Source organism: Natator depressus, chromosome 3 (assembly GCF_965152275.1).
Source record: "Natator depressus isolate rNatDep1 chromosome 3, rNatDep2.hap1, whole genome shotgun sequence".
NCBI lineage: Eukaryota > Metazoa > Chordata > Testudines > Cheloniidae > Natator > Natator depressus.
Window position 1 is genome coordinate 47,923,143 of NC_134236.1, and position 144,179 is coordinate 48,067,321.

General features: G+C 41.1%; 1 protein-coding gene across 1 annotated transcript; it reads left to right on the forward strand.

Annotated features, from left to right (window-relative positions):
• Window positions 1-12,538: 12,538 nt before the first annotated feature.
• FAM83B (family with sequence similarity 83 member B) lies at window positions 12,539-73,401 on the forward strand. The gene is made up of 5 exons (XM_074946835.1): window positions 12,539-12,982; window positions 51,170-51,334; window positions 67,782-67,906; window positions 71,025-72,881; window positions 72,921-73,401. The coding sequence occupies exons 1-5, from the start codon at window positions 12,539-12,541 to the stop codon at window positions 73,399-73,401; spliced, it is 3,072 nt and encodes a 1,023-aa protein (XP_074802936.1).
• The last annotated feature ends 70,778 nt before the right edge of the window (window positions 73,402-144,179 follow it).

Sequence of the window (144,179 nt, forward strand, 5' to 3'; positions counted from 1 at the left end):
ACCTCTCCATCCCTTTTGGTGGGCTGTGCATCAGCATAAGGATGAATTCCATGCCAAGAGTTGGTTCCTATATTTACCAAAACTGCCCTAGTAGAGACACTGCTGTAACTTTGAAAATGAACCATGTGCACATCTGGAAGTAGTTTACTTCCCTTCCTCCCCCAATTTCATCTGGAATGCTACTTTTGCCTATCTATAAAGTTCTTTAGAACATAAGAACAGCCATACTGAGTCAGACCAAAGGTCCATCTAGCCCAGTATCCTGTCTTCTGACCAGGGGCGGCTCTACCAGTTTTGCCTCCCCAAGCAGTCGCTGCCAAATTGCCACCGCAAGAGCGGTGGAGCTGCCACCAAATTGCCGCCGCCCCCAGAACAGCAGCGGAGCTACCGCCAAATTACCGCAGGAAAGCTAGTTCCTGGAGCCGGCCCTGTTTCTGACACTGGCCAATGCCAGGTGCCCCAGAGGGAATGAACAGAAAAGGTAATCACCAAGTGATCCATCCCCTGTCACCCATTCCCAGCTTCTGGCAAACAGAGGCTAGACATACCATCCCTCTCTATCCTGGTTAACAGCCAGGATCACATTGCTTGTGAAGTGTCCCACTCAAGTCAATACATAGAAGCAGGCAAAACACAGGATTTTGCACCATGTCTTAACAAATTCAGATTAAGCAGCAATGAAGAACTTCAGCCTTTTAAGGTGTTTGCTAATATACGAAAAGAAAACATTTTGCATGAGCTGGACAATAATTGGATTTTGAGGAGATGGAAACCGTGTGGTATACAGGAGCAGGGAGATGTTCTCAGTTATAATGGGTTGAACCAAATCCCCATGTTGAACACACTTGATCCGTGGGGTATTCAAATTTTGCATTTGAACCTGTCAATAGCTTGGAGTAAATTGTTTCTTTCACAAACACATGATGCAGAATAATATATTTCTGTCCTACTAATTAATCTGTCTTTATTTGTATACCACCAAGCAGGCTGGTCTCTGCCACAAAGCTCCCTCAGCCCAGAATCCTAATCACAATGATGAAGCATATTTAATCTTTCCATACACATAGCCACTTTACTAGAGTTTATGGGAATGCGAGGTGAGGGAGAGGTGAAATTCACCCAGAAAAGATACAGATAGTATAGCTTTGTTACAGGAGAGAGGATAACTACAAAACATAAGAGATAATGCCAATGAAGAGAAACATTGTAACAAACTAATAGTATCCAGCTGGAGGATCACTGAGGCATGTATATGTCCTAAGTGGGGCTCATAATAATAGAACATTCAATTATAATTTTTATTCTACCAAACAGAGATATTGTAGTTGTGATCATTTTATCTGATGGACAGTGGTACAATAGTGACTTTGGTATATGACCGTGAATTAATTGGTGATGACTGGCATCCATTTTTAGATATTATTGGTAAATAGAAGTTAATAATCCAGGGATCAGTTATCTGGGCCAGTATGTACAAGCAGCTCTATTACAGTTGTGCTACTTAAGCACAATCATTGATTTAATTTTTTTTAAATGTATGTATATTTTTAAGGGAACTGTTGAAAATAAGGCCACACAGGTGCCTAAACACCGGTTAGGAGCCTAGCTCTAGTCACCCATCTTGACCTTAATTCTTTGTTTTTATGAAGTGGTGACTTAGTGGTCCTAACAAAAGGATCAACAAGACCACTGGTAAATGGCAACTGATGCCATTGTTCGTACGTTTGCTCCAATGCATTTCCATTTCAGGTGTCTACTGCCAAGTTCTGTATGGAATCCTTCTCCAACGTTATCCCTGGCCAAAGACACATTTTTAATCTGACTGGTGTTCAGTGATGTACCCCTGAGAAGGTATTCTGTAGCAAATTTGTTTTGTAATAACATGTACTGAAAACAGGACACTTGCTCTCCATTCTGATTTTTATTCTTCCGTATCAATCTTTCTCCCTGCCTCTTCGTAAATGGTGCATATCTTGTATCAATACTATTCAAAGCTTTACATAAATGAGATATGGCCCCTTTTAGATTAATATCTGTAACAACCTATTTTTCTCGTTAAAGATAGCTGGCTAAAGCCTCTTTACTCTTGACAAATTCTTTGACTTGTGAATATTGTAAATGTGATGATCGTTGGAATTGTATGTTTGTCTTTCTTCATCTGTTTGAAGATCAAGAAAGATGAGGTATTTATACAGCTCATGGCACTGATGATCTGAAGTTTTAGATTTCAAAGTTCCCTTTTAGTAATCTGATTGAACTCTTCATTATCATACATGTGGTAGTGGAGATGGAAGCTGATTTAGTTTCATTATTATTATGTGTTGTGGTAGCACCTAAGAACCCCAGTATTGGATCAGGGTCCCATTGTGCTAGGAATTGTACAAATATATAAGAAAAAGATACTCTTATCTAAATGTGGAAGAATTTTTATTTTTTCTTATAATTGACAGACAATTATAGATTGTATATTGTATTTTTAAACTTTTTTATTTTAACTGATTTAAAGTTTCACAGTTGTAGGAAATTATGGGAGAGGCAGACAATAAAAAATTACTTACAGTAGACATTGAGATTCAAAAGTTAATTTTATAACCATTAAAACACAAATTGTCAATATCACCTGTCAAAGTATAGAAAATATTTTAAATCAAACTCTAAGTTCTCAAGCAGCACTTTTCTTCCTTTGCCTATCTGTCAATTTGGATTATCGTCAATGGAAGTAATTGTTTGTATGTGTAGAGTAAAATCAACATTAGTGATATTTACTGATAAAAATCATATCCTTCCAAACTTACTCTTAACTGATGCTTTAGTAAGAGGCCTGTGGCATAAGGAACCTGACCTTTTATTTTTCTTATCCAGATCACTTTATCAAGAAAAGTGAATGGCCATCCAGAACTGCTGCTTGTTACGCTGTGCCTGTAATCAATGATTAACATCTCTTAAGTGAAGCCTTAGTAATATTTCCAAGTATAATGAAAGGGAAGTCCAAGCAATTTAGCTGGTATAGAAAAGAGTGTTAGTACATTTTCCCTTCCTATATAAACTTGGAAAATATAGCTGGTGTTTAAAAAATTTGCTTGGCGCTATATTGCTATTGAAAGATAATCCATAGAAAAGCATTCTACCTTCCTGATCACAAATTATCACAGGATTAAAAACTGCTGTATAAGGGCTAAATAATTAACTTAAATTTTTATCAAGAATGGACAAAACATTCACTTAGGTGTAACTGGGAGCACAAGTTGGGTTCAAGTGGTCTTGTGGCTATTAGTAATAGTCCAAGATCTGAAAAAGAGCTTTGTGTAAGATCAAAATCTTGTCTCTCACCAGCAGAATTTGGTCCCATAAAATATATTACTTCACCCACCTTGTCTTGTCAATATCCTGGGACAAACACTGCATACTCAGCAAAATTTACTGGCTGTTATCCACTTCTTTGGGACCCTATCTTTGATGTTTATTTGGATAAATATTTGGTTAATATCTTTACCACTTTTACCTCATTATCTTTTTTCTTTAGAAACTGCCAGCTGAACCTTGCTTAGTTTAGATGATATGCATTGTATTTAACACTGGGCATCATAAGCTTGGAGGGGAAACTTGCACTTCAAGGTAGGCAAGATGAAATATTCTTGCAAAATAACATGTCAGCTTTACAACCAAGGAAAGGCCTGTTTGTAAGCTGTACTACAAAATATAATGAGGGAAAAGGCTTAACAAGATTACTTTTTTCGTGTAATTACATTAAATTAAAAAAAACAAAAGTTGGTTTTCATAAACATGCATGCATGTAACTCACTACTAATACTCATGGATGTTTCTCTCTCACATATGCTGAGAATAAAGTCATATTTATTTTTTGAAAGTCTCAAAATACAATAATTAGACTTGTAACCCAGCTGTGTAGGTGTAACATATCTTTTAGATTGTGAATCCCACCCTTTGTGCTTCACTGAGGGACTTATATGTTGCAATGCTGAGCATCGCAGCACTTAACTTTTAGGTGCCTAGAAAATCACAAGAACACCGCTGTGATCCATAGGCTGAGTCAGGCGCCTATCCCCTCTGTAAAATGAATGTCAAGAGATACACATCATAGATTTTTTTACTGTAGTGTAGACAAGGCCTATCTAAGGTACACAATTTGAATTACGAGACTAGCGGAACTCAAGTTGACATAGCTTAGATCTACTTACCGTGGGGTCCACACTATGCGATGTCAAAAGGAGATGCTCTCCCATTGACTCCCCTTACACTTCTCAATCTGGTGGAGTACAGGAGTCAACAGGAGAGTGATCTGCAGTCAATTTAGCAGGGCTTCACTAGACCTGCTAAATTGACCGCTGATGCATTGATCGCTGCATGTCAATCCCCCTGTAAGTGTAGACAAGCCCTTAGATTGCAAAAGCAAGCATGCTAGGCAGGCAGCTGCCAAAGGCAGCAGCCTAAGCTAGCTAATGGGAAATGCCAATAAAAGGGGACTGGGCTAAGCCATGCCCTTCTCTTAAATAAGTGCTTAGCAATCCCCAAATGGGAAGCAGCTGCTTGGGGTATGGTCTACACAGCAACTAGACACCTATAGGTGGCTCATGCCAGCAGACTCTAGCTTGGGCTGTATCATTGCTGGGTAGACTTCTGGGCTCAGGCCTGAGCCCAGAAGTCTACCCAGCAATGATACAGTCCCCAAGCCTGAGTCAGCAGGCATGAACCAGCTGCAGGTTTTTCTTTGCAGTGTAGACATACTCTTGGAGTCAGCTAGCTTAGATGCTTCTTGCAAGAATTAGTTAGGTACCTGCCTGGCTCCCCACAAAATAGCTGGTGATGGTGACCACACAACCCTCCTTATATAGAGAGCACTTACCTGGGATATGGGAGATCCAAGTTCAATTCCCCGCTTTTGCAAGAGGGACAGAAAGGATTTGAACAGGTGCCTCCCACATCCCAGGTGAGTGCTCTAAACCATGTTCTCTACACTACTAGCTCCCTTTCATTAAACTGTTCAGGAGAGTGCTCCAGCTTTGGAACTATAGGATATTCTGACGTGGGGCTCCCTCAGTCTTTCCTGATTAAGCTGTTCCACTGTGGATAAATAATGAAAGAAGTGATTGGAGCAAGGGCTTAGGGTCTCCACCTCCCAGGTGGGTCCCCTAACTGCTGGACCAGAGTCATTCCCACTCTCTCTGGCCCAATAATTTTTCCACTAAGAATAAATACTTAACTAGCCATTGGGCCAGAGAAAGTGAGAATTACTATGAAATGGGAATTAGGTCCCTAAATAGCTTTTTGAAGATTTGGGTCCAGGTGACTTACGAGGAAGTCAATGGCATAGCTAGGAATAGAGCCAAGCGCTATGTCAGACTATACTGCAATAAAAGACTGGTGGCATGACTGTGGCTGGAGTCAGCTAACTGGGGCTCTGATTGTGGGGCTAAAAATGCCAGCGTAGGCAGCTGGGCTAAGGCTGCAACAGGAGAGGGTCAGAGCCCAGGATCCAGCCCCAGTCCAAACCTCTCCACTGCTATTTTTAACTCCACCACCCCAAACCTGTTGACCTGGCCTCTGAGATGAGGTGCTGTGTTATTTGCAGGCTAGATGTATCCCAGGTGTCCTAATTCCTATTCCTTTTCTGTAAACCATTAGTCGACACTGCCTCCTAAAACACAACAAAAGAGCATTGTAGTGAGCACCACTAGTTTAATTAAGTTTAATTAAGTAAGTAAATAGTTTAATTTAAATGCAAATCTCCATCTAGGAATCAGTCTCACCATGGAAGGCTGCATTTCCTTTCATCTTCTTGGAAACCTGAGCCTGAAAACCTCTTCATCCCAGAAACGGACTCTGGATTTTTGAAAGTCTAAAGCAAACGGTTGACTGAAGTTTACTCAACTCCTTTTAGCTTAGATTTTTTTTTCATGCACCTTTTGAGTTTCCTGAGTGCAGGTGCCCCCCAAGGCCGTTTCCTTTTCGCCGTTTCCATGTGTGCCCCAGTCTCCTAAGTCCAGCCTGCAAGCACTGTGGCGCGCTGCAGACTTTCCGCTTCCTCGTGGCCCCCCGCCTGCCCTGCGCAACAGACCACGCCGGGGGACTGCCCCCGTCGGGAGCCGCCTGTCCCCACGGTAGCCGGTGCCAGGGGCCCAGCCTAGTACTCGGCCCAGGGCTGGGTTTGGCCGTTCCCACAGCTCCTCGCCCCGCTGCTGTGGCTGCTGAGAAGGGTTTGGTGTGACACTCTCCTGGCATGTCCTAACTTGGTTCCCCACCCAGCGCGCTCCTGAGAGCGCCAGGAACTGCCGGCTGCACTTCGCCGCGCTCCGACGTGACTCTCGCAGGGTAATTGAGGCGCTCGGGCTCGGGCTGGGAAAAGCTCCCTAGACGCGGCTGGAGGCGATTTCCACTCGCGGGGGGGATCGGCACCGTAAGTGGCGTCTTTCCTCGCCCTCTGCAGGGGCTGGGGGGCAGCGGGGCTCGGCTCGGCTCGGCTCCCTGCCCGCCGGGTTGCTCCCCTTCGCCGCAAGTCGCTTGCAGGGCTGAGGGGCGGCGGGGACCCTTCCCCAGGGCCAGGCTAGTTTCAGTCCGGCTGGCCCCCGGCGGACCCCAGCAGCGCCGCTCGGGTTTGAAAGCGGAGCAAAGATGCCGCGGGGCTTTGGCGCGCGCCCCGGGCGTGCAGCACCCATGGAGAGAGGCGATGGCGGGGCAAGGGGGAGCAAGGGCTAGAGGGCGAGTGGCTGGGTGATCAGCGGGGACGGGGCAGTGGGAGGTGGGCCATTAGGGGGTGTGAAAGGGCAACTTTGGGGCAGGGCAGTGAGGGCTGCGGGAAGGGGCCAGTGGGTTGTGGGCAGAGCTATGGCAGAGGCTGGGTGCTGCAGGCTTTTTTCCCCCTCACTCTGGGCTGCAGACTTGTTGGGATAAATGTGCCCAGGTGCTGGGCTTTGTCCCAGCAGAAACGGCCACATCTTGAGAGATCCAAGCTTGGCTGTGGAGGGCAGGAGCTGCCCTGCAGGCACACCCCACTGTGGGTGCCATCTGTGCTCCTCCGAGCCAGGGCTTGCGCGCCACGGGGCAACAGCCCACTCTGGCTTGCTCTGAGCCTGTCCCCTCACCACACCCACCCAAGTAGTGAACTGGCTGAATAGCTACTAACAGGCTGGGTCACGTTAGGTGGAGGCTGCCGGCCTGGCACACTACCGCTAACACCACGCTGGTTTTGGTCATGTCTCGGCGCACCTCTACTGCCTGGGAGTTCACTCAGCAGGTAACATCCCTACAGCTGGCTCAGCCCACTGAAAGCAATGTTCTGAAGGGCTCCATGGTCACAACTGCTCTGCTGACCATTGGGTCCTTTCCCCCAGGCTTACTGTGGGGCCTGAAACTTCTTGGAGGCCAGGATGCAAGTAGAACTCACTCCAGCTCTTATCCCATCTTTGCTTCCCACCTGAAGTAAATAATGGTTTGTTCTGCACATCTTTGAACCTCTTGAGTAACTACACAATCACTGTTGGTTGAGTCTTTCTCCTATTTGTTTTATATAAACTTTTCCAGCTCTGGCCATAGCTACGACAAGTTTAGCCTCCTAAAGGTCAATCGGCATTTGGTAGTTCTCATATTTGCGTCAACGAAGTTTAATTTTCTGTTCTACAGAAAAAATGGTGTTCAACTTTTCCCTATTAAATTCTACTTTTCCTCTAACTGTAATAGAGCATTTTGGATCCTTTGGTAGGAAAGGCACTACATACATCGGTAATGCAGTGTCATAAAACATCTATTCTGTTAGCAACTGGCTGAGCAAGGCTCTTGTCTATTGTCAATAGCTTTGATAATTGGTTTAAAGATGTATTGTTCCAATAAGGGCCATAAAATCCACAAGCATCATATGTGATGGAGGTGAGGGATGCAGGGAGATGTTTGTGTGTTGTCTCATTGATATATACCCACAGGTGGGTCATTCCTAGAGTAATGTGCAATGTATAGGGGCCTGAATATGGAGCAGGACTCATTATTTATTTTGCATTTTCTATGTCTGTCATCTTTGTGGAGGCTAAGATGTTGTAAGTCCATTTCCATGAAGAAACACATTCCCACTTCCTTCCCAAAATACAAGCTTTGTCTTGCTAGACTCCTGGTAGCAACATTGGAGAGGGCGGGGTATATTGTTAGCATGAGCAAAAATGAGCAAGCCTGTGCAAGATGCATGCAGAGTTTACATACTGTACCAACTGATTCAGCTGGAGCATGTGCTCTGAAATGCAAATCCCCAATTCATTCAGTGAAGCACATTTCAGCTCTTTGTAGGAAAATTCTTTCCTGACCAACGTTAAGTATCCAGTCCCTATGTCCACAAGTGGAAGATGGCTAATACAGTGAATGTCAGGTGCACTCACCTAAACATAGGGAAAGCACTGGAGTTGACAGTATGTCTCAGAAGGTACCTGACAACTTTCTCAAAGCCAGTCTGTTTTAGAAGTATGTACACACACAATCTGATTAGTCAAAGGGCATTTGACACATACAAAGATAGGAAGATGAATTTAGGCTAATTACTCAAACCTCAGACTATGGGCTCAATCCTGCAAATCCTTAGCTGTGTCAGTAATAGGGCTGCTGATGTAAGGATTAATCTTGAGAATAAGTTTTTGAAGACTCAAGCCCACTATACAGAAACAATATATATGGCAGAAGGGACTTAAGTGTGCTGACTTTTGAAAGATTTTTTTTGTGTCTCAATGTAATCTCTGTGCTGATTTATATTAAAAAGCTCTCAAAAAATCAAAACCATTTACCTCTTTTAAATGTGGTGAAATTTTAACCAACGGACACACCATAAACAATTATATGAAAAGTTTAGTTTGCCTGCCAGACCAATTGCCTAAATCTCTGTTCTATAGCTTACCTTCTACAAGTTCTTAACCTTCCATCAAGGTGCCCTTCCTGTGCAATAACTCTTATTTTCTGGGGAGGAAAAGACAATTTCAAGAGAGTAAGAGGTGGTACTATATCTACATGATACAATCACTTCAATTTGAGATTCTTTTGTCTGTACTTATCCACGTACCAGACACTGATGTCCTTAATTCCAGACAATACGTTCCATGTGTCTCACCTGCTTTGCCTTCCTTGTTTTTCCTGGTGATAAACAGGAATTTTATTTAATTTGTTAAAAGGATGCTGCTTTTGACACTTTTTTATAAGCAACATTTTCTGAGAAACATAATTAGTTTTATGTAGGACAAAATTCATTAATGCAGAAGTCTGCAGCTTTTTTTGAGATGGAGAGCCATATTATATTTATATTCTGCTGTCGTTTGTCTTAGCCCAGGTAATTGCATTTGACCTGTATATCCTATTTAATACATTTTCTTCAATAAAACAACAAGCAAAAACCAAAACCTCCTAGCCTTATTTAAAAACAAGGGAATAGGAAAAAATATCAGTGCTGGGCCAGATGCTTGGCTGGAGTAAATTTGGGGTTCAGTTTAAGTTAATGGAGCTTTACAGTCTACAACATCTGAGTTTCTAGCCCATTAAAAATAAGAAAACTAAACCTTCTTTCCCTTAATCCCCACTGCAGAGACTTGCATAGACTAGTTAGAAGGAATGGAGTGGAACAAATGAAGCTTTGCTTCATTCATCATGCATCAGTCCCCACACCCAATATTTAAAATATATTTATTACGGGTGGAGGTGCACACCCATATAATACAAATAATAAATAATAAGAATAAATTGAATAGCAATGCATACTGAAGAGAATAAAGCAAGAACGTATCATGACAAAGGAAAAAGAGTATTTTTCATCGGATGCATCCGATGAAGTGAGCTGTAGCTCACAAAAGCTTATGCTCTAATAAATTTGTTAGTCTCTAAGGTGCCACAAGTACTCCTTTTCTTTTTGCGGATACAGATTAACACGGCTGCTACTCTGAAATCATGACAAAGGGTAGAGGAGAAATATATACAGAAAGTAGAAATCCCTTTCTAACCATATTCTATAACACCACAGTTGAAGATTATTCGCTGCCATAAGATCTATTTAATTTAAAATGTAGTGTTTTTTCACTTGTTCTCAAAATGTCAATGTTTTATATTTGCATGATCCTGTTCCAACTATTGAAATCAATGGGAATTTCCATTCCCAACTGCACTTACATACCACAGTAGTAACCAGCTTTAGAAATACCTTACAGAGAGTGACTTCAGTGGAATCAGGATCAGGCCCTTAACATCAAACGAACAATGCAATGGTTAGGGTGATATTAGCCCTAGAGAAAGTCCTACAAAAGTGCACTAACTGGTCAATTTGATAGCCTGCATTAGTGAATTGTCTCCCTCTGAATATTCAGTTGAATATGTATGAATTTTGTACTTAGTAATTTTTCACTCTTGATCTTAAATAGCTTTGAAAAAGTGTTGCCCTGTTTCAGTTCATAAAGCATTGATTTCAAAGTGATATTATTACAATTTCATGAGAGGCCTAATTTTATCTCTAATTTTTTTTGCTCCTTTATGCATCACGGACTGATTCTCCACAGCCTTGCACCAGGTGTAGTCATTTGCATCTGTGCAAAGTGTGTGTAAAGATGTTACTATTCCAAATAGTAACATCTTTACACACACTTTGCACAGATGCAAGTCAGCCCCTGCATATCTCCCACTACTGTAACACATCATAATTCTCAGTCAGTGGACATGAACCAAGCCTCCTTTAGCTTACTGCTAACCATTGAAATCCTCCATTACAGTAGCAGCAAAAAATACTCCTTTTCCCCAGGCTCAAGAGCATAATATTTTGGGTGATGATATCTCCTCCTGCTGCCCCAGAGACAGAATTCAAATTGAATCCTTCATGTGTCTGGCTGATGCTAGCCTCAGATTGGCCTTTTTCCATTTCTTTTAAACTTCAGATTTAGCAATCTCCTCAACAGCAGTCTTGGTTTAATTTTCACCCCTATTTCATCCTCATTTATCCAGCTGATCTTTCCTCCCTTAGAAGGAATTTAGTTGTAAGACAAACAAATCTGCAGTCAAATATTATTTGGATTACTATCCAGAACTGAAAATAAATATTTGAACATTGAATTGGATTTTACAGTTAAGTTAGCACAGAATTTTTATTTCATTAGGCTTAATTTAAGTGGTATTTGGAAGCCATTTTCAGTTCCATTTTCATGTTTAGGCTATTTCCAACACAGATTGCTAAAGTAAATGCACGCTGCACTTCTTGCAAAAAAGTTAGGAAGATCTACATATAAATAGAATATTTTATGTGCTCAATAAATAAGTTCAGCATAACATGTACATTTATTATTTACATAACGTATTACTACAAAATATCATTAAATAGGCTTCCAACAAGGATTTTCATGTTAATTTTCTAGCAACACGTTAGATATCTGTGTCCTAAGTTACTCTGCACTGTATAGCTGTTTTCCCAACTCCCCCCTAGCCTCCTTTGGTTATCTTTCTCTGAGTCACATTATGTTGTTACCATTGGGGTTGGGCAGGTTCTGCCATGTACCTGCTTTCTGTTCTACCTGACCACTTGCATGCTGCTCTCATGGGTTTCCAAGTTATAGCTTACCTCTCTAGGCCAATGATTGTAAGTAAATTGTAGAAGTTCAGTGAAATTGTATGCCTGTAAATGAGAGGAGAACTTGGCCTTCTATTCTTCTTTATGTACTTACTCCCCTTGTACTTACACACTTTCTCTGTGGCAGCAGCCACAACCTCCCTTCCAGTTTAATTGAAAAAAGAGCATGTGAGCAATGAAAAACTCCTGGGTTTTTTTTATTATTATTGTTTTAAATTAACAGTAAGATAAAAGCAGCCGCTCCATAAGGTGAGCAGGGTGGAACTAGAATTCAGGTTGCCGAGTCATAGTCTGATTCAAGATGTGGGAGGAGAAAACTGTTTCAAGTAACTCATGAAAGTGAAGTAGGCTGACTTTGGCTTCGGCTTCAAGCAGCAAGAGGATTAGATCAGCATGGGGAATAAAAAGGTAGATAAAGATAAGGACATCAAAGGCTGTGGTTTCAGAGAAGCCTGAGAAAAGGTATGTGTACAAGGGAGGAATATGAGAGACTAGAGCATAAAGAAGCAGGAATCAGGGCTGGGGTTTTAGCACTTTTAAGAATGGTCCAACAAGCATAGAGTACTGAAACAACTGACTGGAGGAAATTTACATATTCATTCTCCACACACAGAACATGTGCTGTTTATACTATTAGACTAGGAATCCAGAAATCTGTGATGTATTGCCAGCCCTGCCACAGACTCTACATATGAACCTCAGCAAATCACTTAACTCACAAGTGCCTCAGTTTCCCCATCTGAAAAAGGGGAGAATAATACCCACTTGGCTTAGGTTTGTGAAGCTTAATGAATTTTTCAAAGCATTTTGAAATCCTTAGATGGTGGAAGAGAAGGTTAAACGATTATTAAAATTGCCAAAAATGTTAACTGTTTTCTTTCAATTTCCTCTTAGGTACATTTCATTGGTGCATGAATGGAACTTTAAAAGGTTTGTCACTAAATATTGGTGAAAATGGAAACCTCATCTATGCTTTCATCTTTACACGATGAATGCAGATCAGACAATTACATTGAACCCCATTACAAGGAATGGTATCGTGTAGCTATTGATGCTTTAATTGAAGGAGGTTTAGAAGCCTACCAAGAATTTCTTTCCAAAGAGAGATGTTCAGAGTTCCTAGCAGAAGAAGAAATTAATTATATTTTGAACACTGTTCAGAAACTTCCTCAAAACACAGTTTATTCCCCTGACAATGCTGTTGATGATACCTCTTCCTCGGGAACTTATTGGCCTATTGAATCTGATGTGGAAGCTCCGAACCTTGACTTGGGCTGGCCCTATCTGATGCCTGGAATGTCTGGAGGTACAAATATTGATCTACTTTTTCATCCACCACGAGTACAGCCTTTCACAATAAAGGAAACTATTAGGAAGATGATAAGAGAAGCAAGAAAGGTAAACAGTTTAAACAATATTTATATTGTCTTATTTTTTCCACTGATAGTATGAACAAAAATCTGGCTGAAAGAAAAGTGGATGCAAAGAACACAGTAAAGAATTATTGGATTGAGGCCTTTGATAGGCACATAAGAAATGCATAGACAATTGACAGACTTGTTGTTTTGACCTCAGCTTTCCTTATGTTGAATATAAACTGAATCTTCATGTGAATGTTATAATAAATTTGGAACATTGGACTAGATCCTTAGCTGGTGTCATTCAGTCTAGCTTCAGGATCTATCCAGTTTGTTATTTTGCAGTGATTAGGTGTTCGTGTGTGCATGTGAAGTTGTCTGTCAGTCCTATTCTTGTGAAAATTTTGCTGACTTACATGTACCAGAGTCATGTTTCTTGAAGCGCTCAGGAAGCAAGATTTTTTTTTAATGACTTTGAATACAACTCCTGCTTACAGTAATAGAACAGAAAAGTACAAAAGAGGGGTAAGAAGAAGTGTGATATGAACTAAATATGAACCAAATGCTATCTTCCTGTTTCCTAAAATTTATAAAGTCTGGTATTCTGCCTTCAGAAATTGCCAATACCTGACACATGAGGAAAAGGTGAATGTTCTCCCACAAACTGTACTTAATTTACTGTGGAATATTGGACACAGAGGGGAAAAATCTTTATGCAGGGATCAGGAATGCATATCAAAAAGTTGCATGCACTCACATCTTGTAAAACAAATAGAGGTATTATTTTAAGCCGACTAGCCTTGACTTGTGACGTTTTAACTGTACATTATCATATTTAGCTTAACCATTGATCACTGTGTGTGCTGCTGGAAAGCTATAGAGAAGTATTAGCACAACTGAAATTCCTTACCGTTTCAGAAGAGTCTCAATCTTGGATCAATATTTCTTTAAAATAGAAGCAAAACATACAATGTTTACTAATTTTAAGCTGTGATGTATGAGGCACCTATCAAAGCTTTTTGTAACAGAAAGCTGTATAAGCAAATACACATCTGTCCAAAGAAAAGACATGACTTAAAGCCCCACACTTAACCTCAGTAATGTGGCATGGAGAGGCACTGGAAGAGTGTAGGCTCAGATTCAGCAGTTCATCCCTGTTCAGCAAACCATTTACCAAAGAGTTTCACTTTAGGCCCTATTTCATGTACCATGCGCTAAGTAAAACCATGAAATGACTTTATGTTTCTAACATTAAATTGGCTCTTTATTAAGAGAACTATTTACAAGCATGCTGCAACTGTAGCTAGTATTCAAGCCAAGAGAATACAAATTGGCTTTGTGGTACCTCCTCCAAACCCTTCTCTCCTGCAACCTGTGCTCCTCCCTCCAAGTTCCCTGCAGATGGCTGCAGGTCATGGTTAAGCCTAACAAGGGCACATAAGTGTGTGCTCAACTTTAAGCTCCCGCTGAAGTGCTTTGCTGAACAAACATGGGTTTAATCATGTGCTGATTTGTGGCCATAAAGAGGAAGTGGACTGGTAAGAGAATGGTGAGAAAAGGCAGTTATGTGGTGGTATTTTTCTACCACTGCAGTGCTGCCACCAGTCCATCCCTACCATTTGCTTACTGGTGCTGCTGCATGTTGGGAAGAAAACAGTCCAGTTGCAAGGGAGGGAGGAGTTGGAAAGAGTTGGTCTTCATGGCATATTCCTTTCTGAATGAGTCAGAATACTGTATTTATGTTAACGCTCCTGTTAGCAGCAATAATTCTGCCAATTTACTCTAATCTCCTTTCCCCATTGGACGGCCTGATCCATGAAAACCCCCTTCCCCTAGGGAAAGCAATCAACAGCACAGTTAGCCATGCTGCCAGGACTGGCTTCCCCTTGTGGAGGGGGCTTGGAGTACCAAAAAGACATACTGGCTTCTCTCTGAAGACCTGAGATTGTGAGGTATGGCATGTCTTTTCTGTGTACGTGTTTCTTTCGGGCCTACAGTCCATGCTTCTTCCACTGGTTCTGCCCTATGCAGGGGATGCTGCCACATGAATGCTCAAAATTTTGGGCAAATACTCCTCTGTGTGTTGATATGGGAAAGGTTGGATGTGACCTTTACCTGTTTTAAAGGAAGGATCTGTGTATAGTACTTTAAATAGAGTATTAGAGATCTAAATGACTTCCATGTTAATTAAGAGTGTTTTGTAGTTGATGTTAAGACAGAACAAAGGCTTGATTGGTTGATCAGTGTAATACCAAACAGGAAAAAATGAAGTTTAATAGCAGTCTTAAAACTGAGCCTTGTGGTGATTTTGATTAGGTTCTTCCAGAAGTTAACATTGGGAAATGGTATTTGTCTGGGTCTTTAAACTTTTTTCTTGTATCTGCAGGTATGTGATTCATGCATAGTTATGCTTAAAGGTGGACTGTAGGGGAGGTACTTATAATTAGCTGCAGTACAAATGTTTTAAGTCAGTTAGTAAACATTAGGATTCCAGAAAGAACCAGGTAACTTGCTTGGCAGAGGTAGGTTATGTTGAGACATTTTCATTAAAATGTGTTACTTGTCACATAATGGGGAGTGGTCAAATGAAACAGTCCTCAAGAAGAACTTCATTTATAACTTGGTGATGAGGCACCAAATGTTTAATACCTTATCTCACCCCTACTGAAGTCAATAAGAATTTCAGCTTTAATGGGAGTAGAAGCAGACCTTAAGTGTGCAAGGTAAACTAGCCTGAGACGTGGTGGTGGTGGTTAATCCATCAGATAATCTAGATTCTCTTTAAATTTTGGGAGATTTACAGGGGAAAGATTACAAAGATTACTTTAAGGGTGAACTAATTTTTCTTGACCTCTTTCGTCAAGGTTGGATGCACCAACATGTGATTTATTAAAATAAGTACATATGTTAATTTTGTCCACTGCTTTCTTTACTGAAGCACGCTTTGTAAATATCGTCACTGACTAATGATGAATCTACCCTGCCAGAGGAAGAATGTCAGATGTAAGGCCAAGCTGTGCCGGGGGAGGGGGGAATCCATAAAAGATGTCCAAAGAATCTTGCCAATAATGTTTTCCTTATCCACTTAGCTTGTTGTGAATGATATAAAGATTAACACAGCAAAATACATTGGATTTAAAAATTAAGTTTAATTGCTACCATACTAATATGAAAACACAGGACGGTGAAATAGCCATAGTGAGAAAAAGTACAAAGCCACCTTGAAGCAGCTCCATGATTTTGAGCCCCCTCTGAAGAGAAATTGAGGATGAAGCAGGGTAGACAGGGCCTCCAGAAATAAGGCAGCTGGCTTGTTATCCTCATCCTTCAGAGATTTGTCAATAACACTGGCCTGTTTTCCAAACTCCTCTGGAGCTCAAGATGCTATAAAAGGACTGACTCGTTGCACCTGATGGATAATATTTTTTCCCCAGATAATTACTCTTCTGAGCACTGGTATCAAGAACACTACTCCTCTGTTTTGGGTCAACATGAAACTTCCTTATCTTACTGTCCAGTACCACGGGTAACTCTATTAATAAAATATTCCTTCCATGAGTTCCCTATTGATCTCTCTTCACAATTGCCTCCAATATTATCAGGTCTGAGGCTTGCATACTGTGGTGTGGCAAAGAAATGAGAAAAATATTATATTAATATCTCAGGTGTGATGGTTCAGAGATGTCACAGCAGGAAAGAGGACAGAGAAGTGGCTGTGAAGCTGGGAGATGTACTTCGTGACAATGTCTCTTCCTCTCATTTTATGAGCTTGGTTTCTGTCTCCTCCCTAAATCACCCACGTGTTCCTACCAAGTCTCATAGTGGACATCCAAATATTGATCAGCTCCTCTTGAAATCATTCAAATTAGTTTCTGCAGAATCGCCTAGTTCAGACAACACCATGAGGTTTGGTTTGCACCACAAAGGGAGGATGTTTGGAAAAAAACTCTCAGTGCTTACTGCAGTACTTTTAGAATTTTTGACAGCATATAATAAGTTAACATACACACCAGATCTTGGAAACAATTCTTGAAAATGCCAAAGCATATTTTTTTCTGCATTTCAAAAGATGTTTTAAAAACAACAAGCAACCAAAACCCTGAACCTGCGTTCTTTACACCAAATTACATTTACTTACTTGAATAGTCCTATGAGCCACAATTTTCAAACATGGGTTTCTGAAATCAATGGAAGTTGTGGGGCCCAGTGCTTTCATAAGTAAGGCTACTAAATGAATTTACATGGCCAAACTTATACACTGAAGTTTGAAAATTTTGGGCATTACCTTCAGTTGGACTGTCAATGTGAGGAAAGATTGCAAAACTGGGACCTTAGAAAACATTAAAACTACACTGTAAAAAAGACTTTTATTAAATGTAGTAGGACTCATGGCAGAAACTTACTGACTGAGAAAAAAGTACCAACTCTGTTTGAATTTAACTCAAGAAAGATACAGGTCCACACACAGAAAGTAACTGCTTATGCTGTCTTCCAGCTCACAAGACTTAACTAGATCCAAACAACTGAATCTGTTTATGAACCTAGAAGGAGATTTTGTGTACAATAAGAAAAACTAATTCTTCTTTGAGTGATTGCACATGTCTGTTATGGTCGGGGAGGGGAGAGGATGTGCCGCACACCTTGTGCACCAATGCTGGAGAGTTTTCCTAGCAGAACCCAGAGGGGTGGCCACACTGTGACCTGGTGTTCCTTGTGTTCTGAGCTAAGGGTATAAAGGGTAGAGCCACCATGCCTATCCTACAGTTCCTTCTTATCAGTGGTCAGAACATGCTCTCTGATCATTCCGTTAGAGAACTTGCTGGTTTTAGTTAGTGGTACTAATTTTGGGGTCCTTAGATCTCCTTTTTTCTTTTTTAATCAATTGTTCACAATTAGTAGTCAGTGGACTCCAGGCTCTACCTTGTACTGGAGGAACCTATGCCAAGGTCCCTTGACTTCTAACCCGGCTCTGGATGTCACAAACCAGTGCTTGTGAGCGACTCTCACTGCCTGAAATGCCTCAGTGAGGGTGAACTCAGGGACAAGCATCTGATTTTTCAGGGGCTTCAAGACAAGAACCAAGAAGCAGAGAGAAGAACGTCTCCAGTACATCCTTGTGGAGGCCACTGTTGGCCTGGCATCAATATCACTTCAATTGACTAGAGGAAGTTCCTAGCCATGTGGGAGTGCTCCCCTGCTCTTGCAGACAGAGAGAGGAGGATATCCTCCTCACCAGAGCACTCCTCAAAGAGGCACAAGTGCTTGGAGCACCCTCACCCTCCAAAGCCAAAGAAGAGAATGGCCTCCACATTGTTAAAGTCCGTGGTGCGGAACTTTGCAACTGCAGAAGCTGCTAGCAAATCTGGTATTGAAGATAAAGTATGCCTTTCAGCCCACTGCTCCCTATTGTTGCATCCTAGTGGCACAACCAACCTAGAGCTGATGTCTCTGATTGCCATACCGGTGCTGGTATGGCAGGCTACTTCTTCGGTGCAGGTGCTGGAGCTGTTGCCTTTGCTCAAAGAGGGGCATTTTGGTACTGCCTACTCCAGAGCCTTATGCAGACGTAAAGGATCTGCAGAGCTTCTCAGTACCACTCTGACTGATTATTCAGTCTGACTTCCTTGCCAGGCCTGTTGTGACAACTGGGTCTACAAATTTACTTGAATTGTGAGTTCAACTGTAAAAAGTAAGTAAAAATTCTTAAATGATTATAATAACAAATGTTAATGGGAAAAGGTCTGAAAGAAAGACAGAATAACTGAATTAATCTAAACCAAAAGGCCAAGCTGATATAATTTCAACACAATCCTTGAGTTATGCTAGTAGTCTAAATAATAAGATGGGTTAACTAGAGTGCCTCGTATTAAATGAGGATATTGATATAACAGGTATCACAGAATCTTGGTGGAATTATGATAATCAATAGGACACAGTAATATCAGGGTATAAAATATATAGGAATGACCTGAATAGGTTGTGCTGTTGGGGGAGTGGCATTATATGTGAAAGAAAGCCTAGAATCAAATGAAGTAAAAATCTTAAATGAACCAAACTGTACCATAGAATCTCTGTTGATAGTAATTCCATGCTTGAATAATAAGAATATAGCAGTACGGATGTAATACAGACCACCTGACCAGGATGGTGATTGTGACTGAAATGCTCAGGGAGATTAGAAAGGATATTAAAATTAAAAAACTCCATAATAATAATTAATAATAATGGGAATTTCAACTATCCCTCTTTTGACTGGGGACATGTCACCTCAAGATGGGCTGCAGAGCAACTAGTGACTGGAACCCACCAGAGGAGAGGCAATTCTTGATTTAGTCCTAAGTGGAGCACAGGGTCAGGTCCAAGAGGTGAATATAGCTGGACCGCTTGGTAATAGTGACCGTAATATAATTAAATTTAAACATCCCTGTGGCGGGAAAAACACCACAGTGGCCCAACACGGTAGCATTTAATTTCAGAAAGGGGAACTACACAAAAACTAGGAGGTTAGTTAATTAAATTAAAAGTACAGCACCAAAAGTAAAATCTCTGCAAGCTGCATGGAAACGTCTTAAAAACACCATAATAAAGGCTCAACTTAAATGTATACCCCAAATTTAATAAACACAATAAGAGAACCAAAAAAGAGCCACCATGTCTAAACAACAAAGTAAAAGAAGCAGTGACAGGCAAAAAGGCATCCTTTAAAAAGTGGAAGTTAAATCCTAGTGAGGAAAATAGAAAGGAGCATAAACACTGGCAAATGACGTGTAGACATATAATTAGGAAGGCCAAAAAAGAATTTGAAGAACAGCTAGCCAAAGGCTCAAGGTAAGAAAAAAAAGTTTTAAGTACATTAGAAGAATGCAGCCTGCTAAACAACCTGTGGGGCCACTGGATGATCAAGATGCTAAAGGAGCACTCAAGGACGATAAGGCCATTGTGGAGAAACTAAATTAATTCTTTGCATCGGTCTTCATGGCTGAGGATGAGAGGGAGATTCCCAAATCTGAGCCATTCTTTTTAGGTGACAGATCTGAGGAACTGTCCCCAATGATACCCACTGAGGTATCATTAGAAGAGGTTTTGGAACAAATTGATAAACTAAACAGTAATAAGTCACCAGGGCCAGATAGTATTCATCCAAGAGTTCTGAAGGAACTCAAATGTGAAATTGCAGAACTACTAACTGTAGTCTAACCTATCATTTAAATCAGCTTCTGTACCAGATGACTGGAGCTAATGTGACACCAATTTTTTAAAAGGGCTCCAGAGGTGACCCTGGCAATTACAAGCTGGTAAGCCTGACTTCAATGCCAGGCAAACTGGTTGAAACTATCATAAAGAACAAAATTGTCAGACACGTAGATGAACATAATTTGTTGGGGAATAGTCAGCATGGTTTTTTGTAAAGGGAAATCATGCCTCACCAATCTACTACAATTCTTTGAAGGGGTCAACAAGCATGCAGACAAGGGAGATTCAGTGGATATAGTGTATTTAAATTTTCAGAAAGCCTTTGACAAGATCCCTCACCAAATGCTCTTAAGGAAAGTTAAGCAGTCATGAGATAAGAGGGAAGGTTCTCTCATGGATTGGTAACTAGTTAAAAGATAGGAAACAAAGGGTAGGAATAAATGGTCAGTTTTCAAAATGGAGAGGGGTAAATAGTGGTGTCCCCCAGGGGTCTGTAGAGGGCCCAGTCCTATTTAACATATTCATAAATGATCTGGAAAAAGGGGTACACGGGTGGCAAAACTTGCAGAGGATACAAAACTACTCAAGATAGTAAAGTCCCAGGCAGACTGCAAAGAGCTACAAAAGAATCTCAAAACTTGGTGACTGGGCAACAAAATGGCAGATGAATTTCAATGTTGATAAATGCAAAAGTAATGTACATTGGAAAACATCCCAACTATACATCTAAAATGATGGGGGTCTAAATTGGCTGTTACCACTCAAGAGAGAGATCTTGGAGTCATTGTGGATAGTTCTCTGAAACATCCACTCAATGTGCAGCGGCAGTCAAAAAAGCTAATAGAAGATTGGGAACCATTAAGAAAGGGATAGGTAATAAAACAGAAAATATCATATTGCCTCTATATAATCCATGGTACACCCACATCTCGAATACTGCATGCAGATGTGGTCGCCCCATCTCAAAGATATATCACAATTGGAAAAGGTTCAGAAAAGGGGCAACAAAAATGATTAGGGGTATGGAACGGCTACTGTATCAGAAGAGATTAATAAGACTGGGACTTTTCAGCTTGGAAAAGAGACGACTAAGGGGGGATATGATAGAGGTCTATACAATCATGACTGGTATGGAGAAAGTAAATAAGGAAGTGTTATTTACTCCTTCTCATAACACAAGAACTAGGGGCCACCAAATGAAATTAATAGGCAGCAGGTTTAAAACAAACAAAAGGAAGTATTTCTTCATACAATGCACAGTCAACCTCTGGAACTTGTTGCCAGAGGATGTTGTGAAGGCCAAGATCATAACAGCATTTAAAAAAGAACTTAAATTAATGGAGGATAGGTCCATCAATGGCATCCCTAGCTTCTGTTTACCAGAAGCTGGGAATGAGCGACAGGGGGTGGATCACTTGATGATTACCTGTTCTGTTCATTCCCTCTGGGGCACCTGGCACTGGCCACTGTCTGAAAACAGGATACTGAGCTAGATCGACCTTTGGTCTGACCGAGTATGGCTGTTCTTATGTTTTTATGTTAAAAACAGGAAATGTGGAGCTGGAAGTTAATGAGCCAAAATTGGTGTGTTGATTATTAGGCCTAGCTGGTGGACAAAATAATGAGGGGATGGGCTATTCCATCCATCACTCATTTTTTGAGTCCTTAAAAGGGAGAGATTCTGTGGGGAAAGTTGAAAAGAACAGCAAGAAAACAAAAGGCTACTGGAATGAATTTCACTATCATGGCTGCCACCCCTATCGTTTTCAGGGATCCCAGACCTTCATCATCCTGATCCTGAGAGGTGTCCTGATCAGAATGGGCCAGAAATAGAGGGACCCAGATGACCTTCCACCTCTGACAGTTCTAGCTGAATCCCAATCCACATCTGGGATGACAGTTATTACTCATCTTTAATACTGTTGAAGAGACTGTCAAACAAAGAGGGTTCGCCATCTAAAGGGAAAGGGAACAAAAAAAGTTGTTAAAATCAAAGCCTTACCTAAAAGTTTTGAAATGTATTGACTGTTTTTCCTTCTGTTCTTTATCTTTAATAAAAAGGTTAAAAGGACTTTTTATGGTGTATTTGTTATGGTGCTAAGCAGGCTAAGGTCTCTGTATACCAAATCCCAAAGCTTGTTTAACACTGTTTAGTGTTGGACAGTGACTGGGTTATGTCAACACCTTTACCCCATGTAGTCCATCTAAATTAATACATCAGGCCCGTCGCATGTTGGTTTCCACATCAGGATCTGCTACACTGGCAATAACATCAGGTCTGGTACTGCTTCCAGTAATCTTGATGCCTGCTCCAAAACCAGTGGCAACCCCTCCACTGCAGTGCACAGTGCTGATAACTAGGAAGCCCCTGATGTTATCACTGAAACTGTAGACCCATCATACATTATGGTACTGATCTCTTGTGATACCAGCTGGTACTGTTCCACCCTGGCCTTTGGAGTACTCATACTCTTCCTCAGAGTCTGAAGTCTCCCACTTCATGGAATCCAGAGCTTCCTCCAGGGATCATCCCTGCTTTTGTAGGACTAGTTCTGACAAGAGCAGATTGAGAGAATGCAGTGCCACAATTGGCCTCTGGTACCATGCCAACCCTATTATAGGCCCTACTGGGTAACATGCGGGATGCCTCTGGCATCGAAATCCTCATCTACGGCACTACAGAAATCAGTCACTGAGAAGGGAAGTCTCCCCACCCGGTCACAAAAGACCATCCAAAGTCAGTACCAGGCAACTGCTACATTACAGAAACCTACTCTTGATGGAGGAAGTTTCTCCACATGGAACTGACAGACTACTCAACGTTGGTGCCAAGGATTGGCATTGCCTGTGCTTCAGGCAGGCCTCCAGCATCAATAGTGGGGACAGTGCTGGACTCAACCCGAGCAAGAGCTTTTCTGCCACAGAGTTTTCTAGCTTTACAAAACCTATGTATGTCCTTCAAGACGCATCCCTGAAAACTTGGTGAGGAATTGCCTCAGGCTCCTGGGGCATATGGTTGTATGTACTTATGTGAGTTGCATGCCACATCTCAGAGGGTTACAGACATGGCTCAAGTCAGTTTACTGCCCTTAGATACATCACCTGAAGACACTAGTCTGTATCCCAGAGAATTCCCTGGATTGGTGGATGAACCAAGGCATTATTTACAGGAGAGGTCCCGTTTTTACCCATCTCTTCCCTCAGTGACTTTGGTAATGGATATTCTAGCTATGGGGTGGGGAGCACATCTGGGAGATCTACAAGCTCTAGGCTTGTGGTCCACCCACCAGGCAACACATTTTAAAGTTATGGGCAACTGCCAGAGCCTGCCACTAATTTCTGCCTCATATATAGAGCAGAACTATTCATGAGAAAGCAGTCAGGCTCTGGAATTTCTCCATATGGAATTCCGTGATTCTCATAGCATCACAGTGACCAGAATGGCTGAGTGCTCTGAGTGAGCAGATTGTTCCTCTTGGATCATGAATGATCTCTCAATATGAGATCTCTATTTCTAAGAGCAATATTTCAAATAGGAGAAGTTCCATCAATGGATTGATTTCTAACCTCTCAGAACAGTAAATGTTCCCTATTTTGTTCGAAGGTGGACCACAGCCCTGGGATCCTTCCCAGAGACAAGGGGCCACTCTATTCCTAGCTGGCTACAATTTTGTGTTCCTGCTAGGGCTGTATTCTCTAACCACATGATCTCCAAGTTCCCTAAAGTTCTAGAAAGATTTTCCTCCTATCAGAGACCTTATTGCATGGTAGGATTTGAACTTAGTCCTGTTTGCCCTTGTGAATCTTTAGTCATCTGTTCGTTGTTACACCTTTCAGCAAAATTGGCCTTTCTTATGGCCATCACCCCACTGAGGACAGTAGGGGAGCTATGTGCCCTGGTAAAAGATCCTGCATACACTTTGTTTTATCAAGGTCAAGGTACAGCTTCGGCCACCCTAAGTTTCTCTCCAAAGTAGTATCTGATTTCCACCTCAACCATCCAGATATTTGCGGATCTTCTTTACAAAGCCACATGCTCATAAAGATGAACAACAACTCCATGCTTTGGATGTTTACCAAGCACTGGCATTTTATCTAGAATAGAACAAAGCCTTTTTGGGTCTCTTCCCAGCTGTTCATTTCCTATCTGCAGCAAATGAGAGGACTTCCTCTAACAGTGCAACAACTATCCATATAAGATCAATTGGAAAAGCTCTCTGTGCTAGAACACACTCAGCCTCTATGCCTTTGTGGGAAATGTTCTTTTCATGGACAGCTGCAGAGTAGCAACGTGGTCTTCAGTCCACTCCTTTGTTACACATTATGTAGTTGCTGCTGCATCAAGGGAAGATAAAAACATGGAGAAAGCAGTTCTGCATTCCCTCCTCCAATGAGACTTGAAGCTCCACCTCCATTGGAAACTGCTTGGGAGTCACCTAATGCAGTGGGTTTTAACCTGTGGTCTGTGGACACCTGAGGGTTCACAGACTATGTGCAAGGGGGTTTTGAAAGATGACTATAAAAATAAAGTTTCAGATACCAGAAAAGGCATTCTGTTTTTCTGATCAATCAGAAGTATGTGAATACCCTCATTTACTGGTCAAAACCCAAAGTGGTGGTGGTACTATAAAAGCCCACTGTTTAGCGCCCTTTCTCATGCTGCATCAAATGCCACACTGAGCACGTGCAACAGTTATGGTTGATTTCTGTTCAGTCAGTTTTCAGTCGAAGACTTCTATGGTAGGGGTCTGCAGACCACAGGTTGAATTTCCAAAGGGGTCCACACCTCCATTTGAAACTTTTTAGGAGTGTGTATTGAGGCAGAGTAGCCTCCCTCTGAGCAGCAGCGTGAAGGACCACTATTCACCCCCCTGGCTGCCCTCCACCCTGCCCCCCCCCCTCACTGGAAGTCCCAGGGTGGGACAGGAAGTATAAAAGGAGAGCCCCAGCGCTCAGTTGGGGCTGGAGCACTGAAGGGAGCAGACAGCTTTTCAAGGGAGCTGGGATCTCAACGGGATCCCAAACAAGGCCCCGAGTGGAGCTGCGGCCGAAGGAGACAGACCAGTGCCCAGAGGCACTGCCAGGACCGCCGTCAGATGGATGCCCTGAGGAGCTGTGGAGACTGCCAGTGGCTGTGTACCCAAGGAGATGGAGGACCTTTGGACTGCAGGACCCTACACCCAGATTGTGGTAGGAAGTAGCCTAGGGGAACCAGACTCTGGTCTGGTTCTGCTGCTGGAGTGTGAGTCCGCGTGTTGTGGCAGATCCCCGCTGACCCTGTGGTGGAACACTCCACCACTGATGGGGTCCTGGGCTGGAACGTGGTGGAGTCGGTGGGCTTGCATCCCCCTGTCACCCTACCCCTGCGGTAGCAGTCTCCCCACCTGAGGCCCAAGAGGCCTGCATTCATCTACACGAGACGTCTACCTGAGCCAGAATGCCAGACTGCTTTGTCTGCTGTGTTTGCTCTGTGCCTGCCTAAACGGCCCAGAGTTGATGGACTATTTGTGCTCTGCCCTGCCCAGGGAGCTACAGCTCCCTTATAGGCTGTTAATTACTGTCAGCCCCATCCAGAAGGGGCTGGCCTATAGACTGTGGCTCTGCCCTGCCCAGAGGGCTGGAATTTCCCATACAAACTCACTTGCAGTCTGCTGGGAGTGAGGTGGAGTGGCCTCCCTTCCCCACTTGATAGCAAGGGACCACTACAGGGTCTGCAAATGAAAAAAGTTTGAAAACCATTGATCTACTGTAAATGACAGGACATATACTATCACTCTGAGCAATAAAAACAGTTACGTTGTAGTTTTGGCTGTTTTGAGATGTGTTGCATATGTCCATTACACAACCTACCATTCTTTCCCAACACATCAGAATCTATCATCTGAGTCTGGTACGAAGGAACTGAAGGAAGGGTGGGCTGGCTATGCCCTTTATACCCTCATCTCAGAGCACAAGGAACACCGTGGAACACACGTGGCTGCTTCTTTGGTTACTGCTTGGGAAACTTTTCAGCTCTGGTGTGCCTATCTGTCTGTCTCTCTCTCACTCACAAATGTAAGAACATAAGAATGGCCATACTGGGTCAGAACAAAGGTCCATCCAATCCAGTATCCTGTCTACCGACAGTGGCCAATGCCAGGTGCCCCAGAGGGAGTGAACCTAACAGGTAATGATCTAGTGATCTCTCTCCTGCCATCCATCTCCACCCTCTGACAAACAGAGCCTAGGGACACCATTCCTTACCCATCCTGTCTAATAGCCATTAATGGACTTAACCTCCATGAATTTATCCAGTTCTCTTTTAAACCCTGTTATAGTCCTAGCCTTCACAACCTCCTCAGGCAAGGAGTTCCACAGGTTGACTGTGTGCTGAGTGAAGAAGAACTTCCTTTTATTTGTTTTAAACCTGCTACCCATTAATTTCATTTGGTGGCCCCTAGTTCTTATATTATGGGAACAAGTAAATAATTTTTCCTTATTCACTTTCTCCACACCACTCATGATTTTATATACCTCTGTCCTATCCCCCCTTAGTCTCCTCTTTTCCAAGCTGAAAAGTCCTAGCCTCTTTTTAATCTCTCCTCATATGGGACCTGTTCCAAACCCCTAATCATTTTAGTTGACCTTTTCTGAACCTTTTATAATGCCAGCACATCTTTTTTGAGATGAGGGACCACATCTGTACTCAGTATTCAAGATGTGGGCGTACCATGGATTTATATAAGGGCAATAAGATATTCTCCATCTTATTCTCTATCCCTTTTTAAATTATTCCTAACATCCTGTTTGCTTTTTTGACTGCCGCTGCACACTGTGTGGACGTCTTCAGAGAACTATCCACGATGACTCCAAGATCTTTCTCCTGATTAGTTGTAGCTAAATTAGTCCCCATCATATTGTATGTGTAATTGGGGTTATTTTTTTAATGTGCATTACTTTACATTTATCCACATTAAATTTCATTTGCCATTTTGTTGCCCAATCACTTAGTTTTGTGAGATCTTTGTGAAGTTCTTCACAGTCTGCTTTGGTCTTAACTATCTTGAGCAGGTTAGTATCATCTGCAAATTTTGCCACCTTGCTGTTTACCCCTTTCTCCAGATCATTTAAGAACAGGTTGAATAGGATTGGTCCTAGGACTGACCCTTGAGGAACACCACTAGTTACCCCTCTCCATTCTGAAAATTTACCATTTATTCCTACCCTTGTTCCCTGTCTTTTAGCCAGCTCTCAGTCCATGAAAGGATCTTCCCTCTTATCCCATGACAACTTAATTTATGTAAGAGCCTTTGGTGAGGGACCTTGTCAAAGGCTTTCCGGAAATCTAAGTACACTATTTCCACTGGATCCCCTTTGTCAACATGTTTTTTGACCCCCCTCAAAGAACTCTAATAGATTAGTAAGACATTATCTCCCTTTACAGAAACCGTGTTGACTTCCGCGCAACAATTTATGTTCTTCTATGTCTGACAATTTTATTCTTTACTATTGTTTCAACTAATTTGCCCGGTACTGACGTTAGACTTACCAGTCTGTAATTGCCAGGATCACCTCTAGAGCCCTTCTTAAATATTGGCATTACATTAGCTATCTTCCAGTCATTGGGTACAGTAGCTGATTTAAAGGACAGGTTACAAACCATAGTTAATAGTTCTGCAATTTCACATTTGAGTTCTTTCAGAACTCTTGGGTGAATACCATCTGGTCCCGGTGACTTGTTACTGTTAAGTTTCTCAATTAATTCCAAAACCTCCTCTAGTGACACTTCAATCTGTGGCAATTCCTCAGATTTGTCAACTACAAAAGATGGCTCAGGTCTGGGAATCTCCCTAACATCCTCAGCCGTGAAGACTGAAGCAAAGAATTCATTTTGTTTCTCCATGATGATTTTATCATCTTTAAGTGCTCCTTTTGTATCTCGATCGTGCAGGGGTCCCACTGATTGTTTAGCAGGCTTCCTGCTTCTGATGTACTTAAAAAACATTTTGTTACTACCTTTTGAGTAATGGACATATGCAACATTTTTCAAAGAGCAACAGTTACGAGTAGGTGATTAACCACTTTTTAGTCATTGTTGCCTTTTCAGTTCAGTAACAGATATGAATCACAGAATAGATGGGCACTGCTTGGATAAAAGCACTGCCCATTGAAATGTCATGGAATGACTCCCTTTTATGGGCATCAATCAGAGTAGACGTAGACATAGACATATTCTATTAGCGTATTCAAATAGTCCTCTATTGGAGGCTAATAAAATACTACTTTGAATTAAATAAGATCAACTTCTGTATGTATTTATATAAAAATAAATGTTCATACTGAGAAAGAAACTTATCACAGACTATGGGTGTGGGAGGCTGGGTTGAGCAACCTTTTTCACCCTCTCAGCAATACTCTGTGCCAACTGTTTTGAATATCATTTGAACAGAGACTGGAACAATGATAAACTGTGCTTGAGGCAATGCTTGTCTTAGCTTATTAATTACAGAAGTCTAATTAGATGAAAGTGATGCCATTTTAATGATTCATAGAATTTAGAGAAACTTGCTTGGTTTCGCAAAGAACAATACATAAACATGTTAATCAACTGACTGACTGAAAAGATCCCCAAATGGTTCGAACCAGTATGTATTAGGTGAGGTAATCTTTTACCATATTGATAATAACGGAGACAAATTCTACTTTCCCTTCCAGCTGCTACTGATGTCCAATGCAGTTGAAGGGGTGTAAGTGAAGGCAGAATTCAGCCCTGATAAAATGTTTCAGCAAGTATTGAGTTCCAGCAAGTGCTCTGTGGAGTCAGCTGCTTTGAAACAAGCATATTAAACAAGCACACTAATATCATTCCTTTCAACTCTTCTCCTGTAAAATGATTTATGATTATTTAAAAACTGGCACAGCAGTCATGCCTGTAGCTTTCAGGCAAAATTTTGTATTGCCACCTTTTGATAAGAGATTGCGTTACCACCTGCCCTATGAGCCTTAAATGCTCTGCTGCTGTGGCTCACAGCCTGGACACCAACAGCCAGCAGACAAGAATGCAGTTCCCTGAGTGTCTGTGTGCTGTGCAGCCTTGGTTCAGCATCCTGACCCTGGCAGCCTTCCTGCCACACAACGGCTCCACTGTGATCTCCACTAGCTTTGGTTACTACTTGCAGAGTGACCCTAGTCCCAGGTTTCCCCAAAAACACCTGCCCTGGAGTAACCAACCCTTTCCTGGAACACTCAGAGAATTAATAAGGGTGTTGTCTCCTTTAGAGAGACAAAAGCACAGTTTATTACTGTAAATGGAGTTAACAATCACTTCTCTCCTAACCCAGCACTGAGTTGGTTTAGATTAAAAATAAAACAAGTTTATTTAATCAAAAAGGAGACTCCTAAAGAGAGAGGTTTTAAACGAGTTCATGTACAAGAGATGAAGACAAAGTGGTTACAAGCAAATAAAACTAAAATATGCTTTCTAGTGGCTAATACTTTGTTGGATAATATTAAAGAAATTCTGTATTAAAATCACAAATAAGTTTGATTCCCCATAGTTTAAATTCCAGGGTATTACTAATTAAGAGGTCTCTTGGTTTTTAGTACTGTTTCTCTCCCTCTATGCGTGAAACTTGCAAGCTGCTAATTGTGTTAGTACATTCTGAGTCAGAGTCTGTTCTCAAAGCAATTCTTTGTAACAACTACTACTCACACAGAGAGAGACTCAAAGCAATACTCTGTAACAACAGAAACAGCATCCAGAGACTCCTCGCCCTTTTGTTGTATTCATCTCGCTTTGTTAACAATTGTGATTAAAGTAGTGATAGAGAATGTATGTGGATGGATGCTTGGTGTGGATAATAACTGAATGATCAGGGAGGTGCCAGCCTAAGAATCCAGTGTCCATCGGCTGAAGAAGGCGTCAAGTGGAAATAACTAGAGGACCCCCAGAATGCAGACTGGAATCCACCCAACAGCCTCAAGAATGGGAGAACCAAAGAACAAGATAACATCTGGCAGCACGGAGCCGTCAGGAATGTGGTATCTGCTGATTGATTCAGCAACAGCATGATGAAACAATTCCCATAGACTGGCATAGGAAGAAATTCCTATAAAAATGGACTCTAGAAAGTGAGAACTTTGGGGTCTGATTCTGCAAACCAACTTCCAGGAGCATCAGATGTGCATCTGACGAGGCCCTGCTCCCTCCTCATGTCCAGGCCACCTGGCCAGTGGCTTGGCATGAGCAACTCTAAGGCTGGTAACTATGATAACAACCTTGCAGAAACTGTGTGTGTGTGTTTGTATGAATGAATGTGTGAATAAATATGAGATTGAATGGAATGTTATAGCTATAACTAACTGCTTACTATGATTCTTTCTGTATTCACAATAAATGTGGTATTTTGCCTTTTCCCCTTTAATAAGATCCTGCTGGTTTTTATTTTATTGGTATAACAACTTCACTCAACAAGTTACAGCCTTGGTTAAAGGTAGATTTCTTGTCAATATATTTTTTTCTTTCCAGCCATGGCTGACTTTCTCTTGGTCAGGACCTTCCACTGAAGTGCAAGGTGCTGGTCTCCATTCTCTTCTTAAGTGAAAGGCTTTTGCCTATGCAAGGTTTTTCACTTCTGTTCAGTTCCCAGAGACTTCAACTTTCTCTGTTGAAGGACTCAGCTTTATCACCTTGCAAGAGGTTCTGCCCGGTGGATGCCAAAATGGCTTCTTCTATCGCTTTTTTTCACACTCACTGTTTTGTCCCCAGACCATGACCCCATGCTGTTCTTCCCTTCCTGTGAACTTTCCACCCCCCTGCTGATTCATATGTTAATAGGGCTTCAATTTTTTTTTTTTTTGTCACATGTAGTTTAATTTCATTGGAGACAGGTAGACAGCTGCCTTCCTTCTGGTCTGGGAGAGAACCTGTCTCTCCCTTGTTTGGTCACAGACTTTAAAGCATAATATCAGTGAGTATTTATAATTCCGTATATTATGATAATACATACGTTCTACAGTGATCTTAATCACCAGTGTGTCATTAGCTTTCACAAAAGACCTTACCTGATGCACTTTTATAATACAGTAATAATGCATACAGTCAATTATTCAGTTACTTATCATTTCAGGTTCAGATCCATGGTCTATATCAGGGGTTGGCAACCTACGTCATGTGTGCCAAAGACGGCATGCGAGCCGATTTTTAATGGCACGCTGCTGCCTGCCAGGGTCCCAGCCGCCAGCCCCACTCAGCCCGCTGCAGAACCCAGGCTGGCAGTGGGCTGAGTAGGGCCGGCAGCCGGGACCCCAGCAGGCAGCAGCGTGCCATTAAAAATGCTACCCGCCCCAGCCTGCTCTTCTCCACACACCCCCAGCCCTCTGCCCTGACTCCTGCACCCCCCACACCCCAGCCCTGACTCCAGCACCCCCCCAGCCCTCTGCCCTGACTCCTACACCCTCCTCACACGCCCCCAGCCCCCCATGCCCTGACTCTTGCACCCCCCACACACATTCCCACCCCCACCCTGAGCACCAAACGGGAGCTTCTGCACCCCCCCCCACATTCCCACCTGCACCCCTCGCACCAAATGGGAGTTGCCCAGGTAAGCACTCTACACCCAAACCTCCTGCCCCAACCCTGAGCCCCCTCCCTCATTCTAGCTCCTGGCCAGACCCTACACCCCAACCCCCAGCCTGCTCCTTCACCCCCAGCCCTGTGCTCAGTGCACTCCCACCCTCCACTCAGTGTAGAGAGAGAGGAAGAGAATGGGCTAGAACCAGGGAGAAGGTAGGTACCCACTCTATGTGGGCAGGGCCAGGATTCCAGACCAGCAGCAGGCTGAGCGGGGCCGGCAGCTGGGACCCTGGCTGGCAGGAGCCGGGAGACGGAACCCCAAACCGGCAGTGGGCTGAATGGCAGCGGGCTGAGCCGCTCAGCCCACTGCTGGTCTGGGGTCCTGGCCACCAGTCCCGCTCAACCCGCTGCCAGTCTGGGGTTCTGGCTGCCAGCCCCTCACCAGTGGGGGTCCCGGCCGCAGGCCCCGCTCAGCCTGCTGTTGGCCTAGGTGAGCGGAACCCCAGGCTGGCAGAGGGCTGAGCGGGCTGGCGGTGTAAGATCATCATTTTAATTTAATTTTAAATGAAGCTTCTTAAACATTTTGAAAACCTTGTTTAAAATACGACAATAGTTTAGTTATATAATATATAGACTTATAGAGAGAGACCTTCTAAAAACGTTAAAATGCGTTACTGGCATGCAAAACCTTAAATTAAAGTGAATAAATGAAGACTTGGCACACCACTTCTGAAAGATTGCCAACCCCTGGTCGACATAGTCCAATAAACCATTTGAAATGTATTCCCAGAGGGAGAAAAGCCATGTGGTCTGTGAAGACTTCATGCTGGTTCCTTCTCCACTGGTAATAATTGAGTCATTACCTCTTCCCCTTGTTAGCTTGATGACTTTGTTTACCTTTTAATGTAAATGCACTTTCATTGTCTCTGCCTGACAACCAGCGAAGCAAATACACATTCCATTGTCTAGAGCAGACTGCACTTATGCATTGCTTACCAAACACATTTAAGAACATCCATCTAGCACAAATCCATAACTTCTTGTACACAACTCACACATACATTTCAGAAGAATATAAATAAGTAAGTTATTTGTTGTCCAATGACCTATTACATGCCACCTTTTGGGTATATATCATGACAACAGTGTGTTAGGTGTAGTGAGCATGTCAAGCCTGCTAGAAGCTGCTAGCCTAGAGTTTCAGAGTAACAGCCGTGTTAGTCTGTATTCGCAAAAAGAAAAGGAGTACTTGTGGCACCTTAGAGACTAACCAATTTATTTGAGCAGAAGTGAGCTGTAGCTCACGAAAGCTTATGCTCAAATAAATTGGTTAGCCTAGAGTTGTGAACCACCATTGGGCCTCTGTGTCACAGCAGGGACTACACTTTGTTCTATTTTTGCACAGTGCCGAGTACAATGGGGCTATTTTAATAACAGGCCATTGGCTGCAGTACTGGTCAGAAAGAGGCCATGTCTCCACTTGGAACACCTATATGAATCCCAGTGCCAGATTCCTCAGGCCCTATTGAGATTTTGAGAATTCCTCTGTGGGACATTAGTCTTAGTTTTGTATCTGTAGTACAGTATGTTTAATTGTTTTGGGACAGGTTTTCACTGCTACTGTCCCTCAGGTATAAATTTAGTTTCATTCTGTTGTGGAAAGAAAGTATTTTCAGGCATTCAGTCTGCGTTGATTTGTTTTGGAAATTTATATTGCATTATCTACCTACCTGACAAAAAATGTACACAGCAATAACAAGATAAAAATGCAGCATATACAAAGCAAATACTAATGGAGAAATTTAGTAAAATAACTCTATTATTTATAGCTGGCCATCTAAATGCCTTTTTTTCCAATATGAAATGTGTGGGTCATGCTGACCTGGTCACAAATATAAGATTTTTCTCAAATATCAGCTGAATTAGGTATATTATATGACCATATGGATTCAGCCAATTTTGGGGGGAAATAATGAGTGAACCCATTTTGTATGATTTGTTTATTTATGTATTTGTTTTTTAAAAAATATGTAATTGTAACCCTAGGGATATTTCCTCCAGAACAGGGTTGAACCACATTAATATCCTGGTAATTCCATCATTAGGTGGGAGAGATTTGGGGTTGCAAACTGGAGAGGGATTCTGTGGCTTTCCAGTCCCAGGCAGATCTCTGGGGTCTCCAGATATGTGGAGTCAAGAGGTGGCAAGATGAAAGGGACTGCTGGAGTGAAGTGATTTAAATAATTAATTGACATAACTATTTAAGTCACTTGATTTTTTTTTTAAGTCACTGCTTTCAGTCCGGTTGAGACTTTGTAAAACTAATTTGAAATTTATGCTATTGCTACTTTAAAATGTTAATGAACTAAATTATAAATGATGCTGTTTTAACTGCCGCTATTAGTAGGGTATCTTATTTCAATTTTACAAAACTATTATATATATATAGAAATTTAAGGCTCTGATCATGCAAACAGCTAAGCAGATACGTAACTTTGTTCACATGCATAGTGTCATTAACTGCAATGGGACTACTCATGCTTAAAGTTAAGCATGTGCACAAATGTTTGAAGGAGCAAAACTGATTTATTACATTTTCTCATACATATGATCCTGCTATACAGATGTTCTTTACTCCTAATTACCTAAAAACAATTTGCTCAAAGCTACAGTCTTCTATACAGAGAACACGGTAAGTACTCCAGTGCAGGTGGTACATAGGTTGAAGTCAAATTGCAATTCAGGGCTCTGCTCAGTAAAAGAAAAATAGACTTTGCCGTTGACTTCAAAAGGGCCAGGATTTCACCCTCAGTATGTTGCTGAAAATAAAATACAATAATAATGATGCATATTAATAATAAACAGAGATGTTACTCTTAAGTCAAAATTAAGGGCCATATATTCAAAAATACTCAGCTCCTATCACTCTTAACATCTTACCCTAAATTACTTACCTTAGAGCAGTGGTTCTCAAACTCTTTTCAGAGAACTATCCCCAGTGACTCCAAGATCTCTTTCTTGAGTGGCAACAGCTAATTTAGACCCCATCATTTTATATGTATAGTTGGGATTATGTTTTCCAATGTGCATTACTCTGCATTTATCAACATTAAATTTCATCTGCCATTTTGTTGCCCAGTCACCCAGTTTTGTGAGATCCCTTAATAACTCTTCGCAGTCTGCTTTGGAATTAACTATCATCTGCAAATTTTGCCACCTCACTGTTTAGCCCTTTTTCCAGATTATTTATGAATATGTTGAACAGTACTGATCCCAGTACAGACCGATGCGGGACACCACTTTTTCTCTCTCCATTCTGAAAACTGACCATTTATGCCTACACTTTGTTTCCTATCTTTTAATCAGTTACTGATCCATGAGGGGACCTTCCCACTTATCCCAAGACAGCTTACTTTGCTTAAGAGCCTTTGATAAATATATATAGATAATACTTAAGGCTAGATTTTTTTTAAAGGTATATAGGCACTTATCGCAATGCTGAACTGCTTTAGGCACCTAAACATCATTTTCAACAGGGATTTAGTCACCTCCAAACCTAACTTCTATTGACACTCAAGTGCCTAAATCCTTTTCGGAAAATGTGATTTACGTATCTAAATCAGTTAGGCATTGCAAAGCTGAGTTAATCAATGTCTAAACACTTTCAAAACTCTGGGCCTTAGTACTTACACAATGCTTTTCATCTTTGATCTCAAAGTGCATTACCAAAGTGGGTAAGAATTATTATCCCTATTTTACAGCTGGAAAATCTTAGCCACAGAGAGAGTGACTGAATTCCTCTAGCTGCCAATAAGGGTATGTCTACTTTTTGACCTGGGGTGTGTGATTCCCAGCTTGAGGAATACCATGCTTTTACTGATCAAGCTGGTGTGCTAAAAATAGCATAGCTGCAGTGGTGTGAGCAGCAGAAGGGGCTAGCCATACTGAGTACCTACCAATCTGAGACCCTAGGCAAGTACCTGGAGTGGCTAGCCCCTCCTGCTCCTTGCACTGCTGTGGCTACATTCTATTTTAAGTGTACTACCTCGATCAGAGATAGTGTGGGTATGTCTCCTCAAGCTGGAATTATACTGTGACATGTTCAGTCACAGAAACTCCCTCAAGACTGTCACTAGATGTTCTGGGATAACACTGAGAAGAAACCTCCCTGCCAGAGAAGGCTTCCCTCCACTCCTGTCTTGCTGAGTAAGACACTCCAGTCAACTACAGCACAGACCAAGAGGTTGGGCCATGCCCCCTTCAGTTCACTGAAACTGAGATCCACTCAGCTCAGGGGCTTCTTAGTTAACAGAGACTTTCCCAGCACCCAGTATTCAGTCTTTCTGGGAGCCTAAACCCCAAATAGATCCGTTTTACTCTGTATGAAGCTTATGCAGGGTAAACTCATAAATTGTCTGCCGTCTATAACACTGGTAGAGAGAGATGCACAGCTGTTTGTCCCCCCAGCTATTAATTACATACTCTTGCTTAATAAGCAAAAAGTGATTTTATTAAGTATAAAAAGTAGGACAGGCAGAACAGGCAGAACAAAGTAAGTTACCAATTAAAATAAAATAAAACACGCAAGTCTAAGCCTAATACATTAAGAAACTGATTACAGATGAAAGCTCACCCCAGAGATGTTCCAATAAGCTTCTTTCACAGACTGGACTCCTTCCTAGTCTGGGTTCAGCAATCACTCACACCCCTGTAGTTACGGTCCTTTGTTCCAGTGTTTTTTTTAGGCATCTCTTGGGGTTGGAGAGGCCATCTCTTGAGCCAGATGAAGACAGAATGGAGGAGTTTCCAGGGCCTTTTATATTCTTTCTCTTATGGGCAGAAACCCCAGCAAAAAGATGGAATTGGTAGCCACCTGGGCAAGTAACATGTCCATGAATGATTCAGCTTTTTGCAGGCTGACGTCACTGTTTACATGTTAGTTTGAACGTTCCCAGGAAAGCTCAGATGTGGATTGGCGTATCCCAAAGTCCATTGTCAGTTAGATGGGGTGAGATCTGAGTTACCACAGAGAATTCTTTCCTGGGTATCTGGCTGGTGAATCTTGCCGATATGCTCAGGGTTTAGCTGATCCCCATATTTGGGGCCGGAAAGGAATTTTCCTCCAGGGCAGATTGGAAGAGGCCCTGGAGATTTTTCACCTTCCTCTGTAGCACAGGGCACGGGTCACTTGCTAGAGGATTGTCTGCTCATTGACGTCTTTAAACCACGATTTGAGGACTTCAATAGCTCAGACATAGGTGAGAGGTTTTTCGCAGGAGTGGGTGGCCTGCATTGTGCAGGAGGTCAGACTAGATGATCATAATGGTCCATTCTGACCTTAATATCTAAGTAAAAACAAAAGGAGTACTTGTGGCACCTTAGAGACTAACAAATTTATTTGAGCATAAGCTTTCGTGAGCTACAGCTCACTTCATCAGATGCATACAGTGGAAAATACAGTGGGGAGATTTATATACACAGAGAACATTAAACAATGGGTGTTACCACACACACTGTAACAAGAGTGATCAGGAAAGGTGAGCTATTACCAGCAGGAGAGCGGGGGGTGGGGAAGTGGGGAACCTTTTGTAGTGATAATCAAGGTGGGCCATTTCCAGCAGTTGATAAGAACATCTGAGGAACAGTAGGGGGGGAAATAAACAAGGGGAAATAGTTTTACTTTGTGTAATGACACACATCCACTCCCAGTCTTTATTCAAGCCTAAGTTAATTGTATCTAGTTTGCAAATTAATTCCAATTCAGCAGTCTCTCGTTGGAGTCTGTTTTTCTTACAACTACAGTACCCACCTGCTGAAGTGAAGAAACAGATTGACAGAGCCAGAAGAGTACCCAGAAGTTACCTACTACAAGACAGGCCCAACAAAGAAAATAACAGAACACTACTAGTCATCACCTTCAGCCCCCAACTAAAACCTCTCCAATGCATCATCAAGGATCTACAACCTATCCTGAAGGATGACCCATCACTCTCACAGATCTTGGGAGATAGGCCAGTCCTTGCTTACAGACAGCCCCCCAACCTGAAGCAAATACTCACCAGCAACCACACAACAAAAACACTAACCCAGGAACCTATCCTTGCAACAAAGCCCGTTGCCAACTGTGTCCACATATCTATTCAGAGGACCCCGTCATAGGGCCTAATCACATCAGCCACACTATCAGAGGCTCGTTCACCTGCACATCCACCAATGTGATATATGCCATCATGTGCCAGCAATGCCCCTCTGCCATGTACATTGGCCAAATTGGACAGTCTCTACATAAAAGAATAAATGGACACAAATCAGACATGAAGAATTATAACATTCAAAAACCAGTCGGAGAATACTTCAATCTCTTTGGTCACTCGATTACAGACCTAAAAGTGGCAATTTTTCAACAAAAAAACTTCAGAAACAGACTCCAACGAGAGACTGCTGAATTGGAATTAATTTGCAAACTGGATACAATTAACTTAGGCTTGAATAAAGACTGGGGTGGATGTGTCATTACACAAAGTAAAACTATTTCCCCATGTTTATTTTCTCCTCTCCCCCTTCCCCCACTGTTCCTCACACGTTCTTGTCAACAGCTGGAAATGGCCCACCTTGATTATCACTATAAAAGGCTTTTTTTTGTTTTTTGTTTTTTTCTCTCCTGCTGGTAATAGCTCACCTTACCTGATCACTCTTGTTACAGTCTGTATGGTAACACTCATTGTTTCATGTTCTCTGTGTATATAAAATCTCCCCACTGTATTTTCTACTGTATGCATCCGATGAAGTGAGCTGTAGCTCACGAAAGCTTATGCTCAAATAAATTTGTTAGTCTCTAAGGTGCCACAAGTACTCCTTTTCTTTTTGTGAAACTAGGCCAAAATTGTCTGATTTGGGGTTGCTGCTTTTTTTTTTTTTTTTTTTTTTTTTTTTACAAAATATTTGCACTACCTTTCTGCCAAATTGTATTGCGAAGTGCTTAGAACCATTGTGCCATACGCATTTCTCTAAGGAAGTCTGGAAACTGCCCAGACTTAGTTCTGAACTGTGTTTGCATTGGGAGGGATGCCTGGTGCTGCAGTCCTGTATGCAGGGAAAACTCCCATTGACTCTAAATTCTGTAGTATAGTCAGATTTTAGTATTCAGCACATTGTAATACATATTTAGTTTTGTTTTCTCACTGGAATGTCTGATCTACATGCTCGCTGGTTTACAGGAAAAAGCTTGTAGTTGATAGATATTGCAGCATAACTAAAGTTGTTTAGATTGTTCTTAATTTTGTGTGCAAATTGTTTACTTATAGATGGAACCGAGATTGCTTTTTGTGTTACCGTTGAAGACCAGCAATCTGCTTATTTAATCATATGAAGATGAACCATCCCAACAGACAAAATCTGTTTGCTCAGTGAAAAAAGTGACATTAAATAATTCAATATTATTTCTTTTGTTTTTTTTTTACAGTGAAAATACTTGTAATCAAAATCAGATGTTCCTTTCCTAATAGGAAAGGGAAGATAGGAATTTTAAAAGATGCAGAGAATTTGGCTCCATAAAATCAGGTCGCTCTTAGCATTGTTAAACTAAAATGTGTTTTTAGAATGAGGAATATGCTGTTCTGCCATCCATTCCTATCCCCATTTTTCTCCTGGGGCTCTCAGCCACTCAAAGATTTTGAAGTAGGAACATCCTTGCTCTGCAGAGGGAACAAAAATTCTGATCTTCCCTCTCTTGGCCTTTTCTTGAAGTCTTTCTCCACTTCTATAAAATGGAATGGGGATATTGGTGCTTGTATGTATATAGTAAAACCTCCAGTCATGTAACAGTGGGAGATCTAATGCATCACTCTACAATTAAATGAAATTTTTGTGTTTTCTGTAAAAAGCTTTTATCACGGACTCTAAGATAGCATCAGCACTGAACATTTAATATGGTATTTTTAAAATATACTGTTCACTTATATAATAATGGAAGTAAGATACTAGCCCTGTATGATTTTAAGAGACTTTTGTTTCCTATAAAACCTATTGTTATATCCTCAAAGATGAAAAATTCTTATACAGTTTTTACATGAGAAATGATGGGAGAAACCAGTCTCCTGAATTTGGAAAACAGGTTCTGTAGAATCATTTCTTCCAGAAAAATCTGCTTTTGTACTAAACCACAGGGAAGTTTGCAATTTGTCATGAATCTAATTAGCAAATACCTGTAAAGTTGGCTGGTTTAATGGAACTTTGCTTGAATACTGTAGCTCATATCCATTAATATTCTTTAACACTGTGATTTGTCTACGCATCTTATTTTTCAATATGGAAATCCAGTGTGCTAGATGATGAACGCTGACCATGTGTTCATACTACATTTCTAAAGAAAAAGAAAGGAGCAATGGGGTGGATTCACTTAAAAGCTCCATCCACCTTCCACATTGTGGAAACCCCACTAACATAAATTTTCTTAGAAGGAAGCTTGTAAAGACCATTAATTCCAATCCTCTACCCTGACTCTCTGGTGAGCAGCAGGTTTTTTTTTTCCCCTTAAAAAAAAAAATCTTTGAAGAACTTTGGCTTTACTCACACGCATAGTATTCATTAGCAGAAACACTTTGGAGTTCATCATTTTAGCACATTTCTTTCATTGTTTATATTATCTTGAGCTGATGTAAGGTTGCAATGATGTTTTTCAGAGTTTGAAGGCTGCTGTTTCACATGCTGACTTTTCTTATACATGACAAAGTGCATCCATGATTCATCAGTGTAAAGATATTGAAAAGGGTTTTAAAGCACATTAACAAAATACAGATTATTTTTTAAATTATATGATAGGTTTAATGGGGGAAAAAAATTGGAGTGAAATCCCTCTCTCAGATCTGTGTGGATCTGAAAGGATTACTTCGCATTTAGAGTCCCATTTTCCCCTACTGGGAATAACCAACTAGAGGAGCAGAAACTCTAGGTGTTTCAGTTCACTGATTATCCTTTGAATTCTTCTGTTTGCTCCACTTGTCACTGCCCCATGCATGCAGACTATACACACACGTTCTCAGAATGATCTCCTAGTGAGAAATGGTAAATAAAGGCTCTAGACATCTGCACTGCCAATCGTCACCATGCCCACCCCCAGCCTGGTCTTGAAGAGCACAACTTCAACAGGAGCTGTACTAATATTAGCTTCTAAAATCACTTCTGCCTTTGGATATGTCTCAACAAGGGTCCAAATTTCAGAAGGGTAAGTTATGCAAACTACTATAGAATCTCTATTAGGTTGTACAGCTTCTTCTGTGAGTTGAGAGAATCTGATGTAAAATATATGATTAATAGAAAACAATATTCAAGATAGAGCAGGAAAATAAACCATTGTAAACAACAATACAAATTAAAATAAGGAGCATTCTTACAAAAGAAATTATATTAAATGAAAGCTCAAATATAAATTCCTTTACTGCTCTTAGCATAAAATCATAGACTCATAGAAATGTAGAGCTAGAAAGGACCTTGAGAGGTTGTGAAGTCCAGCCCTCTGAGCTGAGGCTGGACCAAGTATACTTAGATCATCCCTAATAGGAGTTTGTCCAACTTATTCTTAAAAAAACTCCAAATGATGGGGATTCCACAACCTCTTTGGAAGCCTATTACCAGGGTTTAACTACCCTTATTGTTGGAAAGTTTTTCCTAATATCTAACCTAAATCTCCATTGCTGCAGATTTAAGTCCATTACTGCTTTTCCTACTTTCAGTGGATATGGAAAATAATTGATCACTATCTTCTTTATAAGAGCCTTTAACATATTTGAAGACTGTTATCAGGTCCCCCCTCAGTTTTCTTTTCTCAAGACTAAACATACCCAATTTTTTGTAACATTTGCTCATCGGTCAGGTCATGGGCGGCAAGTATCGTAGGCAGGGGGAGGCCATGGCTCCCCAAACAGCTTAGTGTGGCCCCACACATGCTCCGCCAGGGCTCCTCCTGCCGGCTGTTCCCTTCTGTGGCCGAGAGGCTGGGGCAGGCAGGCTGGGGGCCGTGGTGCACAAGACCACACCAGGCCACCTGTCCTTCTGGTGCTGGGACCACCTTGGGCCCGGGGGTGCTCCAGCCGCACCACCCGTCTGTCCACCCAGCACTGGGGCCATGCGGGGGTCCGGGGGGGGGGGCAGCAGCTGCGGGGGGTGAGGGGGGCGGTATGCTCTGGGCTCCAGTGGGGGAAGCAGAAGGGGCGGGGCCTCAGGCAGAGAGGGAGGGGCCGGGGGCTAGCCTCCCCCAAGGGCACATTCACCTGCCGCCCATGGGTCAAGTTTTCTAACCTTTTATCATTTTTATTGCTCTCCTCTGGACTCTCTCCAGTTTGTCCACATCTTTGGTAAAGTGTGGTGACCAGAATTAGTCCAGCTGAGACCTCCCCACTGCTGAGTAGAACAGGATAATTACCTCCCATGTCTTACATATGACACTGCTGTTAATACATGTCAGAATGGTATTAATCTTTTTTTGCAAATGCATCACATTATTGACTCATATTCAGTTTATGATTCCCTATAACCCCCAGATCCTTTTCAGCAATACTCCTGCATAGCCCATTTTGTAGTTATGCATTTGATTTTTCCTTCCTGAGTGAAGTACTTTGCATTTGTCTTTACTGAATTTCATCATGTTGATTTCAGACCAATTTTCCAATTTGTCAAGGTCATTTTGAATTCTAATCCTGTCCTCCAAAGTGCTGGGAAAACTGAGAATTATGATCCCAGTTCAGCAAGGTACATAAGCACATGCCTACCTTTAAGCACAAGAGCTAAAAGCCCTGTTGACTTTAGTGGGCCTATTCACATGTTTAAAGTTAGACATACCATTTAAAGTTGAAACAAGGCCTACAGCCCTCACCCTGGCAACACATGTGTGCTTAACTTCCCTGTCCTGAGAAATCCCATCGAAATCAATAGGAACAACTCACAGAAATAAAGTTGAGCACATGCATAAGTATTTCTAAGATCGGGGCCTATATTATAGTATTACAGTATTATTCTAATTGTTTTTTATTTTAATAGTATAATCTCTTTCACTAAAGTCAGCTTCAAAAAAAGTAACATTAACTGGGAATAGGTCATTTGCACTAATACATCAAACTCAAATCTGAAAGGTTAATAACAAGTTGTTCAAAAGCGAACAACAAAAAAGAAACACCTGCTAATTTTATGTAGGTGACCAACAGAGCAACCAGCGGTGTGAACTGAAGGAGAGGAAGTAAACAAATGCCAAACCTTTCAGTCTTTTTAGCCGAAAAGCATATAATGAACTAAAAATCCAATCCGCCTGTGCTTTCGTATCAGCTGTTGTGGTTGCTTGTTTGTTAGAAGTACAGCTCTAATACTATAGCAACTTCGAAGTTTAAATGTGGTAAGACATTAGTACGTAGCATGCTGTAGCTGCTATTGATAATGATTAAAATTTATCGTGTGTGGATGTGTATAATTGTGCATTTTGAACAGTCTCTCTAGATTAAAATACAAAATCTTACATATAAAAATACAAATTTAAAATAAAACGTAAGGTTCTCATAACACAGACTCAGGCAGATTACACATCCTATACATGTTGGTATACTCATAACAACACAAACGTTAACATATTTGAGGGGGAACTGGTAACAATCCATTTATTTATTGTTCCTAATTTGTAATTCCGTTTTGGTTTAGGTGAATTATAAACTATTAAAAATTGCTAAATAATTTCTGTTGCTTGTAGGAAAACTTTGGCAGCCTGCCAAAATAGCAACTGAATCAGAACATTCTGAAGAGCTGAATAAATACTGCTCTCTTCCAGTGTCATCAAAGCAGCAGCCAGTAGCACCCGCTGGATTAGGAATAGCTAAGAGCTACTGGATCAACTGTAGCAGTCGGGGTAAGGGGCTGAGCTTCCCCCTCATCTCATCACCTGAACCTAGCATAGGACCTCCGCGTCCCATCTACCCTTCTGGAAGCGCTATATGGGACAGGAGTTTCCCTGATTCCTGGGGGCAAAGATACCCAGGCCAGGACCCTCTTGACCATCCTCCAGACTGAGCACGTGGTCCCAGTGGGCCAGGTACCCTCTGGGATAGCAGCCGTCTTGTGCTGCTAGTTTGCGTAGCTAGTCCTGTACCTCCAGTAGCAGCAGACTGCTGTGGTGCTGAAGGCTCAAGGTTCAGATTCTGCTGATGATTCACATTGGGGGGACTTTTATAATTGGGCATAATAAATTTGTTTAGTGTTTCCTAAAAAAATTTACATAAAGATCCTACTACATTAAGATAATTTTATTTAGCTTGCACAGTCAAGCACTCAAAAGTTAGGAAATGTCGTCATATTTACGGTTGCCTGTGCAACCTTAATTTGGCTCTCTCGCCACCTGTGCATTATGATATTCTTTAATTACATGGTCATATACTATTCTTTTTGTAAGACCTCTGCCTCATTCAGTGCACAGGAGGGACAGTGCCCTGGGAATGAATCAGGGTTGTATAGTGAAGGAGACTGATCTCTGTAGGACTGCTCCCTTATTGTTGCAGAAGTTGGAGGGTGTATGAGTGAATGAGGAAGGGGTTTGCAGAAAGAAAAAGACATATCTCTGATACCAGTGTGGTCCCCCTTGCGAAAATTTCTAATCCCTACTCCAGAACATAGAAGTGGTAGGCTTTTCAGTGAAACAGCTATACAGGTCGTTTTTTAAAATATTTGCAAAACAGCATATTTTCCCCTAGAAAGGCAATGGATTTGAACAGGTATTGTTGAAGGCATAACTTTAAGACATGGTGTGGTCTAATTGAGAGACTAATTTAGCCTGTTGAACCTTTAGTACCATGAATAATGCTCAAGTTGGAAAGAATCTTGCTTAATTTTCGAAGCTGAGTTAGCAAGGCTGGCATCTAAAATAGAAACACATTTTTTTTTATTTGTAAACCAAACAGATTTGGTCCAGAATCACTGAGAGATAATAAACATGGAACTACATGAGGCCATTTTTACAGTCACTGGTCAGAAGAGAGCTGTAATACTGTAATTACATTTGTGACTGGGTTAATCTTGGTCCTCTCCTCATTTATTGTAATATTGTAATGCAGGCCGTAGAAGCGCACAGTGCATTTCAGTAGTGCTTTATTGGCATGTTGACGAGCTACAGAAGTGCTGCCAAAGTGAGAAAATGACAGAGCCCCTCAATTATTTGAAAGGCAGGTGCAATTTGGAGGTCAGATCTTCTTAATGTGTTTGAAATTTTATCCCATATCCTTTTGAAATTTAGCTGATGCTATTTCTGCTATATCTTTCCTTTCTGCTAGGGGTAATGCAATATTTTTCCTCCTTTTTTATAGAAGTATTTTAGCATTTCTAATAATTCAATGAAATACCTTTCTCAAATGTGTCTTGGACTGTGGAGTACAGAGAATTTCTCTACATATAAATCCTAGTCACATTGGTTGCACAATCTTTCATCTGCACTTTGGGTCTCCCAGTTTTAATCTGTAGTTTATGGTCATGGATTCAGTATTTTGTAAGAGTTCACCTTAGCTTCGCACATTCTGCAGTGATGAGATAGGATATGCGGAGATCTGTAGCAATCTAACTTGCTGCTTTTTTTTTCTTCCAGTGACACATTTATTGGTGTCATTAGCCTTATGAATACTATTCATTCTTGGATGAGTTTGTTTGAATCACTGTTTGAGATGATAAGTGTTATTAAGACATAATATTATGAGTTCATTACACTTTCATTTAGATTTAGTATTTGATTCTGTAATTCTTTGTGGTCGAGGCAGTATTTGGTGCTTTGAGGCAGTATCAGAAGTTTAATGTTCTTTTTGTATGGTGATTAGGAGAAGGAATTGACCTAATTCTGCCCTGCAGGTATTGTTGCTAGAATTTGTGTACATTTAATATTTACAGAACAGAAAGTATAAGGGTGGTGTTTTTTGAGATGGGAGGTTGGCGGGGCAGAGGGAGAGGAGGTTGGGTGGGTGTTGTGTTGTTTCTGTTAGTGTAGTTAGTTGGATGTTTAAAGTTGGGCCTCCGCCTTCACACCAGTGGATTTTAATGGATGATGGAAATTCCTTCTAAAGAATGTAACAGTATATAGGTAGAAGTATATTTCTTGACTGTGATTTGTTGTTTTCAGCTTTAATGCAGAATCAATTAGAATGCATTAAATTTGAATAAATGGAGCCAAATTTGGTCCTGATTTACTTCATGCAAAGACGTTAACTTAATGGGTATTGCATAAGTTGTAAGTCAGCAGAGATTTGGCCTATGAGCATTGTCTTGTTTTTCGATAATTGTGTTAGGAGGGTGGATAATATTCATCCATTTAGTTGTTAGAATTTCACTAAACATGAAGCTTATATTCTAGTAAATCATGTTCCTTGGAGTTAGCTCGTGTGATCTTGGCGTTTAAACCAAGCACTGGGAGATCAATCAGCCCTGAGATAAACAGGTGCAGTATCTATTGGTTTCAAAACTACTTTTTTGTAATGGAAGGATATGTTGCATAAACCACCTCAACCTATGTTTAATTTTAAAAAAATAACATAAAATTACGAGCAGTAAGGCACTCCAGGTTGGGCATTAGTAGACAGTTTGTACACTTCAAAGTAATGCCTCACAATGCACCCAAGCAGTGCACTAATAGCCTGCTAATACACACTGTGTTGTGGGTTATTGTTATACTGTATTGTAAGAGTCTTAGATTGTTGCCTGATATTAGCTCCCATAGCCCGGATTCAAACGCAGCCAGAGGGAAGATTCACTCCAGAGGTAGGGTAGCTTTCAAAATCCAGTTGGGGATCCATACAAGCCACAGCAGTGGAGGAAGCCTGCAAGATGCAGTGAATCAACATATCTCTTTGCCAGCCTAACACCCTCCTGGCTTGTCCCACCCTTTTTTATTTTTTTTTTTTTTGCGCTACACCTGCTGGCTGTAGACTACTGGCAGAGGAAGTCATAGGCAGGTTGTGCCATGCATTTCTACTCCAGCTAATTCCATAGGTGGAGACCTGCTGTAGGTTCTTCCAGGAGAAGACAGTGCCTGAACCTTTCACTGTATGTGCTGCAATACCTTCCTCTTCTGTGAAATAAGTTTTTAATGATGTTGTTATGATCTCAGTATTTGAATATTTTAGAATTATTGGTAAAAGAGAAAATCATGTATTTTTCCTAATGTAATAACAGGATTTTATTTCTTATTGAGGAAAATAGGTAAAAGCATGCTAAAAGCAAGCAACTAAAACACTTGAAAGTATATTTCCGTGGATAACTATTAATTCTGTTCAGATTTATAACACATTTTAAAACTGAGACCTTGAAAATGCAAACTCAGTGAATTAGCAGTGAATAAACATATGAAAATATGGATATGTCCACCCATATTGGCTTTATAATGATATAAAGAATAAACACATTACAAAAGATTTAGGGATCTATTCAGCACTCCTTACTCAGCTAAAATTTCCCATGACTTCAGCTCACAGGCCTTTTACAGAGTAACAAGGTTGTATAATGTGTATTATGTACTAAAAAATTAGCAGTACAGAATAAAGCATCTAACTTTAATCATTCAAAACATATTCTTTATGGTTTTAAACAGACTATACTTTAATACATGTCTGCTGTAAGAAACATTTTAATTTTCTTATTAAAATATAGCAAAGTTGCTACTTGCACTAGTGTGGTCAGGAAACTGATCAGTGTCATCTGTTCCTCCCTGGGCAGTAGCCCAGCACTAGTAGTTTGTTGGTTGAGTCTAATGGTTATCAGAGAAGAGAGTGAAGGGAAGGTCTCTTTCTAGTGGCTGTGAATCCCTCCAAAGGACTGTGACAAACACAGCATCCTGATCAGAGTTCTTGACCATGACCATAAAGATCACCTGGAATGGAGCCAGCTAGTCTTATGACATGCTGCAGACCAAACCAGCCCGGCCTGCCAGGAGGCTTACCATGGCGGGCCGCGGGCCAAATGTTGCCGATCCCTGATTTACAAAGACATCATTTCCTATATTCAAACCATTATCAGATAAATGTGTTTTGTTTTTTATTGGAGAGAACTGTGAATCATTTATTAACATGTTCTGGTACTTTTATGGAAGTGATTTCAGAGTAGCAGCTGTGTTCGTCTGTATCTGCAAAAAGAACAGGAGTACTTGTGGCACCTTAGAGACTAAGGTGCCACAAGTACTCCTGTTCTTTTTACGGAACTGAGAGCTTCTCTACACTTACAGCACCGCAGAGGCATGGGGGGCAGCCCCACATGGGAATGACAACTCGGGCTGTCAGCCCCGGGGTGGAGGGCTCCAGCTGTGAACCTGGCACAGGGCTGAAAGCCAACAGGCAATGTAAGTAATACAGTGTCTACAGGGACACTGCATTGCCCTAACTACATCGATCTAAGCACTACTCCTCTTGCGGAGGAGAAGTTAATAGGTTGGTGTAGTGGGTCACGTACATCGGCAGGAGCAACTTTGTAGTGTAGACGCTTACAAAGTTAGGTTGATGTGTAGTGTAGACAAGACCTCAGTTTGAAATACTGTGAACAGATACTGTGTCGCTTTAAAGACACTTATTTTGCTTTCCGCTGATACATTTAATTTCATTTCCTAAAACCAAAGTGCTATTCAGCGAAAATGTTTGTTTTTTTCTTATCATTGAAAACTTATTTAAATTTATCAACGTTTTTAAAGTAACGTGACATTTTACTCGTACTGTGAGTCTAATTCTGCTCTGCTTCTTTCACTGATGTAAGTGTAGATTATAAAACGTGATAGTACCTTCGGTAAAGTCAGTGAAAACTATTTATTTAAATGGGAAAAATTTTGAGCCTATTGACTTCAGTGGAGTTACATATTTGTAATTGATGTAACTGAGAGCCAATTTGGCCTTACCTATTGAAAACCCATGCACCACTTAGAAAATATAGAAGACAGTAGCAAATGTGCGGGAGTGGGTACATTTGTATGTCTAATCTATGACAAATACAGACTTTAAAATTTGCATACTAGGAGAGAAAATAAACATAAATTATAGGAGTAGTCATTTTCACCTATTACTATCTAATCCTAAATCAGTGGGAGCAAGTCAATTTTCTGTTTTCTCTGTGAGCACTTTTGCTTACGCAGCCAACTACCTTCCTCCTCTGACAGTGAAGAATGCTTAGTTGTTTTCAGTTCAAGGTCACTTTTTATTGCTGAGTGATAATTTTGAAAAGGTGTGTAAAGATTTCTGCTGGAGTTAAGATTCTGGCAATGTTTGGCTGGAAAGTACCATTTAAATCAGTCAGTATTGATTGTAAAATTTGAACACTGTACATTTTACAAAATGAACATAACCATTTGTTTCAGAAGACACTTCTGTTTTTCAAGGATTATAAAGTGTTTCAAAAAGAACAAAGACAGTTTATAGGTAAACACTTCAGTATACTTTTAAGTACTACTCAGATTATGGGGAATTCCTTTACAACAGGATAGGTATCAATTAACCCAAAATAACATTGTTCTGTACAGCACTTGTGCAACGGACAATTTTGTGACTTGCTGTATATGTTTTGACAGGTTTCAGAGTAACAGCCGTGTTAGTCTGTATTCACAAAAAGAAAAGGAGTACTTGTGGCACCTTAGAGACTAACCAATTTATTTGAGCATAAGCTTTCGTGAGCTACAGCTCACTTCATCGGATGCATACTGTGGAAAGTGTAGAAGATCTTTTTGAGGAGGTATTTTTTCATGCTTTGTGTGTATAAAAAGATCTTTTACACTTTCCACAGTATGCATCCGATGAAGTGAGCTGTAGCTCACGAAAGGTTATGCTCAAATAAATTGGTTAGTCTCTAAGGTGCCACAAGTACTCCTTTTCTTTTTGTATATGTTTTGAATTTGTATCACTTCTTCCTCTGCCCTCTCCCTTAGTAGATCTCATTGTTTTGTGACTTCTTGTTGCTACTATTAGCATAGAAATTATTTCTGCAGATGAGCTTTTAAAAACAATTTAAAACACAACTCTAAATTCAGTACTTTGAAACTGATGCAGAATATAAATAAAGATGCTAATGCTATCAGTAGCGCTTTAAACAAATTAACATACTAATTAAATGTGTAATCCTCAGTGTTTTTGCCAAGTCTTGATCTCTAATTAATTACAAAACTGCACCTCCAGTGCGGAGGGGGGTACATGAGTGCAAAGAACCAGAAATTCAAGGAATATTAATAAATTTGAAGCCAGACGAGACCATTATGTAATGATCTCAAAATGTAATTGTAAACAGGGAATCATCAGCAGCAGGTGTGTTTCTAGTGGGGTGCCTCAGGGATTGGTTCCTGACCCTATTCTATGTAGCATTTTTATTAATGACCTGGAAGAAAACACAAAATCATCACTGATAAAGTTTTCAGATTACACAAAAACTGGGGGAGTGGTAAATCATGAAGAGTCCAGCTCACTGACACAGAGAAATCTGGATCACTTGGTAAGATGGGTGCAAGAAAACAATATGTCTTTTAATGTATGTAAATGTATACATCTAGGAACAAAGAAAGTAGGCCACACTTACAGGATGGATGGGGGATTCCGTCCAGGGAAGCAGTGATTCTGAAAAAGATTTCGGGATTGTGGTGGATAATCAGCTGAACATCAGCTCCCAGTGGGAAGCTGTGGCCAAAAAGGCTAATATGATCCTTGGATGGATAAACAGGGTAATCTCATAGGAGTAGAGAGGTCATGTGACCTCTGTATTTGGAACTTGTGCGACCATTGCTGGAGTACTGTGTCCAGTTCTGGTGTTCACAATTCAAGAAGGATGTTGATAAACAGGAGAGGGTTCAGAGAAGAGCCATGAGAATGATTAAAGGATTAGAAACATGGTTTATAGTGTTAGATTCAAGGAACTCAATCTGTTTATCTTAACAAAGAGACTTGATCACAGTCTATAAGTACCTATATGGGGAACATGGGTGTGGGGGGGTAAATCTTTCCCCCAGGGAGGCTAGCCCCCTGCCCTGCCTCTTCTGGTGAAGGCCCCGCCTCTTCTGGCCGAGGCCACACCCCCACTCACTGCTCTGAGGGAGAGGGCTGAGAGCTCGGTCAGGGCCATCGAGGGGCGGGGATGCTCAGAGCTTGGCCCTGGCTGCAGTCTAGCTCTCAGCTCCGGTCGGGACCGCAGAGGAGATCTCGGCCCTGGCCAGAGCTCCAAACATGGGGCCCCTCCCCTGTTTTGCCCATGGCCCTGCCCATTGCCCCACCACATTCTTCCCCCTTCCCCGCAGCCCCACCCCAGATCTGCCCCCCGCTCCACCTCTTTCCCCCAAAATTGTACCATGTTAACTATCCTGGATGGAAAAAAAAAAAGCGCTTTTTGGCATGTAGAGAGTACGAATTCATTAGATGCACTATGCAAAATGTTATATATTTTGAGGTCATGAAGGAATACTATTTATACACTGATTAAATTATTATAGTAGTTTCTCTTCTTTTTTTAAAACAGGTCATTGCCATAATTATGGATATGTTTACAGATGTGGATATCTTCAGAGAAATTGTAGAGGCATCTACCAGAGGGATTGCTGTGTATATTCTGCTTGATGAGTTCAACTTCAGTCACTTTCTTAAAATGACAGAAAAACAGGGCTTTCAAGTTCAGAGATTCAGGGTAAGGCTTCATGTTTTACAATAAAATACATATTTACTACAATACCTAGCTCTTATGTAGTGCTCTTCAAGGATATTATTTTTGTAGGAAGTAAATATCTAATATTGATTTATTTTATGTAATATAATATGTAATTTATGAAAAAATAATTGCTATCAATAGGCTCAAAGCACAACTTTACACTATTTTTGTTACCTTCAAATTTTTTTTTGTTCTTTTCAGGACTTTGCAAAATAAATACATGCAGTACATTCTATAAAACTACATATTTTTTCTGAGTACTATTATTATTTTAAGAATATTATATTCTGGGAGGACTTAATCAATTTGTTTTTATGTTTGTAAATCAGACTGCAAAATGTAAGCATAAAGAAAATATAAATTGTTTAGGAAAACAAAATATGGGCTTTCTTTTTTTTAAAAAAAAACAATGATTTCCTTTCAAGAGATTCTATGTTAAAATTATATCAAAAGGCACAGGATTCCGTTTTTTCATCATTTTCCTGTGAACAGCTTTACCATATATTTGTCCTTGTATCATTAGATAAACTTTTATTTATAAAATATGTGCCTTTCTCCGCCAAGAAAGATCATATGTAAAGGGATAGAATCTAAATACTCCAGAAGTCATACTGTATGTCCTTAGTGTGCCATTGGGAGCACAGTCCAATACAGTGTACTTCTATTGATCTGACACAAATATGTGGGATGTTCTTCTAGGTCTGTTGTGCCAAGGAAAGCACTAAAAAATATTAAAGCTGCTCAATGATAGCTCTCTACATTTCCTCTGAGATACTATAAGCAGCTTCCTTCATTGAACTTTAGCACTTATTCATTTGCAGTTCTTTGTAAATATACCAAGTGTGTAGTTTTTATGTTCTCGACTGTTACGAGACTATTTACAGTGTTATCATATCATCAAGGAGTTAATGCAGACATTTTAAGAGTCCTGGAGGAACTGTGATATCACAGCAGTCATGTTGGATTCATTTCTTCTGAAGAGTGAGCAGTTGTAGTTACTTCTAAAACTTCGTTTTCTATAGGAAGTATTCAAAATTGCTTTTGCAATAGATACCCAAAGTTACATAACTGAATTTAAGACTGTGTTTGAAAATTAATTCATAAAACTAACTTAATTAAAGATATTTAGCAATGTAATGCTTAGTTTTTGAAAAAAGTCTTCTGCAACATCTGTAGTGTGCTAGTTAGCTTATAAAAAAACCCCAAAACCTTCCATAATGGCATTCATATGAAAGGAGCTTGTGACCACTGTCTTTAAACCACTTCCTCTGATGGAAAAAATGGCTGCAAGCTCTCTCAAACCTATGTATAAAGAGACATTTGTAATAGAAAATGAAGCTTTAAAAGTGGCTACAGGTACAGATGGTATAAGTTCATGGTTGCTTTTGTAAAGTGGTTTGAAGAGATTTAATAGATGAAGGATATAGCATAAGATACAAGTTCTGTACACCTTCAGACTGAGGACACTGCACTTTGGAGTATCCATGAGCTCCTTTATGTGTGTGGAGTAGTGACATTCAGCTGCTTCTTTTCATTTGTATGAAGCTCAGGTGCTGTTACTATTGTTTTAATGGGCTGTGAACCTGTGTTTTGGGTGGGATTGGGTGGTTAAACCTATAAATAATTTGTATTCTGGTTGATGGAACTAACGTAATTAAATTAGAGTAGATTAATTAGTGAAGATTAATGTGTATTAGAGAAGTTTGCCATTTTTAAAGAAATTGGGCAGAGATAATGCAGTGAGATCACATTTTATGTGGGGCCAAGTAACTTGAATGGGAGTAATGTATGTGCATTCATTAAGAGGATAGTAGATCCCAAGGTCTACCTCAAAGACACAAAACCTATGGTAAATAGTAAGCAGATAATGGTCCACAGATAACTTGGATGTTTACTGTCTTCTAGTTTATTTTATAACAAGGGTTCTCAATTTACTGTTCAAACATAAGAACATAAGAATGGCCCTACTGAGTGAGACCAAAGTAGGGTGACCAGACAGCCTATGTTAAACAGGCACTATCAATTTCCAAATAAAATTTCACCGTACATAATTGTTGGTATCATTTCACCCCAAGGGATGTCAAATTATACCCTAGATTCATACTGTAAGATTCATCTCTTTTGGTTATTTTCTAATGGTCTAATCCTCTTATTTAGGGTCACATTTTCTTGAAATAAGGCCATTGCACAAAATGTATATTGGTGTTTTGGGATAATCTTGTATTTAGTACTCACTGTTCACTGTGACCTAGAGCATAAATGTCCACTTTAACCAGTAGATCATTAACTGGAACCTGTTCCCCACCACTAATGAAAACAGATGTAGTTAGGGCATTCTTACATCATTAATTTGTAAGTGAAATGTGGTGTCGTAGATGAAGTAGGAAGAATGAATACACTAACTCTTCCCATAACAAGCAGAATTGAATTAAGGTATGGTTCATTGCCAGAGGTGCCTTTGCCATCTCACGTTTTTTATTTTTCTTCTTCTTCTTCTGTTTTAATTTTTTATTGTCTGCAGTGTTGCTGTAGCCATGTTGGTCCCCTGACATTAGACAGACAAGGTGGGTAAGGTAATATCTTTAATTGGATCAACTTCTGCTAGTGAAAGAGACAAGCTTTCAAACTACAAAGAGCTTGAAATAATAAATTCTGTGGCTACGAAAAAAATGATAAGGAATTGGTAGCACCCTTGAAGGGATTGGCCGGTCTTTAGAGAAGTCACCTCCATATCTCTGCTTCTCTTCTGTCCAAGGTTCTTAAGGCTGGGCCACTATCAACTCTTTGTGTTTAGGTATACTAGATGTCCCTCAGCTCCACCTCCTCCTGGTCATTGGATGAGAAAGAGGAGAGGGTAGAGTCGTATGGATATCCTCTCTTCCTTCAACCTACAGACCCAGCAGCAGCCATTGTTATTCTCACATGGCTTGGCTCAACTCTCTAGGAGCATGGTAGAGTCTGTGTCCATCTTCCTAAAAACAGGCATTGTATAAAAAAGGGAGTGGGGCAGTAGAGGTAGCTTTTGTCCCACTCTAAGCCTCTTCTAACTCTTCTTTACTCCACTGAAATAAACAAAATTAAACTGGAATAATGGAGTGGTGAAACAGGCCCTGTGTTTTGAGTTATGACGTTTACCATTCACTTGTCTATTTATGGAGAAACAAATATTTATTCTTAACTGCATTTAACAGCCATGCAGAAATCCGCATTCAGCTATATTCTGACTTCATGTCAGTACTTGTTCATCTGCTTTTTTTTACACACATAACCAGGAATAGTGATAGATTGTGTTGTAGAAAGGATTATTGTGGTATATATGGAAGAATGTACAAGTCAGAAATTTAAATTAACACTTTTTCTGCATTTTTTTTTTCAAATGGGGAATGATTTAAAAATTTTAGGAGGGTGAGTTTATTTGAAGCTGTTTGAAAATATCATCATTAGTTGATTGGCAGCCAAAAGAAAGTCAAACACAATTTACAGAGTAACAGCCGTGTTAGTCTGTATTCAGAGTAACAGCCGTGTTAGTCTGTATTCAGAGTAACAGCCGTGTTAGTCTGTATTCGCAAAAAGAAAAGGAGTACTTGTGGCACATTAGAGACTAACCAATTTATTTGAGCATAAGCTTTCGTGAGCTACAGCTCACTTCATGAGCTGTAGCTCATGAAAGCTTATGCTCAGATAAATTGGTTAGTCTCTAAAGTGCCACAAGTACTCCTTTTCTTTTGTAGCTCACGAAAGCTTATGCTCAAATAAATTGGTTAGTCTCTAAGGTGCCACAAGTACTCCTTTTCTTTTTGCAAATACAATTTAATCACTGCACCCTTCTATTCCTCAAAATCTCTCTCTCTCTCTCTCTCTCTCTCTTTCTCTCTCCACTTTAGACTTTGTAAGTTTATCTTAACCCTCTCTTCTCTATCTTTCTCTCTATCTCCTGCATTGTTTTTTCTCTTCCTCCCCACGCAACTTGTTTCAATAATTTCCCCACCCATCTGTGTAGGGAGAGAGGAGGAAAGAGTCATCAAAAATCCACTGAGGTTTTTTTTTTTTTTTTCAGATGATGAGGGCCGTCTATCTAATGAAAACTGTAGAGGCAAATTAGCCCTTTTTGTTTCTGGATGATTGACTGGTGCTCCAGTAACAAGATGAATTAGCAGATTTGAACCAGGGTACCTAAGAAAACAGCACTTAAGTACCACTATGCTGCGTCTCCGGAATGTGCCCCCTTTTTTAATTTGAGTACTTAATGCTGATTTTTAAAAAATGAACAAACATAAGAGCTTGAACATGTTTTATAATACCTGAGATGTGATCCAACTTGTTCAGCTGATGTCAGATCATCATGTTTTGTGAGATAATAGGTGGGGTATGTGACAGACTTTGTAGTTTGCAAACACTTATATTTACTTCTCATGTGAGACACAAGAAACAGACTTGCTGCTGCATGATGAGAAAACAAATTTGGCAGGAAGCATTTATCTCCTGATACACCCTTTACATATTCACTGAAATGGAAGAATGAGGAAATAATGACATTTTTGTAATACAGTATGATAAACAATTATCTTTATTTCCTTTGGGCAAATTCTGCCCTCAGATGCACATATCTAAGATGCACCTAGGCTCACAATGAGAGTTGCATGTGTGAACTTGAGAGCTGAATTAGATCCATTATATCTTGCCAATGCTGTATTTCAACAGAAGCTTTCAGGTGCTTCCATAATATAGGACTACCGTTGCCATCAGATAGGCATGTACAGCTCTCATTAATGACAGGTTTCAGAGTAACAGCCGTGTTAGTCTGTATTCACAAAAAGAAAAGGAGTACTTGTGGCGCCTTAGAGACTAACCAATTTATCTGAGCATCCGATGAAGTGAGCTTATGCTCAAATAAATTGGTTAGTCTCTTAGCTCTCATTAACCTTACTGGGGGTTACATCTGTTCAAAGAACTGAGAATTAAGGATCTGATCTATTGTCCAGTGACAATGCATGCATCCGATGAAGTGAGCTGCAGCTCACGAAAGCTAATGCTCAAATAAATTTGTTAGTCTCTAAGGTGCCACAAGTCCTCCTTTTCTTTTTGCGGATACAGACTAACATGGCTGCTACTCTGAAACATGAAGTTATTAGTTGGATCAGGCCCTAACAGCAGAACAGAAACTAATTCAAAAACCATTGCACGATCACATATCTTGATAACACGGACGATTCATCATAATAAATAGTGAAAAATGAAACATTTTACTAATGAAAAATGTTTGAAACCTGGATTTTTTTCTTTTTAAAAATATATTTAGGTAAAATATTAGACATCCATTTTATTCTTTCTGGACACTCTTGGCAGCAAATACAGGATGAGTAATTGGACACTGATTAAAACAGCCCCCACAAACATAATCTGCTGAAATGAAATGCTCTGGAAAAAAATATTTCCATTATATTTTTCTATCACATTGGAGACTTGCTGCTGCTGAAAATAACGTGCCAAACTGTTCTCCCAGCTAGGTTCACACAGCTTCCATTGAACTTAAGAGTTGTGCAGTCATATCTAAGAACCAAAGTTATAGCTTATTTTCTTATTTATTAACATTTATATTACAGTATTACTCAAAATATTTTGGGGACTTACAGAAATATAGAAAGACACTGTTTCTGGCCAGAAAATCATAGTCTAAAATAGATCAGAAATACCAGGTGAAGGTTGGATGACAGCGATACACTATACAGTTAAACTAGTCAGGGTGATGACTGGCATTTGTCTTCATAGTTCCATTATTTTATTAGTTTAAGTTTTTCAGCAAGGAGAAAGGGGTCAGACAAGGAGCAATGAAAGGAGGGGATGAGTTAGTAGGAACACGGGTATAAGAAAAATAAAAATGCACTGTCAATACGCTGTTATCTAACAAACTCCCCTAGAGTGCTTTCCTGCCTGCCCCAAGACTTTTTTTTTTTTCTCGTTTCCCAACCATTGCTTCCTTTCTGCAAGCCAGGGTATTCTTTTTAGCCTGGTTGAGTTGTCTTGATTGAAAAGCATGATAGTCTGACAATAATATTATTTATTATTTCAAGCTCTTTGTAGTTTGAAAGCTTGTCTCTTTCACTAACAGAAGTTGATCCAATTAAAGATATTACCTTACCCACCTTGTCTGTCTAATGTCAGGGGACCAACATGGCTACAGCAACACTGCAGACAATAAAAAATTAAAACAGAAGAAGAAGAAGAAAAACAAAAAACGTGAGATGGCAAAGGCACCTCTGGCAATGGACCATACTTTAGTTCAATTCTGCTTGTTATGGGAAGAGTTAGTGTATTCATTCTTCCTACTTCATCTACGACACCACATTTCACTTATAAATTAATGATGTAAGAATGCCCTAACTACATCTGTTTTCATTAGTGGTGGGGAACAGGTTCCAGTTAATGATCTACTGGTTAAAGTGGACATTTATGCTCTAGGTCACAGTGAACAGTGAGTACTAAATACAAGATTATCCCAAAACACCAATGTACATTTTGTGCCTTATTTCAAGAAAATGTGACCCTAAATAAGAGGATTAGGCCATTAGAAAATAACCAAAAGAGATGAATCTTACAGTATGAATCTATGGTATAATTTGACATCCCTTGGGGTGAAATGACACCAACAATTATGTACGGTGAAATTTTATTTGGAAATTGATAGTGCCTGTTTAACAGAGAAATTGATGCCTCTTCTAGAAAGTCATAGAATTCCTGTACTGAAAAGAAAAGTATGAATTTGGCGGTACTTTTCACCTGGGAGAGATTTGTGAAAATAGTTTAAAAGGGAAGAAAATGTTTGGTTTAAAAAATAAAGTCCACCTGTTTGTACAGCTAGCACGAAATGCTCCTGTGGTATGGAAAAGGTTCAACTGTTAAAAGTCTAAATATTAGTCCAAAGTTCGGATCTTGGAGGGTTTTTTCTCTTCAAAATCTGTACTATCCTTCAGAGGTGAAAGCTCACCTATATCAATTGTAATGAAGACAAACGTTTATCAGGCCTTGTCTATGCTACCACTTAAGTCAATATAAGTTATGTCACTCAAGGGTGTGAAGAAAACATCCCCCTGAGCGACGTAAGTTGCATCGACTTAAAGTGGTGTCTGTGCCATGCTATCAGTGGGAGACGCTCTCCCGCCAAAATAGCTTCCACATCTCATTGAGGTGGAGTAATTATGTTGACAGGAGAGTGCTCTGCCGTTAACATCATGTGTCTTCACCAGACTCACTAAATTGGCACAACTGCACTGATGGCAGCGGCGCTGATTTAGCGGGATAGAGAAGACAAGCCCTCAGTGTCTAAATAACTTACAAAAAATCTTTGGTGCCTATACTTAGGCACTAAATCCATGCCTTTGTCAGTAGTGGTCTGATTTTCAGATGTCCCAAGCACCCACAGCTCTTATTGATTTCTGTCACCAAGATAGAAAATGTTAGCCTTATTTGTCTAATTCTAAGCACCCAGGTTTGAAAGTTTGGCCAAAAAGAACCTTGAAAACTTATCAAAGATGAGTTTAGAATAAAGCCCTGCTGTTGGGCTCAGTTCCTTGAGGAATGCAGAGGAGATGAAAACAGTTGTTCTCAGAGCTGCTCTTGAAGTGGGTGACAGCAAAGCATTGGAGAAAATCTTTCTAAAGGCTTCCTCACTCCGTGCAAAGCTGCTGCCAGTTTCTCTCCAGACTTTACAAGCAATGAACTAGTTCTCTAGTGTAAAAGTTAGAACTGAGTGTAGAAAGCAGTGATCAGAGTTCCAAGGAGCTTGGCCCCTCCCCCTGGGCAGTAGCAGCACCACAATGAGCATCTGGGAGAACAGTAATTATAGTAGCCCTTTTTCTTAGAGTCTTCAGAAGTTCAGGTCCAAGGCAATATGACAGTATAGGAATCTTGTTCCACTGGGAGTGTGATGTCATATGCATTGGTCCTATCACAGCAAAAGCAGAACTTCACTTTTTGTTTACTTTACTGGACTGGAACGTTCAATGACAAGTTTATCAAAGTGCAGATTAACTAGGTTATATTGTAAACACTTGAGGAATTATGAGGATTAATTAATGTTTATAAAGATCTTTGAAAATGAAAAATGTTATGCAAGTGCTTATTACTGGATGACATTTACCCTCCTGAATTTACAGCCCTTCTTTCTATGGGCAGACAAATGAACATACATAGCAAGCTGTCACCATGCCTCAGTGGGTCACAGCTGAGAATACCAGATTCAGGACAAACTGCTAAGAAATGGGGCAGCCCCAACCCAAACTGGTGGTTATTCTTCCATAAGATACCAAGCCAGGAACAAAAGTAAACTTCTGTCTCATCACACTGGTTAACAAGAAATCAGAAATGGAGTCTCCTTAGGTATCCCAGCCCTTGTTTCACCACCCAGACACTAGACTTAATGATGAGTGGTTATTTAAAACCAATTTCATCAAACAAAGGGTTCTTCTAAAATACCAAGAGATCAGCCACATGGCCAGGTCAATATATAACTCAGATCTTATCCAATAATCAAGCTGTTGCCAATCCTTTAGTATTTAGGTTTATTTATAGGAGAAAAGAAAGAGGTGAGAGTTATAATGGTCAAGGAAAACAAATACATGCACTCATAGTAAAGTTCTTATTTCAGATTTGTAGCTGTGATGGAATAAACTGCTGGCTTTTTAAGTCTCTGGTAACTTCTAAAAGATTGGAAGGTCATCAGTCCATTGGTTGTAATGTTCCTGTTAGTGTAAGTCCATAGTCCAGAGATCAGAGCAGGAAAGAGGCAAAATGGAGATGCTTCCAGGGTTTTTTATACCTTCTCTCATGTGGAGGGACTGCTCTCAGTCTTAGTTTGTGGAAAATTACAGGCACACTGTGGAGTCCAGAGTCACATGAGCTAGTCACATGCCCATGCATGATTTGATGACTCATAGGAGCAGCCATTACCCATACTTTAGCTAAAACATCTCCAAGAAGGCCCATCGGGTAGGGACAGGTTTCTTCCATCATCAATTGTGCAAGCTAATTGACCTCTAATGGGTCATCAACTTGAATAGTCCATTCACAATGTGCTGGATACATGGGATGCAAGCTACCTTGTGGGTGTTACCCAAGCAGCAAACACATTTGAAATACAGGTATATAGTAAATATTCCTAATTTCAGACACAAAAATGGTACATGCATATAAACAGGATAATCATTTGATAGATTGTAACTTTTGATACCTTACATGACATACTTTCCATAAGATTTGTTGCACTTGTATAACAGTGGCAGCAACAATGATATACATAGTCATATTTTAATCATACAATATCACACAAGCTAATGAGCCATGGTATGATATAACTTGCCAGCAGCAGCAGTTGGTAATTTAGCAGACCCCTGGCCATTAGCAGTTGTCTCTGGATATGGTTCCAGGTGGTAGTAGGTTCTTTGAACTGTCTGATCTTTTGAGATGGTTTTAAAAAAATCAAGAGTAAAATGTGTCAGACTCTTCAAACTACCCATTATTTGCTATTCATCCTTTACCTTAGGGAGTTTTTCTAAAACTTTACTGATTTTCTGTTTCCCCAGAAATATTCTTCAGTGAATTACAATACACCATTACACCTTCTATAGTCATAATATACTATAATTTCCATGGTTTAGCTAAATATATATTGTCTAAGGGAGCACTTACAGGATAAAAGATTTTGGCAAGTTTAAGGTTTAGAATATTGTACATTTAGTGGCAGCTTATGGAGACCGAATGCTGTACGGTTTGTTTTTAAAGTGAAATATTTATTTTGATTCCTCTGACTCTGTAGAGTGTAGACAATGCCTTGACCTAATGGTTCTCCTACATCCTCCATCAAATTACTTTTTTACAGAGCTAAATTCTGCCCTGATTTCCAAACTGTGCATTTAGTCATATGGTATAAGTCAGGGAAGAATGTAGCCCATTATTTATTTATGAACAGTTAAATTGGGCAAGCTATTGATCCTTATTCAAAAATGTTATATTCCACTATTTCAGATATTTACCATAAATAATAATAATAATGAAGATAGTGCTGTAAATGTGCAAATTCTGTGTAGATATGTATATACAATAACTCATTGGTTTCATTTCTATTCTAGCACCTTTCAAATTACCACGTTAGTGTTTCATTTATTTTAAATAGTAATAAATAGCTTATAACACCACAAACTATTGGGAAATCTGATAGAACAAAAGAAATAAACTCTGCACAAAATGAATATATATTTAACCCTCTGCTCATTCCCTTTCTTGGTGTTTTTCGTGGCTACCTAAAGCATCCTGTATCACACAGATACTCAGCAGGCAACTTGTTTACAAGCAGCTTCCGCTGTAAAAGCCAGCTACAAAAGGGGTGTTTACATTGTCCCTTTCCACAGTGACAGATAAAAAGGAACAGTGAGCCTTGTAAGTCTAAATCTTTCTTCTTCAAGTGCTTGCTCATGTCGATTCCATTCTAGGTGTATGCGCGCCCACGTGCACAGTCATTGGAGACTTTTCCCTAAACAGTATCCAGAGGGTCGGCTGCGGTGCCCCCTTGAATACCGTGCTCATGCGTCAGTATATTAGGCATTGCCGACCCTAAGCCCTCTCAGTTCCTTACCATCCGCAACGGTTGGTCAGAGCGCCTTGTCTTGCATTGCAAGAGCGTTAGCAGATCTTACAGTCCATTGTTCTGTATCCTTTGTATTTAGTTGATAGGTACTTAGTTAGACCATTAAGTTAAGAGTTCGAGTAGTAGTTTACGAGTTAGAGTCCTGGCTGGGACTTCACCTAGGAGCGGGGCACGCCCAGTTTCCCAGGCTTTAAGCCATACTCATCGTGCAGTTGGCCGATGCCCATTAGCGACCCCCACGAGAGCTGTCTGAAGTGTTTGGGGGAGTTCCACAGAAAGGAAAAGTGCAGGATCTGCAAAAACTTTTCCCCTCGAACTCAGAAGAAGCAGGGTATCCGCTTGAGGGCCCTCCTCATGGAGGCTGTGCTTCATCCTGCCTTGGATCCCTCTCGATCGGACTCCACGCCTGGCACTTTGGCATTGGCGTACAGACATCTGTGCCCAAAGCAGGCCTGGTGGCCAAAGAACAAATAGTCTGGATGGCACCGCAGATGCCAAGCCAGGCAACGGACCCAGCTAAGGCCTTGGCATCTAGGGGCAAGCTGGTTATGGGACTACCCTCTAAAGAAGCGAAGTGTCCCCAGACTGCAGGCATCAATACCCATCACTGGTATTCTAGCACTCCAGCCTCAGTCCCTGGTTAGAAGACCCAGGTCCCTGACACCAAGATCTCCACCTACAAAGCACGGGACATCTGAGTAACTATGCCAGTTCCCGTACCCACAGTACCATTGGGCCTCCCACCAGAGATCACCACAGCACAGATCACTATTGCCTAGGTGGTCTTCCAGGCGTCGATTCCCCCTGGTGTGGGATCATTCCAGGTCACAACACCAGTCTCCAGCTCCCCAGTATCGCTCTTTGGGCAGGCACCGATCCTCACCCTCTCCTTCCCGGTCGCCAACAGAGGTCAGTCAGCAGACTCAGGCATCTGCAGCTCCGCCCTGGTCACTGGAAGGGCAATGGTCTGAGTTAGAAGAAGAGTTCAGCCCCTCTCTGTTAAAAGGCAAATTGCCACTAGCCTGTGAGACCGGTGTGGCTCCTGTGGTGGCAGCACGGAGGCAGGGGCAGTGGCCTGCTCCACAGCAGTAATTGAACCCGGGCAGTGTTCGTGTTATGCCAGTCCCGTACTCCCACCGTTCCTCCCAAGCCACATCAGACAAACTGCCCCCGGCACAGCTGGCACCTGAGTTGGAGCACGGTGCCGAATCCGATGCCGGGGGGACGCAGCGGGCCCTGATGCCCAAGGAGCAGTCCCCAGACAACGACGGGGAAGCCGTCCCTCCTCCTGCAGCGCAGTCCTTTTAATGGTCTCTGGACAAAGCAACCAGGAGCAAATGAGCAGCCCCTCCCCGCCCCTCCGCCCCCAACGACTTCAAGGAGCACCAGGCCCTGCTGAAAAGGGTGGCTGCCAACCTGATATTGGAGGTCGAGGAGCTAGCGGAGGAGTCCATTGTTCTGTATCCTTTGTATTTAGTTGATAGGTACTTAGTTAGACCATTAAGTTAAGTGTTCGAGTAGTAGTTTACGAGTTAGAGTCCTGGCTGGGACTTCACCTAGGAGCGGGGCACGCCCAGTTTCCCAGGCTTTAAGCCATACTCATCGTGCAGTTGGCCGATGCCCATTAGCGACCCCCACGAGAGCTGTCTGAAGTGTTTGGGGGAGTTCCACAGAAAGGAAAAGTGCAGGATCTGCAAAAACTTTTCCCCTCGAACTCAGAAGAAGCAGGGTATCCGCTTGAGGGCCCTCCTCATGGAGGCTGTGCTTCATCCTGCCTTGGATCCCTCTCGATCGGACTCCACGCCTGGCACTTTGGCATTGGCGTACAGACATCTGTGCCCAAAGCAGGCCTGGTGGCCAAAGAACAAATAGTCTGGATGGCACCGCAGATGCCAAGCCAGGCAACGGACCCAGCTAAGGCCTTGGCATCTAGGGGCAAGCTGGTTATGGGACTACCCTCTAAAGAAGCGAAGTGTCCCCAGACTGCAGGCATCAATACCCATCACTGGTATTCTAGCACTCCAGCCTCAGTCCCTGGTTAGAAGACCCAGGTCCCTGACACCAAGATCTCCACCTACAAAGCACGGGACATCTGAGTAACTATGCCAGTTCCCGTACCCACAGTACCATTGGGCCTCCCACCAGAGATCACCACAGCACAGATCACTATTGCCTAGGTGGTCTTCCAGGCGTCGATTCCCCCTGGTGTGGGATCATTCCAGGTCACAACACCAGTCTCCAGCTCCCCAGTATCGCTCTTTGGGCAGGCACCGATCCTCACCCTCTCCTTCCCGGTCGCCAACAGAGGTCAGTCAGCAGACTCAGGCATCTGCAGCTCCGCCCTGGTCACTGGAAGGGCAATGGTCTGAGTTAGAAGAAGAGTTCAGCCCCTCTCTGTTAAAAGGCAAATTGCCACTAGCCTGTGAGACCGGTGTGGCTCCTGTGGTGGCAGCACGGAGGCAGGGGCAGTGGCCTGCTCCACAGCAGTAATTGAACCCGGGCAGTGTTCGTGTTATGCCAGTCCCGTACTCCCACCGTTCCTCCCAAGCCACATCAGACAAACTGCCCCCGGCACAGCTGGCACCTGAGTTGGAGCACGGTGCCGAATCCGATGCCGGGGGGACGCAGCGGGCCCTGATGCCCAAGGAGCAGTCCCCAGACAACGACGGGGAAGCCGTCCCTCCTCCTGCAGCGCAGTCCTTTTAATGGTCTCTGGACAAAGCAACCAGGAGCAAATGAGCAGCCCCTCCCCGCCCCTCCGCCCCCAACGACTTCAAGGAGCACCAGGCCCTGCTGAAAAGGGTGGCTGCCAACCTGATATTGGAGGTCGAGGAGCTAGCGGAGGAGTCCATTGTTCTGTATCCTTTGTATTTAGTTGATAGGTACTTAGTTAGACCATTAAGTTAAGTGTTCGAGTAGTAGTTTACGAGTTAGAGTCCTGGCTGGGACTTCACCTAGGAGCGGGGCACGCCCCGTTTCCCAGGCTTTAAGCCATACTCATCGTGCAGTTGGCCGATGCCCATTAGCGACCCCCACGAGACGCAGCGGGCCCTGATGCCCAAGGAGCAGTCCCCAGACAACGACGGGGAAGCCGTCCCTCCTCCTTTAATGTCATATGCTCCTTCACCCCAGCCTGGATCGCATTGCCTATCCACCCAGGGGTCCGAAAAATTGCTGTCTTTGTGGCAGACCCCCTCTTCCATTCCACCTACCTCCAACAAGGCAGAAAAGAAGTACTATGTCCCGGCAAAGGGCTTTGAATACCTATATACCCACCCTCCAGTGGGGTCCTTGGCAGTGTCTGCCATCAATGAGAGGGATAGGCAGGGCCAGGTGAGCGGCACACTGAAAAATGGAGACACCAAGGGGCTGAACTTGTTTGGCAGAAAAATTTATTCAACAGCCAGCCTGCAATTTCAGATGTCTAACCATCAAGCCCTGCTGGGCAGGTACAACTTCAACCTGTGGGACTCCATCAGCAAGTTCAAGGAGGGCCTTCCACAGGACCGAGCCCAGGAGTTTGCCTCCTTCGTGGAAGAAGGCAAAGTGGTGGTAGAGGCATCCTCCAGATGGCCTGGCATGCTATGGACTCAGCAGCCAGGGCAGTCGTCTCTGCGGTGGTCATGATGCACAGCTCCTGGTTGCAATCCTCCAGGCTGTCTCAGGAGATGCAGACTACCCTTCAGGACCTCCCATTTGAGGCAGCAGGGCTCTTCTCGGAGCTGACTGATGCAGGGCTCCATGGCCTTAAAGACTCCTGTGCCACCCTCTGTTCCTTGGGCCTCTGCAGGCTAGAAAGCTCTTCCATCTCCCACCTTCTCCATCGACATCCTGGGGTGTCCCCCGGTTCAGCTCCTACAGGAAGAAGGACAGAAACAAAGGGTTTAAGCGGCAGCACCCTTTGTCTTCCCATTCCTGTGCCCAGCCTGGTTCTTCCAGAGGCCAAGGAAGCCAGAAGCAGGCATTTTGAGGATGGGCCCAAGGATAGCACCCCGTCACTTCCCAGGATCCACTCCCCCTGCTTTTTCCTCAAGCACTTGCACCCCTTCCGGTTGGCCTTGTTGCGGCTGACCTTGGACCGTTGGGTGTTCAACATAATATCTTTGAGCTACACCCAGCAGTTCATGACCTCTCAGTGGCTGCTCCATTATGTCTACTGCTCCGGTTGGATCTGTTGTCACAAAAGCACGGCAGTGTTCTGCATCCAGATCTGGCAGCGCTGCACCTGACAGTTTGGCTGCTGCATGGTTAAATGCAGAGGAACAAGAGTGCTTGGCTGGTTTCCAATAGGTCCTGTTGGGCAGCAGAAAGCCCTCCACCAGCTCAACCTATTTGGCCAAATGGAAGTAGTTCGCTTGTTGGATCTCGAATAAATGCATTCGGTCCGAGCAGGCCTCGCTGTAGTTAATCCTGGACTACCTTTTGCATCTCAAGCTCCAAGGCCTGTCCCTTTCCACTATCAAGGTCCACTTGGCTGCTATCTTAGCCTTCCATCCGCCACTCGAGGGTAGGTTGGTTTTGACATGACTGCCAGGTTCCTCAAGGGCCTCGAGTGCCTCTACCCGCACATCAGGGACCCCATCTCTCTGTGAGACCTGAATCTTGTGCTGTCGTGGCTCACAGGACCCTCTCCCCACTTCAAGCCTCTGGCTTCCTTCTCTCTCCTTCTCCTTTCCTGGAAGGTCACATTGTTGGTTTCAATGACATCTGCCCGCTGGGTCTCTGAGATCAGGGCACTTACCTCAGAACTGCCCTATACAGTCTTCTACAAAGACAAAGTCTAACTGCGCCCACACCTGGCTTTCCTGCCCAAGGTGGTCTCACAGTTTCATACAGGCCAGGACATTTACTTACCTGTTTTTTTCCCCCAAACTGCATAACGAGGAGGAAGAGCATAGGTTGCATTCCCTAGACATGAGGAGGATGCTAGCCTTCTACACTGAAAGGACCAAGCCATTCCGCAAGTCAATGCAATTGTTCGTCGTGGTGGTCAACAGGATGAAAGGTCGTCCAGTGTCTGCTCAAAAAATTTCTTCTTGTATCACTGCCAGCATTCACTACTGATATGATTAGGCAAGGGTGCCACCTCCGGTGATCGTGAACACCCACTAAACCAGAGCACAAGCCTCTTTGGCAGCTCTCTAGCCCAGGTGCCTATCCAGGACATCTGTAAGATAGCCACCAGGTCACCCATCCACATGTTCACATCCCATTACATGCTTATCCAGCAGGCTCAGGATGATGCTGGTTTTGGTAGAGTAGTGTGGCAAGCCACAAGACCATGAACTCTGAGCCCACCTCCAAGGATATTGCTTGTGAGTCACCTAGAATGGAATCGACACGAGCAAACACTCGAAGAAGAAAAAACGGTTACCTACCTTTTTGTAACTTGTTGTTCTTTGAGATGTGCTGCTCATGTCCATTCCATTACCTGCCCTCCTGCCCCTCTGTCGGAGTTGCCAGCAAGAAGGAACTGAGAGGGCGCATGTTCAGTGGCATACTGACGCATGAGCACAGCACTCAAGGGGGTGCCGCAGCCAACCCTACAGATACCGCTCAGGCAAAAGTCTCTGACTGTGCACTTTGGCGCACACAAACCTAGAATGGAATGGACATGAGCAATACATCTTGAAGAATAACAGTTACGAAAGGTAGGTAACCATTTCTCTCCGCCTCCAACCCCCCCCCCCCCGATACTTAAAAGTGTAGTATCAGGCCCTGAGATCTTAAATATAAACTGCAACATTCATTTTGCCCATTTTAAAGATATTCTATAATCTTTTTCAGAACATGAGGGTGCGGACAGTAAAAGGACAAGAGTATTATTCCAAATCAGGGGCAAAATTCCATGGAAAAATGGAACAGAAATTTCTTCTGGTTGACTGTAAGAAAGTCATGTATGGTACTTACAGGTAAGTTCAATACACAAGGCTGTGAATAGAATATATTTCCTTAAAGGTAATCAGAATATGGCTCTTTCATGATAAGTAATTTTGCTATTTCTGAAAATGGTCAGTATACTCTATGGTTAACTTTGATATAATTTATATTGTATATTATTTAAAAGTCTGACATAGAAGTTTTGTTGGGTAACTAGCATAATGTAGGGCCAAATTCTGAACTCCTCATTCAGTATTTAGTGAATAAGGACTCAAGCAGACTCAATTTGGCTTCAGTTCAATGAAGTCAGTAAAAACAGAGGCCATGTCTACACTTACCGGGCATCGACGCTGCTGTAATTGATGCAATGGGGGTCGATTTAGCGGGACTAGTGAAGACCCACTAAATTGACTGCAGATTGCTCTCCCGTCGACTCCGGTACTCCACCAGAATGAAAAGAGTAAGGTAAGTTGATGGGAGGGCGTCTCCCGTCGACACAGTGCAGTGTAGATACCACAGTAAGTTGACCTAAGCTACATCAACTCCAGCTACGTTATTCACACAGCTGGAGTAGCATAACTTAGGTCGACTTACCCCGGTAGTGTAGATAAGGCCAGAGTGAGGACCCCAGTATTTGTCCCATACCATTTAATTATTCTTTTTTAATATTCACATTAGAAAACATCACCAAGGTATATTTCATAAGCTCTCCTGTTAAACTTCTATTTGTAATAGTCCTCCAGATACTTGCATCATTAATTTGTTCTTTCCTGTTTTGTGTTCTACACTGTGGTCCAAATTCAGAGGTGATAATGTATAAGGTAAGATAAGTTAGACTCTCTCACACTTGGTTAGATTCCCGTAGACCAACTTATACCTACTTAACAATATACAAATATGTGCAAGGGAGTGAAAATTGGCATAACGTACATACTGAGGAGCTGGAAGAGACTATAAAAATGTGGTAAGCTAAAAGGAGGATGGCCAACTTTGTCTTTCACGTTATTATATTTTTATTTGCTTTTCTTGCAACACTTCTCTCTTTTGGCCTCTCAAGTTGATTTGCAGCAACATAGAGATTATGGGCTAGATCCTCAGCTGGTGACTGATAGAGGTTCTGCCAGTGTACAGCAGCTGACACTCTGGCCTTCTACGCTTAGCGAGACTCGGCTAACTAAATTCAAATGTGAGGTGTGCAAGGTGATGAGGGAAGTGACATCAGTGAGTTCAGAAGTGAGTAAGTATAAGAGGATGCAGAGGGAATCTGACTGGTTTGACCTTTTTCACCGATAATGCCTTTGAAATGTTAGTGTCTGTGAGAATGAGACTTTGAAAATTACTATGTCTCAAAGAAAAGCATTTTAGAAAATTGCAGTTTTCATGACCTAGCACTATGGGGCCTAAATCATCCATTTCTGCTGAAATTAAGCTTCCATTAAAAAAATGTTTCTAGCCATTATGGTAGCTAAGACTATCTTATTTGAATTTGTCTTCTAAAAATCAGTTAAAACTACAGACTTTTTTTAATGTTCAAAAGTACAGTATGCTCATTTAATAACCTCATTGAAAATGAATGAGAAATAAAACTGTTTTTACATGAGTCACTAAGTTAACTTTTTGATGTAATTCTATTATATTTTAATTTTCTTATTTCTTTCCTGAAAAATACAAAACTAACTAACAAATAAAATAAAAGAAGTAAGACCATTCAAATTAACTCAACAATTCTTATTAGTATCATCAGGACCTACAAATGGTAACATATTGCTTAATACCTTCACTTTCAGTTTTCTTGCATTATTTTGACGCAAGGAAGAATGGGGTCATAAGATAAATGTATATCTGACACAAATGTAATCTACAAAATATGTAGTTTTAATAGTGACATCACGGTGTGACGCTTTACTCTTGGGGGAATTCTGTGCCAAAAATTTAAAAATTCTGCACACAATATTTTAAAATTCTGCATATTTTATTTGTCAAAATAACGCAATATAATCACTCTGGTTTCAATTATTTCAGTAATTTATTTAAACTACAATACAATGGATGGAGAAAGGGAGTGGGGAGCATTGGGGGAAATCCCCCAACTCCCTTGCTTACTAGTAATGTAGCTAGGTTTGATCCTTTATTTCTAGTTATTAGTCAACAAATAAATGCAGCCACATGCTCAGTGTTACATCATAGGCAACTGAACAGCAGGTGAGGACTGGGGAATTAAACTCACAATTTATATTGGCTACTGACCATATCCAGAAAGATCAGTAGCAAACAGTTCATGGAGCACATTTTGACAGGAATTTTTTTCATTCCAAAAATTTAGACCAGTTCTAATCACTAAAGCACCATAAGCATTTATAAGGCCATACTGTCCTTTACACCACTCTGGCAATGTAAAGGAGCCTTAAAACTTTTACACCTGTTTTATACTCCTGGGGGAATTCACTAAGCAGGCAGGCTGTTACATTGTGCTCTGCCTGAGGGGACAAAGCCTGCACCATGCCTACCTCCTCAGAAACACCCTGAAGCCCTGCCCCTCCACATCGAGCATGCTGCAATAGCGAGCAAGAGGGACAGAGTATTTCTCTCTCACACACGCCCTAGCTTGCAGCAAAGTAAATGTTTGTGTAGACAAGCTCTTATTTATTCAGAACTGTCAGAAAGACTTTTGCATATATTCCTAATTTACTGTTTTCATACAATAATACAAATTACTTGTACATACATGTGGCCTCTGACTTGCAGGGCTAATTTTGAACCTACAAATAATTGTACCTACAGTCTTACTTACACTATTAATTGCTAGTGAAATTATTTGCACATGTGCACCTATCTACCCAATTTGTGGATGGAAACATTGAAATGCATAGTGTTTGTAAGTACAATTAGATAGTTATGGGCCTAATGCAGCTCCCACTGAAATCAATGGTAAGTCTTCCACTGAATTCAAATGGAGTTGGGTCAGGCCCTCCATATCTAAGTGCCATGAATCATGCCTACAGTTAACTGCATGAATAAGTATTTGTGCATGAAAAATTGTGCCTGCTAAATCACAGACTGGGCGGAGGCCCTCATAATAATGAGGGCTGGTATGATGCATTTGTCCAAAAGTTTTAGAGTATTATTAATTGTAATTTGTTCTGCTTTCAGCTTTATGTGGTCATTTGAAAAAGCCAACCTCAGCATGGTTCAAGTTATCACAGGACAACTGGTTGAATCCTTTGATGAAGAGTTTAGGACGCTGTATGCCCGTTCCTCTGTTCCTAGTTCATTTGCCCCAGAATTAGTTAGGATAAATAGTCACAGGATACTCTGGGAGAATGGCACATACCAGCATTCACAGTCTTCTTTAGCTTCAGTCTCCAGCCAACGAAACCTTTTTGGTAGGCAAGACAAAATTCACAAACTAGATCCCATTTACTTGAAAACTCGAGGAAGATATGCAGTGAATGAAATAGATACATATGGTTTGAGAAATCAAACCTACAACAAACTACCCTTTCATCCAGGTTTTAACATGCAAAATAAAATTCAGCAGTATCAACCCAGTGAACAAAATGAGCATTGGAAGAGACATAGTTATGCTGGGGAAAACCCAGAAAGGACTCCTTACTTTTTGCTACACAGAGCTATTAATCGGACCAATAATTTATCAAATACTTGGAAGATGCCATCTGATAGCCTTAGTATTGTATCTTCATTAAAGGGAGGCTATACAAACAACTGCAATGCACCCCAACAAAGTTTTGCCAATCGGTTTGCACAGCCAAAGATAAATATTGCAGAAAGAAATTCAATTGTACGGAGGTCTTTCAGTGGAACAGATAATCATATCCGCTATCTGCAACAGAGGATGCCAACCCTTGAACACACTACAAAATCATTTCTACGTAACTGGCGAATTGAGTCATACTTAAATGATCAGTCAGATTCCGCTGCAGACTGCAATGGATCAGCAGTCAGTGACAGGTATGAGGGCTATGACACAGCTGAAAATATTAAAGCTCATGCCCTTTATTCTCATTCTCGCCTGAGGTCATCATTAGCTTTTAAGCCAACTTTGCCAGAACAGCAGGAAGTAAGCAGCTGTACAAGTTCTTCAAATTCAACTATCGTTGGTTCAGAGGGAAGTGAAACACCTAAAGGGACACCCAATCATATCCCAATTGTGAAAAATGTGACCGACAAAGAATCAGCAGAGGTCAGCGCTAATGTCCCACCTGACTCAGATGAACCGAAAAAGCCTGAAATGCAGGTTGCAGAAAACAAAAAACCTATTTTATATCCAAATGCCACTAGGGACCCATCTACCTACATGTACACAGCCTTCTATGTAAACAGACAGGCAGAAAATGTAAAGAACCATCAAAATGAAAATGTACTGAAAAGGCGAAGTTTCCCTATGTTTGATAACTCCAAGTCCGCTTTGGATCATGGTGTCAACAAGCAGGCGTCCAGCTACGTGTACAGCACACTGACGAGGCAGAGACTTAAGCGGCCGGAAAATCTAAAGCCCCCAGAAGATACAATAAAAAACTCTAAAAGCTTTCACAGTGCGACCAACCACATAGAACATGAAGATAAAAATCTCAAAGGAGAATCAAAGAGCCCCACTACCACGAAGGCCATCTCTGTGGCTGCTCTGGCTGAAGATAGCAAAGAGGAACCTAGCAAACAATGTACTTTAAAGAAAGAAAATAAGAATTCTCCAAGTTTCCTGAAAAAGGGATCCCAGAAACTGAGGTCATTGCTGAATCTCACACCAGACAAGAAGGAAAACTTGTCAAAAAACAAAGCTCCTGTGTTTTATAGAATGTGCAGCAGTTCTGACACGTTGGTTTCTGAAGGCGAAGAGAATCAAAAGCCAAAAATATCTGAGACTAAGGCTGATTCTTCTCCAAGAAAAAAGAGGATCACATCATCCAATTCACAAGGCAGCTTGCATAAAAGTAAAGAGGATGTCACTGTGAGCCCACCCAAGTCTCCCAAGCCACCCAAGTCTCCCAAGCCACCAAAGTCTCCAAAACCTCCATTTGATGAAAGCAGTAAAAAGTGCCCTACTTTATGCCCCCCTGAAAAGTTCTTAGAAACTGTAGGAGATGCATCCACTCCAAGATTTAATACTGAACAGATCCAGTACCAAGAGGTGAAAGAAGCTATAACTAATGCTACACAGGAAACTGCACCTGTTTCTAGTTCTCCACAAAGAGTAAGCACAATGACATCCCAGTCTGGAAACTCAAAGCATAAAGAGGAGTTATTAAGATCTTGTTTGAGTGAAAGACGTGTTTATAGTCGCTTTGAGCCATTCTTGAAGATGGAAAGTTCTGGTCAGCCAGCAAGAAATACACCCAAGACCAGTACACAGCCTCCAGAAACAAAAAGCAAAACCTTAGGGAATAACTATGCAAGGGGCAATCAGGTGGCTCATTACAACTCAACCGTATACCATCCATTACAGCCAAATGAAAACAAGCTTCGAGGATTTATGCAAAAGTTTGGAAACTTACTATACAAAAACAAATAAAACCTATATAGTCTGAGGACTGTGTGAAAAATAGCAAAGGCAGCAGGGCTGTAAGTATTGAACTGAATTAGACAGATAGGCAGGCCTGTAAAGTTTACAAGGGTTTCTGCAGGGGTTAGAACCTTGGAATTGATGTATATGTTTTTATGTAATAAACCTAGAGTTATTATACTTCAGTCATTGCACAAGTTCTGTGTCTAAAAGATGTTTTAAATGCGATGTTTATATTGTTTATACTGTAAGATTAATTTGAGATAGATACTTTCCCTCATGCAGAAAGTGTGTAATAATATCTTATAAGTGTGAAAAAGAGGGAGGAGGTTTTTTAAACTCTAATATTTTTTTCAAAAAACCTGTCATTTAAAAATAGAATAATACTGGGATAAGTGGTCTGCTGTGTCTTTTCAGCATTTATGTACTCTTGAAAGTGATAAAAGCAGATGTTAATTAATTGCATGTTACTTAGCCATTTAAACTAATTTTTGAAAACCTCTTACAGACTTTACCATATTACTGATTGTCTCCACAGACTGCCTATTGAACTGTGAGGATAACAAATTGAGAATCTCACTTATTGTACTGAATATTATATGTAATTACATATCACCACAAACCTCAAAGTTACCCTCCAACCAGGGTGTGGTGTACTTGTTTACAATGTGAAGTGGTTGTAACTGTAGGGTGACATTTTAAAATCTATTGATGCATCAAGATTTATTGAAAGTAGGCTGCAATTGGAGTTAAACCTTTTGTCGTATATGCCAATGTTCCATAATGCATCCTTAGAAACGTGTGCTTTCCTATATTTTTAAATTTGGAGCATCAAGGAAGAAAATTAGTCTGTGGATTACCATTTCTCAGGTAAGTTTGTAAGTTCTCCATACAGTACTTAGCTTTAAATGTTCGCAATTGAATTTGCAATTCTAAGTAGTTCAGTTAAGAAAAGTTGTAGGCACTTATTTCTCTCAAAACTTGAAGTATTTCCAAAGACTAAAGTAATGGAAGCAAGAAAAGAGCTTACCTTTTAGACAGACTGGGTGAAATTCTGGCTCCATTGGAGTCAGTGGTAAAGTACCCATTGACATTAGTGGAGCCAAGATTTCACTCATCTTGTTTATAAACTCCTGTTCCTAATTTCTTCCTCGTTACTATATGGAACAAAGGACCGTGCACAGCAATGCTCACTGTTCACTCGACCAGCTTGCATTCAAATAATTTTTTTAAAGATGGAAATATTCACAAACTCTTTTCATTTGACTTGGTCAGTGCTAATTTAAGGATTTCTCAGATTGAGATAATCTGTTTGCAAAATTTGGGTTCTGCCAGTGACTTCAATGGACATTGGATCAAGACCCAACCATTTTATTTAACATGAGTAATTCCCACTGAAGTCAATAACAGTTACTTGTATCAAGCAGTAAGATAATCAGGACCCCACTACTGTGCATAGTAAATATAAGAAGAGTATGAGAGAGAAAAGGTTGGTGAAGAATATCTTTTATTGGACCAACTTCTTTTGGTGATAGAGACAAGTTTTTGAGCTTATACAGAGCTCTTCTTCAGATCTGAAAACCTTGTCTCTCTAATATCCTGGACCAACATGGCTACAACAGCATTTCATATGAGAAGAGTATGATGCTGATGATTAATATTTAATGTTAATTCATTCACAAACATTTATTTTTAATGTCTGTACCTGAACTGATTGTTGAGATGAGCACACCAGTGATTTCGGTATGTTATTTCCTTTATTTTAATGGGGGAGCGATTTTGAATAAGAATATTGTACTGTTGAGGAGAGTAGCTACCATCCAAATAACTTTTTTAAAAGCAACCGTATTTTCATGTAGTGATTGTTAATATTATGGAAAAAGTTGTCTTGAATTAATCTCACATCACTGGATTGACAGAAAGGCCCTGATTATGATCTCACCCCTTAATTTAGCTTTATCTGTATAACTTGGAACAAATACGGACCACAGCACCATAGTATCTAAGTGCTCTACACTCCTGTAACCCCACTGGAGTTATTTCTGATTTACACTAACATATAGTGATCCATCCCCTGTCAGCTGTTCCCAGCTTCTGGCAAACAGAGGCTAGGGACACCATCTCTGCCCATCCTGGCTAGTAGCCACTGATGGACGTATCCTCCATGAATTTATCTAGTTCTTTTTTGAACCGTTACAGTCTTGGCCTTCATAACATCCTCTGGCAAAGAGTTCCACAGGTTGACTGTGCGTTTTGTGAAGAAATACTTCTTTTTGTTTGTTTTAAACCTGCTACCTATCAATTTCATTTGGTGACCCCATAGTTCTTGTGTTATGAGAAGGAGAAAATAACACTTCCTTATTTACTTTCTCCACACAAGTCATGATTGTATAGACCTCTATCATATCCACCTTTAGAGGTCTATAAAATCATTCAGTTTGAAACCTAAAGGAGATGTGACCCAAAGGTAATAGGCCTTACCTAGCTGAACTCTGAATTTCCAGATGCAGTTAGGACAGCAGATTGGGCCATGAAATTTGAAAGATAAAGTAAAATGTATAATCAGTGGTTGATGTGAAAGAATTTCCCTCTCCCAACAGCACTCCTCAAAAATTCCAGGGGAGGGATATGCTATTTTAATTCTTTAAAAAAAAACCAAAACATATGCCTGATTTGTTCATCAGCTAGGTCAGAAACCTGCTTGTTCCTTCCCACCTATTGCTGTGATGGGAGTCCTTGAACTATAGTGTGCTGCATTTCACCTAGAACCCTCTCCTGTTCCCATTAAAATCACAATGGTTATTGCCAGTGACTTCTATGAGGCAGGATCAGGACATTTCCCAGAGAACAGTTTTAAGCAAAATGATATTTAATAACAATAACTAGTACATAATGGGGATGGTATTTACAGTTAGTGGTGATCTCTTGTGTCTCAATTGTATCTTGGGTCTTTCTCTTTCCTTCTACTGAAAGTATTCAGCTCCTTCTTAGCTGAGATATTTGCAGAAAGTATATGAATTGCTTCACTAATACATGTTGTTAGTTTGCCTTTTCCATGCTGAACTGGCAAACCTGGAGCGTTCTGACATGTAGCAGACAGCAATTTCAGATCCTATCTCAGTACAGAAAATGCCTCCTCACAATTATAGGGGGCTGCCCAGCATGGACTCCTGTTGCTCTCTAGACAGCAGCATTTCTTATTAACATTACATTTTTTATGATCAGCAAGTTTTCAGGAGGGTGTCCCAATGAAGAGAACTCCACGGGAATACACACAAGCTGCAGAGCTGCTCATGGTCCTGTAAGTCATGATTTGTAGGCAATGGAAGCTCATTTATTTGCATTCTCCTGCCCTGGGAAGTTCTCCAGCATACCACCATGGAAGGTTCATATTTTTCCTTTTGGGGCTTCCATGGCAGGTGTTGTTAATGGCAGTTCTGTGTGTGTGTGTATGTACATACATACTTGTAGTAAATCTTATGAGATATAGTTTGTTACAGTTTTTGGAAAATTACTGTTTCTTCTATCAAAGGCAGATTGCTAAGTCAAGAGGAAGAACATATAAACATTTCCAGTAAAATGCACCTAATATAAATTTGTTTGCCAATTGGTGGTGTGTCTCTAGATGGGTATGGTTGAGAAAATGGTGGGGAGGGCAGGAAAATAGACTGCTCACCTGACACACTTTCTCTATAAGTAGAGTACACAGGGTGTAACATAATCCAGGAAGGAACCTTCCTGTGGGAGTCTCCTATTAAAATACTGGCAGGATACCATTAGCAAAATTTTATTTTCTTTACTGATTTAAGAATACACTAGATGCAAAACACCAAATATTTGCATGTGAACATAGTGCATTTAAGTGTCTGTTCTAAAATGCCTGTTGTTGCCTCATCTAGCAGCCAGAGCTCAAAAACCTGATTGTTTCTCACTGATTTTAATGGCCTTTGTATCAAGCTCTTAGAACTCAATCTAGCAAAGCATTTAAGCATGTGCTTATCTTTAAGCACTCAAGTAGTCCTAGCATAAAGTTAAAGTATAAAATTAAGCATGTGCTTAAGTGCTTTCCTTTATCATGGTCTAAAGACTCATCATACTACTTGGACATCAAATCACATATTCCAATCAATTGCTAATCTAAATCTATGGTATTTTTATTTACTTAGAGCAATATCTGGATTTCACACAGCCAAGCTGTAGCCAGATCAGGATTTTATTGCCCCTTCCAAGCCCCACGTAAATGGTAGCTATTGCTTCTGCTGTTTGTAATCTAGATAATGCAAAGGAAATAGACAGGCTATTATACACATATACAAGCATCCAGAATAGGTATTCTTGATTGCAAAGGAGAAAATAGAATTTACAAAAATTTTGAAAGCACCAGGGAATTCCATGAAGCTTGGTTTTGAAGCAGATTAATATGCCTGTTTCTATTCTGGATTTAGTTTTATACTGTTACTCATTACATAAACTCTGGTTTCTCAGTGGAAATACTTACATTACATGGTAGTTATGCCATGCATATACTGTATATGTACAAATGCAAACCAAAATTTGTCAAGAAATAATTTATTACTTTTATTATTTTTTACCAAATAAAATGCTTCTTTTAAAGCTTAGTTTCTCTGACATCTTTATTTACATTGATTTCATGCTACTATTAATATTTCTAGTTTTAAATATCTTCATCACATTTTTTAATTAAAAAAATTTACTGACATAAAACAAGTCAAGCAACAAATGTTGGTAATGAAAGCTCCAACCGTGCAATTTAGTGCACGCTATGCCCTCATGGAGCCTCACTGATTTCCATGGGGCCTGGTACAGGATCAGCAGTCTACCCTTGGACTGTGAATTGAAGGATGAAAACTTAAATAATTTTCTGTAGAATATCAATAGTAAACTAGAGGTAGCAATAAAGGAGATACTAAGGTTACAAGAATGAGGTCAATTATGTCAACTTCCTGTGCTTAATTTCAAGGTCTTAGATCACTCTGCTTCTACATACATCTCCAGCTTTGTTTCCTTTCATATTACCTCTGCTTTGTTAATGATAATTGATACCTTCTTTTCTTCCTTCTAACACAGCCACCTCTGGGCCTATTCCATGCTGCCCCTTTCAAAATCTGTTTGCCTAGCATCTAACCTCTCCCCATTTAAATGCTTCCTAAAAACTCACTTCTATCAGAGTGCTTAGAAGAAGTGTCTTCACACACACCTCTGTGCATAAGCGTAGACTTCCAACTTCATGTCTCATGAGGAATTGATTTTGAATATCCAAATATGTGCTAGGTGTTTTAGAGAAATAAGTAGCAAAAAGAAGTCCTAAAGAGCTTACAGTCTACATTTAAACTTAATAAGGAAATGGACAAAAAGGAGAGGAAAGAAAAAGAGAGGACAAGATTTTTAGAAATAAGATTGGGTGGTTATCTGGTTATGGGATGTGTGTGTGTCTCTGTGTGTGTGCGCATGTTCAGATTGACATACATATACATAAAATCAGACAATGTCCCCATATACAGAAATATAAATAAAAGAGCATAAAGATTTAACCTACTCAGTAAGATGTGTTCGTGCTGTAACTTAGTAACCACCTGACGTCAGGATTACACTCCTGGGTCCCACTTCTTCCCTTTCCCCTCATTATGTTAATTTCCCTCACTTGTGTCAAATCTAAACTTAGACTGTAAATTCTTCAGGGCGGGGGACTGTTTTCAACTTCTTTCTCTAAAGTGTCTAGCATGTATTTGGGAGCTCAAAAATTAGTATCAATAATAATTAACCCTATTAAAGTCTCAACTGACTTGAAGAACAAGCCTTGCCTCTGTAGCTAAACAAAATCCAGATTTAATTTATGATACAAATGATTGATTTGTTTGAGACTAAGCAATGAGATATTATTTATCAGCAAAAAGTGTCATGTCATTTTTGATTCAGTATGTACTGTTAAAAATAATAATACATAGGATGAAATCTGCTATAAAAGTGCTTAGATCTCAGAGACTCTGCATTATTACCTCCGTTTGACAAATGGGGGAAACTGAGGTACGGAGGTCTTATGTCACTCATCCAAGATTTCATAGTGCGCTGATAGTAAAGCTGAGGATATAATTAAGGTCTCCTGACTCCCAGTCCTCAGTCTCCTGCCAGTGGCCTAAACCTTCAAATTTTAAAATGTCAAAGATTACCAGTGATATCGGTTGCCTACGTTTTTGACTGCCTGAGCTGAAGCCAAATTTTCAGAAATTGCTGAACACTTGCCCTCTGAAAATCAGGCCCATTTAAGGAGACTCAAAATGGATCCACCCAAAATCACTAGTCCATTTTGAAAATAGGCCTCTGTATAGGTATATAACAGTGTTTCCATAAAGGTCTCAAAAAATCACTGACAGTTACCACACTGTATTTGAGATACCCACTTATTTTCCATTCTCAGTGTAGTGCTGTCGTGGTAACTGCCTGTACATGTTGAATGTTCAATGGCAATATAGGGGTAATCTTTATTATTTTTATACAGCAGTCTGTTCCAAGCCCATCAGAAGCAGCTACTGTCTTCATTGATCATTCTTCACTTTGCTTTCCCAAGCTCAGAACACCTCACTATCTGACCAGGGGCCAGTTTTCAACTGGTGTAATTCAGGGTGTGTCCACTCGGGCCAATGGAACTAGTGATTTACACCAGCTGGGGATCCAGCCCATAGATGGTAATTGTAGTTTATCAGATGTCAAAGAACCATCAATGAGCACACACACAGGAACTCACTCCTGATTGTCAGTTCCAGGGCCCTCTACCTTTTTTGCTGCCCCAAGCCACGAAGCAAAAAAAAACAAACAAAAAAAAGCAGCCACCAAAGAAGAAAAAATAAAAAAGCTGCCAGCCACCAACGTGCCAGTGAGGAAGGAAAAAATAAAAGTGCCGAAGTGCCGCCCCTTCTGATTTGCCGCCCCAGGCACCAGCTTCCTTAGCTGGTGCCTAGAGCCAGCCTGGTGAGTTCTTCCCCAACTGAATAAACCTCAAAGTGACCAAGAGTAGCTACAAGGATGTACAGGCTTGGCTGACTGCAGCAACATGTCTGTCAGGCAAGTGCAGTAAAAAAGCCTCAAAGATTCATGCCGCTTTTCTCCTTTTTTTATAGCATTACAAGTGTTTTGGGTGAGAAAGGTGGGGTGGGTCACAAAGAAGAGAAAGAAAAAAAAAATCAGGAGGATAAGAGTACTGACGGTTATCAGTCTCTCTGTTCATAATCACAGAGAAAAAGTTGCTCTCCCCCAGAGTAAGGATAAATTCCGTTTGAGGTGCAACTCCACAGAATTTATCAGGCTACATAAATACATGTATGAGCACGGATAAACTGGCATTATGCAGACAGCAAGAATTAAAAGCAGTCACTGAGCAGTACTTTAAAAGGAACACAATCGTCTAATTTTTTCCTCTTTTGTTTCAGAGAGTTCAAAACACTGGACACTTGGCACTGAAGTCTCCAGTTCTCAGTTGAAAATTAAGCACAGTTCTTCTAGGTACAGAAATTCCTCAATAAAATTCAGTCAAGTGGCCTGGAATGGAGCTGTCTCTGTCACTGTACTTTGAAACTTGAGGTCACCAGCCTGGCCCAGCATAACAAATCTCGGATCTAAAGGAATGTTCTGTTCAATTTGTTGGGACAGATTAAACTTTATCTGAGAGAGGTGTGTATTCCCAAATAAAGCACTACAGATTCTACTGTCTGACTCCTTTTTTCAACTTGAGGATGGTAAAGTTTCATCACCCACAATGTACAGATTCAAAGCAATAACACCGCTTGGAGCAATGAAATATGAACTCTATATGGGATTACTGACAGACTTTCTGCTTTGCCTAGCCCCTTCTTCACTGCAATTTCACAGACAAGACAAGGGAGCAGAAGGTGAGGATGTACCAGATAAAGCAATGGACTGTAGAGTAAAAGATAAGGTAGAAGGAAATGCTGTATCTTACATACTCCTGGTCATTGCTTTTCCTGCTAGCCCTCGCTCCTATTCTGTGCACTTTTTTTTTACTCACCCTTGGAAATCCGTATGGTGTAAGTTACACTACTGTACCACTTATGGGCTCCTTAGACCCATCTTCTAACCCATTTATATCAAGCATATAGTTTGTACCACAATTTACTTCACTACTGAATTTGGCCCTCAGCGTTTTTTAAACAAGCTCTACATCAGGACAGCCTTTCTCTGAGTAAGGTTAACGTTCCATAGAGCCAGTCTCCAGCACATTTCCTGGGTTTGACCTGGCTAGGAGATCACATATAGATTCAGCCTCATCAGTCCTAAAGACATCAATCATACTCAAACGTATTATAAAATTCCAAATGGAGGACTTTTTTCTCAGAGATGAATTCACTGCCTTTAATCATGGGATTAATAGCCAATATTTCATTCACTACAAAAGGTAAAGCCAATAATTTGGTTGAATTATTTTCAGATCAATTGTTTATAACAATTTAGATCTTATGGTCTTGAGAGTTTACTAGTAAATTAAGGTGGTGTTTGGCAGTATAAATCCAATCTAGTCAGCTGATTTACATTTACTGGGGCACACAATCACATCAAGAAAGATAAGAGCCAAAATCCAAATGTATGGAGCTTTCTTTATATTTTCATTAAGCATGGGACAGTCCTAAAAATGTGTGGTATTGGTACCAAAAAATAAACAAACAAACAGCAGGAATTTCAAAACTCACATTCCCATATCTGGGGTAAAAAAAAGTTCAAAAGTAAAAAAAAAGTTCAAAAGTGCCTACGTGATTTACTAGCCTAAATCCCATTTTCAAAGTCACTAAGATGCATAGGGCCAGAATTTTCATAGGGTGCCTAAGTATGCAGGTGGACATCTTGTGGACTCTTTTGAACACCTATGCTCCTAACTAGGATTTAGGCACTTAAGTACTTTCAAAATTCCTACTAGGTTCCTATTTGCATCTTTAGGCATCTAAATACCTGTAAAAAAACTGGCCCTAAATTACTTAGCTCTTTTGAAATTTTTTTTGCATTCCTTATACAAAGATTCCAGTAAACTATGCCAGAGATTCCAGTTATCCAAATTGAGCTTCTCTCTAAAGGATGGTTACATGCAATATTTTGGTCATAAAGACAACTCTTGGGCCACATTCTTTTCTGGTGTAAATTCAGAGTTCTATCATGGATGTGTTTGATTCTTCATTTCTGAGAGAGTCTGAGTAATAAATATTTAACAAATAGCTTAAATTAGGACAGAAGTGATTACACTTCATCAAAATAGATCTCCAATCTCGCCATGATTCTTTGCCCACGATTGAACTGCCTTCTATTAATTAATAAAATCTCTTCTTTTGAATTTTAAATGGTCGCTCTGTCCATCACCTCTCCTGCCACTCTTGGATTAAAGATGTATATGATGCACAAAAGGTCTGACAAACCTCATCTGTTTTAGTGCTTCAAAGTGTTAAAAAGTGGCCCATAGAATATACGTCACTATGTTCTTTTGTGAGTAATTAAATGCTTTTTCCCCTCTAAACAGAGTGGTGAATGCCACAAATCCCCTTGAAATCCTGAGAATATAATTTGAGGAAAATATATAGATCAGACTCTCTACTTTAACACACTTTTGTAGATCTCTTAATTAAAGGGGAAAAATCACAGAGGAGAAAATATTAGTCTCTCTAGTTGCCTGAGGCAACCAAAGTGGCATTTTTAATTTTCTTTGAACAACAGACCAAATTTGTAGCACTTTGATGTAGCTAAATAAGATTACAGATGACAACACTGGAAAGTATAGGTCAGTATTTTGCATGGAACATTGACTTATTTATTGTTATTTTTAAAGGAAACAAGCATCAAGCTCAGACTCCTACAAAAGATCTATTTTGAGAAAATAGAAAACCCCAATCCTGTAAAATATAGGGTGTTTCTGAGCTAAGTTAACCCATGCAGAGCCCCTGTTCAAGTCAATGGGGCACATCAATACACCTGTGCATTGTATTTTGTAAAATGGGGGCCTCATGCCTCACTTTTAACATTACACAACAACCTGAAATGCAGTTACAGCCAGAAAGCTATGTAAGTATGTTAACCACTCAACAGATCAATCTGCTCCCTGCCTGCATTTACAGTCACACCTGCTTTAAAAGGGTTTTTTTGTTTTTTTTTTGCAGGGGGCGGGGGTATGTCTTTTAGTATGGAAGATCACATAGAGCTTTGTGTGAGCTGGATTCTTTTCAGTCTCATGAACCATCAAGCAAAATAGTTAGAAAATTCCAGTTCCAAAATCTTTGCTACTGCTGGTGATGCATAAGCCTGAAAGAACACAGCTTGACTTTCAGATTCAAGGGTCGATATCTATTGTTGGCAGATAGATAAACAGCTTCTTGTAAATCGAGAAAGTTTGTTATTGAAAGTCACAGAAAGAATAAATGCAAATTCCTACCTTAATGATATTTTTAGAGTCACTTTTCAGAGTAGCAGCACACTTTAAGGAGGGAGAGTGATTAGTAATGTGTCCTGTTGAAACTAGAGTGGAGTTTTAGGTAGCTAGAATGTAATTTCTGAAAGTGGAATTTGGACTTGACACCTAGGGTAACTAATAGCCTTATTCCTGCAAAGAACTCTGTGGATGCTTTAACAATCATGTTCCATATTGTTCCCCTATCAAATGCGAGTTCTACACATACAACCAGGATAGCTTATGATCCCAAGAATAACTAAGAGTTTAGTTTTACAGTTCCTAAAGAAATGCTCTACAGCAACACATTTCTATGCTGGGGCATTAGTACAGTAGTAACTCAAACAAGACAATTCTACTGCCACTATGACTTTTTGCATGCGAGTATTTGTGTTTTAACATGACAGCAGTTTTAAGGAAACCACAACAAACTACTCTGTGCAGTGATTAGCAATGAGATGTATATGTTTGGGATGTATAGGCTGTTATTGATCCCTAAACTATTATAAGATCCAAACATAATTCACAATACATACAAGAACATCTGTTTTTAAAAGACCTAACAAAGTAGAAAAATGTCCTGGGATTAAATACCCATCATTAAACAGTTCAGGGCTTTCAGATGTTCCTTTTCCAGCCTTCAAAATTACGTGTGTGAAGTTTGATTTGAGATTTAATCCAGCAAGCAATCCATTATATATAATGGAACATTAAAAGCAAATTAATTATATGTTTTCTATGTGATTATGATGCAGGCATAAAAATGGCAATTATCATGGGCAAAGCTATAGAAAATAGGAACCTGATTATGTACTCTTTCAAATCACTGTTTTTTCATGAAGCTGATGCATATTGCCTTTAAAGATGGAGATACGATTTTACTTCAGTATTCATCTATAAGCAATACTCTGTGAAGGACCTTGATTATACTTCCTGTGAAGTGCAATTAACACATATTCACTTGTTTCAGCTAATATTAGAGCTGCCAGCTGCTACACTGATGTGAACTGAAAGAGTTTGGGGATAAATTCCATCCTGAGTTACGCACAGTAAAAGCCTAACCCTTCTCCTCAGGAGGGATGATATTTTCATTAAGGATTGGCACTCAGGAGATCTGGGTTCAGTTCCCAGTTCTGCCACACGCTTCCTGTCTGGCCTTAGGCAAGTCACTTAGGACCAGATTGTTGAAGGTATTTTAGTGCCTAAAGACACAAATAGGTGCCTAGAGTGATTTTCAAATGCCTCTAAGTGCCTAACTCCCATTGATTTCAATAGGAGTCAGGTGCCTAGGTGCTATTCAAAATCCCACTCGAAGCCTATCTGCCTCTTTAGGCACTGAAATACTGTTTTTAAATCTAGCTCATGAATCCTTTTTTTCTTTTTTTGCCTCAATTTCCCATCTGTACAAAGGGGTTGATAATGCTTCATTTGCCCAGCTTGTCTATTTAGACTGTAAACAGTTTGGGGCAGGGACTGTTTGCCAGTGCCTAGTATCATGGGGTCCCAATCTGGGTTGGGTCCTCTTGGTACTACTGTAATACAAATACAGACTAATGGTAATCAATCATCAATAAATGCTCCCATTGAGATCAATGGAAAAACTCTCATTAACTTCACTAGATACCTCAGTGGGCTCACCTGTAAAGGCGCTGGTGTTAATGACAGAATCTGTCTCAGTTACTTAGCTTTTTCATGTACCTGTGCACAACAAAAATAGCCTTGGGTCTTGATTGTTCCGTGGTGATTTTATCTGTAGTTCAAGAAAGATTGCTAAACTTCATAACAAAGACCATGATTCTGCTCAGAAACACCTCTACCAATATGAAATGTATGCTCAATATTGGTCACTTATGCTCTTCTTAGAAATCTTTTCTTTCATGCTGGGTTACCTCCCCTAGAGAAAAAAGATCATAGCAGGGTATTTCAAGCTTTATTAAACTTCTACTTCCACTGAGCAAGTTCAGCTGAAGGAAATCCCCACATATGCAATAAATGTACTCAGAGAAGTGCTTTTTCCAGTGTATTAAGGGTAACCAATAATCATCAGTTTCTGAGGCCAACTCATGGCTTAATCCACAAATACAGCTCAGATCAACTCAGTTTCATGTACCGGTACTAATAAGGTCCTGTGCATGTTCAAATGGGAGTTGAGGGTACTCAGCATCTCTTGGCATTAAGCTCTAGTAAATTGGGTCTTTTCGTTACTTGCCCTACGGTAGAAGAATGCAACACACTGCGCCTTCTTTTGTGACTACCTGGCCCCATCTAATTCTCCCCAGTAGATGGTAGCCCTCTTATAGGAACTTTTTTCTCCACATGCCTTTCTGTGGCCTGGCCCTTTAAATTTTGAAGAGCCAAGCAGGAGTAGGCCTAAGGTTGCCATTTTGCAGGTAGTTTCTGCATGCTCCATTCTCTTCTCTGCTAACTGGTAAGTACTCTTGCATTTTTCCTTCATTTTCCATATCTTAATCTGCAGCGGTGGCATTCTCATTACTATGCATTAACACCTTTAGGACAGAAAAAGAAAGAACAGCCTCCAGTTCAAGTAAAAATAAGTCAAATCCTCCTACTTAGCCACTTGGTTAAACAACTTATGAAACTTGGACCCAGATTTACTTGAATAGATCGGGCATAACTTCATGGGCTCATAGACAGAAGTAAGCGTTTGTGCTCTGCAGATCTCTTCCAGAATTGGTAAGGTATGGTACTTGCAGCATTAGCACAGGGTATAACTTTGGATTTCAGATTCTAGGCTAAGGAGGTTAGTGCATGATTCAGTAGAATATCAAGTTATGTGGCAGCTTTTGAGTTTGCCCTTCATTTAGTGTGGTTAATTTTGTTGTATTGCTATAAAGAAACCTGCCACAGAAATGAATTTTTAAAAAAAGTTACCTCGACAAGCTAGACTTCTGAAGGCTTCGCTCCAATCTGGAGAGTTATTTGATCATTTTCTTCGATTTCCTTTATCTTCTTTTAAAATGAAGAAGTAGAAAAAATGTTTGGAGAGCACAGGGATGCCCCCTCCAAGCATGGCACCCCAAAGGGCACAGACAGGAGGCATACAGCTGATACCGCCCCAGCCTCCACATGAGGCGCTGCCGAGGGAGCCGCTTTCGGAGTGCGGAGGGGCAGCAGCAGGCGGTACCCTCTAAAGGGATGGTGCAGCACGTGCATTTCTCTGCACAGCTGGGGAGCTAGGGACCAGACTGTGCCTCATCCACGCCATCCAGCCAGATGGTAAATTACACAATATGTACTTGCTGTTAGTCCATTTCCCAGCAGAGAGGCTTCCAAATAACAAGTACCACTATAATGAGCCCTGTTTCAAGACTTCCTCATGGGCAACCTTAGCAGAGAGGCCAAGGAGTAAATGGTTATAGAAACTGAATTACCCCTAGAAATGGCGTCACTCCCAAAGAGAGACCATTTGAGTCAGACTTGTGAATTGCCCCGGGGCTCCCTGTGCTGTACCTGCAATGTAGATGGAGGAATTTGGTCTCCAGGGCTGTGCACCTGGCATGCTTGCAAACACTAACCTTTGCACAAAAATCTACCAACAAGCCTCCCCCACAAAACAAACAAACACACACACACAACCCTTTCTGCATGTTTGAAGCTGCTTTCTGTTTTGCCCCACTGAGGAAGTGGCTGCTGTTAATTGAACAGGCAATTGAAATACTTGTTCTAGGCCAGAGGCAAAGCTTGACAGCATAATATATTGCACATTCCAACTAAAGAGGTGTGCACAGATGAATAGTGTATGCACTGTTGATTCCAGGTAAAGGAAATAAGAACTTGTTTCAGCAACATAAAACTTTTTTTCCCCCTTTTCTTTCTTCAGGGAAACATTTTCTTCTGGCTGTAGTTTTGGTTATTGTAGCCAAGGCTTTCAAAAGTGACTGGTGATTTCCGGCACATCAATATTTGGGAACTCAATAAAAGTCACCGTAAGGGGAGATGCTTTTCGGAAAGGGTTGAACAGTAAGTGCGGCAAATAAAGCCCTTTAAAATATTTCAAGTTGAGTGCCTAAATAGAGAGGCACCCCAAATCATTAGTCGCTCTTGTAAGCCTTGACTTGCTCTTGCACTTTGCTATTTGATTCCATTCCCCCGACCATTTTGCCAAAAACCTAGTCCAGCAGAGCCCGTTCTCCTGAAGTTTTATATTGATATGCTGTATATTTGCGGATGCATCATGGAATAGCTAAACCTTTTAATATGCATAGCACGGCAGTAACAATTTCTAGAAATAAGTTTTCAGTCTCATTTAAAGAAAAAGAAAAGCATCCAAAGGCCAGTTTGAAGTCACACTGCTGACCGGCAGTACTTTTTATTCTGATTCTGCATGCAGGTGCAAAGTGAAGTCCAGCTATTGTATCACTGTTGTTGATAGAAGAGGTTCTAGAGCACACTTAACGTAGTGCATGCAACCATGCACTACGCTAAGTGTGCTCTAGAACCTCTTCTACCGACCAGTTCAACTAGTTTAATATTCTTCTTACATGGAGAATTCTTTTCTTTAGGAGTGTATGCTAGGCTCTTATGAGAGTCTGCCTTGGTGTTTCTGTCATTTAGGCTGATTTGTCTTGACCTTCAAGTTCAGTATAGCAAGCCGAAGGGAAGGACAATATTTATTTATGGTTACCCTTGAGTTTAAGGTGCAAGCTGTAAAATGCCATTTATTACTTAGTTTTATTTCTTTAGTTATGTAAGGCATGTCTGCAGGTACATAGTTCGCAGTGGGGTCTTATTTTGCTGAATTTGAGCTGCCTTGGCTTCGATGATCTGAAAAGCTTTTTAGTACCTTGTTGATTTACTAGCCACAGCTGGACTAACCTGTGGAAATGGCTTATGTGGATAAATTCACCGCAATATCATGCATCACTTTTTACAGATAAGGAATGTGTCAGCTACATGTCATTGTCAAAGTGAGCTAGGCATTAGGATGCTAAAAAACATTGTATCATAGTAGGCATAAACATATTGGGTTATAACAGACAGACAATCTTGTGTGTATGGAGGATTTTAATATCCATAATTAAAATATTGTCTGCCAAATATTTTCAATGACTATCTGTCAGATGTGCAGGGGTGAGGTTTTTACATGAGTAGAAATTAAGCCAAAAGAAGCCTGGAAGCTTCTGGTGGAACTAACTAGTGACTTCAAGGATTAAGGAGAGACAATGGGCCAGATTTTAAGCTCCAGGTCCATCCAGGTAATTTGGCTGCAGGCAACGAAGTGAGAATTCCCTCAGCAGATGGGAATGCTGAATGTGCCAGCAGAGCCTGCTCCTTTACCAGCCGGCTCACTCTTCTGGTCTGGAAATGCGTTGACTGGAGCTCCACTGTGCCCCTTCTCAGCTGACCTGTGATCCTTCAGGGAATCAGCCAGGTGAGTTAAAATAAAGTAGCCATCTCCTCACTCCTCCATCTTGTCACAAAAAGAGAATATGGCCCACTATGTACGACAAATTATTTTATCACTAACTTTACATTGGTTCAATTAAGGCTTGGGAAGTTTTACCAGCATTATATAATACCATATTCATGTTTTTAGATACAGATCCTTTTATATAAGTGGTACAGAGGTTCATGTAAAGTCAACCTGTTGTTCCTTATGAGGAACTGTGTGCAGATCTTATCTCCAAAGACCACAAAATGGAAAGGCCTATCGAAATATTAAAAATGTTCAGGATAAAACATTAAATAAGTGTAAACTGTGCTGAAGTATAATGGAAAAACTCTCTTTCAAAGCTAAACCAGCTTTTATTTCCCCAAAGAAATGACCCAGCAGATTTCTTTATGATAAGGTCAGGTGGAAAGTAGACCCTGAGGCCTTTTCAGAATAAAACTACTTAGCTTTACGAGGGAAAAAATCAAGAATAATGAGTTCCATGACTAACGCATCATTCTGCCTTCAAACTGAAAAAACATATGTGAAAATGGCTTTTCATAGAATTACATTCTCACCAGTCTGTTCCAAGTCTTTTTAGAATCGCTTCAGTGTTACCACACCCAGTCTGGCTAAGACATCTGTGAATCAAACCTCTTGTTTATAGGTATGACTATACAGTTTAAGGATACTCCCTGCTGACTCATCTGAAACTACAGCTTACAGAATATCAAGAAATGCTTGTATTCATTGGAACAATGTCAGTGTGCAGCACTTCTCTAGACAAGCTGGCCTTCATGTCTCATATCTCCATGAAGACAAAGCAGTGAAAAGTCATTCAGAGATGCATGCATTCATAACATACATCTCCATGGAGATAGAAGATCAGAATAGGACAAAGAACAGACCTTCCATTAAAATATTAGGCATGAACATGACCTCAGTTATACCTGTGCAACACTCTTAGGCCATATTCATCCTTGCAGGTGTAGGGAGTGGAATTTGTATGTACACACCCATGCCAACAGGATAACTGTGCTGAAGAAGGGGATACAGCCAGGGCCGGCTCCAGGCACCAGCGAAGGAAGCAGGTGCCGGGGCATCCAATAGAAAGGGGTGTCACTCTGTCTGTAATTGGGGCGGCACGTCCACATCTTCGGCGGCGGGCCCTTCACCCTTCACCCTCCCCCCCTTCGGCGGCAATTCGGCAGCAGGTCCTGCTTCTTTTTTTTTTTTCTTTGCCTCTTGGGGCGGCAAAAAAGCTAGAGCCGGCCCTGGGTACAGCTGTATACCCTCAAGGGCTCCACTAGGGGAGAAAAGCTTTAAGATCCAGTCAGTGACTGGTAGTGACCCTTTACATTATTTTCAAAAGAACACTGCCTCCCTTGAGTGGGGAAACATGGGTTTATTTGAGGAAAGAACTGAGCCAAGGAAATAAAGCACATCAGAAACATATCTGCTCAGCACGCCAAACATCTAAAACCTCAATTACTCAGACGTACTCTAAGAGAGTAAATACAACACATCACAAGCTTACACCCTCTGAGAGAGTCTGGGAGACCTCTCTGAATGTGACTTTAGGAAGGGAGGGTAATGAGCAAATTTCTAGCAATAACAGAACAAATGAGGAATACCAAGTCCAGTTCTTCATGTTTACTTATTGTCAGATCTTTATTATATTCCCATGCATTGAAACCAAGATGTGTCACAACTACTGGACAGTGATAACAGATTAACTATTTCTTACATAAGGGGGAACAGAAAAACAAATGACTTCAAAAGAGATCACTCGAATAATAAATACTGTCCGGAAACAAAGATTCCTTGCAATTAGCTGCATAACTTGTTTGTTAGGCCGCGTGCAGGGTGATTTAGATAATTAGTGAATTGATTACATGACAAAATTACTTCATGTATTATTTTCCTGTGACAAACTTTGCATTACCCAGAAGTGGAAATCCCAGAGGGCCACCAACAAGAGAATAGGTGGAGAAGTGTCATAATACAAACTTATGAGAGTGGAGTTCAAAATGAAAAATAGACTGAAAACCTGAGAAAAATCTGGAATCCTTGAAAAGACCTTATGTCATAAACAAACACAGAGTGTCATTGACGACAAGGGTTCTAGTCTTGGTTCTGCCACTGATCTGCTCTATGACTTTGGGTATGTCCTTTCTCTTCCCGCCCTTTATCTGTCTGGTCTGTTTAGGGTGTAACATCTTTGGGATAGAGATTGCCTCTTTCTATGTGTTTGTACAGTGGCTAGCACCATGGCCCTTATCTCTTTTGGGATCTCTAGACACCTCCATAATACAAATACATACTACTGTAAAAGAGTTTAGTATTAGATATAGTGTCACCCCAGGGATATCTCTTCTAACTGCAGTGAACTTACATGAAAGATGGATTTTTCCCATTCTTTTTTGTTACAAAGCTCCTTTGTTGTCACTGCTCTTGGAAAATACTTGGAAAATTGATCAACGTTTTTTTTAAAAAAGACTATAAACTAGAATTTAATTTTATTAGCATTTTAAGGCAGCTCACACTGCTACAAAATAACATGTGATAATAGAATAATAATAGAAGTGTTGAAACAGCATGCAACCCACCTCTGGAAAATAATATGCAAAAGAAAGCAATGTTTTTGAATAAGCTGCTGTTATAAGATTGTTTAGGCTCTTATAGGTAGAAGAAAAGCCCCAATAATAGTAGGAGCTATATTTTAAGACAAAGACGAGCATTACCAGGTTGGGGACATGTTTTTGCACATTGCATAGCAAATCCTTTGCAGAAAGGTAAACGTTAGGGGAAAAAGTTACACCCTAAACACAATGAAGGGATGTCATGCAAATTGCAGGCACAAATGTTCAGGCTTAATGTGGCATCAGAGGCCAGGCTGAGTTAGAAATTTTGTGTTTAAAAGGGGGTGGGGGGGGTTGAAGCACGACCATGGACAAGATGTAAATAAAATTCTGTTTATTATTTAAAGTTGTAATAGTGAAAGTGTGGTCTGGGGTTTCATGCCACGTTATGGCTGGTGACTCCCATTCTTACAAACTACATTACAAATATTTAACCTTATATTAGAGATAAAGAAAAAGAAGGAAAAGTAATTAAAGCTTTTGAAATGTAAAGTAAAATAAGGTTTTCAGTGTAACAATATCCCTTTCCCTTTAGTGGTAGAGTGTTTGTTTTTGTAAGGGGGATAGGAAAAACCCTGTTTTACAGTCTTTTAGAGGGTATTAAAGATGGTAAAAACTGTCTTTTCTGGGAAAAACAGAAGTAGGTAGTTGAGATGAGCTGGAGCTACATCTGAAGTTACTGAAGTCCAGTCCTTTAAGGATAGAAAACGCAGCTTCTGTGTCTGGTGCTATTTCTCACTTGCAGCCTCACTGCTGGAGAAACAGAGGCACAGCACAGAGTTCTATCAGCTGCTCTGAGACCTGGAACACTTGTACCAATATTCAGCTCTTTAGCTCATGGTTTTTAGCTGCCTTACTGATGATGGGTTCACAGAAATGTTGCAGAAGATTCAGTCTTGGCCTACTAAGCCAGACCCTTATTAAACAGAGGGCAAAAAAGAAAGAGAGTAAAAAGGGAGATAAGGTGGGGAAGGAAAAGGACGAATAAAGGAAGGCATGACAGCAGGAACCCAAGTCTCTCATGCCAGCTGGTGTTCAGAATGTAGGCAAAGTTGGTAGAGGTGGTGATGTCATCGTTCCCCCACTCTGGACTGATCTGGTCAGGATGCCTTTTAGTGTCAGGACTGTGCAGGCCCAACAGTGTCACAGTGGATCCAAGTGTTCCCAGGAGATGATAGAGGTGATAAAAACTTATTCCTCCCCCACACTTCCTTTCAGTGACCCCTAGATAAACAATGTCCGAGAACAGGGGTCAATCTCATCCTATTAGCATTACCCAATAGAAACATGTTTTGGAGATTTCAACTACAAATGTTTCCTCCCATTTCTTGAATCTTTTAGCTTGTTGTCATTATAAACCTATAACTTTATCAGAAGCCTTAAAGTCCCTTTGTCACAGTTCTTTTTACTTAAACAATCCAGTATGTTGAATCTCCTGTTTTTCATAAACAATTTTATGGAACAGCATGAGTTGGACTTTGTTGACCTTGGTCAGTGTAGAGTAAAAGATCTGCATGACAACCAATAATATCAAAAATTATGAGACACGGGAGATACGGACCACAAACAGGTGTAGCACTGGCAAGGAGGAAAAGACCCCCAAATGTCAGCTAAGAGGACATCAACATTTTGGCATGCCTAATTCTACAACATGAGAGATTGCCGCTCCAGCTAGCATGAAGTATGTTTGAACAAGCCCATTTCATGGCTGAGATAAAAAAAGAATAAGATATCATTTGAGAACCTCCCACAAGTTCCATCTCAATGTCCAAGTATCACCAAAACTGTATGCAGAGACACAGGCACAGCAATCAGCAGATACGTTTGCATGATACCCATATAATAGACTGCTAGAAATGTAGGGTTGAAAAGGATCTCAAGAGGTCATTTAGTCCAGCCCCCCATACTGAGGCAGGACCAAATATACCTAGGCCATCCCTGAGAGGTGTTTGTCTAGTCTGTTCTTAAAACCACCCAGTGACAGAGATTCCACAGCCTCCCTTGGAAGCCAGTTCCAGTGCTTAACAATCCTTATACAGTAAAAGCTGTGTTATCCGGCACTTTACCAGCCAGAAAGCTCTATAAACCGGCATTTCTGATCTTCATTGAAAGTTCATTTTATAGTCTGGTTGGCGCAGGGCTGGCAGGCTCCTTACCTGACACCACATGGCTCCCTGGAAGCAGCGACATGCCCCTGTTGCTCCTAGGTGGAGGAACAGCCATGAGGGGTTCAGAGTGCAGGGGCGGTGCGGGCTCTGGGAGGGAGTTTGGGTGCAGGAGGGAGCTCGGGGCAGGGTGTTGGGGCGCGGGAGGGGCTGCAGAGTGCCGGATCCAGGCGGCGCTCACCTTGGGCGGTACCCTGCAAGCAGTCACATGTCCCTGCTGCTCCCAGGCAGAGGTGCGGCTAGGTGTGCTGTTTGCTGCCCCCACCCCACCCTGAGTGCCGGCTCCGCAGCTCCCATATATAGCCTATTTAAATATTCTTTAATGTATTCTTTCCCTATCTTTGCTTGCTTCCCTTCCCACTTGTTGTTAATATTTATCAGGTTAAGTATCTGGTTACAATCTACTTTTTAGTGAAGACTGAAGCAGAATAGGCAATAAATACTGCAGCCTTCTTGATGTCCGCCTTTATTAGCTTTCCTTCTCTGCGAAGTAGTGGACCTACATTTTCCATTCTTTCATCTTTCTCTTGCTCCTAATGTATTTATAGAACCTCTTCTTATTGTCTTTATGTCCCTTGCCTTTTATGATGCTGATTAATTTAAATAAATGGGGTGCAGTGCTGCAATTGTGGCCACACCATTCAATGGCACCCACGATGCCAAATATATTTTAGTACATGATTATCCATATCTGACACTTGCTGACTTACAGACTGACTGGAGCTACACGCCCTGCTTGAGTCTATGTTAGGGTACACCAATGTTTGGATCACTCAGGCACCTGGCAATATGTTCAAAACATCCACATTAGCATAAAATGTCTAGAATGTTGATAGATCCTACACTAGAGGTCACAATCTCCAGTACACATGCCTCTGAATGAGCCTGGAACACCATAACAACTGACAGGTTTCAGAGTAGCAGCCATGTTAGTCTGTATTTGCAAAAAGAAAAGGAGTACTTGTGGCACCGTAGAGACTAACAAGTCTCTAAGGTGCCACAAGTACTCCTTTTCTTTTTGCATAACAACTGAGTAACCATTGGATATTTGTTTATCTATGCACTCTTAAGGGTGCAGACCCACGGACATCTCAATCTGGGCCTGAAACCACTACAATTTAGCAAAGTGAAGTTCTGGCGGAGGAGGAACAGGGAACAATTTTGACATGTTTGAGGACATGGGTTGTATAAAGAGGCATGCTCAGGGGGACAGAAAGGCACAAGTCCTGCTGAATAAGGGGCTGTGTCTGATGCTTGAATTAGCAAACCACAGGCTGCTACATACACCAGTGAAGCTTAGTGAAACATGTGGTGGAGGTGCCTTCCGGCCAGTGTTTCTCAAGAGCCACCAGAAACAACTATGGTGCATTATAGTGACTGGATGAAGAGGTAACTCTGAAGAAACCTCTATGCCAGTGGTGTCCAATATGTTCACCACTAGCCACATGTGGCTAATAGGCTATTCAATTGTGGCTAATGCATGTGGCTTTTTTATAGTGTGGCTTATTGTGGCTTTTTTATAATGTGGTTTTTAATTTTTCTTATTAGCCACAAGTGTGGCTAGCAGTGTGGCTAGCACGAATTTCTATTGGACACCACTGCTCTATGCCATAACAAAAAAGAAGAGAGTCGGGAGGGAATGAGTGATTTTTTTTAATGTAAATGTCTAGAGTTCAGGATACATCTGCCTCTTTTATGTGACTCTTTTTGCTCTGTGCTGTTTGAATATCTGATGTTTGAATTGCAGTGGAACAAGTCTGTCATTAGATTTCTTACTACATAACATACTTCTCTTGCCGTTACTTGCAAGACATATATATATATATATATTATGATAGACCCAGGCCAGTTGGGTATAGCAGAAGGCAGATATACTGGCCACTGGATTAACAGTTTTCTGTTCCCTGACTGGCCAGAGCAGGGGCTGCTCCAGGCTTATGAGAACACCTGACTTCAATTAACCTGCAAAGAGTCAGGTGGGGCCATTAAGCTAATGTGACCACCTGACTCTAATTAAGGCCCCATCAGATAATATAAAAGGGCTCACTCCAGTCAGGCAGAGAGGAGCGGAAGTATGGCTGAAGTGCTGGTTAATGAAGATACCCTTGAGTTATTGGTAAGGGAGCCCTAAGGTAAGGGAGAAGAAGGAGAGCTGTGGGGAAGTGGCCCAGGGAAATGTAGCAACTCTGGCAGTAAAAGGTTGGCTGCCAACAGCTAGGCCGGAACCCGGAGTAGAGGGTGGGCCCGTGTTCCCCCCACCTACCACTAAGGAAACATCTCCTGGGAGGGAAAAACAGGCCCCTGTCAGGGCAGGAGGCAAACTGTTTTGGCATGAGGCTGTAGGAGCAACAGAGACTGTGGGAATTCTCTCCCCAACCTCCATTGCTGGCTTATGATGAAAAGGGCTCAGTAGACTGTATCCCTGGCCCTAGAGAAAGAAGGGCTATGTGGAGGGTTGCAGTGAGCCTCTGAAGCTAGCATAAACCACCTGGAAGCGTGGGACCCACGGGGTCAAGGTCAGAGCTCTGCCACTATATATATATAAAAGTGTCACATTCATTTTGCTTCATGAAATTTGCAAGATAGTGTGTTATCTGCATGATGCCATGCAGTGCTGTCCTACAAATTGCCAGCTATGTCTAGTAGTGAAAGACGTTTACCTGTGTAGTTCTCACTTACTCTGAACATTGTGTTCAGTTAGTCTCATGCTGACTTTGTGTTTCCTGAGCCTTAGGATATGAGTCAGTCTGCAAGTGCCCCTCCAGACTGTAATCATTGCGAACATTTCCGGCTGCTATCTCCCTCCTCCATTAAAGATATTCCAAATCTGATAGCAAGGTTGTACAATATGTTGAAAATCAGGAATATCTCCCAGACTGTGCTGTAGCAATATAATAGGAGGCCACTGCATCTTTCTAATCTAGACATTGGAATTGCATTTTCAGACTGTTACATGGTCTTTCTGGGGTGGATCTGCTGGCTATGTGAGCAGCATTGTAGCTCTTCCTTAGGAGTTCAGTGGCAAGAAAATGGGAGTCATTGTCAGCTGTAAGAAAGGGCAAATACAACTGCTATGTGGGTTTTGCATTATTATGGCAATCAGTATTTGTATAGAGAATAAGAACATCCATAATTATATCAGGATTTGTTTTAAACCCTGAGTTTGTCAGGGATCCTCATGTATCAGAATCCTCATGTATCAGAACATAAGTCAATTTATGGGGGTGCTGGGAAGAAACTTTCTTTGTGGCCAACTTATTCCACAATTGTTCACTGCACAGGGCCTTTGCAGCTTCCTCTGAAGCATCTGGTACTGGCCACTAGGACAGAACAGGATACTGGGCTAGAAGGACCACTGGTCCAATCAATCTTTCTCTATGTAAATGCACAGTGAGGTCAATCTTGTACAAACAGCCAAACACTACCAAGATCATTGGTTCCAAATGCTGTAGCCAAGGCTGAATGTCTGAGGACGTACGAGGTATGACACCATCCTGAGTACTGTGTCTTCTGTATGGTGAATGAATGGAAAACAGTCCAGCTTCTGTAGGTCGCCTCATTCCCTGGAGGAAGGGAATAGGACTAAGAGAGATGTAAGTGCAGTCTATAGCACCAATCCAAGTGACGAGGTTTTGCTATGCCATAGAACTCTTTTATAGTTTAGCTTAGATTTCAAACTCCTCAGTCAGGGATCTTTCTTTGCTTTGTCAATAAAGTAGAGATGGGTGAATAATGGAATTTTTTGGTTCACTGGCAATTCTGAAAAAATCAGGAGAAAAAAAATCCATGTTGAATTCAAAGATTTTTTTTTTTTTTTTTAAATTTGACAAATTGAAAAATAAAATGAGATGGTTTCAGGTTGAACTAAATGTTTTGTTTCAACTTTGAGCATTTTTAATGTTTTTTAAATTTTTTTAAACTAAAATCGTAGGAAATTTGCAAATGAAAAGTCATTTCAAATTGAAATCCAAATGTGGTGTTTCGAAAATGTTGAAACAAAGTTTTGATTCTTTGAGGGTTTTTTAATAAAGTTGACATAAGTCCATAAAACGTATTGGTGTCACTGAATCTGCCTTTTTCACTGAAAAAGTTTCAGTCAAGAATTTTGCCTACCTCAATTATAAAAAAAAAAAAAAAAAACCCACCATGTAAATATGGTATCAGAGTGGGTGTCTGTGTTTGAAGACCATGGTTTGAAGGTAAACAAAAAGAAAACTGAAGTTATACAAGTAGAGAAGGTGGAAGAAGAGCTGTTGATTGAGGAGTCAGGAGAGAAGCTGAATCAGAAGAAAGAATGTGCCCTTGGGAAGTACACTTAGTGCCATTGGAGAGAGGTCTGGATAATTGAAAGGAAAAATCAGCGTGCATGGAAATCAATAAAAAAGGTGGCAGCAGTACTGTGGGACCAGCAGTCAACAAACTGTAAGAAAAAGTGTATGCTATGTGTGTTCGTTCCTGTATGTTTGGAAATGGTGGGTCTTACGGAGATGGAAGAGGAAGATACTCTACTGGAAGAGGAAAATAATCTACTGAGGAAAATGGCAGGCAAGCAGAGGGCAGACATGGGGTGCACATGGAAGAAAGTATGCAGAGTGTGAACTTGGGACGCTCTGATAGGCTGGACTGCTCACGTTTGAGGTGGGCTTGACATGTGATAAGAATGACCAGCAAAGAAAGCATGGGACGAAGAGGACAGCCACCAAGCATATGACGAAAAGACACGACCAAAAGAAGTCTGAAGAGAAAAAAGACTGGAACTACAACAGCTATGAACCCATGCTATGGACTGGAAAGAGTGGTGAAGAATCGTGGGCATCTCTGACTCTGCGTAAATGGGAAATGGAGTCGAGAAGTGAAGTACGTGCACAGCTGTTGATTTTGTCTTTCTTGTGGAAAACAAATATATTGTGTATCTTTTGTGTACAATATTCAAAACACCTAAGTGACTTTGGAGCCTGTCTCATTTGCAAAGGTGAATGCGGCACTTAGGAGCTGAGTGCCTAAATCACTTTTGAAAATGGGGCTTAGACTCCTATATTACTTATGCGCTTTTGAAAATTTTCCCCTTTGAGAATAGTGTCAAGGGAAAGGTTAATATAGCGGGATGCAGCAGAATGGCTAATACCTGGGGGTGTCCCCAGTAATTCTATGGAAAGACATTGTGACTAGAAATCCTAAGGCAGTGATTACATTGACCACTGTAGTACTGTATGACAAGAGTCTCCTCCTTCAGGTCCTGGTTTAAGTCCCTGTGATAATTTGTCTCATTTCTACAACTCTCTAGCACCATTGTTCTTTGTCATACTGAAGAAGTTGACCCTTTGCCCATATATAACCCGTTTTCCTGGTCTGGGTGTGATCTGTGGGCTCGCTGGACTACCTGTCCTGTTCTCTGCATCTCATGCTGGCAGAGTGATTCCTATTTCATGTACTGCATGCTAGGTAATCACATGAAAGGACTCCAAGCTTGTAAAACCAAACTGGCTCTTCGTGAAGATAACTATTTACAGAGATGTTGCAACTGCAGGAAGTATTCAAGCCACGTGCACACACACTAACTTTCTGGTGAATCCTCCAAATTCTTCCCTCCTGCACCCCCTGCCTCCATCCTCCTTCCTCTAAATTCCATGCAGGCTGCTACAGCTCCCACACACAGTTGGCTCTGTATCTGTCTGCAAACGTTATGGGTTTGTTTGGACTAGTTGGTTACAATAATACAGGTCATCAGTTGTATGTTTGTCTCGGGTAGCCATTAATCGACATGCAATTCCTATTACGAAGCAATTACATTTCAGTTTAAACTTATTTTCAGCTATGCTCAGTGACAGATTTGACTCTAGGCCATGCCTCTAGCCTGCCCATATTTCTCAGTGCACACTTTTTGGTTGCATTGCTGCTCTGCTAAAGTTTGAAATTCTCTGCTGGTGTAAATCCACCAATTTACACCAGCAGAAATTTTGCTCTGATCATCTTGGGCACAACATTTCCTTCCACCTCTCTTCTTATTGTGCTAAAGCCTTCAGCTCATGTCCCTGGGGAAATCTAGCCCTATATGTTTATTAAATCAGTATAAAGGATAACGTATGAACACACGTAAATCTGAACATTTTTTGAATAATGGCTTGCACAAATATTATGACTGGGTAACTTTTAAAGTGCTTTCAACTTTGCTATCAACCAGATCCTCAGCTGGTATAGATGTCAACGGGCCAGAGTGAGACAGCAGGATATAGCCCTTGTAGATAAACTTCACAGGTTTAGGCATTGTAGCATTAGGCATTGTAGATAAACTTCACAGGTTTAGGCATTGTTCCATTCCCCAAGATGTTTAGTGACTTATTCCTAAGCAGTAAAATGTTGCCTAGAGAGGATGGAATATTCCTCTTTTTGGTAACATTAAATACAATTCTGGAGGCTCTACAGTGTGGAAGCTAGGGAGTTGTTATTGAATTTGGCCCTTATAGAAGTCCATGTTTTGCAATATTTAGGTACTCCAGAAAGAAGAATTAAATTAAAGTAGCTGAGACTGAATTTGGAATTTTCTTGCCTTTATGATTAAAATAATTAATCAAATAACCTTTACTTTTTACATGATATTATGTAATATCCATTGGGTCAGATTCTGCTCTGTGACAGTATAGTAAGTCTGGAGTAACTACATTAAAGTGGACTTCTTCCAGCCTACTTCAGAGACCTTACATCTATTTATGCTACTGCTCTCTCATCACCATCCTGTTTGAGCACCTGTAATAACTCTCTCTATTCTTCTCTGTTGTCTAGCACCAATCTCCTTCCTTTCCCTTCTTCATAATCTTTCCACTGTCCCTGTGAGAGCCTTCTCTTCAGCTGTTCCTACTGTCTACAACAGACTTTGTGTCTCTGCCTCCTCAGCCCTTCATCGCATGTCAGTTCTTAGCTGAAAACACATCCTCTTTCCTGCCAGTACACCTCTGGTTTCTCTCTTTATGATGTATGCTTGTAACTGTGTCACTGTGTGATTCAAGGAGCCATAGCATTTTTGTATGGGGCTTATATGAAAAGTGTGTTGCCAAATACATTATTTTGTTCCAATATGACAGGCTGCAACTGTAAGTTGGCATCTGGTAAGAATGGGATGAAAATAGGAGCACTGTCAGGTTGCTAGCCTTCGTGTGGGTGGGAGAAAGGCACAAAGGGCCAGATTTACAAAGGTCTTCAGGTGCCTAAAGATGCAGATAAGCACCTAGTGGGATTTTTAAAAGCACCTAGGTGCCTAACTCATTGAAATCAAGGGGAGTTAGGTGCCTAGATACTTTTGCAAATCCCACTAGGTGCTTTTTGCACCTAAAGGCCTTTAAAAATCTGACCCAAAGTGGGTTCTAACCCACAACCCCCTTGAGCCCTCCATGTATCAGCCAGCTGCAGTCCTCACATTCAGGAAAGTGAAGAAAATGCTCCTTCGGTGGATTTAACTGTTTGAACAGTTAACGATATGGTGGATCCTCCATCACTTGAAGTCTTTAAATCATGACCGGATGGATTCCTTTCTCAGCTGTAGCTCAAGCAGAAGATTTGGGCTTGATGCAGGATCCACCTGTTAAAATTCTACGGCCTGTGTTATGCAGGAGATCAGACTAGATGACCATAGTGGTTCCTTCCGGATTTCAAATCTGATAATCTTTTAAAAACTACGGTGGAGAGTACATTGCCCCAAAGGGGAAGGAATGAGATGGGACTGTGCATCCTTACACCAGCCTGTGGATAGGAGAGTAAACTGTACCCTACAAAGGGAAAGTGCAGCATTCACCCAAGGATGTCCAAGGAGGGATTATGACTCCTGGACCAAAATCCTGCTGGAAAGTGCCCTCAGTATGGGCCAAAGGCTCAACGCCTTTGGCCGATACTGGTCCCCGATAAATGCAGACAACTTTCATTGTCCAAGTTCAGAGTAATGCACAAAATAAACAGTGGAAAGTAAATCAGACTCCACAGTTTCAGAACTATACATGCACAGTTACAGTAACTGCCTGTGCAAGTGAGCACAGTGCACAACCAGGTGAATTGTCTGTATGATGGTGTATGTTGCATTTTAAACATCTGCACCTAGTTGTTGTTGGGTATTTTAATTTCCATTTTAATACTCCAAGATATGAGTTGTAGTATAGAACATGTGGTTTTAAAAAATCTGAGACACACTTTATGTGAAACAAGACCCCCCCCCCCGCCCCCCTTTTTTTGGGCAAAAATAAAACAAAACATCCTTCTGAAACAAAACAGAGTCCTGGATCTTTAAGGTGAAGGAGCTTCCTTTACTGAACCAGCAGGTGGAGCCTTTATAAACAGAGATGGGCTGATTCTGACGCATTCCTTTGTAGATAGCCAGAGTTTAACAATTACTCATTAGTATATTACTATTGTGTTACCTTGATAGATTTACATTGATTTTGCTATTGTAATCTGCTGTATTAATCTGCTGTCCAGGGATTACATTGAAAAATATTTCTATTCTATGTTTCTATCATAGAGTCCTATAGCCTCCATAGACTTGAACTGAGATGTTTTGCAAAATATAAAGTTGTATTAAATTTTGTTTTATTGTATTAATTTTGAAATCAAGCTTCCATAGAATTTCAATAAACATTGTTTTGCAATTGTACATGGCTAGCAGGCTGTCATCTTCCCAGGCTGGCATTAACATTTTCTCTGCTTTAATTTGATAACCTAATAGAACAGTGTTGAGAGAGAGTGTCACATTTTAGTTGTTAATCCTCTATTCAAATCCATCTAGGCATTAGGACCAACTAGGGTTGCCAACTTTCTACTCGCGCAAAACTGAACACCCTTGCCCTGCCACCTGTCCCGCCCCTCCTCTGAGGCCCTGCCCCCTCCATCCACCCTCACTCACTCACACATTTTCACCAGGCTGGCTCAGGGGGTTGGGGTGCGGGAGGTGGTGTGGGCTTCACCTTGGGGTGTGGGCTCCGGGCTGGAGGAGTTCAAGGTGCGGAAGGGAGTTCCAGGCTGAGGCAGTGGGTTGGGATGCAGAAGGGGGTGAGGGCTCTTCCTGGGGGTGTGGGCTCTGGGATAGGGCTAGGGATGAGGGATTTGAGGTGCAGGAGGGGGCTCGGGGGTTCAGAGTGTGGGAGGGTGTTCTGGATTGGGGCAGGTGGTTGGGGTGGGTGGGGGGGGCTGAGGGCTCCAGCTGAGGATGTGGGCTCTGGGATAGGGCCATGGATGAGGGGTTTGGGGTGAAGGAGGGGGCTCCAGGTTTGGCTGAGGGGTTCAGAGCGTGGGAGGGGGATCAGGGCTGGGACGGAGGGATGAGGACTCCGGCTGGGGGTGTGATCTCTGGGGTAGGGCCATGGATGAGGGGTTTGGGGTGCAGGAGGGTGCTTTGGGCTGGGACTGAGGGGTTTGGAGGGTGGGAGGGGGCTCGGGGCACAGGAGGCGGTCAGAGTTGCAGGTTTACCTCAAGCAGCTCCCAGAAGCAGTAGCACGTCCTCTCTCCAGTTCCTACACGGAGGCACGGCCAGGTGGCTCTGCGTGCTGCCCCATCTGCAGGCACCACCCCCACAGGTCCCATTGTAGGCTGTTCACAGCCAATGGGAGCTGCAGAACTGGCGCTTGGGGCGGAGCCCCCTGGCTGCCCCTATGCATAGGAGCTGGAGGCAGGACATCCCACTGCTTCCGGGAGCCACGGCAGGCAGGCAGCCACATTACTCCTGCCTTAGCCCTGCTGCACTGCTGACCAGACTTTTAATGGCCCGATCAGCGGTGCTGACAGGAGCTGCCAGGGTCCCTTTTTGACTGGGCATTCCAGTTCAAAACTGGACACCTGGCAACCCTAGGGACAGCCAATATGGAATTGATTGCAGGTTGAAGGCCTTAGACCGTTCAATATACGCAAATACAAAATAAACTAATGAAAGCCTAATTAGTCGAATAATTAGGTTGTCCATTTAAAATCACAAAAGCCATGAAATGCAGCAATTAAGGTACTAAACACTAAATTAGCTGCATTGCAAATCCAGTGTATTGTGTCAACAATATATCGTTCAACATATTTATTCAGAAAAACAGAAATAGAAAATACTGTCTACCAATGAAACAGGGTACAATTGAGTAATAATGAAATTATCTGGGAGTCTGTATGGGGGTAATATTTATTTTCTTTGCTGATTGATAAATCAGCCCTTTCAGTGTCTTGGGACAAATGTACCCATAAAAAACCCCTAAACTAAAACACTTTAAAAAAAGGGTTGGGGGGCCAAAACTAAATAAAGCCAAAACCAAACAAGCAAAATGAAACCAGGGCTACCCATAGAAGTAAAAGCTTGGTAGCTGTAGCTTCTGGTTTTCCATCCTGATTTCCCTTTCCATCATAAAAACTATTTATTACTTCATTCCTCCTCATTTCTAATCTAAACTTGTTTTGGAATATCTGCAATGACTGTGCTTTGAGCACCTCCCATGGTAGTCTGTTCTGAACTCCTTATACTACATTTATCACCATAGCTCACTACCTGATTTCTCTCTCAACCACAGACTCTTCCTGGTATCTAATGTACACTTTCCCTTATGTAGTTTCACATTACTCCTGCCATTTTCTGAGACTGTGAAAAATTCTCTCCATTTACATGGTAACCTTTTACATATTTATAGATTCTGATCCACAAGACTCCCTCATTAGTCTTTCTCTTTTCCAAGAGAATATAAATGTAGTTCTCTCTCTCCTCATACATCTTGTTTTCTGTACTTTTTATTGACCTTCTGTATTTTGCTATTTTACTTTCTATTTTAGTATTCCCAAACTGCTAGGACAAGGATTGCAGTAAATACTGACTTTCATCAGTGAGGATTAAATTAGTTAATTTGTGAACAGCAGCTTAGATGTACAGAACATTATACATCCCAGCTATGGTTTCCCCAAAACTCCATAGTTTGGCATTATGCCTTCCCTAGTTTTATATGTGGCACTCTTAGAAACAGAGTACATCTGTTAATATCGCAGTACGTTTTTTTGCAAGAAAGTCCAATCACAAGATCATACTCAGCTTTCTTTCAATTGTCACCCTGAGAGTTTTTGCAAACTCACTGCTTTCAAGACAGTGGCATGCCTTCCCTCATAATTTTCTAAGAGGTCCCCATCTAGAGAACATGGTGAGCTTCCAGCTTGAGGCCTTAAAATTATTTATCTATTCTTCAAGAGGATGGGAGTGGAGAGGAAGAAGATGATGTATTAAAGACAGTTAATTTCTAAGCAGGCTGAAGATTTGAATGGAGGGACCATGCATCTCATTGAGTGAGGGTTGACTGCATTTAGAGAACAGCATTATAAACTTTCACAGAATAAAAATATAAAGACTTTGCCATATTTTGCACTCACTTACACCTCATCTCATTGACATAGTTAGGGTTGTAAATCAGTGCAGAATATGACCCATCATCTTTTGTCTGTTCCTTATTCTACTGGAGAATATTTCTTTAAGAAAAGGTAGAAGTGTGTGAGGTCAACAGTGACTTACATAGAGGAAAAACACACCAAGGGAGGGAGTTGTGTTTGTCATAATGCTGCCTCTCCTCCCATCCCACAAACCGAGATTCTGTGCAGCAAGCCTGTGAACTCCAGCTGAGAGGCACAAGGGCTACTGGCGCGTGTAGGGAGAACCACACTCCACAACCTTTTCTCTCCTCTAAAAAGCATTTTATAGGCTCTAATGAACTCATCCTCACTGTATCTCTGTGGGTCAGATTAGTATTTTTATCACCATTTTTCCAGATCGGAAGCTGAGACATACATAGAGGGTTATATTCTGCCACCCTGAGTGAGTAGTACCTTATCCCCAATTAGTCCAATGGAAGTGACCAAGACAATGTAAGAATTAAATTGTTACTCCACTTCAATGAGGTTGGCAGAATTGGGCCCAGAGAGATGAAGGGCTAGGATTTTGATTACCCTATTTATGTCATTGGTCCCATTTTATTGTAATGGGGAGTGTAAGTGATCACAACTAGCCTTAAGTGCCTTTTCCAAAGTCACGTGGAAAAGCAGTGGAGGAAACAGCCCCTGAATCTGATTGCTGTGCTGTAACTAGCAGACAGTATGGCAGACCCCATTAGCTGGGAAGGAACACATTGATCAGCTTTCGTTATACAGAGAGATTAGGCTTTTATTAAGTTTGTTCAACAGTGTCTGTACTTCAAGGTCCCAAAATACAAAAACATAGCCTTGTCCTTTGGTGTTTGACTTAGTTTTGCAGGTTACTGCATTGATGCCTCTGCATTTGCTGCTGTTCAAATAATTTTATAATAAGAACCATAGTTCTTTGCCTGTCTCTAGGAACCCACATCTAGGAACATCCGGATCTTCTGCCCATCAACATTCCGATGGGTTGGGATCCAGCTGGAGGCGGTAGGGGTGGTGATGTCAATACTTAGTTCTGCCATGAGAACGGGGGCTGGACTAGATGACCTCCCTCCCAGTCCTATGATTCTATGATAATAATTGCGTTATGAACCTCTGCTCTTGTAGGTTTATAACTAGAGTTGAAAATTCTGCTGAAAGGTAAAGGTTAGCTGGATTAGTCCCATAATTAACTGTGCCCACACATAATGAAATAGCAATTACCAGAAAAATATTTGGAAAACAGCAAAAGTTAGCAACCAGCTATTGGAATGACAATGCACAGCATACCAGAACTTTTCCCAGTAGGTAAGCAGTCTTCCAAACCCCATGAGAAGATTTCATATATAATCTTAAATATAACTTTACTTCTATCTGCACAAGAGAGACTAAAATTTGTCAGTTTGCCAGCTATAGTGTGAGTATGGATAGGGAGAAGATGAGAGAAAGCATGTACACAAGACAGTAACCTCAGATAATGCGCTGCTGGAAAGTGCTAAAACATGATGACGATGAGGGCTGTATAAGACTCTATGCAGAATAGAATAGAAGGTGGGACGATAACATCTTTCTCCTCTTTCCAATAACCTCCTTACACTGGCGGGCAGTACGGGGCTAATGCTGGGAAGATGGCAAAGTGCCCTCTTTTACATGGTATAATAGTTTCTGCTTCTGCACTTGTTGTGTTTCTTGTGATTTTTCAAAGCAATTCCTGTCCCCTGCATTTATTCCCTACAGCTTGTTATGATCAAGCTATTGTATCACTTCCTGATTGTTGTAAAGATGAAAGTAAAACCCCCTGATACGACGACAACAAATTCTTCCAACTTGAAATTCTCAATCATTAATGCTATTTAACACTCTAAACAATAGTAATTATTCCATAGTGATACAAGATACGTAACCTCCTTTATGAGTACTAATGTTGGTATTAATGTTTTCAAAATGTGCATTAATTTAAAGGCATGTAAGATATTGAAATCTAGAGAAGAAATGTGTCTTTCTTATCAATATTGCCACTAACTTAGTTTATCTATGGATATTAAAACTTCTCAATAATTTAAAAGAGAGAATAGCCTATACATATAAGTAGGGTTGCCAACCCTCTAGGATTATCTTGGAGTCTCCAGCAATTAAAGATTAATCTTTAATTGAAAATTGTGTCATGTGATGAAATCTCCAGAAATATGCCCAACCAAAATTGGCAACCTTACATATAAGGTTTTATGGCAGAAAAGGAAACAAGGAATATTGGGCTAGATTCTCCTCTTTGCTGTGTTCCCTTTGAATACTGATGTGGTCATGCTCCTTTGTGTCTGTGAAAGTGGACAGTGGCCTTCTATATAAGATGGAGTCTGGAGAGCTGGGAGTTAAAGAAAAGAGTTGCAATAGCCCACAAAACAGAATGCTAGAAGCAGCTTTCTGTAATGTGCTCTCTCAAAGGAAAGAGTGGATGTCAGACCTATGTTAAAAAGAAATAATGCCAGTGACTGCTAAGATTTGCCAGTTTCTGTATTTTTCTATAGAAATTCAATTTCATAATAGTAATGAAAGATGCCAAAATAACTACTCTTCTGGAAATGATAGGATATCTTCAGTGGTTAAAGCTTCACACCATCAGATGAATCCAGCAATTACCAGAAAAATATCCTGCCTATTGTATTATGTCTTGCTTACAGTTTCTAGATGTCTAGTTTTATGTACTCTGTAAAAATTAATGTCTATTTTTAGGTACTGCAGCGAATCTGTAATTGTGAACCAGTTAAACGAAGAGGCATACAAAGTGAGACAGTCACCTAGGGGGTTGTAACGTGTAGTATGCCAGCAGACACCAAGTATTGCCTGTGAATATAGTGTTAGGCACACAGAAGACAGAAACCAGGAATTCTGCAGTAGTCTGACAGTTTTTATAAAAGATATTACCTCACCCACCTTATCTCTCTAATATCCTGGGACTGACACGGCTACAACTACACTGCATACAACCATTTTTCTTTTTGGCAGTTCACATCTTTATACCTGAAAGGGGTGGGAGGGGGATATTTTCCTATGCACTACTGTCTGGAATAAATATTTCTATGATAGATGAGCTTGCAGCATGTGGTCCCTAATTCCTTTACAGCACCAGAAAATATTAGATTTTTTTTCCCCTTTTTACTTTACTGGATTGCTTTAGTTCTGTTAGAAAGGTACACTGTGAAGAGGAGAGAAAATAATTAGAGAGTGAAAGAATGCAAGAGTTCAAGACTGAGTTAATTTTAAAGCAATGGGTAGTGGTTTTCAATTTGCTCTCGTTTCCTCTCTACCATTCTTCTAATCCCATATTAAAGTTCCTCTTTGTCTCTGAGTTGGGTTACCTAGACTGTACGAATTGGACTCCGTGCCTGTTGGAGGTGGGGCAAAAATGCATTTCTGCAGCATGCATGGTTTAGTATATACAGCCTGTTTTGTTTGAAAGGAATGTTCTTATTGCAGAAATGCCATAGGACCCAGTCTGAGCCTCTGAGTAACAAACTGCATCACTGATGTTCTTGAATTACTGGACATTTCCACCAGGCGTGGATATGTTTTATTCAATCCTTCCCTTCCTCCCATGCATGCACACTCTCCGTCCATCAGCGGGATATTGCAGTTTGAGCCTCCTGTAGTAAAAGGGGAGTTGAAATGTTCAGTAGAGTAATGTGAGCATGCACTCTGAGGGCTAGATTCACAAAGGGACTAACTGAGCCGTTAGGCACTTGAATCCAACACGTGGGCGCCACCAGCATTGACAAAAACCCTTCTTAGCTTCTGCCTAACCCTGAGGGGTCTGAAGTCCCCAGGTGCCTAAATTTTCACTGTTGAAGTCTCTGAGACATTTAAATTTTTGCTGGTGGATATGCACACAGCTGCCTCATTTCTGACACCAAATAGCCAGTTGGCCATGGGGGTTTGTGGGGTGGGTCTCTCTGTCTCTCCCCTTCAAGCCATTCCACTTATAAAAATACTTACATAAACATAGTGCCAGCAAAAGAATCACAGTGTTTCTGAAGCCCATTGTTAGGGAATCAGGCAGAGTAGAGATTTGAACCTGGGTCTGCTGATCTCTTGGGTACAAAGGTGGGTGCCATCACCACCAGTACTTCCTCCTCCTCCACTCTGGGTTTTTACAAGAAAGAGCTGACCTGGCATAGGTGCCTCACTTCATGAGTGTTCAAAGCTGTGCATCCCATCTGGGTCTTACTTACCACCTCTTGCCTAGGTATCGCCTAATGGCTAACTTAGGTGGCTTTCCACTCAGCCTGCTGGCTTCTGTGAATCCCTGTTTTAGGCATGTAACTCTCCCCATGCATTGTGTAGGAAGCCTGGGTGCCTAGCCTGGGACTGTGAACTCCACTAGGTGGCAGGGCACCTAAAAGTCACCCTTGAGGTCTAAGAGAAGGAGCTCTCTGCTGCCATCTCTTGATGAACTGGAAGAAAAGACAGAATGAGCCAAACTTTATTTGCATATTTGTTACCCACTGTTCCCAAGTCAACATTTTTGTCATGTTAAAATTAATTTAAGTTTACGGTGGAGTAGTAATTAAATATTGTTATCTTTATTATGTGACAAAGGGCACCTGAACTCTACCTGACTGAGAAGTCACCATATCTAAAGACTCCATTCTACATGGCTGGGTATTGGTGCTTGGCCAGAAGCCAGACAGAATAGTTTGTTTGTGTTTTGTTTTTGGTTTGTTTGTTTTTTTTAGCAGAGAGTGAATCTGTAGTGGTGAGATCTTTGCTCTTTCATATAGTGCTGACCCCTTTCTACAGTGCAGTGAGAGAGCGGAGTGAATTCTGGTAAGGATCCTCACCCCAATACCATTAAAGATGTAATTTCTATAGCTGAGTTAAGTGGTGGAGCCTTGAAAGCAGACAGGATTGTGTAAAGATGGTGAGGCTAGAGGGAACAGCATAGAGGTAGTAGTAAGGCTTATCTTCCTGGAAGGCAGATAGCATGTTTCCTAGGCAGGGCCATAACCATGGCAGGCCGAGCGAGGCAATGACAAAGAAAATTGGTAGGGGGCACAAATATGCTTGCTCACTGCAGGGGCTAAAATGCCTAGTTATAGCTCTGTCTGCTGGAGATGGACCTGCCAGAGTAGACTTCTGGACTTTGCTAATCCCTGGCAACAAATGGAAAATGGGGATGGTTGGGTATTAAAGGGACTTTTGTTTGTCGGACCATCAAATGGGGAAACTGATGTAAGGATGTTGCCAAAGATACTGTGGGGGTGGGTGGGCATTTTACTTATTTATATAAATATATTGCTGATTTATTGTTGTGTGTTCTCAAATTAATGCAATATTCCTTTCCCCTTTAATGTAGTTTTGATTGCTATATACACAGACACAATACTCATGAGTAGGGAAGTGTTCCCTGTTATGGGTGCCCAGGGAGGGTATTTCTCAAGTTTCTAGACGGGGGCTCAAGCTGGTGGTGTATTTGTAAATTAAGAGGAACCCTAGATATTTGAACCTCTCCCTTTATGCGGCTGACAACACTGGGCAGAAAGGTAACATTTGGGGGGGCTTATCCAGGATCATCTAAGTTAATATCCCTCACAAGCACATTTCTCCAGAAATTATCAGGTTGTTATCTTCTTCCTGCTAGATGATGGCATAGGTTTATTCCTTAGCTAGTCATTTATTGCTTCTGCTGGAAGATGGGTAATAAAGTTCCTAACAGAATTCGCTTAGAAATAAAAATTTGTTTTTATCCTCATTAACAGTGGAACCTTCATTAACCCTATTAGTATGATTTTTTTAAAATGTAATAGCATTAGCAATTACTACCTATATTGATCTACTTGCTGCATTTTCTTTTATCATATTTATGGAGTCAGTTAATTTATTTTGTAAGGCATTAATTTTGGCCCTGGTCTCGTCAAATATCTCATATGTTTTTGGTTCCCCTCCTTTTTGTGTATGTGTGTTTATTTCTAAATGGAAATTTCTCCTAGCATCGAACTTTCATGACACAATGCAAAGGCTATAACTTTACCCTTCAACACTGGCTTGATTATAACTAATAGAATCAGAGGACTCTCTTAATATTTTAGGTAATTTACTAAGCAGAAAATCTTGGCAAGGGTAGCAGGTTGCCATTGATTTGTCAAGTTTGGAATGATCTGTCTCCACCAGGGGGATAAAGCTGCAAATGTAATGGACACTGACCAAATATGCTCACAACAATTAATTAATATATCTACTAGCAGGATTGAGGACTCAAACAAGTAATGTAATACAGCTTTTGCAATCATCACATTTCCTAAAGAAGATGAAGTATCTCTCAACAAACACCTTCTAATGGAGTTTGGATAACATCATTTTAATATATTTGGAGGCATTGTTCAAGGATTCCATTCTACTCCTGAAGTCTAGATTTATCCCAGATTTCTTTGGGTTTGGTAATTCAGTCTCCAAATGTAAGGATTGGGAGTCCTGAGGTAAAATCTTTTGACCACCTGCCAACTAGAAAGGTATTATCTAGCTAGGCCCCCCATACGTGTAGTATCTGAGCACCTCACAATCTTCCTAAGGTGTTTATTCCCACAATACCCTTATGAGTATGGAAGTGCTATTATCTCCATTTTACAGTTGAGGAACTGAGGCACAGAAAGGATTTAGTGATTTGCCCAAGGTCACTCAAGAAGTCTGAAGTGAGGCAGAGACTCCTAAGTTAATTCCCTAACCACTGGACCATGCTTCCTGTACTATGTGAGATATATCTACAGAACAACACCTTTGTTTTCCTAAATAGCTATTCCTTTACATTTACAATGTGACCTCATGGGTCAGAATCACATTTTAACATCTTAAAAGGTGTATATTGATTGATCAGGATTACTTTGCCTCTACTTCTGCTGTTAGAAGGATGCAAAAAAGTCTTCTGCTACTGAGTGTTTGATCAATTTTTGATGTTCTTCCTCTTTCATGTGCATTTCTTGGGAAAACATCACCAGTGTAGAGAAAATTTAGGATTCTTTTTCATTTAGTAGGACTATGAAGTCCTCTGACATCTAATGCAATAAAGTTAACATTCAGGGAAGTATGGGAAATAATCTAATCTCAATAAATATATATTCATGTAAATAACTGTCTGAATCAGTTGACCATATACCTTTTTGTCTGAACGCTACTTCGCACTATTCCTCTTGTTTCTGTTATCAGCAACTAGTGGTTCCTCCCTCACTTCATCCAATCACTTGGCACAGAAAGACTTTCTCTGATCCCAGAGTAACTTAATTTCTCAAAATTTGACCATGTAAGAGAATCTGATGAATTCCTAAATGCTTCACCTGATGGCATTCAGACTTACTATCCCTTGGTCTGCAGGGTAGTCAATTCTGAGTCACACAGTACTCTGCCTCTCACCTGCTCTGACTGTGATTGTTCTCTAAATAAATCTGTGGAGTACGAGGCTTGGATCTGTCAGACAGGTTCTGTAGAGAAATGATTGGCCAGGTTTTGTGTGATTTGGTGGTGTGAATGGAGTTTTGGTGGCCTCAAATATCTCCTTAAGGACAAAACTCCACCTCTAGCCAGACTAGAGCCTAAAGAAATACCAAGATCAACTGGCCTTTTATCTTGCAGTTTTCTCCTTCCTTCCTTCCCCCCAAAACTCTCTGGGTCCTAAGACATTTCTTCTGGCTTATATGAATGTTGTACACAGATTATCTCTTTCTCAGTCTTCACCCAACCACCTGTTACAGCAGAAATAGTAATAACTGAACAATAATATATATGGCAATTGCTATTGAAGGTCATTCATGTGAGACCTTTGCACATGTCTAATCATGCCATTGCTGTCCAGATAACTACAGACATAATGCATAAAACAAATAAAATTAACTCATGGGCCAATAGCCTTATTAAATACATTATTTATTCCCACAAGAATAATGTAGACACTTAGCTCTGCTTTTACATTATTCATATTTTCACAGATGAAGACATGAAATGCAAGAAAATTCAATAGTAAATTATGTATTACTACATTAAGCAATGGTCATTTGCTTGGCTGTCTCTGAAAACAGGAATGAGATCACTCATTATTATTGGTGGTAGAATTGCTTGGGTTCTGACAGTGTTCCAGGAACTGTTTGTGTGCGCATGCGTGCACAGACATATGCCACATGTCATAATCTCTGCCCCCCAAAAAGTACAATTCAAAGCCCCAGCCCTGAAACTTGGACTTGGACTTGGACTTGGGGTCTACCGGTGCAGAACAAGTTGCAAGATTAGCACCTTATTGATGCACAGGTTTTTAAAGTACCTTATAAAACACAATAGAGGACTGACTTCAAGGAGCCTTTCAACTAGTCCACAGAGTTCATTTTGAATCCTTTTTCTTCTCTGGTGCTCACTGCTACAGTACTTTTTAGATATAGCCCGGAACATAAAGATTCAATTGTAGGTAAAGCCATGTGACCGCTGGCTTAGCAAAGTCTCACTTTAAATGCCAGACCAACTACAGCACAATGTGAAACACGTCCATTTTTTGGCAAAAGCAGTATGACATTGGCAGTTTCCTGAAATTACCCGATGGAATCCACCTAATGCTAACCAAACCAGTCTGCAAATTCTTTCTCGCAATATCCGCAGTGTCTCTCTCTCTCTCTCTCATATTCTGGCATTTAAGAAAGCTTTTTTGTATTTGGTTAAAAAAAAAGTCTTGTAAACTGTAGATTTCTTAGTTGCTTCATTTTCCCTTTAATGTTTTCTATGAGTCATGTCTAGGACTTTATCAAGTTATATTGTCAAACAATAACTGGACATGGTTTAGTCACCTCTTCTGTTGATGACCCCTGGGACTGAGGCTCCAGGTCTATCTTAACTTGGAGTTGTGAGCCATGTTTAAAAGAATCCCAAGGATTCTTCTACTTGCACCTTTGGGTAACCCTGATATTCTTATGATTCTTTCGCAGCTGGTGCTTACTGCATCTTTTGTATATTGCCTTATTCCCTATTGAAACTGGCCAGCTAGCGACTTGTCTCCTGAGCCCCCACCTCTAGTGCCGGTAGGCTTTTCTCAGCTGCATTATTTTGGCTAACTCTCTTCTACTTTCTTTACTGATTTAGGGATGACAGTTAACTTTGGAGCTCACAGCCTCCTCCCCCACCCCCTCCCACTACGTCCCCTGTCATTTTCTTTTAAACCAGCTGTATTGAAGTGGTGGTCCTCTGTTACTTTTTTTTCTCCCTTTTTGTTTCTCTAAAACTAACAGAAAAACAAAAAAGGCCTTTCTGCATTGGTGAGAAAATGTCAGGTAAAGCGTGATGCTCTTGTGTTAGTACTGTTCAAAGATGGTACGGTCAAAGGAAGAATGACAGCAACGCCTGCTCCTATGAACTGGCAGCCAATGGAAATGGAGTCTTCATAATAAAGACAACATATCGCAAGTACTTGCATTTTCATTTTCCTTAACACTGTAGAGCAAAGAAAAAATGATTTAGCTGCTCACAGCACTCCTCAGTTGGTATTTCCAAACCTTGGATGAAAGCCCTGGTTTATGATGGTTTTTCCCCCGTCTATAGTCCAGTTTTTAGGGCAGGCGGCTAAGAGTTGGGACTAAGATTCAGTGAAGATTTTGAGTTTATGGCAAAGCTTCAGACTAACCCCACATGGACCCAAACCCATAAGTGATTCTAACACAAGACTAGGAGGCAAGAGATTTTTTTCCTGCTCTGACACATTTTTTCCTGCGACTTCAGACATGTTTCAAAAGAGCTATCTAAATGTGGTTGCTCGAATGTGTACACCTTGAGCCTGATTTTAAAGGTGCTGAGCCTTTCATTGGAGCAGGGAAAGGCTCTGGCAGTGGGAAGGCAGCAGGAAGCTAAAATTAGCAGTGTAGACATGGAAGGCACTGCTTGGCCATGTAGAGGGCTCATGTAGAGTATATACCTTGGGGGTTCAAAGTGTAGGGCACTCTACTCAAAGCTTGTCTACACTTACTGGAGAACAAGTTGGCAAATTCCTGTCAGGGATGGTTTAGGTTTATTTGGTTCTGCTTCAGATTATTGAAAAAATACATTTTTTCATTTAAAATTATTCTTGATTTCCAAATGCCAGACCTTAAGATTAGGTGGGCCTAGAAATTCAAATTTTGATTTATGTAGTTGGCCACAATAAGGACTGATGCCTTTGACTATTTTGGGGATTATTGTATTGTTATTTCTTCTTAGAGATTCAGTTCAGATTTAATAACCAAAAAAGCATGACACATGGTCCATTGGGGGCATCAGTCCTTTCTGGATCCTGTGTCTGTGCCTTCAAACCTTGTAAGTTCTGCCACAGCTCCTAACAAGTGCCCCTTCCCAGCTGCCCACTAGACCTGCTGTGAGGGAAATCCATGCCTCTGTGCTCTGGATCCCTAGGGTGTTTCAAGCTCTTGGAGCCTGAGCAGAGACCATCTCAAGATCCCTAAGCACACTCTCAGAGCACAGACATTCTGTCTAGCACCTGCCACTGAGTGTCAGAACCCGCTGTCTGGCCATCTAGCTCTGCTGGGTGCAGCACTGACCCTTCAGACTCCCCAGTTACTTAATCACACACCCCCTCCCAGAACTCCACCCAAAAGCTGTGAAGCTTCTGTTTTACCATTTCTCTCTCAGGTCTATTCAGCAGTTTTACACACACACACTTCGTACTGTATAACATCTTTATGCTCTTTATATTTAATCCTGTAAATCACAGGCGAGTACAGGTCATACAAAACGATGAAACATCCTAAACACAATGTCCCTCATTAGTTCAGTGTTCCTTTGGGAGTCCTTGGAGATCATCTGTGTTCCATCAGGCAGACAAGGTCCTCTGCCCCTTTGCCAACCAGTCTCTGCAACATCTTCATCTGAGCCTAAAATGAGCCCCCCTCATCTTAATCTGGTGCAAAAAGGCTCTCTTTCCCCAGTTGGAGGTTTCCCATTGTGAGTTCCGTTATAGACAACTACTGCAATCACATGCTTCATTTGTGCTGACTTTCAGTAATTTTCCACTGCACTCAAACTCCCCGCACTGGATCTAACAAAGACTGTACCAGGGGAAAGGATTGGGCCCAGAGTAGGAAGGAGTCTAGCCTGTGAAAACAATGTGGAGTCCTTGTGGCACCTTAGAGATGAACCAGTTTATTTGGGCATAAGCTTTCATGGGCTAGAACCCACTTCATCAGATGCATGGAGTGGATAATACAGGAGCAGATATAAATACATGAAAAGATGGGAGTTGCCTTACCAAATGTGAGGTCAGTCTTACTGGAACATCTTTGAGGGTGAAATATTACCTGAATCAGTTTCTTAATGTGTCAGGCTTAGACTTGCGTGTTTTGTTTTATTTTGCTTTGTGACTTTGTTTTGGCTGTTACTTGAAACCACTAAAATCCTACTTTTTATACTTAATACAATCACTTTTGTTTATTAATAAACCCCAGAGTAAGTGATTAATACCTGGGGGAGGAAACAGCTGTGCATATCTCTCTATCAGTGTTATAGAAGGTGGACAATTTACGAATTTACCCTGTATAAGCTTTATAAAGAGTAAAACGGATTTATTTGGGGTTTGGATCCCATTGGGAACTGGGTGTCTGGGTGCTGGAGACAGGTAACCTGCTGAGCTGTTAAAGTCTTCAGTTTTGGGGGCATGGCCCAGACCCTGGGTCTGCGATGCGGCAGACTAGCATGTCTGGCTCAACAAGGCAGGGTTCTGGAGTCCCAAGCTGACAAGGAAAACAGGCTCAGAGGTAATTTCAGCACATCAGGTGACAGTCTAAAGGGGATCTCTGTGACCGAACCCATCACAACTCCCACGATATTCAACCCCATCCCTGCATTTTTGATTCAGTGTCCACTCTTCTTGAAATAGTCCATAGAATCAAGACAAAAATCAAATCTCTATGCCCAAAAAGAATACTCTCAGTGGTGGGACTATCTGATGACTTGGCAAAATTCAGTCTGCCTGCCAGGGATGGTTGTGTTGCTAAACTCCATGTAGTCCAGTTCCAGTGGGGGGGTAAATGGTAGAAACCCCCCCTTTGGTTATGCTCCCCCCTTTGTCTTCTGTTTTGTTTGATTATTAATAAAAACAACAACAACAAAAATCGAGGCAAACAACAAAAAATTGCACCACAGAGTACAGGGTGGCAATAAATTTAATGATACTAAAAAATCTACTTCCTAAATATTTATAATCTAATATGTTTTCTTTATAGTGCTTTTAATCTATTTCAAAAATCTCCCTTTATTGCTGATTTCTGAATCAACTTGCAGGACTAGACTAATGCACCAAGCTTCAGATCTTATGTTTTCCTTTAATGTGATTTGATTTTTTTCTGCTACAGTGGTCCACTTGTATTATATCCTTTAAAATAACAAAATAATCAGTTATTCCCCTTAAACATATTTTTATAATTTCAACATTCATAACCACATAAAATTAACATGTATTTATACTCACGGTTTTCTGGTCCATTTTAGTTTCTGCTTCATAAATTAGTTTTCCTTCCTCTTAACACCCCAGCTGAAGCAGTACAAATATAATATTCACTCATTAGAAAAAATCACGTTTAGACGTCTTTCAATTCAAAGCTCTAGTTTCCCCAAAACTTAATGAGTAGGAAGTTTTTTTTTTTTTTCAACTCACTCATTCAAACAAAATGATGCTCCATCTGTCAACTTCTCTTGCCCCACCCCCCATCTTCCTGAGTGAGTGACTATCCATAAACTTCAGATGGCCTGCTTAGGAATTACCTTCAAAGAAGGAAACGCTTTCAAGAACTACATATGGAAATGCATAGTCTACTAACTATTTAAACTACAACCCAAACTACTTAAACTAAACCTTCTAGCCCGGAGAAAATTCCACCTCAAAATTGAGACAAACCCGCATACCAACTATAGTCAATGTATGCAACGCACCCCCACTAGGCCATGCTAGTTTTAACATCTGAATGTGTATATCGCATCACATCTATTATGTATGTGTCACCAGCTTGACTTTGCTAGAAAAGCCATCCATATCTCTTGCACTTCGTATTCATTATGTAGCAAAGATCTATCCAGTTCTCATTCTTCTTTTCCTAAAATGCTTTCCTTACACTGAGCATTAAATGTTTCACGACCATTTTTAGCTGCTGTTGTGAACAGTAATCTGTTTCCTTAAGACTGCGGAGATCGGAAATGTTGTACATCCTTGGGGTTAGAGCCCTGTGCAGGACTAGCGTAGGGCCCGGCAGTAGGACTGGGATCTCATGGATCCCACAGGACCAGCTGCCATAATAGTGGGAATGGGAGTGGGTATTATGGGGTGGGATCGGAGCAGGATTAAAAATAGTCCCATACAGGGCTTTGCTTGGGGTTATGCTACATAGAGTGGTTCCCAAGAAAAAGTCAGCCTTAACCAAGTGTTACCATGCTTTGATAACTGCCATACCACAGTTTTCTTCTGTTCATGTATATAGCTAAATAAGGTAGCATTTCACAGGAGCCAGACGTTTCAATAGGACAGCCTTGCTTTGTACAGACACTTGCCCCCACAAATTGTTTTGCTTGCAGTTCAGTTGTGCGTACTTTTTAGTCCTTAGTCCTGTAGCCTTAATTATGCTCCAGCAATTCATTTTTAAAGTCACAAATTGTCATCCCTCCCAATACCTAGACTCAGTCCTTTAGAAACTTGATTGCTTAAAGTTGGTTAAAGGTACCTCAAGTCTGCATTACTCAACTTTCCCACTTTTTCTTCTTGTTGTTGTTTCCTTTTCAATTGAAGTTTTAATTTTAATTTTCTGACTTTTGTTGTTTTTTAACCATAACATTCTATTAAGGTTTATTTCCTCACACTGGATCTAGGGTTGCAGAGATGTATAATATTTCTTTTTCTGTGAAAAGCTATGTCACTACTTTTTGTTTTGTATAAAATACAATAGTATTCTGGGTTATGCAAAAAATGTTTGCTCTTGGTAAATCTTTAGGCCTAGTCACAGATAATAACACGGGGGTTCTTTCCTGTCAGGAGCAAAATTGTGCTCTCAGTTTCATCCACGGGGGTTTTCACTGAGGTCAGAATTTGTGTCTATAAATTAAGTAATCTAACAGCTAATCTGAGGCAATGATCCAAAATTTTGAATCATAAATGTTTTCCTTTATTGCCAGTTCTTCTTAAAATCCAAGTAGACAGAGGCATCTAATATAGGGATAAAATGATAAACTCACTTCATGCCCCAAATGAAATTTCTATAAATTAGCCCAACCATAATACAGTTTTTCTCAAAAACCACAATTATTTAATGTAGCAAAATTGAGGGTGACCTGTTCAATGAGTATGGAACGAGTGCTCTCAGAATTATTAGCTCACAAGTGTTGTTATTAAAAATAGTACAGTAGTGAGAGCAAAAGACCCAGACTATTAACCCATTGGCATGGTTTCAAAACCATTATTCACAGCCTATAGTTATGAATGTTGCTAACAATATAAATTATATAGGTCCCATTTAAAAAGCTCTCTGAAAAGCTACAATATTAAAAGAAGGAAAAAGTACATAGGTCAAATATCACTACAGCTAAACTAAATTGATCTAAAATGATTGGCCCATAATCATTAATGATTAGATAGTAACATATAGCATAAAACTGCTGGAGCCAGTTAATCTGATACTGTTTATTGACAAAAGCCATATATAAAAGAGAGAGGGTCACCATACATCCCATTTTGGCCAGGACAGTCTCCTTTTTAAGCCCTATCTTAGACATCATGATATTTTTTGGGAAAATGGGCATTTGACCCATTTGTTTATACCAACTGATCATCGCAGAGGAACGTTAGGGGTGGGGGGAGTGACAATCCAAGCCACTGGGTGGCGAGGCTCGGGCTGTCCGCTCTTGGCAGCATGGGACTTGAGTAGTCAGCCCCAATCCTGGGCAGCACGGGGCTTGTGCGTACAGTCCTGGACAGCGTGGGGCATGGGTGGTCATCCCAGTCCTAGGAAGTGTGGGCCTCAGGCGAGTGGCAATGAATGCCAAGTGTCTCAGGCCAGCCCCACATGGTGTCTGGTTTTTACTTTGGGAAATATGGTCACCATAAGAGGAGAGAGATAAAAATTTGACCTATAGAATCTAACAATGCATGTGTTAAAGATGAGCTTGAGGACCTAGGGAACTGTTTCACCTTTCCAAGCAAAACCCCTCACCAAACAATATGAATTCACTGGAATGTAGGAGCCTTGTGGACAAGGAGTCTAGAGGTTATTCTACTTTGTTGAAGGAACTGGTCTAAGTTAATTACTAAAGATAATGCAATTAAATTTCATGCCCTCAGTGCCAAGAATCAGTACCTCTGATCAATTTGCTTTCAGGAAAGGACGGTCTGCAAAAGGATTTGTAATGGAAAAGTTAATGGGATGGTAATAATGGTATGTTATTAAATGAACTAAGCTCTGTTACTTGCTGCCCAACAGTAAGAGATGCAGTCACAAGAAAATTATGGTACAAATTATAAGGTTCATATTCTCCAAGTTAAGATGAGTTAAATCTGCAGTCCTGACTCAGGCATAAAGCTAGCACTGAAGTCAATAGGTAGATTGGTGCCATGACTCGAGTGGGATTTTTGCCTGAATAAAGAGTAAGTGATTTAGCCTTTCTGACACAGAGTTGGGCCATTGATGACTTTCATTCCTGGAAACAATTAAATTTTTACTTGTGCAGGGCCTTGAACCTCAGTGTCCCCCATTCCTAGGTGGGTGCCCTACCTACCAGGCTGTGGAATCATTCTCAGACTCTTTCTTTGGCACAGTGACTATTCAAATATTTTATACAAAGTGAAACAGCTTCAACAGGAGAAACTGAGAATGATCCACTCCTGTAGGCTGGTGGTTAGGGCATTCAGTTGAGACAGGGGAGACCCAGGTTTGAATTGGGGGGAGGGATAGCTCAGTGGTTTGAGCATTGACCTACTAAACCCAGGGTTGTGAGTTCAAGCCTTAAGTGGGCCATTTAGGGATCTGGGGCAAAAATTGGGGATTGGTCCTGCTTTGAGCAGGGGGTTGGACTAGATGACTTCCTGAGGTCCCTTCCAACCTTGATATTCTATGAATTATCCCTCTAGAGCAGGGACTTAAACTGACATCATCTCCTTCCAGGTGAATGTATTAGGCATAACAGTAGCACCTCATCATCTTCTCCCCAGTGTTTGAGAATCTAGACTTTCATTTCCTTTGCTTTCATTAAAACAAAACTTTGAGTTGACTGAAATGTTTTGTTTGACTTGAAACAAAAAAATTCTGACTTTTTTTCTATTAATTGAAAATTATGAAAAGTTTTTATTTTGTATCAACCCAAACTAGATTTTTTTTCTGTTTTTTTTTTTTTTTTGGAATTGCCAGTGAACCAAAAAAAGAACCAGTGTTTCTCACAGCTCTTAATATAATCTCATATATATTAAGTGTGCATCCAGCGAAACAGGAAAAATCATACTTGGAGATGTGAAAACGTCCCCATGCCCCTTAATGCAAGGTGGAGGAGACATTAATGTGGATAGAATCCAACTGGGGAAACATAATTTGAATTTCATGCCTTAGTGAATACAAAGCTCTAATATGATGGCTGTGGAGGAGAGATCAGATATGGGAGCCTGACCCACCTGACATCCTCTCCTCTACTGATGTCCCTCTGGTGTGCTGAGACCACCAGCTTAGATTTTAAACTCTTTGGGGGCGGGGGGGAACATATTTTTATTCTGTGGATAGCACCTAGTATTATGGGGTCCTGGTCCATGACTATAACCATAACTAAGCACACAATCTGGTCCCTCCCCAGTCCTGTTGTTTTGCTTCTAGAACCTGTCTTGACCTCCAGAAAACCCAAGATCTTTTCCCCCCATGATCCCGAAGGCTTCCTACTTCACTTCTTATTTCTCCACAGGCAATAGAGAACAGGATTAAATGTAATCTCACCACTTTGTTGCTAATGGCACATGTGGCCCCCTCAGGCATAACCTAAATACTATGGTTGTCTTCTCTGAATGACTTAGTAGGAAGCTGGAAAAGGAGATGGTGCTGGAGACTGGAAGGGGATATAGGTTCACCTGAAGAACAAGTTGTAATGGGAGAACCTCCATCTATTCGGTATCATGCTTGCTAAATCATTGTGCACTAATTGTAGAAATTTAAGGGCTTCCACTGCTAAATAAGCCAAATCTAGTTAAATACTCTTGTGCTTTGAAAGAAGGGTCCTGTTAATTTTTGGGCCTCTAGTAATGAGATTCTCTTGTCATTAAAAATAATTATTCATTCCAAATAATATTGCATTTTCTATTGACATGAGAGCAAATGATATCTGTGTGTGATGAGAAACCACTTGTATAACGATTTGCAGGGAACCAGAGGGCCCGCTTGTTGTAACTGAATGTACATCTACTCTGCTTTGCTTGACCTTTCTACTGTACATGTATTAGATTTGTATTAATAGATTTAGACTGGCTTGACTCAGCTATTGGCTGCCAACTGGTAATTAAGGGCCAGATCCTGGTCCCCTGATGTCAATGAGAATTATGAATGCTCCACATGTCTGATAATCAGAATCACGACTAAGGTGCCTGATTTGAAGAATCCGAGTGTGAATATTGTGGCATCAGGTGTTTGAAGGTGGGAGTGTCTCTCTGATAAACTCTGGCTGAGAGAACAGCACTGGTGGGCTCCAGAAAGCAGGGGTGTGTTTTTTTTTTTCTTTCCCATATCTGTACCAAAACTGTGTTTGGAGCAATAGAAATACAATGGCTGGTGATAGTCAGAGGAAAAAGCAATAAAAAGGGGTTTAGTTGTTTGGGTTGCATTAGGCACTCCAGAAAGGCAAGGAGAACTCGGGGCCAAGGCCTACCCTGCACCTGGTAGCAGAGCGGCTGCAGGGGTGTGTGAATTCTGCGCACCCACAAAAGATGTAGTAGCAGCATGTCTCTGTCAAAGAGCTTAGGGAGATGCTATGATTGACAGTGTCTTCTACTGCGGAGGGTTAACTGCTCACCACCCACAGTGTGGTTAAGTGCTCTATACACACAATGTGGCTGTGTGTTGGTGCTGCTCTGCTCTTCTGCAGTAGGGCTGTAGGGTTAGACACAATCTCTTTATAGTGTTGCTGTGTGTGATTTGATCTTAATTTGGCACCTCCCTTGGACCAATGGGTTCAGTGATAGCAGATAGAAAGGCAAAACGAATAAAGAGCCCCGCAAGGGGGTCAGTGGCCCCTTTCCAGGCCACAGAGATCATGTTAGGGTTTCCTGGAATGGTTCAGGCGTTGTGCCAGGAGCACCTAGGGGGAGGAGTTCAGGGGCCCCACCCAGGGTTCTAGGGACCATACTAGGGATGTTAAAGAGAATGTGAAACAATATCTGCCAGGGATGATAATTTTTAAATCAGCAGGCCCCAATAACTTACACTCAGGAGTCCTAAAAGAGTTGACTGAGGAGATTTCTAAGACCACTGTTGTTAATTTTTAATAAATCATGGAACACTGGGGGAATTGCAGAAGACTGGAAGAGTGTAGTGTTGTGCCAGTATTAAAAAAGGGCAAGTGAGATGATGTACGTAGCTATAGGATGGTTGGCCTGACCTCAGTCCTGGGTATAATAATAGACAATGAGATACAGGATTCAATTCATAAAGAATTAATGGATAGGAATATAATTAAAGCCAGTCAAATTGTTTTTTTTAAAAACAGATCTTGTTGAACAAGACTGATTTCATTCTTTGATATTACAAGTTTGGTTGATAATGGAGAACTGCGTAGATGTAATACACTTAGATTTTTGTAAGGTGTTTGATTCAGTATTGCAGGACAAGCTGATTTAAAAATAAGCACTATACAATGTCAGTAGAGTATGTGTTAAATGGACTAAGAAATGACTAACTGACAGAGCTCTAGAAGTAGTTGTCAGTGGGAATCATCATTGCATGAAGGTGTTTCTATTGGGGTTCCGCAGGGATATGTTCTAGACTCAGTGTTGTTCAACACTTTAATTAATGATCTGGGAGTACATATAATATCACCATTGATAAAATTTGCAGTTGTCACAAAGATTCGCCAAGTGGTAAATAATAACAGCCTTATAGAGTGATCTGGATCACTTGGTAAACTGTCCATTCAAACAAAATGTGATTTTTAAGACCGCCATATGCAAAGTTATACACCTACGAACAAGGAATGCAGGCCATACCTACAGAATGGGGCACTGTATCATGGAATGCAGTGATTTTTGAAAAGGATTTCAACTGAACAGAAGCAATGCTGAGGCAAAAAGGGGCTATGTATAAACAAAGGCATAGTGAGTAGGAATAGGGTGGTGATTTTATCTTTGCGTACGGCATTGATGAGACTAGTACTGGAATACTGCGTACAGTTCTGGTATCCTCATTTTAAAAAGGATGTTGACAAACTGGAGAGGGTGCAGCCAAGACCCACATAAATGATTCAAGGGCTTTAGATAATGCTTACAGTGAGAGACTTAGAGCTCTATCTGTTTAGCCCCCCAAAAATCAGAGAAGTGACTTGATTACAGTACCTCCGGGGGGAGAATATACCAGGTACTCTGCTCTTTAATCTAGCAGAGAAAGGCATAACAAGAAACTGTAGCCAGACAAATTCAAAGTAGAAATAAAGCACAATTTTTCAATGGTGAGGGTGATTAACAAACTACCAAGGGAAGTGGTGGATTCCCCATTGCTTTTTGTCTTCATACCAAGACTTGGATGCCTTTTGGACAGGTATGCTTTAGTCAAACACAAGTTATTGGGTTCACTATGGGGTGACTGGATGAAATTTAATAGCCTGTGATATATACAGGTCAGAAAAAAAGATCTAGTGGTCTCTTCTGTGAATACCTGTGGATTGAGATCAACTCTACCCTGAGGGTTTTCTCCTGTGAGAAGCTATCTGTTGTTACTAGATTCTGCTACTGTCTTCTTTCTAATTTTCCCCCGTGTAACTCAAAATGTGTAGTAACAGTGATGAACTGGCTCATTGCAAGCAGCATAACCACTGCAGAATGGTATTTCTCATGGCACCAAACGTAAGGGGGAAACAGGAGAAGAAGGTTGGCTAGGGGGCAGGGAAGGAAGCCAGGCCAGACTATCGAACAGCAGCAATACAGGACAGTCTTTCCAGACTTCATACAAACACAATGGCTCTGTGCACACAGGACAGATTTTGAGAAAAAGCACCAGTGCTACTGTGACTGAGATTACGATCCCTTTCTTCTTCCTCCATTTCAAGCAGTCAACATTATTGCTTGTTAGTAGAGCTGCACAAATAACAATTGTTTTGGTTTGCTGGCAGTTCTGAAAAAAACCTCTTTTAGGTCAGACCAAAAATGAAATTTTTGGCAAATCAAAAAGTTGGAAAAAAAAATGGGGAGGGGGGTCAAAACATTCTTTTTTCTTTTTTTTTTACAAAATTGAAACAAATTTTGTTTTTGAAGCTTCCATTCTTACCATTTGAAAATGGTTGTTTTTTAATAAAATTAAAGGAAATTTGGAAACAAAAAGTCATTTTGAACTGAAACATCTGTATCTTCCTTTTTGAACTGTCCTGCTGCTTTCTGTGGATCTCATTGCATCCTGTCAGTTCTGACAGACTTCCTGAGCAGCTTCTGTCAGCCTGCATAACCCGCCATCCTTCTCAGGGCTAACATCTTTGAGGTTTTAGCATCCTCTTTGATCCTAGGTTTAGGTCTGGAAGGGAAAAACCTTGCCTGATTAGCTGGAACCAGGCTGGTGGTATTCCTCAGTCAATAGCTTCCCCATTGTTTCCTCAAGGACCCTTAAAAAGAACAGGAGTACTTGTGGCACCTTAGAGACTAACCAATTTATTTGAGCATAAGCTTTTGTGGGCTACAGTCCACTTCATCAGATGCATAGAATGGAACATATAGTAAGAAGATATATACACACACACACACATACAAAGAACACGAAAAGGTGGAAGTTGCCTTACCAACTCTAAGAGGCTAATTCATTAAGATGAACTATTATCAGCAGGAGGAAAAAAAAAACTTTTGTAGTGATAATCAAGATGGCCCATTTCAGATAGTTGACAAGATACTTAACATGGGGAAATAGATTCAATTTGTGTAATAACCCAGCCACTCCCAGTCTCTATTCAAGCTCAAGTTAATGGTATCTAGTTTGCAAATTAATTCCAGTTCAGCAATTTCTCATTGGAGTCTGTTTTTGAAGCTTTTCTGTTGCAAAATTGCCATCTTTAAGTCTGTTACTGAGTGACCAGAGAGGTTGAAGTGTTCTCCTACTGGTTTCTGAATGTTATGATTCCTGATGTCAGATTTGTGTCCATTTATTCTTTTGTGTAGAGACTGTCTGGTCTGACCAATGTACATGGCGAAGGGGCATTGCTGGCACATGATGGCATATATCACATTGGTAGATGTGCACGTGAATGAGCACCTGATGACATGGCTGATGTGATAAGGTCCTATGACAGTGTCACTTGAATAGATATGTGGACACAGTTGGCAACGGGCTTTGTTGCAAGTATAGGTTCCTGGGTTAGTGGTTCTGTTGTGTGGTGTGTGGTTGCTGGTGAGTATTTGCTTCTGGTTGGGGGGCTGTCTGTAGGCAAGGACTGGCCTGTCTCCCAAGATTTGTGAGAGTGGTGGCTTGTCCTTCAGGATAGGTTGTAGATCCTTGATGATGCATTGGAGAGGTTTTAGTTGGGGGCTGAAGGTGATGGCTAGTGGCGTTCTGTTATTATCTTTGTTGGGCCTGTCCTGTAGTAGGTGACTTCTGGGTACTCTTCTGGCTCTGTCAATTTGTTTCTTCACTTCAGCAGGTGGGTATTGTAGTTTTACGAATGCTTGATAGAGATCCTGTAGGTGTTTGTCTCTGTCTGAGGGATTGGAGCAAATGCGGTTGTATCGTAGAGCTTGGCTGTAGACAATGGATCATGTGGTGTGATCTGGGTGAAAGCTGGAGGCATGTAGGTAGGAATAGCATTCAGTAGGTTTCTGGTATAGGGTGGTGTTTATGTGACCATCGCTTATTAGCACAGTCATGTCCAGGAAATGGACCGCTTGTGTGGATTGGTCTAGGCTGAGGTTGATGGTGGGATGGAAGTTGTTGAAATCATGGTGGAATTCCTCAAGGGCTTCTTTTCCATAGGTTCAGACAATGAAGATGTCATCAATGTAGCACAAGTAGAGCAGGGGCATGAGGGGACGAGAGCTAAGGAAGCGTTGCTCTAAGTCAGCCATAATAATGTTGGCATACTGTGGGGCCATGCGGGTACCCATAGCAGTGCCGCTGATTTGAAAGTATACATTGTCCCCAAATGTGAAATAGTTATGGGTGAGGACAAAGTCACAAAGTTCAGCCACCAGGTTTGCTGTAACATTATTGGGGATACTGTTCCTGATAGCTTGTAGTCCATCTTTGGGTGGAATGTTGGTGTAGAGGGCTTCTACATCCATAGTGGCATGAGTTTTCAGGAAGATCACTGATGGATTGTAGTTTCCTCAGGAAGTCAGTGGTGTCTCGAAGATAGCTGGGAGTGTAGGGCCTCCGGAGAGAGTCCACATAGCCAGACAATCCTGCTGTTAGGGTGCCAATGCCTGAGATGATGGGGTTTCCAAGGACCCTTGGTATTCTCTCTGACAGTACCTTATCTTTTCTATTGTTTGGTTTCCCTCTTCCAGCCTCCTTTGATTTAACTCTATGCAGCCAGGCAGGTTAATATCATAAGACAAACTAAGGTGCACATGCTATTTTTGAAAAAAAAAAAACAAAAACACACCGCTATCTCCCTCATTCTCCACAGGAAGAATAGCCTGATTCTGTATTCAGAGACTGTATAGCTCAAGGCCTGAGATCTGAGCGGGCATGCACTCAGGGACCAGGCAGGGTCAGAAGTGCAGGTAGCCTGGGAACCATGACAGTGATATACTATATTATTTGAATATAGTATTGAACAACATATCCCGGTCATAATGTGTATGCAGAAGAGGGTGGAATTAATGTTGTGCATGCAACTGTAACTTAAGCATGCCGGCAATTATCATGTTTCACTTTGCAACCTCAGAATTATTTTAACGTAGTTCACTGAATTGTTAATATTTGTCACATTTCTGTAATGCCTTCCCTTCAAGGCTCTCAAATTTTTGTACAAATCCTAGAGCCAGATTCTGCCACCCTTCCTCACAATGAGCATGTTATCTTACACCTCAGTTGGGATCAATGGGAAATGTACTATTCTACAGCAAAAAGAAAAGGAGTACTTGTGGCACAAATTTGTTAGTCTCTAAGGTGCCACAAGTACTCCTTTTCTTTTTGCGAATACAGACTAACACGGCTGTTACTCTGAAACCTATTCTACAGCAGTAAGGGTGGCTGAATCTGGCCCTTTATGAATTGAGCCTTGCATACTGAGATAGGCATGTATTATCATCCCCATTTCACAGACTGGTAAGCTGAGGCACAGAGTTAAAATGATTTATGGACCTTAACTAATTCCCCTCTGATCTTTGCATTAGTAGTGATGGCCCATATACTGTTGTTGCAATTACACTTGTGTAAATCAATACATTTAAAATCAATAAAACTATCAGTTAGAAAAAAATTGACCCATGCTTTTACCTAAATTGGGCACCATTTAAAAAACAAAAAAGGAAGTAAGGGGTATATTGTGGAGAATATACAGAATCTGTACTACAGTGAGGAATTCGCACTGTAAGTGTTCTTAGTGGTGTCTTTTGCCCTGTAGCTAGCAAATGCTATATGTTGCATACTTGCCAATTTGGAGGCCATGTGAAAAGAAGTCTGTGAAAAATCTGCTGAGGTTCAATAAGGATAAGTGCAGGGTCCTGCACTTAGGACGGAAGAACCCAATGCACCGCTACAGACTAGGGACCGAATGGCTAGGCAGAAGTTCTGCGGAAAAGGACCTAGGGGTGACAGTGGACGAGAAGCTGGATATGAGTCAACAGTGTGCCCTTGTTGCCTAAGAAGGCCAATGGCATTTTGGGATGTATAAGAAGGGGCATAGCGAGCAGATCGAGGGACGTGATCGTTCCCCTCTATTCGACATTGGTGAGGCCTCATCTGGAGTACTGTGTCCAGTTTTGGGCCCCACACTACAAGAAGGATGTGGATAAATTGGAGAGAGTCCAGCGAAGGGCACTAAAAATGATTAGGGGTCTGGAACACATGACTTATGAGGAGAGGCTGAGGGAACTGGGATTGTTTAGTCTGCAGAAGAGAAGAATGAGGGGGGATTTGATAGCTGCTTTCAACTACCTGAAAGGGGGTTCCAGAGAGGATGGTTCTAGACTATTCTCAGTGGTAGAAGAGGACAGGACAAGGAGTAATGGTCTCAAGTTGCAGTGGGGGAGGTTTAGGTTGGATATTAGGAAAAACTTTTTCACCAAGAGTGTGGTGAAACACTCTAATGTGTTACCTAGGGAGGTGGTAGAATCTCCTTCCTTAGAAATTTTTAAGGTCAGGCTTGACAAAGCCCTGGCTGGGATGATTTAATTGGGGATTGGTCCTGCTTTGAGCAGGGGGTTGGACTAGATGACCTCCTGAGGTCCCTTCCAACCCTGATATTCTATGATAAGTTTAGTGCAGCATAGAGCATGATGGATCATTGTCATTCTAGGCCAGACCCTGAATAAGTGCAACACCTGGTGTTTGTGAAAATGACCTTGCTTCTGTTGAATTTCAAACACTATATGCAGGTAAAAGCTGCTTGAGCAAGACAACATTGTCCCAAGATGTGGGATGGATAAAACCCATTTAACTTCTCTTCTGTGGTTTTCCAATCAGTTCAGTGGCCCAAAAACTGGGCTCAGCTTGCATGTACAATGTGCCTTGCAAATTTACATTTCTCAGATCTTCCAGTTAACCAGCCTAAAATAAAAAAATCACATCCCACTAATTCTTTCTTATTTTTGTGGCTTTTATGTTTGCTGTAAATCTTTTTATCTCTGTAAATATTATTTACCAGAAAGGTGCTAACATGGAACAGTGTTTTTAAGGCACAGACCAGAATTGACAGAGATTTGGAGTAGCACCACCTGAGGTGAGAGTATCGGGAAACATGATGATCAGTGTTTGTTGGTAGAATAAATCCGATGACATCTGAGATCTTATTTCCTGGCAGCTAAATTGTAGGCCTTTAAAAATGACAAAATTATCCTGCCACATGTCCATTGCCATTCCTATGGAGTGAACAAAAGACCTAATTTTCCACAATACGTGCTTTAAAGATCTTCCTGTTCCAAGCACTGAAGTTCAGCCCATAAATATTTTACATTCAAGGATAAGCAATGATACATATTCCAAAGAATGACTGAAAGAATGGCAATGAATGAACATGCCATCAAAAAGGGTCTGGATGAAAGAATGAACCACACAACCTGCAGTGTATTTTCTAAATGTTCCAAATCTATTATTGTGCTTAAATAGAAAACACTTACCATTCACTCACTTGGCCTTGAACTCTGTCATTTACGTAAAATGCAATAGGCAAGCCACAGGCCAAAAGAGAATCATTCACTGTTTTCTTGGCTACATGCCATTTTCTAAAAGGAGTCAATACATACATTAGCCAAAAATTTGTCAAAAAAGATAAAGGAGCTTCTGGTATGATAGTCACAATTAATAAATCAACATTTTACCACAAAGCTATGTAGGATACAACAGCTTATTCCTATTCTCTCCTTTTTATTTTTAAATAGATAAATAGAAATTTGAGTTATTCACCTAGCTGTTGTGGTAACTGACTTTTTATTGGCAATCACAAAACTTCTGAAGATGGGGTTTGCATCCAGCTGTAAGGCAGCATATAAGATAAGTAACATCCCATCCTGTCATGGTTTGAAGGCTATGTAGGGAGGTAAACTGGTGGATTGGGCAGAGGCAAGATGGTGGATTGGGCGGACTCATGGCTAATGCTGTCCAGAACAATGCCCAGTAGCAATAGGAAAATTACCTTTGATCTTTTTCTTTGAATGTCCTGCCTTGGGATAGCAAGTATATTCTTCTTTTCCTCGTTTTGATTTCTTCCTGACCTGCTGTCATGCCAAGTTGGAAAGCAAAGGGTATTTGTGGGAGCCCTGTTGAAACAGTCTATAACTGTCTCTCAGGAAAGCCTGATTTAGTGATTCTGCCCTCCATTCCTGGCTCTCTTTCAGAGACTGCTAAAACTGGGATCAACTGGACTAGTGTCTACACGATTTAAACTGCTAAAAGTAGAATTTTAAATAATCCACAGTTTGAAAAGAAGGTGATTCCAGATTATCATGCAGAATTTTGGCACAAATATGTGTTGTCTAAAGGTGTGCAATGTGTGATTGTCCATGCTAGTTCCACCACAGAACCTTCAGAAACTGAGACCTGTAGAAACAATAAGAAAATGACTGTGTCCTTGAGAGTCATACATTCCTACATTCCAAGGCCAGAAGGAACCATTGTGATCATCTAGGTTGAAAAGGAAGCAGTCAGGGTGTAGCAGAAGATGCTACTTGCTTTGGCCATAAAAATGACATTCACCACCTCAACAAAAGCTTTCTTTTCTTTCCTTAAAATGAACGGGACACCTTTTGCTAATTAGCATCTACCAAATTGGCTGCCATGTTCCTTAAACAGCTTTTTGTAAAAAGAGCACTAGTTTTCTATTCCTGATACTTCTTGGTTTCCAGGAAAACTGGAGACTACTGTGTGAATCTCATCATATGTCAGTGAAACAAGTATATTCAGAAGACCATCTCTAAGTCTGATGTAAAAGGACAGTCTATATTTTTCCAACATTTCTCATAAATTAGACAAAAACTCTGATTATTGTCCCTCTCCATGAATTTAAGAGCATGTAAAATGTTGTTTTACATGTATTACCATTAAGATACAATCGCTACAAGTCAATTTATAGGGATTTAATTCCTCTGAGATATACACATACACTATATATCACTGTCAAACTTCATAAAGGTTACATAGCTTACCCATCCAGTTTAAGAATAGTTTAATACCCTTGTAAACCGGTGAATAAGTATAAGAAAGATAGCAGTAAGAGGTCTCTTATTTTGAGTAAATTTTTATGAGAGGTACTCAGAGCAAGCTATCAGAAGTCACTCCTCACCATAGAGTCCAACCTAGCACTCTTTAGCCCTCCGAACCTGGACCATGTATCCTTGTCTTTCTACAGCATTCTCCCTATTCTAGCTTCCCAGCAGCCATGCTTATTGCTTCTCCACTGAACATCTGTGCAAGGGTGTGGAGTAACAGAAGCCAGATTTAACTCCTGATTTACTGGGGACATCAAATTGCTGCTGCAGCCTGTCACAGGACATTGCTGGAGGGATTGAACAGCTAATGGTGATTGTAAATATGTGGTGTGATTGCCTCATGGCAAAAATATATTTTGCATCTACATCTGTGCAGATACACAAACCATGACCTAAAATCATTTTTTTTTGCCTACATTTGCAGAAAGGTGAGACATACTTATTCATTCAAACTCTGTCTTAAGTTAGAGAAGTGCCTGAGCCAAAACCCTGGATACAAACAGTCCAAGTGTGGGCTGATCAACATCCAGATCCAGAAGAGAATTCTGTGGCTTGAGCCTATCGTTAATTGAAATTGATCTCAATGAGGATTTAAGAGAAAAAGGGGTAGCAAAGGCCAATGTGACTAATTAAAAAGTAAAGAGGAGTAAGATCAATAAGCAGAAAATGCCTATATACCAAAAACTACTCAGTAAGGAAGGAAGATAGTGTAATCTCTACAAAGACAGAATGAATTTTAAAGGATAGTTTGAAGAGTTAAATAGAATCTTTTAAACAGACATTACTAATCTATATTTCAAAGCTTTTGTTGGTTTTGATTAATATCCCCTAGGGGCGGTGGTTCACAGCCTGTACTCTTTGCATCACTGGTAAGTCACAGAGCGGTCTCTCACAGTGCTGAAAAACCTGTCAGTGTTGCTTTCTGACAATTAAAGTGTAGCCCTGGACTGTTTTAGGGTTTCCAGTAGATTTTTTTGACATATTAAACCCTGAAAATGTACCCTTTCTCTGTACCCCGTGAATCTACTTCATGTCTGTCTGTCTTGGGTATTTGATGTCAGTTGAACCATGATTATGTTTGTGGGTCATGCCAAAATTGAAATAGTTAACAAAAAGAAAAGAAGACTGAACTGCAAAGACAAATAGGTGCTGAGGGCAAAAAAGAGATTTGGTACCAATTAATGTAATTCTTTACGCAGAGAGAACACACAAGTTACAGATACAAAATGGGGGACATAATGAAGCCACTTCACCCATTGCATTGAAATGAATGAACTTCTATAACTTTTTCATAGATTCCGAGGCTACAAGGCACCATTGTGTTTATAAGAAAAAAAAATGAAAGGTCTAGAAAACATGACATATGAGGGAAGATTTAAAAAACTAGGTTTGTTTAGTCTGGAAAAGAGAAGACTGAGAGAAAGAACAGGAGGATTGTAGTTTCGCAATTATTCCACCCTCTGAGTCCCTGAAAATAGGATCAGAAAATTGGCCCTAAAATCTTAGAGAAGGGGCTTCTTTTCACTTATTTTCAGAGTAATAGAGTTAATAATTTAGTTGTTAATTCCCATTTGGTGTATGAAGAACTGTATACAAGTTCAGTGCATCTAGACTAAATTGAATATGTATCCTTGAGTCAGATATTTGTTGGAATTCCTGCCACGACTAAGGCACACAGAAATAGTGCTTGGAGAGTAGGAGTTGGTAACTATTCTGTGAAAAAGTCATATTTGATCAATCTTCATTCCAGAGCAGTCTCTACGAAAATGTCTGCAATTTTGAAATTCCTTTTTAGCGGAAAATCTTTGATGTTCATGCTTTTACAGACTCATGGCAGCCAATTGCAGAGACAGCCTCTGTCCTTGAAGCAATTGATGTTTACACTTTAAACAATCTTATCTGGAGTCTTGATGACTTAAGCTATTTCTGAGTTACAGTGCAAGTTTCATTGGCAAATTAGCTCATTAAGGAAATGCTCCTATATTTGTCCTGGTTTTGCAAATTAATAAAGAGGGTCAGGACTAGAACATAGAGCCGCAAATTTCCTGAGTATTCACTCAAACTTAAAATGAATTCACCTTGGCCATGCTCTGACACTTTCTGTGTTCACATTTGGTAAACATTCATACCGTTAAGACTTATTTGCCCAGATGACTGGTCACTGCAAGTGATTTTTTTGAGCTGCACATTAGTGTGTCTATATCAAATTAATTTTACATGGGTTTGGGATACTGCTTGACATAGCAATGAACAGAGCCCTGGGAATCCAGGGAATTAAACAAACCTCATCAGGCTCTGACTACTATATTTGCAACTACGGTATGACTTCACATGCCATTTTTATTGGTAAAAGCTAGAAGAGCAAGTAAGTTAAACCCTACAGTCAGCCAGTAAACCTCACTGTGGCCTGATTTTACAAGAATAATGCTTTGGGCAAGGCTTCCATGGTCCAGAAAGGAAAAAAGGTTCAAATAGTATTTTTATTCTTAATTATTTGTTATGGCAGTACCTAGAAACTATAGCCAAGATCAGGACCCCATTGTTCTAGGTGCTGTACAAACATATATAATAATACAGTCCCTGCCTTGTTGTCTAAACGGGTAGAACAGACAAAGGGTGGGAGAAAGGAAGCGTCCTCCATCTGTAAAAACGGAATACTGAAACAGAGATTGACTAGGATTTTTCAAAAGTGCCTAAATTAATGGGACTTGTGCTCCTAAATCACTTGGGGGTAATGAAAATCTCAGCCGAAGTGATGTGCCTAAGGTCCCACAGGAAATTCCTTGATGCCATACACTTTTTGTAATTCACAGAGCAACATCTTTAATCCTGTTACTGATTATAAATTACTGTCATCCAGTCAGCAAACAGGAACAACACCATGTGACTTGTGGTGCATGAACAGAGTTCAGATTTCAAATAGCAACTTCAAATACTTGCTGCTTATTGATGATTTGGAGAATAAACTATTCAGGGTTTTTTTATGCTAAGTACAAATGGTGACAAATAACAATGCTTGAAGACATCCAAATGCAGAAAGAGGCGAAGTGCATTGAATAAATTACTCTCGCATTATCAAGACTCTCCATTCCCTCTGGAATTCCAATAATCCCCAAATTATTTGTTTAATTTTGGTCTGTCAGACCATCAATTTTCTGCAGGGGTGGTTGAAGCAGTTACCATTGTCAGATTGTTTTTGTCTGACTGTGGTCTGTATTCTGCAGTGCTCTGTTACTGCTCTTGGCAAGGCTGAGGCAAAGGTGGATTTATCTTCAGTTCTGGGCTATGCGAGGGGCCTGTTTGGCTCTCAGACTATTTAGAGCAGTCTTAGGGCTGCAGTAAATTAGGCTAGCTCTAGGCCTGCACTAAATTTGGTGGCTAGTAATGGCGTCTGTACTATAACATCAGCACAGTGGAGCTAGAGCTCAGTACACTCCAGGCACACCCCAGTCTTTGGCTCCTCACCCGTCTGATGGGGGCAGGGAAGAAGCCTGACAGAGAGCCATTATGCCCACTAACAAGGTAAGGTCAGTAACTATTCTATACGATTTTCTGGTACTCACATTTTTAGTCAGTTTTAGCACCTGCAGGTGTCAATTACATTGCTCTTCCATTGCCTTATTTTCTAAAGTAGCTATTTCTTTTTTAAAAAGCACTTTGCGAACTAGAATAGATTAACATTTCCTATAGGAAGTCCCTCATGCTAAAGTATTGAGGCTGTTTTGGGTCATTCTCTGTACAGTGTGGGACATGAGAACAACAAGTTGGTCAGGAAGTCAAGACTTAAAAATACAAGGAAGAAGGTGCTGAATGGGGTAGGAGATACAATCAAAGTGTATGCCATCCATCTCACTTACACAGGTTCAGTGACTAAAACGCTAAGGAGAATGATAGGTTGGGTTGGAGGTAGGACTGGTGATATGTTCAAAGCCAAAAGACAGGACAGATTTATTTATTTTTAGCAAAATGCTAAGTTTTAAAGCATTACTTATGAACATCTGGAAAAGCGGTTGTCAAATTTTCTTGTATTACAAATCACTGTTTAATATAGAGCTTCAGAGTGCAGATCACTAATTATTTAGAGATCCTCACATGAACTAAGCCTCCTATTCCGGTGATGGCTATAGCTACTGCTTACATTAAGGTAATATTAGGGAACTATAAAGAAGACGAGATGACGTTATCTGCTAGGACAGTGTTCTCTTCTCCACCTTCTGTGGGGTTGTCTTCTGTAGGCTGTCCTTTACTTTAGTGTGAGGTACTTATGAGCGTAATAGGGTTCTGCAGTGAGTGTTGAGACTGCAATATATTCCCTGTGTGCCACAGAGGAATCTGTGGAGCAGCCTCAGTAGATGTACACCCTCTATTCCCAGCCAGTCCTGATGCTTCCTGTCCCCCGCAGACTGGTACGTGCAGCCCATGCACAGCTGAGTTATGAACTGTGTAGCAGGCACACACCTAGGCAGGCAGAAAAATCTTCATTCTTCACACAGACAAACTGCACTGTTTCTGCTGCTGGGCATGGTCTGCACCCACAGAGATGAGAGCAGAATCTGCCACTTAGGGGAATTGTTTCCTTTTGCTCCCTTGCAGTGCTAATTTCATTGCCTGGATATGGGCCCCATTAAATCAGCTTGGTCCTTACATTTGGCTACAGTAATAAAGGATATTTGAATGGTGTTCTTCCCAGTCCTCTAATTGAGGACCATTTGAAGATTCAAACTTGACTGCAACAGCATTTCAGTAGCTGATGTATGCCACTAAATATAAACCACTTTTGTTAGTCAGAAAGGCATCTTTTAAATAGTAACCTTTTTTTTACATATTTAAATATGCCTAATGCTGAAATGTCTGCTCAGTCACTACACTGAAAATTAAATGCAAAAATGTATATTAATGGGATGTGACCACAAACATCAGGAAATGGAAAAATAAGTTTCTTATGGCAGCATTAAATGGGCAACGTTGCATATATTTTGCTTTTTAGGCTTTCTGCATGGCCAAGTTAATATTGCTAAATTAACATTAATTTTTCACTCACTGATATGTCTTAATATTTAATTTACTTGGCGTTGCATGGACCTAGGCATTGCATTCAACTCCCTTTTTGTTTTTAAATGAAATAGGCAAAATGTGCGTTACAAGATGAAAAGTCAACATTTTTCAAACAGAATGTTCATTCAAGTTGACATTTCATTTTGAAAATGTCATCTTGAAACAAAATGTCAAAACAGTTTGTTTTGAAAATGTCACAGCAATTCCACCCCTGCTTTTTTTCATCCAAAACTATTTGCCGAATTTGACCTGAATTCATGAATACTTTCAGAGCCCCCAAAAATGCATTTTTTGGCAAAAATTTTATCTGCCAAATTTTTTTTGGCCCAGCTTTATAGCAGACACCACTGTGATCTAGTCACTCGTGTGTGACAAAAAACCACTATCAGGGTGGAGTACCACATGTATATATTTACACAGTGTCTGTCCACATATGCACTGAGGATGATTTTTGTTTTTTAAATATGGCCTTAGCCAACCTTCCCTTCTGCTCTCATAAGGGCACCCTCAGAGGAATTGCTGTCTGTGGAGGGGAATGTGAATTGCGAAGGGAAAATGCAACGCTGCGTGAACGTGGTTTTATATAAAATTAACTGTTATGCTTTTTGATAAAAAGAGAAATTGTATCATAGATACAATATTTTCATAAGTGAATACCTTTACAAGTGGCCAAAAATTTTCATATTTTGAAATTTTAAAGATTTTTTTTTTTGAAATGTTGACAAGAAAAGGAGAAAGGGTCAGAAGCTGCCAATAGTGCTGTGTTAATAAAATTTGCTTTCACTCACATTTGTCCAGTCCCACTGACCTTTATGTAGATGCACAGGTCTAAAAGAGTGCCCAGTTTGGGTCTGTGCTTATCTTTGGTGAATCATTTCACTCATGTGTGCTCCTTTCAGATATTTTACCATGAAAGAAGAGCATGTGGCCCAAAGTATGTTCTTTCAGATGCAACAGCTCTGAACTGCTATTTCAGAATGCAGCAGGAGATTCTAGTTGGAGAAGGGCTGATTTAGCCCCAGCCCCAGGGCCAGATTAAGGCAGGGGCTTTAGGGGCTGCAGTCCAGGGCCCAGCTCAAGGCAGGCAGCGATCTCCAACTCCACACCGCTAAAAGTCCTGCGGCACAGCGGGGCGCTCAGGTAGGCTGCCTGCCTGCTGTGGCCCCACGCCACTTCCAGAAGCGGCTGGCTGCTCGCTCGTCTCTGCGGCCCCTGGTGGGGTGGGGCAGAGGGTGGTGGCTCTGCATGCTGCCCCCATCCCCAGCACTGTCCCCACAGCTCCCATTGGCCGCTTCCTGGCCAATGGGATCTACGGGGACAGTGCTTGCAGGTGCGGGTGGCGTACAGAGACACTCTGTCCCCGTCCTCCCACGGGTCACAGAGATGTGCTAGCAGCCAGCCGCTTCCTGGAGGAGCATGGGGCTATGGCAGGCACCCTGCCTGAGCTCTACTGAGCCGCCTGTGGTAAGCGCATCCCAGCCGCAGCCTGCACCTCGCACCCCAGCCCACTGCCCCAGATCAGATCCCCTCCTGCACCCAAACTCCCTCCCAGATCCTGCGTCCCCTCCTGCTCCAAACTCCCTCCCAGAGCACACCCCTCTCACCCTCTCCTACACCCCAAAACTCTGCACCAGCCTGGAGCTCCCTCCTACACCCAAATTTCCTCCCACACTCTGCACCCAACCCCCTGCCCCAGCCCCCTCCTGCACCAAACTCCCTCCCAGGAAAAAGACTTGTATACAGGGGCCCCACAAAATCTAATAGAGCCAGGCCTACAGGAGAGTTAATCCGGCCCTGTTTAGCCCTCCCATGGACAAGAATGGCTCAGATACAGCAGCATAAGTAAAGAGGGTGAGTTTTACACACACACACACACACATATATATTCAAAATGTGAGAAGAGTCAGAAGAATTGATCTTATTAACCTAGCTTTACCTGTCTAAAAGATTCAAATAGCATAACACATGCTAAATCACATTAGATGCTTATCTGACTAGTGTCTAGAATACATTTACCATATCCTATCTTATACCCTGCTTTTGAAAATATTAAAGGGTGCTATGAATATATTGTTCATACTGTATTTTCTAAAGCTGCATGCATAATTCGCTGCCAGCTACCTATGGGTGCCACGTTTAATTTGTTGTGCTAATGAAGTACTTCAGGAAATGCACTCTGCACATTGCAACTGGCAAAGAAATTTTTTTTTAGCATTTTATCTGAACAGCACCTTGGCATGAAAATCCTCATGGCAAAGCACAAGTCTTTGCTTCTGGCGAAAAGCCAGGCAGGAGTCCTGCTATGCTAATGACTGAAAATAATCAGACATTTGCAGGCAAATGAGAAGTATTTCTAATATTTTCTTAGCTGCTCATTTTGCAGCTACTTTATTTTATCCTTGTTTGCACTTTCCTTTTTTCGGATGAGGCTTTCATTTTAGGTACCTCTCTACCTTCAACGTATTTGACAAATCGCAGAGCACTGCTATCTGCTACTGATATTCAGTTTGTGCAAGTTCAAATTATTGACCATTCCACCCATCTGCTTATGTTAAAGTGGCCTTGTGACTCAGAAGTAGAGCGTTGCAAATATATATGTGGATATTTCTTCAAATTTTATAACAATCTGCTTTGACTCTATGTTCAGTTTCCAACATATCATATATATCTCATATTATATGTTATATATATCTAATATCTCTCATACGTATCATGATATAATATGATATATATCTCATATTTCATATTTGCTTTTACTTTTATGTTCAGTTTCCAATATGTCATATATATCATATCTCATATTTAATTACCAGTAGGATAATTGCAAAAACAGCATATTGAAAGGAAATAATGGTGTAAGCAAATTTCAGATTCTTAGCCTGATGAGTTAGTCATCCAATCAGGAAATAGAAACATACTGTGTGACATACCCAATCAAAACGAGCTGAATTTCAGATTTCATACACTCACAATGAACTGCCTGTGAACAAGCTATGGACCAAGAATTAGTGATAGAGATTTTTTTACCATTTAAAAGAATTAATATATTTGAAGAAAAATCACAATCTGTTCAGACAGTCCACTAATAAAAAGGTATCTAGATTTGTAAAACAATTATATAAGAACTCTTCACCCTGATCTGCTCAGAGGTCATTCCTTTGTTAAAAAGAAAAAAAAATCCCAGTAGCTACGGCATCAGTAAAAACTAAATATGTTAATGTAGTAAATATTTTGTATGGTATTTAGAAGGTTATATGCCTAACACCATCCTCCATAGTAATTAATCAACTTCTTAAAGAAGGTGAGGAATATAAGAATGAAACAGTAAAAACAAAATGAATAAATTTTTCTTCACTGTTGGAGAACCCCAGTGTGGAATATAAAAGACTAATTACTACTTCTAATTACAAAGAAGTTTAATTCTTGCCTTCAATATATTTGAACCTAGCTCTCTAGAAACATAGCTCTCAGATTTAAATCTCAGAGTAGGCAGGAACATAGCAAAAGGTAATTCCTTTAAACATAAGTAAAAAAGTTAGAGGAAGATGGCACTTTGGCAGACTATATACTAGAATAAAGAGAGTGTATGTGAATGTATGGGAAAGTAGGGACTTGCACTGTTGGTGCAAAGGTAAATTCTCTTAGGTATTTTTAAAGATTCATTTAAATTAATGAAGTTGTTAACAATGGTAACTGACCTTATTACATCTGAAAATCCTAGCTCTTATCATGCATTCAAACAGGAAATGAATTGTGTGTGCCTAGTCCAGGCTGGAATCTGGTAGTTACAATCCATAAAGCTACAAACACCAGAAAGTGCAAATTTTTATGCCAGAAATTGCACCCATCATTGTCTTCATAGGGTGAGACCTCACTCCATCTGCACAGCAGTGTCTTCTCAACCTGGGCATCTTTTAAGGAGTTATCATTTTGGTGGGATTGTTTGGAGGCAACATAGCTTCTGTAAACTATATGGCAAGTGTCCAGAGCAGACCATCCTGCAAACAGGATCTAGAGGCGGTAGTCAATCTTTTTGGCTATTCCTGGTGAATAAGTCTCCCATAGGTACAGATTTGATTCTGCAAACATCCTAAATCTCTGTGAGGAGTTTGAGAATGTGGAGAGTCACACACATTGGACCCTCTCTTTATTTATGGTGCCCATAATCACCACGGCTCTGGGATTTCTGGCAACAGGATCCTGTCAGGGGCCAACCCAGGGTTCAGCCAGTCTTCCAGCTCCATTGGGCAGCTTCTGTATGTTTTTCTCAGGAAGGTTAATAAATCTATTGACTTCTCCTGAGACTAACACCACCAATAGCAGATCACAATAAACCTAGAACATTGCCCCCTTCCTGTCACCCTTGAGTGCTTTAATTCTTATTCCACTAGGCTGCCATCAAGTGGATCTTTGATCTATAGACTAGTACAGACTTGGTTAAAGCTGATGGGTGTGCTATGTACCCTTCTTTCAGGCTAAATGGAAGAAGCAATTAAATGCCCCATTATGTAGTGATAAATAAAAAGGAATTCACTGAAAAATATACCTGCTTTCAATAATCCATTTTTCTTCCTAATGGAAATAATCCTGCAGGGCCCTGTATATTGGCCAAAGGGACAATATGCTAATGAATATTGGCAATATTCTCACTAGCTGATTTTCCAAGAGAAGCTTTGTCAGTTGTCTAGCTGAATATTTGTGTGTCACGAGGACTTATACTTTTTGTTCTTTTTTTAAAATCAGTGATTTACCAACATGGGGCCCGGGGGCCCCCGGCTTCCGCCACCTGATGGGTGCGTCGGGGATAGCCCCTGCATCCATCCCCGGTAGAAGCCACAGGACAGGGGAAACCTCGGCAGCACCCCCCAACCCCATCCCTGGAAGAAGCCATGGGATGGGGGACCCCCCTCCCCCCGCAGTGGCCTCCACTAGCCTGTGCCTGGTAGAAGCCATGGGACAGGGCGGAAGCCGCCCAGCAGCCCCCCTGACACGGTCCTGGGCAGAAGCCATGGGATGGGGAAGCCCCACCCAATGGCTTCCCCCACCACATCCTGAGCAGAAACTGCAGGGCAGGGAAGCCCTCCCAGCTGCTCCCCCACCCCCTTTCCTGGCAGAGGAAGCCCCCAGTGCCACAACCCATCTCCGGCAGAAGCCATGGGGCAGCAGGGGAAGCCCCCGTGCCTGACCCCACTCTCTCTGGCAGAAGCACCAGGCAGGTGAGGTGGGAGAATCCCCAGTGCTCCAATCCTGGTCCCCTGCAGAAGCGCAGTGGGTGGTAGGGAAAGCGGTATTAGCCAGACCCCCACTGCGGCCCAGGGACTGGAGGAGCTTTCACTCCTTGCTGTAGCCCCGGGGCCGTGGCACCGGAACAGAGCTTCTGTGGTCTTGGGGCCGCAGTGGCGGTGGGGGAGAGGGCAGAAAGGAGCAAATAGGTTGTGGGGGGGGGGACTCTGGGTGGAACAGGGCAGGGCCCCGAGGAAGTGTCAAAAAGAGGTGGGGCTGTGGGCAGGGCCATAGGTGAAAGGGGCAGAATGGGAGTGGTACCGCAGGTTGAAGGGGTGGGGAGGGGCCCTCTACTTGCTCTGGCCCAGGGCCCCAGGAAACCTTAATCCACCTCTGGAGCTAGTAAATAATGTATAGAATACTTCCTTTTATGAAATGAAGTAGGGGGCTATTGCCTGTGGAACATGCCTGCTGTCAGCAGCTTTGGAAACCTGTATTTTTGTGGCCCCAAGAAATTATTCTGAAACAGTAGCACTTTGTATAGGTCACTAGTGAGCTGGTTGTATTCCCTGGCATCTTTTCCTAGGTTGTATATTTACAGAGACAGAAATTGTATGTATGGCAGGAGATTGCTGCCACACACAGTCACCCTACTGTTAAAGCATTTTTGCAGTCCCTTAGAAGTAACAGATTTGGGTTTCATTTCTTTTCCTTTTTTAAACTGTCACTTTTATAAGTAACCACTTTAAGCATTCTCCCACGGTGGGAGGGAACTTGTTTTCATATTCACGCCATATAATTTTGTGGTAACCCTGCTGCATGCATCCACACAAGCATGCACATCAATCAGACTGTAGGTGCTGTTGCCTGGAGGATTTGGACGGTGAGGTGAGGGGGAACAAGCTCTGTATGCTAAATGCTGTATGTATTGTCTATACATTCTGGGAGCTATTTCTTTCTTTGGTCACATTGAAGATGTAAGTGTTAGCAACCATTGGAATTCATGACATGTTTGCGCTGGAAATGTGCGAGGTTGGGATAGCTGAGTGAGGATATAAGGAGTTCTTTATTTAAAAGGCTAAACATGAAACACTTAGTGAGCTGTGACAATTTGCTTTGGTAATTAAATTATGTAAGAAGTTCCTTAGCAATTATATCACATATGAGCATTAAATGTTATAGCCCACAGCACCCATCTGGAGCAGGGCATCGGTCTGTCCCTTCCAGCTGTGCCAGAGGTCTACAGGGCAAGACTTCCCTCGATATTCTACTCAGGCCATTGTACAGGAAATTAACTGTACCTATAATCACCAACTACAGAATTAAAAGCTCTTCCAGTTATTTACTCACAAATAAATACAGATTCTGGGGTGGTGCTAGCTGCTGCCTGGTTACAGTTGA

Coding starts and splice junctions, on each gene's coding strand:
- FAM83B (XM_074946835.1), top strand. CDS start 12,539: ATGGAAACCTCATCTATGCTTTCATCTTTACACGATGAATGCAGATCA. Junction 67,907..71,024: donor GTCATGTATGGTACTTACAG/GTAAGTTCAATA, acceptor TTCTGCTTTCAG/CTTTATGTGGTCATTTGAAA. Junction 72,882..72,920: donor AAGCCACCCAAGTCTCCCAA/GCCACCAAAGTC, acceptor TGATGAAAGCAG/TAAAAAGTGCCCTACTTTAT.